General features: G+C 38.4%; 4 protein-coding genes across 7 annotated transcripts; 1 reads left to right on the forward strand and 3 right to left on the reverse strand.

The window, feature by feature from the left end:
* Window positions 1-46,473: 46,473 nt before the first annotated feature.
* On the reverse strand, window positions 46,474-61,305 carry rnf44 (ring finger protein 44). 4 transcript variants are annotated; one of them, XR_006106125.1, is made up of 12 exons: window positions 59,056-59,441; window positions 56,928-57,120; window positions 55,610-55,832; window positions 55,244-55,411; window positions 54,609-54,782; window positions 54,311-54,472; window positions 53,429-53,544; window positions 53,052-53,139; window positions 51,465-51,586; window positions 50,531-50,630; window positions 49,146-50,414; window positions 46,474-46,888 (listed from the first exon to the last, which is right to left on the reverse strand). XR_006106125.1 is itself a non-coding variant. In XM_042493238.1 (11 exons), the coding sequence occupies exons 2-11, from the start codon at window positions 57,032-57,034 to the stop codon at window positions 50,352-50,354; spliced, it is 1,323 nt and encodes a 440-aa protein (XP_042349172.1). In that variant the 5' UTR covers window positions 57,035-57,120; window positions 61,226-61,305; the 3' UTR covers window positions 46,474-50,351. The 4 variants fall into 4 exon arrangements, 3 of the variants coding, with proteins under 3 accessions (XP_042349172.1, XP_042349173.1, XP_042349171.1); XM_042493238.1 differs by lacking the exon at window positions 59,056-59,441 and adding an exon at window positions 61,226-61,305 and having other exon boundaries at window positions 46,474-50,414; XM_042493239.1 differs by having other exon boundaries at window positions 46,474-50,414; window positions 55,292-55,411.
* Window positions 61,306-64,152: 2,847 nt separating this feature from the next.
* On the forward strand, window positions 64,153-83,536 carry cdhr2 (cadherin related family member 2). Its single transcript, XM_042493872.1, has 31 exons — window positions 64,153-64,218; window positions 66,585-66,651; window positions 66,739-66,798; window positions 66,959-67,098; window positions 67,208-67,267; window positions 67,369-67,458; window positions 67,630-67,719; window positions 67,813-67,935; window positions 69,147-69,293; window positions 69,594-69,669; window positions 69,752-69,861; window positions 72,535-72,741; window positions 72,858-73,007; window positions 73,152-73,313; window positions 73,406-73,467; window positions 73,593-73,836; window positions 76,003-76,242; window positions 76,351-76,420; window positions 76,503-77,087; window positions 77,197-77,268; window positions 77,526-77,575; window positions 77,682-77,833; window positions 79,594-79,690; window positions 79,822-79,910; window positions 80,053-80,124; window positions 80,444-80,579; window positions 81,560-81,678; window positions 82,596-82,709; window positions 82,807-82,890; window positions 83,208-83,265; window positions 83,344-83,536. The coding sequence occupies exons 1-31, from the start codon at window positions 64,153-64,155 to the stop codon at window positions 83,497-83,499; spliced, it is 3,948 nt and encodes a 1,315-aa protein (XP_042349806.1). The 3' UTR covers window positions 83,500-83,536.
* Window positions 83,537-85,169: 1,633 nt separating this feature from the next.
* Window positions 85,170-88,563, reverse strand: LOC121947710 (G protein-regulated inducer of neurite outgrowth 1). Its single transcript, XM_042492795.1, has 2 exons — window positions 88,327-88,563; window positions 85,170-87,885 (listed from the first exon to the last, which is right to left on the reverse strand). Exon 2 carries the CDS (start codon window positions 87,853-87,855, stop codon window positions 85,741-85,743), a length of 2,115 nt encoding a protein of 704 aa, XP_042348729.1. The 5' UTR covers window positions 87,856-87,885; window positions 88,327-88,563; the 3' UTR covers window positions 85,170-85,740.
* A 3,098-nt stretch (window positions 88,564-91,661) lies between these two features.
* Window positions 91,662-108,348, reverse strand: sncb (synuclein, beta). Its single transcript, XM_042493679.1, has 6 exons — window positions 108,196-108,348; window positions 107,080-107,213; window positions 99,744-99,773; window positions 99,366-99,451; window positions 93,788-93,874; window positions 91,662-92,182 (listed from the first exon to the last, which is right to left on the reverse strand). The coding sequence occupies exons 2-6, from the start codon at window positions 107,198-107,200 to the stop codon at window positions 92,153-92,155; spliced, it is 354 nt and encodes a 117-aa protein (XP_042349613.1). The 5' UTR covers window positions 107,201-107,213; window positions 108,196-108,348; the 3' UTR covers window positions 91,662-92,152.
* Window positions 108,349-144,179: the final 35,831 nt, after the last annotated feature.

A 144,179-nucleotide genomic window follows, 5' to 3' on the forward strand; every position in this document is an offset into this window, starting at 1 on the left:
TTTGGCCATTTTTTTGACATGCTAAATTATGAGGTTTTTGGCCTTTTTTGGCCATTTTTAGAAGTGGTCAAAATTTGTCCAGCTTTTTCACATGCTATATTATCTTTTTTGGAGTTTATTTCTATTTTGTACACTATCATGCACCTCTACAAGCTATGACACTTTGACTTTTTTCAACAGACTATACTATTGCCTTTTTTGCCATTTTTTTGACATGCTAAATAATGATGTTTTTGACCTGTTTTGGCCTTTCTTCCCACTTTGTACACTATGGTGCATCTCTACAAACTATTATATGTGGTTTTCAGCTGTTTATAAGAGTGGTCAAAATTTGACTTTTTTTTAAAAATGGCAAAAATGCAAAATTTGACATGTCCAATAAACTGTTGAAAACAGCTAGAAAAAGCTGAAAATAGACGGCCAAGACACGCCATAGCATAGAAAGTAGCAAAAAGGGGCAAAAAAAGCATGATTTGGCATGTTGAAAATATGACCAAAAATTTGACGTCCCAAAAATTGTTGAAAACAACTGGAAACAACTTAAAATAGCCTGCCAAGACACCCCATAGAAAAGAAAGTTGAAAAGACAGCCAAAAACAGTATCATTTGGCACGTCGAAAATATGACCACAAATGTCAAAATTTGACATGTGCCAATAACGGCTGAAAACAGCTAGAAACAGCTTAGAATAGCCTGCCAAGATAAGCCATCGCAAAGAAGTTGCAAAAGGAGGCAAAAAGCATAATTTGGCAGGTAAAAATAGGACCAAAAATCCAAAACTGTAGTAAGGCAAAAATGTCAAAATTTGACATGTTCCTGAAACTGTTGAAAACAGCTGGAAACAGCTTAGAATAGCCTGGCAAGAGACACGCCATAGCAAAGAAAGTTGCAAAAAGAGCCAAAACCAGCATAATTTGGCATGTTGAAATATGAACAAAAAATCCAAGACTACAGTAAGGCAAAAATTTCAAAAAATGTCATATCCCAAAAACTGTTGAAAACAGCTGGAAACAGCTTAGAATAGCCTGCAAAACATGCCATAGTAAAGAAAGTTGCAAAAACAGCCAAAAAAAGCATAATTTGACACGTTGAAATATGACCAAAAATCCAAGACTATAGTAAGGCACAAATGTCAAAATATGTCGTGTCCCAAAAACTGTTGAAAAACAGCTGGAAACAGCTTAGAAATAGCCTGGCAAGACACGCCATAGCAAAGAAAGTTGTAAAAAGAGCCAAAAACACCATAATTTGGCACGTCAAAAATATGACCAAAAATCCAAGACTATAGTAAGGCAAAAATTTCAAAAAATGTCGTGTCCCAAAAACTGCTGAAAACAGCTGGAAACAGCTTGTAATAGCCTGCCAATGCACGGCATAGCAAAGAAAGTTGCAAAAAGAACGAAAATCACATTAATTTGGCACGTCGACATATGACCAAAAATCCAAGACTATAGTAAAGCAAAAATTTCAAAAAATGTCATGTCCCAAAAACTGTTGAAAACAGCTGGAAACAGCTTAGAATAGCCTGGCAAAATATGCCATAGTAAAGAAAGTTGCAAAAACAGCCAAAAAAAAAGCATAATTTGGCACGTTGAAATATGACGAAAAATCCAAGACTATAGTAAGGCAAAATTGTCAAAATATGTCGTGTCCCAAAAACTGTTGAAAACAGCTGGAAACAGCTTAGAATAGCCTGGCAAGACACGCCATAGCAAAGAAAGTTTTAAAAAACAGCCAAAATCACCATAATTTGGCACGTCGAAAAAATGTGACCAAAAATCCAAGACTATAGTAAGGCAAAAATTTCAAAAAATGTCATGTCCCAAAAACTGTTGAAAACAGCTGGAAACAGCTTAGAATAGCCTGGCAAAAACGCCATAAAGAAAGTTGCAAAAAACATCCAAAAAAAAAGCATAATTTGGCACGTCGAAATATGACGAAAAATCCAAGACTATAGTAAGGCACAAATGTCAAAATATGTCGTGTCCCAAAAAACTGTGAAAACAGCTGGAAAAAGCTAAAAATAGCCTGGCAAGACACGCCATAGCAAAGAAAGTTGTAAAAAGAGCCAAAAACAGCATAATTTGGCACGTTGAAAAAATGACTAAAAATCCAAGACTATAGTAAGGCAAAAATTTCAAAATATGTCATGTCCCAAAAACTGTTGAAAACAGCTGGAAACAGCTTAGAATAGCCTGGCAAGACACGCCATAGCAAAGAAAGTTGTAAAAAGAGCCAAAAACCATAATTTGGCACGTCAAAAATATGACCAAAAATCCAAGACTATAGTAAGGCAAAAATGTCAAAAAATGTCATGTCCCAAAAACTGTTGAAAACAGCTGGAAACAGCTTAGAATAGCCTGGCAAGACACGCCATAGCAAAGAAAGTTGTAAAAAGAGCCAAAAACAGCAAAAATTTGGCACGTTGAAAATATGAACAAAAATCCAAGACTATAGTAAGGCAAAAATGTCAAAATATGTCATGTCCCAAAAACTGTAGAAAACAGCTGGAAACAGCTTAGAATAGCCTGGCAAGACACGCCATAGCAAAGAAAGTTGTAAAAAGGGCCAAAAACAGCTTAATTTGGCACGTCGAAAAAATTACCAAAAATCCAAGACTATAGTAAGGCAAAAATGTCAAAATATGTCATGTCCCAAAAACTGTTGAAAACAGCTGGAAACAGCTTAGAATAGCCTGGCAAGACACGCCATAGCAAAAGAAAGTTGTAAAAAAGAGCCAAAATCACCATAATTTGGCACGTCAAAAAATGACCAAAAATCCAAGACTATAGTAAGGCAAAAATTTCAAAAAATGTCATGTCCCAAAAACTGTTGAAAACAGCTGGAAACAGCTTAGAATAGCCTGGCAAGACACGCCATAGCAAAGAAAGTTGTAAAAAGAGCCAAAAACAGCAAAATTTGGCACGTCGAAAAAATGACCAAAAATCCAAGACTATAGTAAGGCAAAAATTTCAAAAAATGTATTTTCCCAAAAAAAAACGGCTGAAAACAGCTGGAAACAGCTTAGAATAGCCTGGCAAGACACGCCATAGCAAAGAACAGTTGTAAAAAAAGGGCCAAAAACAGCTTAATTTGGCACGTCGAAAAAATGACCAAAAATCCAAGACTATAGTAAGGCAAAAATTTCAAAATATGTCATGTCCCAAAAACTGTTGAAAACAGCTGGAAACAGCTTAGAATAGCCTGGCAAGACACGCCATAGCAAAGAAAGTTGTAAAAAGAGCCAAAATCACCATAATTTGGCACGTCGAAAAAATGTGACCAAAAATCCAAGACTATAGTAAGGCAAAAATTTCAAAAAATGTCATGTCCCAAAAACTGTTGAAAACAGCTGGAAACAGCTTAGATAGCCTGGCAAAATATGCCATAGCAAAGAAAGTTGCAAAAACAGCCAAAAAAAAGCATAATTTGGCACGTTGAAAATATGACAAAAATCCAAGACTATAGTAAGGCAAAATGTCAAAATATGTCATGTCCCAAAAACTGTTGAAAACAGCTGGAAAAAGCTTAAATAGCCTGGCAAGACACGCCATAGCAAAGAAAGTTGTAAAAAGAGCCAAAAACAGCATAATTTGGCACGTCGAAAAAATGACTAAAAATCCAAGACTATAGTAAGGCAAAAATTTCAAAATATGTCGTGTCCCAAAAACTGTTGAAAACAGCTGGAAACAGCTTAGAATAGCCTGGCAAGACACGCCATAGCAAAGAAAGTTGTAAAAAGAGGCAAAATCACCATAATTTGGCACGTCGAAAAAATACCAAAAATCCAAGACTATAGTAAGGCAAAAATGTCAAAAAATGTCATGTCCCAAAAACTGTTGAAAACAGCTGGAAACAGCTTAGAATAGCCTGGCAAGACACGCCATAGCAAAGAAAGTTGTAAAAAGAGCCAAAAACAGCATAATTTGGCACGTCGAAAATATGAACCAAAAATCCAAGACTATAGTAAGGCAAAAATTCAAAATATGTCATGTCCCAAAAACTGTTGAAAACAGCTGGAAACAGCTTAGAATAGCCTGGCAAGACACGCCATAGCAAAGAAAGTTGTAAAAAGAGCCAAAATCACCATAATTTGGCACGTCGAAAATATGACCAAAAATCCAAGACTATAGTAAGGCAAAAATTTCAAAAAATGTCATGTCCCAAAAACTGTTGAAAACAGCTGGAAACAGCTTAGAATAGCCTGGCAAGACACGCCATAGCAAAGAAAGTTGTAAAAAGAGCCAAAAACAGCATAATTTGGCACGTCGAAAAAATGACAAAAATCCAAGACTATAGTAAGGCAAAAATGTCAAAATATGTCATGTCCCAAAAACTGTTGAAAACAGCTGGAAACAGCTTAGAATAGCCTGGCAAGACACGCCATAGCAAAGAAAGTTGTAAAAAGAGCCAAAAACAGCAAAATTTGGCACGTCGAAAAAATGACCAAAAATCCAAGACTATAGTAAGGCAAAAATTTCAAAATATGTCATGTCCCAAAAACTGTTGAAAACAGCTGGAAACAGCTTAGAATAGCCTGGCAAGACACGCCATAGCAAAGAAAGTTGTAAAAAGAGCCAAAAACACCATAATTTGGCACGTCAAAAATATGACCAAAAATCCAAGACTATAGTAAGGCAAAAATTTCAAAAAATGTCATGTCCCAAAAACTGTTGAAAACAGCTGGAAACAGCTTAGAATAGCCTGGCAAGACACGCCATAGCAAAGAAAGTTGTAAAAAGAGCCAAAAACAGCAAAATTTGGCACGTCAAAAATATGACCAAAAATCCAAGACTATAGTAAGGCAAAAATTTCAAAAAATGTCATTTCCCAAAAACTGCTGAAAACAGCTGGAAACAGCTTAGAATAGCCTGGCAAGACACGCCATAGCAAAGAAAGTTGTAAAAAGAGCCAAAAACAGCTAATTTGGCACGTCGAAAAATGACCAAAAATCCAAGACTATAGTAAGGCAAAAATGTCAAAATATGTCATGTCCCAAAAACTGTTGAAAACAGCTGGAAACAGCTTAGAATAGCCTGGCAAGACACGCCATAGCAAAGAAAGTTGTAAAAAGAGCCAAAAATCAGCATAATTTGGCACGTCAAAAATATGACCAAAAATCCAAGACTATAGTAAGGCAAAAATTTCAAAAATGTCATGTCCCAAAAACTGTTGAAAAACAGCTGGAAACAGCTTAGAATAGCCTGGCAAGACACGCCATAGCAAAGAAAGTTGTAAAAAGAGCCAAAAACAGCAGCATAAATTTGGCACGTCGAAAAAATGACCAAAAAATCCAAGACTATAGTAAGGCAAAAATTTCAAAAAATGTCATTTGTCCGAAAAAAAACGGCTGAAAACAGCTGGAAACAGCTTAGAATAGCCTGGCAAGACACGCCATAGCAAAGAAAGTTGTAAAAAGGGCCAAAAACATAATTTGGCACGTCGAAAAAATGACCAAAAATCCAAGACTATAGTAAGGCAAAAAATTTCAAAATATGTCATGTCCCAAAAACTGTTGAAAACAGCTGGAAACAGCTTAGAATAGCCTGGCAAGACACGCCATAGCAAAGAAAGTTGTAAAAAGAGCCAAAATCACCATAATTTGGCACGTCAAAAATATGACCAAAAATCCAAGACTATAGTAAGGCAAAAATTTCAAAAAATGTCATGTCCCAAAAACTGTTGAAAACAGCTGGAAACAGCTTAGAATAGCCTGGCAAGACACGCCATAGCAAAGAAAGTTGTAAAAAGAGCCAAAAACAGCATAATTTGGCACGTCGAAAATATGAACAAAAATCCAAGACTATAGTAAGGCAAAAATTTCAAAATATGTCATGTCCCAAAAACTGTTGAAAACAGCTGGAAACAGCTTAGAATAGCCTGGCAAGACACGCCATAGCAAAGAAAGTTGTAAAAAGAGCCAAAAACAGCAAAATTTGGCACGTCGAAAAATATGACCAAAAATCCAAGACTATAGTAAGGCAAAAATGTCAAAATATGTCATGTCCCAAAAACTGTTGAAAACAGCTGGAAACAGCTTAGAATAGCCTGGCAAGACACGCCATAGCAAAGAAAGTTGTAAAAAGAGCCAAAATCAGCATAATTTGGCACGTCGAAAATATGACCAAAAATCCAAGAAGACTATAGTAAGGCAAAAATGTCAAAAAATGTCATGTCCCAAAAACTGTTGAAAACAGCTGGAAACAGCTTAGAATAGCCTGGCAAGACACGCCATAGCAAGAAAGTTGTAAAAAAGCCAAAAACACAAAATTTGGCACGTCGAAAATATGAACAAAAATCCAAGACTATAGTAAGGCAAAAATGTCAAAATATGTCATGTCCCAAAAACTGTTGTTGAAAACAGCTGGAAACAGCTTAGAATAGCCTGGCAAGACACGCATATAGCAAAGAAAGTTGTAAAAAGAGCCAAAATCACCATAATTTGGCACGTCAAAAATATGACCAAAAATCCAAGACTATAGTAAGGCAAAAATTTCAAAAATATGTCATGTCCCAAAAACTGTTGAAAACAGCTGGAAACAGCTTAGAATAGCCTGGCAAGACACGCCATAGCAAAGAAAGTTGTAAAAAGAGCCAAAAACAGCAAAATTTGGCACGTCGAAAAATATGACCAAAAATCCAAGACTATAGTAAGGCAAAAATTTCAAAATATGTCATGTCCCAAAAACTGTTGAAAACAGCTGGAAACAGCTTAGAATAGCCTGGCAAGACACGCCATAGCAAAGAAAGTTGTAAAAAGAGCAAAAAACAGCATAATTGGCACGTCGAAAATATGACCAAAAATCCAAGACTATAGTAAGGCAAAAATTTCAAAATATGTCATGTCCCAAAAACTGTTGAAAACAGCTGGAAACAGCTTAGAATAGCCTGGCAAGACACGCCATAGCAAAGAAAGTTGTAAAAAGAGCCAAAATCACCATAATTTGGCACGTCGAAAAATATGACCAAAAATCCAAGACTATAGTAAGGCAAAAATGTCAAAATATGTCATGTCCCAAAAACTGTTGAAAACAGCTGGAAACAGCTTAGAATAGCCTGGCAAGACACGCCATAGCAAAGAAAGTTGTAAAAAGAGCCAAAACACAAGCATAATTTGGCACGTTGAAAAAATGACCAAAAATCCAAGACTATAGTAAGGCAAAAATTTCAAAAATGTCATTTTCCCAAAAACTGTTGAAAACAGCTGGAAACAGCTTAGAATAGCCTGGCAAGACACGCCATAGCAAAGAAAGTTGTAAAAAGAGCCAAAAAACAGCATAATTTGGCACGTCGAAAAATATGAACAAAAATCCAAGACTATAGTAAGGCAAAAATTTCAAAATATGTCATGTCCCAAAAACTGTTGAAAACAGCTGGAAACAGCTTAGAATAGCCTGGCAAGACACGCCATAGCAAAGAAAGTTGTAAAAAGAGCCAAAAACAGCATAATTTGGCACGTCGAAAATATGAACAAAAATCCAAGACTATAGTAAGGCAAAAATGTCAAAATATGTCATGTCCAAAAACTGTTGAAAACAGCTGGAAACAGCTTAGAATAGCCTGGCAAGACACGCCATAGCAAAGAAAGTTGTAAAAAGAGCCAAAATCACATAATTTGGCACGTTGAAAATATGACCAAAAATCCAAGACTATAGTAAGGCAAAAATTTCAAAAAATGTCATGTCCCAAAAACTGTTGAAAACAGCTGGAAACAGCTTAGAATAGCCTGGCAAAACACGCCATAGCAAAGAAAGTTTTAAAAAGAGCCAAAATCAGCATAATTTGGCACGTCAAAAATATGACCAAAAATCCAAGACTATAGTAAGGCAAAAATGTCAAAAAATGTCATGTCCCAAAAACTGTTGAAAACAGCTGGAAACAGCTTAGAATAGCCTGGCAAGACACGCCATAGCAAAGAAAGTTGTAAAAAGAGCCAAAAACAGCAAAATTTGGCACGTGAAAAAAATGACCAAAAATCCAAGACTATAGTAAGGCAAAAAATGTCAAAATATGTCATGTCCCAAAAACTGTTGAAAACAGCTGGAAACAGCTTAGAATAGCCTGGCAAGACACGCCATAGCAAAGAAAGTTGTAAAAAGAGCCAAAAACAGCATAATTTGGCACGTCGAAAATATGACCAAAAATCCAAGACTATAGTAAGGCAAAAATTTCAAAATATGTCATGTCCCAAAAACTGTTGAAAACAGCTGGAAACAGCTTAGAATAGCCTGGCAAGACACGCCATAGCAAAGAAAGTTGTAAAAAGAGCCAAAAACAGCATAATTTGGCACGTTGAAAAAATGACCAAAAATCCAAGACTATAGTAAGGCAAAAATTCAAAAAATGTCATGTCCCAAAAAATGCTGAAAACAGCTGGAAACAGCTTAGAATAGCCTGGCAAGACACGCCATAGCAAAGAGAAAGTTTTGTAAACAGAGCCAAAATCAGCATAATTTGGCACGTCGAAAAAAATGACCAAAAATCCAAGACTATAGTAAGGCAAAAATTTCAAAAAATGTCATGTCCCAAAAACTGTTGAAAACAGCTGGAAACAGCTTAGAATAGCCTGGCAAGACACGCCATAGCAAAGAAAGTTGTAAAAAGAGCCCAAAATCAGCCATAATTTGGCACGTCGAAAAAAATGACCAAAAATCCAAGACTATAGTAAGGCAAAAATTTCAAAAAATGTCATGTCCCAAAAACTGCTGAAAACAGCTGGAAACAGCTTAGAATAGCCTGGCAAGACACGCCATAGCAAAGAAAGTTGTAAAAAGAGCCAAAAACAGCATAATTTGGCACGTCGAAAATATGAACAAAAATCCAAGACTATAGTAAGGCAAAAATTTCAAAAAATGTCATGTCCCAAAAACTGTTGAAAACAGCTGGAAACAGCTTAGAATAGCCTGGCAAGACACGCCATAGCAAAGAAAGTTGTAAAAAAAGAGCCAAAAACAGCAAATTTGGCACGTCGAAAAAAATGACCAAAAATTCAAGACTATAGTAAGGCAAAAATTTCAAAAAATGTCATGTCCAAAAACTGTTGAAAACAGCTGGAAACAGCTTAGAATAGCCTGGCAAGACACGCCATAGCAAAGAAAGTTGTAAAAAGAGCCAAAATCACCATAATTTGGCACGTCGAAAATATGACCAAAAATCCAAGACTATAGTAAGGCAAAAATGTCAAAATAATGTCATGTCCCAAAAACTGTTGAAAACAGCTGGAAACAGCTTAAAATAGCCTGGCAAGACACGCCATAGCAAAGAAAGTTGTAAAAAGAGCCAAAAACAGCATAATTTGGCACGTTCGAAAAATGACCAAAAATCCAAGACTATAGTAAGGCAAAAATTTCAAAAAATGTCATGTCCAAAAACTGCTGAAAACAGCTGGAAACAGCTTAGAATAGCCTGGCAAGACACGCCATAGCAAAGAAAGTTGTAAAAAGAGCCAAAAACATAAAATTTGGCACGTCGAAAAAATATGACCAAAAATCCAAGACTATAGTAAGGCAAAAATTTCAAAATAATGTCATGTCCCAAAAACTGTTGAAAACAGCTGGAAACAGCTTAGAATAGCCTGGCAAGACACGCCATAGCAAAGAAAGTTGTAAAAAGAGCCAAAAACAGCATAATTTGGCACGTCAAAAATATGACCAAAAATCCAAGACTATAGTAAGGCAAAAATGTCAAAATATGTCATGTCCCAAAAACTGTTGAAAACAGCTGGAAACAGCTTAGAATAGCCTGGCAAGACACGCCATAGCAAAGAAAGTTGTAAAAAGAGCCAAAAACAGCATAATTTGGCACGTCGAAAATATGACCAAAAATCCAAGACTATAGTAAGGCAAAAATTTCAAAAAATGTCATGTCCCAAAAACTGTTGAAAACAGCTGGAAACAGCTTAGAATAGCCTGGCAAGACACGCCATAGCAAAGAAAGTTGTAAAAAGAGCCAAAAACAGCATAATTTGGCACGTCGAAAATATGACCAAAAATCCAAGACTATAGTAAGGCAAAAATGTCAAAATATGTCATGTCCCAAAAACTGTTGAAAACAGCTGGAAACAGCTTAGAATAGCCTGGCAAGACACGCCATAGCAAAGAAAGTTGTAAAAAGAGCCAAAAACAGCATAATTTGGCACGTCGAAAAAATATGACCAAAAATCCAAGACTATAGTAAGGCAAAAATGTCAAAATATGTCATGTCCCAAAAACTGTTGAAAACAGCTGGAAACAGCTTAGAATAGCCTGGCAAGACACGCCATAGCAAAGAAAGTTGTAAAAAGAGCCAAAAACAGCATAATTTGGCACGTCGAAAAATATGACCAAAAATCCAAGACTATAGTAGTAAGGCAAAAATTTCAAAAAATGTCATGTCCCAAAAACTGTTGAAAACAGCTGGAAACAGCTTAGAAATAGCCTGGCAAGACACGCCATAGCAAAGAAAGTTGTAAAAAGAGCCAAAAACAGCATAATTTGGCACGTTGAAAAATGACCAAAAATCCAAGACTATAGTAAGGCAAAAATGTCAAAATATGTCATGTCCCAAAAACTGTTGAAAACAGCTGGAAACAGCTTAGAATAGCCTGGCAAGACACGCCATAGCAAAGAAAGTTGTAAAAAAGAGCCAAAAACAGCATAATTTGGCACGTCGAAAAAATGACCAAAAATCCAAGACTATAGTAAGGCAAAAATGTCAAAATATGTCATGTCCCAAAAACTGTTGAAAACAGCTGGAAACAGCTTATAAATAGCCTGGCAAGACACGCCATAGCAAAGAAAGTTGTAAAAAGAGCCAAAATCACCATAATTTGGCACGTCGAAAATATGACCAAAAATCCAAGACTATAGTAAGGCAAAAATGTTCAAAATATGTCATGTCCCAAAAACTGTTGAAAACAGCTGGAAACAGCTTAGAATAGCCTGGCAAGACACGCCATAGCAAAGAAAGTTGTAAAAAGAGCCAAAAACAGCATAATTTGGCACGTCGAAAATATGACCAAAAATCCAAGACTATAGTAAGGCAAAAATTTCAAAATATGTCATGTCCCAAAAACTGTTGAAAACAGCTGGAAACAGCTTAGAATAGCCTGGCAAGACACGCCATAGCAAAGAAAGTTGTAAAAAGAGCAAAAAACAGCATAATTTGGCACGTCGAAAATATGACCAAAAATCCAAGACTATAGTAAGGCAAAAATTTCAAAATATGTCATGTCCCAAAAACTGTTGAAAACAGCTGGAAACAGCTTAGAATAGCCTGGCAAGACACGCCATAGCAAAGAAAGTTGTAAAAAGAGCAAAAATCACCAGCATAATTTGGCACGTCGAAAAATATGACCAAAAAATCCAAGACTATAGTAAGGCAAAAATGTCAAAATATGTCATGTCCCAAAAACTGTTGAAAACAGCTGGAAACAGCTTAGAATAGCCTGGCAAGACACGCCATAGCAAAGAAAGTTGTAAAAAGAGCCAAAAACAGCATAATTTGGCACGTGAAAAAATGACCAAAAATCCAAGACTATAGTAAGGCAAAAATTTCAAAAAATGTCATGTCCCAAAAACTGTTGAAAACAGCTGGAAACAGCTTAGAATAGCCTGGCAAGACACGCCATAGCAAAGAAAGTTGTAAAAAGAGCCAAAAAAGCATAATTTGGCACGTCGAAAAATATGACAAAAATCCAAGACTATAGTAAGGCAAAAATTTCAAAATATGTCATGTCCCAAAAACTGTTGAAAACAGCTGGAAACAGCTTAGAATAGCCTGGCAAGACACGCCATAGCAAAGAAAGTTGTAAAAAGAGCCAAAAACAGCATAATTTGGCACGTCAAAAATATGACAAAAATCCAAGACTATAGTAAGGCAAAAATGTCAAAATATGTCATGTCCCAAAAACTGTTGAAAACAGCTGGAAACAGCTTAGAATAGCCTGGCAAGACACGCCATAGCAAAGCAAAAAGTTGTAAAAAGAGCAAAAACAGCATAAATTTGGCACGTCGAAAAAATATGACCAAAAATCCAAGACTATAGTAAGGCAAAAATTTCAAAAATGTCATGTCCCAAAAACTGTTGAAAACAGCTGGAAACAGCTTAGAATAGCCTGGCAAGACACGCCATAGCAAAGAAAGTTGTAAAAAGAGCCAAAAAACAGCAAAATTTGGCACGTCGAAAATATGACCAAAAATCCAAGACTATAGTAAGGCAAAAATTTCAAAATATGTCATGTCCCAAAAACTGTTGAAAACAGCTGGAAACAGCTTAGAATAGCCTGGCAAGACACGCCATAGCAAAGAAAGTTGTAAAAGAGCCAAAAACAGCATAATTTGGCACGTCGAAAATATGACCAAAAATCCAAGACTATAGTAAGGCAAAAATGTCAAAATATGTCATGTCCCAAAAACTGTTGAAAACAGCTGGAAACAGCTTAGAATAGCCTGGCAAGACACGCCATAGCAAAGAAAGTTGTAAAAAGAGCAAAACAGCATAATTTGGCACGTCGAAAAATGACCAAAAATCCAAGACTATAGTAAGGCAAAAATTTCAAAAAATGTCATGTCCCAAAAACTGTTGAAAACAGCTGGAAACAGCTTAGAATAGCCTGGCAAGACACGCCATAGCAAAGAAAGTTGTAAAAAGAGCCAAAAACAGCATAATTTGGCACGTCGAAAATATGAACAAAAATCCAAGACTATAGTAAGGCAAAAATTTCAAAAAATGTCATGTCCCAAAAACTGTTGAAAACAGCTGGAAACAGCTTAGAATAGCCTGGCAAGACACGCCATAGCAAAGAAAGTTGTAAAAAGAGCAAAAATCAGCATAATTTGGCACGTCGAAAAATATGACCAAAAATCCAAGACTATAGTAAGGCAAAAATTCAAAAAAATGTCATGTCCCAAAAACTGTTGAAAACAGCTGGAAACAGCTTAGAATAGCCTGGCAAGACACGCCATAGCAAAGAAAGTTGTAAAAAGAGCCAAAAATCAGCATAATTTGGCACGTCGAAAATATGACCAAAAATCCAAGACTATAGTAAGGCAAAAATTTCAAAATATGTCATGTCCCAAAAACTGTTGAAAACAGCTGGAAACAGCTTAGAATAGCTGGCAAGACACGCCATAGCAAAGAAAGTTGTAAAAAGAAAGCCAAAAACAGCATAATTTGGCACGTGAAAAAATATGACCAAAAATCCAAGACTATAGTAAGGCAAAAATTTCAAAATGTGTCATGTCCCAAAAACTGTTGAAAACAGCTGGAAACAGCTTAGAATAGCCTGGCAAGACACGCCATAGCAAAGAAAGTTGTAAAAAGAGCCAAAAAACAGCATAATTTGGCACGTCGAAAATATGACCAAAAATCCAAGACTATAGTAAGGCAAAAAATTTCAAAATATGTCATGTCCCAAAAACTGTTGAAAACAGCTGGAAACAGCTTAGAATAGCCTGGCAAGACACGCCATAGCAAAGAAAGTTGTAAAAAGAGCCAAAATCAAGCATAATTTGGCACGTCGAAAATATGACCAAAAATCCAAGACTATAGTAAGGCAAAAATGTCAAAATATGTCATGTCCCAAAAACTGTTGAAAACAGCTGGAAACAGCTTAGAATAGCCTGGCAAGACACGCCATAGCAAAGAAAGTTGTAAAAAGAGCCAAAAAAACAGCATAATTTGGCACGTCGAAAAAATGACCAAAAATCCAAGACTATAGTAAGGCAAAAATTCAAAAAATGTCATGTCCCAAAAACTGTTGAAAACAGCTGGAAACAGCTTAGAATAGCCTGGCAAGACACGCCATAGCAAAGAAAGTTGTAAAAAGAGCCAAAAACAGCATAATTTGGCACGTCGAAAATATGACCAAAAATCCAAGACTATAGTAAGGCAAAAATTTCAAAATATGTCATGTCCCAAAAACTGTTGAAAACAGCTGGAAACAGCTTAGAATAGCCTGGCAAGACACGCCATAGCAAAGAAAGTTTGTAAAAAGAGCCAAAAACAGCATAAATTTGGCACGTCGAAAAAATATGAACAAAAATCCAAGACTATAGTAAGGCAAAAATGTCAAAATATGTCATGTCCCAAAAACTGTTGAAAACAGCTGGAAACAGCTTAGAATAGCCTGGCAAGACACGCCATAGCAAAGAAAGTTGTAAAAAGAAGCCAAAATCAGCATAATTTGGCACGTCGAAAATATGACCAAAAATCCAAGACTATAGTAAGGCAAAAATTTCAAAAAATGTCATGTCCCAAAAACTGTTGAAAACAGCTGGAAACAGCTTAGAATAGCCTGGCAAGACACGCCATAGCAAAGAAAGTTGTAAAAAGAGCCAAAAACAGCATAATTTGGCACGTCGAAAAAATGACCAAAAATCCAAGACTATAGTAAGGCAAAAATTCAAAATATGTCATGTCCCAAAAACTGTTGAAAACAGCTGGAAACAGCTTAGAATAGCCTGGCAAGACACGCCATAGCAAAGAAAGTTGTAAAAAGAGCCAAAAACAGCAAAATTTGGCACGTCGAAAAAATATGACCAAAAATCCAAGACTATAGTAAGGCAAAAATGTCAAAATATGTCATGTCCCAAAAACTGTTGAAAACAGCTGGAAACAGCTTAGAATAGCCTGGCAAGACACGCCATAGCAAAGAAAGTTGTAAAAAGAGCCAAAAACAGCATAAATTTGGCACGTCGAAAATATGACCAAAAATCCAAGACTATAGTAAGGCAAAAATTTCAAAAAATGTCATGTCCCAAAAACTGTTGAAAACAGCTGGAAACAGCTTTAGAATAGCCTGGCAAGACACGCCATAGCAAAGAAAGTTGTAAAAAGAGCCAAAAAACAGCATAATTTGGCACGTCGAAAAATATGACCAAAAATCCAAGACTATAGTAAGGCAAAAATGTCAAAAAATGTCATGTCCCAAAAACTGTTGAAAACAGCTGGAAACAGCTTAGAATAGCCTGGCAAGACACGCCATAGCAAAGAAAGTTGTAAAAAAGAGCCAAAAACAGCATAATTTGGCACGTCGAAAAATATGACCAAAAATCCAAGACTATAGTAAGGCAAAAATGTCAAAATATGTCATGTCCCAAAAACTGTTGAAAACAGCTGGAAACAGCTTAGAATAGCCTGGCAAGACACGCCATAGCAAAGAAAGTTGTAAAAAGAGCAAAAAATCACCATAATTTGGCACGTCGAAAAATATGACCAAAAATCCAAGACTATAGTAAGGCAAAAATTTCAAAATATGTCATGTCCCAAAAACTGTTGAAAACAGCTGGAAACAGCTTAGAATAGCCTGGCAAGACACGCCATAGCAAAGAAAGTTGTAAAAAGAGCCAAAAACAGCATAATTTGGCACGTCGAAAAAATGACCAAAAATCCAAGACTATAGTAAGGCAAAAATTTCAAAATATGTCATGTCCCAAAAAACTGTTGAAAACAGCTGAAAACAGCTTAGAATAGCCTGGCAAGACACGCCATAGCAAAGAAAGTTGTAAAAAGAGCCAAAAACAGCATAATTTGGCACGTCGAAAATATGACCAAAAATCCAAGACTATAGTAAGGCAAAAATTCAAAATATGTCATGTCCCAAAAACTGTTGAAAACAGCTGGAAACAGCTTAGAATAGCCTGGCAAGACACGCCATAGCAAAGAAAGTTGTAAAAAGAGCCAAAATCAGCATAATTTGGCACGTCGAAAATATGACCAAAAATCCAAGACTATAGTAAGGCAAAAATGTCAAAATATGTCATGTCCCAAAAACTGTTGAAAACAGCTGGAAACAGCTTAGAATAGCCTGGCAAGACACGCCATAGCAAAGAAAGTTGTAAAAAGAGCCAAAAACAGCATAATTTGGCACGTCGAAAATATGACCAAAAATCCAAGACTATAGTAAGGCAAAAATTTCAAAATATGTCATGTCCCAAAAACTGTTGAAAACAGCTGGAAACAGCTTAGAATAGCCTGGCAAGACACGCCATAGCAAAGAAAGTTGTAAAAAGAGCCAAAAAACAGCATAATTTGGCACGTCGAAAATATGACAAAAATCCAAGACTATAGTAAGGCAAAAATTTCAAAAATATGTCATGTCCCAAAAACTGTTGAAAACAGCTGGAAACAGCTTAGAATAGCCTGGCAAAGACACGCCATAGCAAAGAAAGTTGTAAAAAGAGCCAAAAACAGCATAATTTGGCACGTCAAAAATGACAAAAAATCCAAGACTATAGTAAGGCAAAAATGTCAAAATATGTCATGTCCCAAAAACTGTTGAAAACAGCTGGAAACAGCTTAGAATAGCCTGGCAAGACACGCCATAGCAAAGAAAGTTGTAAAAAGAGCCAAAATCAGCATAATTTGGCACGTCGAAAATATGACCAAAAATCCAAGACTATAGTAAGGCAAAAATTTCAAAATATGTCATGTCCCAAAAACTGTTGAAAACAGCTGGAAACAGCTTAGAATAGCCTGGCAAGACACGCCATAGCAAAGAAAGTTGTAAAAAGAGCCAAAATCAGCATAATTTGGCACGTCGAAAATATGACCAAAAATCCAAGACTATAGTAGGCAAAAATTTCAAAATATGTCATGTCCCAAAAACTGTTGAAAACAGCTGGAAACAGCTTAGAATAGCCTGGCAAGACACGCCATAGCAAAGAAAGTTGTAAAAAAAGAGCCAAAAAACAGCATAATTTGGCACGTCGAAAATATGACCAAAAATCCAAGACTATAGTAAGGCAAAAATGTCAAAATATGTCATGTCCCAAAAACTGTGAAAACAGCTGGAAACAGCTTAGAATAGCCTGGCAAGACACGCCATAGCAAAGAAAGTTGTAAAAAGAGCCAAAAACAGCATAATTTGGCACGTCGAAAATATGACCAAAAATCCAAGACTATAGTAAGGCAAAAATTTCAAAATATGTCATGTCCCAAAAACTGTTGAAAACAGCTGGAAACAGCTTAGAATAGCCTGGCAAGACACGCCATAGCAAAGAAAGTTGTAAAAAAAAGAGCCAAAATCAGCATAATTTGGCACGTGAAAAAATGACCAAAAATCCAAGACTATAGTAAGGCAAAAATGTCAAAAATATGTCATGTCCCAAAAACTGTTGAAAAACAGCTGGAAACAGCTTAGAATAGCCTGGCAAGACACGCCATAGCAAAGAAAGTTGTAAAAAGAGCCAAAATCAGCATAATTTGGCACGTCGAAAATATGACCAAAAATCCAAGACTATAGTAAGGCAAAAAATTCAAAATATGTCATGTCCCAAAAACTGTTGAAAACAGCTGGAAACAGCTTAGAATAGCCTGGCAAGACACGCCATAGCAAAGAAAGTTGTAAAAAGAGCCAAAAACAGCATAATTTGGCACGTCGAAAAATATGACCAAAAATCCAAGACTATAGTAAGGCAAAAATTTCAAAATATGTCATGTCCAAAAACTGTTGAAAACAGCTGGAAACAGCTTAGAATAGCCTGGCAAGACACGCCATAGCAAAGAAAGTTGTAAAAAGAGCCAAAAACAGCATAATTTGGCACGTCGAAAATATGACCAAAAATCCAAGACTATAGTAAGGCAAAAATGTCAAAATATGTCATGTCCCAAAAACTGTTGAAAACAGCTGAAACAGCTTAGAATAGCCTGGCAAGACACGCCATAGCAAAGAAAGTTGTAAAAAGAGCCAAAAACAGCATAATTTGGCACGTCGAAAAAATGACCAAAATCCAAGACTATAGTAAGGCAAAAATTTCAAAAATGTCATGTCCCAAAAACTGTTGAAAACAGCTGGAAACAGCTTAGAATAGCCTGGCAAGACACGCCATAGCAAAGAAAGTTTAAAAAGAGCCAAAAAAATCAGCATAATTTGGCACGTCGAAAAATATGACCAAAAATCCAAGACTATAGTAAGGCAAAAATGTCAAAATATGTCATGTCCCAAAAACTGTTGAAAACAGCTGGAAACAGCTTAGAATAGCCTGGCAAGACACGCCATAGCAAAGAAAGTTGTAAAAAAAAGAGCCAAAAACAGCATAATTTGGCACGTCGAAAAAATATGACCAAAAATCCAAGACTATAGTAAGGCAAAAATTTCAAAAAATGTCATGTCCCAAAAACTGTTGAAAACAGCTGGAAACAGCTTAGAATAGCCTGGCAAGACACGCCATAGCAAAGAAAGTTGTAAAAAGAGCCAAAAACAGCATAATTTGGCACGTCGAAAATATGACCAAAAATCCAAGACTATAGTAAGGCAAAAATTTCAAAATATGTCATGTCCCAAAAACTGTTGAAAAAACAGCTGGAAAACAGCTTAGAATAGCCTGGCAAGACACGCCATAGCAAAGAAAGTTGTAAAAAGAGCAAAAAACAGCATAATTTGGCACGTCGAAAAATATGAACAAAAATCCAAGACTATAGTAGGCAAAAATTTCAAAATATGTCATGTCCCAAAAAACTGTTGAAAACAGCTGGAAACAGCTTAGAATAGCCTGGCAAGACACGCCATAGCAAAGAAAGTTGTAAAAAGAGCCAAAAACAGCATAATTTGGCACGTCGAAAAATATGACCAAAAATCCAAGACTATAGTAAGGCAAAAATGTCAAAAAATGTCATGTCCCAAAAACTGTTGAAAACAGCTGGAAACAGCTTAGAATAGCCTGGCAAGACACGCCATAGCAAAGAAAGTTGTAAAAAGAGCCAAAAACAGCAAATTTGGCACGTCGAAAATATGACCAAAAATCCAAGACTATAGTAAGGCAAAAATTCAAAATATGTCATGTCCCAAAAACTGTTGAAAACAGCTGGAAACAGCTTAGAATAGCCTGGCAAGACACGCCATAGCAAAGAAAGTTGTAAAAAGAGCCAAAAACAGCATAATTTGGCACGTCGAAAATATATGACCAAAAATCCAAGACTATAGTAAGGCAAAAATGTCAAAAAATATGTCATGTCCCAAAAACTGTTGAAAACAGCTGGAAACAGCTTAGAATAGCCTGGCAAGACACGCCATAGCAAAGAAAGTTGTAAAAAGAGCCAAAAACAGCATAATTTGGCACGTCGAAAATATGACCAAAAATCCAAGACTATAGTAAGGCAAAAATGTCAAAATATGTCATGTCCCAAAAACTGTTGAAAACAGCTGGAAACAGCTTAGAATAGCCTGGCAAGACACGCCATAGCAAAGAAAGTTGTAAAAAGAAGAGCCAAAAACAGCATAATTTGGCACGTCGAAAAAATGACCAAAAATCCAAGACTATAGTAAGGCAAAAATTTCAAAAAATGTCATGTCCCAAAAACTGTTGAAAACAGCTGGAAACAGCTTAGAATAGCCTGGCAAGACACGCCATAGCAAAGAAAGTTGTAAAAAGAGCCAAAAACAGCATAATTTGGCACGTCGAAAATATGACCAAAAATCCAAGACTATAGTAAGGCAAAAATTCAAAATATGTCATGTCCCAAAAACTGTTGAAAACAGCTGGAAACAGCTTAGAATAGCCTGGCAAGACACGCCATAGCAAAGAAAGTTGTAAAAAGAGCCAAAAAACAGCATAATTTGGCACGTCGAAAATATGACAAAAATCCAAGACTATAGTAAGGCAAAAATGTCAAAATATGTCATGTCCCAAAAACTGTTGAAAACAGCTGGAAACAGCTTAGAATAGCCTGGCAAGACACGCCATAGCAAAGAAAGTTGTAAAAAGAGCCAAAAACAGCATAATTTGGCACGTTGAAAAATATGACCAAAAATCCAAGACTATAGTAAGGCAAAAATGTCAAAATATGTCAGTGTCCCAAAAACTGTTGAAAAAGCTGGAAATGCTTAGAATAGCCTGGCAAGACACGTGGCAAAGCCAAAAAAAATTTGGCACGTCGAAAATCCCAAAAATCCAAGACTATGTAAGGCAAAAATTTCAAAAATGTCATGTCCCAAAAACTGTTGAAAACAGCTGAAACAGCTTAGAATAGCCTGGCAAGACACGCCATAGCAAAGAAAGTTGTAAAAAGAGCCAAAAATCAGCATAATTTGGCACGTCGAAAATATGACCAAAAATCCAAGACTATAGTAAGGCAAAAATTTCAAAATATGTCATGTCCCCAAAAACTGTGAAAACAGCTGGAAACAGCTTAGAATAGCCTGGCAAGACACGCCATAGCAAAGAAAGTTGTGTAAAAAGAGCCAAAAACAGCAAAATTTGGCACGTTGAAAAATATGACCAAAAATCCAAGACTATAGTAAGGCAAAAATGTCAAAATATGTCATGTCCCAAAAACTGTTGAAAACAGCTGGAAACAGCTTAGAAATAGCCTGGCAAGACACGCCATAGCAAAGAAAGTTGTAAAAAGAGCAAAAAACAGCATAATTTGGCACGTCGAAAAATATGACCAAAAATCCAAGACTATAGTAAGGCAAAAATTTCAAAATATGTCATGTCCCAAAAACTGTTGAAAACAGCTGGAAACAGCTTAGAATAGCCTGGCAAGACACGCCATAGCAAAGAAAGTTGTAAAAAGAGCCAAAAATCAGCATAATTTGGCACGTCGAAAATATGACCAAAAATCCAAGACTATAGTAAGGCAAAAATGTCAAAATATGTCATGTCCCAAAAACTGTTGAAAACAGCTGAAAAACAGCTTAGAATAGCCTGGCAAGACACGCCATAGCAAAGAAAGTTGTAAAAAGAGCCAAAAACAAGCATAATTTGGCACGTCGAAAATATGACCAAAAATCCAAGACTATAGTAAGGCAAAAATTTCAAAATATGTCATGTCCCAAAAACTGTTGAAAACAGCTGGAAACAGCTTAGAATAGCCTGGCAAGACACGCCATAGCAAAGAAAGTTGTAAAAAGAGCCAAAATCAGCATAATTTGGCACGTCGAAAATATGACCAAAAATCCAAGACTATAGTAAGGCAAAAATTTCAAAATATGTCATGTCCCAAAAACTGTTGAAAACAGCTGGAAACAGCTTAGAATAGCCTGGCAAGACACGCCATAGCAAAGAAAGTTGTAAAAAGAGCCAAAATCAGCATAATTTGGCACGTCGAAAATATGACAAAAATCCAAGACTATAGTAAGGCAAAAATGTCAAAAAAATGTCATGTCCCAAAAACTGTTGAAAACAGCTGGAAAACAGCTTAGAATAGCCTGGCAAGACACGCCATAGCAAAGAAAGTTGTAAAAAGAGCCAAAAACAGCATAATTTGGCACGTCGAAAATATGAACCAAAAATCCAAGACTATAGTAGGCAAAAATGTCAAAATATGTCATGTCCCAAAAACTGTTGAAAACAGCTGGAAACAGCTTAGAATAGCCTGGCAAGACACGCCATAGCAAAGAAAGTTGTAAAAAGAGCCAAAAACAGCATAATTTGGCACGTCGAAAAATGACAAAAATCCAAGACTATAGTAAGGCAAAAATTCAAAATATGTCATGTCCGAAAAAACTGTTGAAAACAGCTGGAAACAGCTTAGAATAGCCTGGCAAGACACGCCATAGCAAAGAAAGTTGTAAAAAGAGCCAAAAACAGCATAATTTGGCACGTCGAAAATATGACCAAAAATCCAAGACTATAGTAAGGCAAAAATGTCAAAAAATGTCATGTCCCAAAAACTGTTGAAAACAGCTGGAAACAGCTTAGAATAGCCTGGCAAGACACGCCATAGCAAAGAAAGTTGTAAAAAGCCAAAAACAGCATAATTTGGCACGTCGAAAATATGACCAAAAATCCAAGACTATAGTAAGGCAAAAAATTCAAAATATGTCATGTCCCAAAAACTGTTGAAAACAGCTGGAAACAGCTTAGAATAGCCTGGCAAGACACGCCATAGCAAAGAAAGTTGTAAAAAGAGCCAAAAAACAGCATAATTTGGCACGTCGAAAATGACCAAAAATCCAAGACTATAGTAAGGCAAAAATTTCAAAATAATGTCATGTCCCAAAAACTGTTGAAAACAGCTGGAAACAGCTTAGAATAGCCTGGCAAGACACGCCATAGCAAAGAAAGTTGTAAAAAGAGCCAAAAACAGCATAATTTGGCACGTCGAAAATATGAACAAAAATCCAAGACTATAGTAAGGCAAAAATGTCAAAAAAAATGTCATGTCCCAAAAACTGTTGAAAACAGCTGGAAACAGCTTAGAATAGCCTGGCAAGACACGCCATAGCAAAGAAAGTTGTAAAAAGAGCCAAAAACAGCATAATTTGGCACGTCGAAAATATGACCAAAAATCCAAGACTATAGTAAGGCAAAAATGTCAAAATATGTCATGTCCCAAAAACTGTTGAAAACAGCTGGAAACAGCTTAGAATAGCCTGGCAAGACACGCCATAGCAAAGAAAGTTGTAAAAAGAGCCAAAAACAGCATAATTTGCACGTCGAAAATATGACCAAAAATCCAAGACTATAGTAAGGCAAAAATGTCAAAATATGTCATGTCCCAAAAAACTGTTGAAAACAGCTGGAAACAGCTTAAATAGCCTGGCAAGACACGCCATAGCAAAGAAAGTTGTAAAAAGAGCCAAAAAACAGCATAATTTGGCACGTCGAAAATATGACCAAAAATCCAAGACTATAGTAAGGCAAAAATTTCAAAATATGTCATGTCCCAAAAACTGTTGAAAACAGCTGGAAACAGCTTAGAATAGCCTGGCAAGACACGCCATAGCAAAGAAAGTTGTAAAAAGAGCCAAAAACAGCATAATTTGGCACGTCGAAAATATGAACAAAAATCCAAGACTATAGTAAGACAAATAGTCAAAAAGCTGGCTTAGAATAGTGGCAAACACGCCATAGCAAAGAAAGTTGTAATAAAGAGCAAAAAACAAATTTGGCACGTCGAAAATATGACCAAAAAAACTGTTGAAAACAGCAAAACAGCTTCCCAAAAATAGCCTGCTTAAAATAGCCTGGCAAGACACGCCATAGCCAAAAAGAAAGTTGTAAAAAGAGCCAAAAACAGCATAATTTGGCACGTCAAAAATATGACCAAAAATCCAAGACTATAGTAAGGCAAAAAATTCAAAAAATGTCATGTCCCAAAAACTGTTGAAAACAGCTGGAAACAGCTTAGAATAGCCTGGCAAGACACGCCATAGCAAAGAAAGTTGTAAAAAGAGCCAAAATCAGCATAATTTGGCACGTCGAAAAAATATGACCAAAAATCCAAGACTATAGTAAGGCAAAAAAAAATTTCAGTAAAAATGTTGCAAAAATTTCAAAAATGTCATGTCCCAAAAAACTGTTGAAAACAGCTGGAAAAAAACTTTACTGAATAGCCTGGCAAAAGACACGCCATAGCAAAGAAAGTTGTAAAAAGAGCCAAAAACAGCATAATTTGGCACGTCGAAAATATGACCAAAAATCCAAGACTATAGTAAGGCAAAAATGTCAAAATATGTCATGTCCCAAAAACTGTTGAAAACAGCTGGAAAACAGCTTAGAATAGCCTGGCAAGACACGCCATAGCAAAGAAAGTTGTAAAAAAGAGCCAAAAAACAGCATAATTTGGCACGTCGAAAATATGACCAAAAATCCAAGACTATAGTAAGGCAAAAATTTCAAAATATGTCATGTCCCCAAAAACTGTTGAAAACAGCTGGAAACAGCTTAGAATAGCCTGGCAAGACACGCCATAGCAAAGAAAGTTGTTAAAAAGAGCCAAAACAGCATAATTTGGCACGTCGAAAATATGACCAAAAATCCAAGACTATAGTAAGGCAAAAATTCAAAAAATATGTCATGTCCCAAAAACTGTTGAAAACAGCTGGAAACAGCTTAGAATAGCCTGGCAAGACACGCCATAGCAAAGAAAGTTGTAAAAAGAGAGCAAAAACAGCATAATTGGCACGTCGAAAATATGACCAAAAATCCAAGACTATAGTAAGGCAAAAATTCAAAATATGTCATGTCCCAAAAACTGTTGAAAACAGCTGGAAACAGCTTAGAATAGCCTGGCAAGACACGCCATAGCAAAGAAAGTTGTAAAAAGAGCCAAAAACAGCATAATTTGGCACGTCGAAAATATGACAAAAATCAAGACTATAGTAAGGCAAAAATGTCAAAATATGTCATGTCCCAAAAACTGTTGAAAACAGCTGGAAAAGCTTAGAATAGCCTGGCAAGACACGCCATAGCAAAGAAAGTTGTAAAAAGAGCCAAAAACAGCATAATTTGGCACGTCGAAAAATATGACCAAAAATCCAAGACTATAGTAAGGCAAAAATGTCAAAATATGTCATGTCCCAAAAACTGTTGAAAACAGCTGGAAACAGCTTAGAATAGCCTGGCAAGACACGCCATAGCAAAGAAAGTTGTAAAAAGAGCCAAAAAAAAATCAGCATAATTTGGCACGTCGAAAAATATGACCAAAAATCCAAGACTATAGTAAGGCAAAAATGTCAAAATATGTCATGTCCCAAAAACTGTTGAAAACAGCTGGAAACAGCTTAGAATAGCCTGGCAAGACACGCCATAGCAAAGAAAGTTGTAAAAAGAGCCAAAAACAGCATAATTTGGCACGTCGAAAAATATGTGACCAAAAATCCAAGACTATAGTAAGGCAAAAATTTCAAAAAATGTCATGTCCCAAAAAACTGTTGAAAACAGCTGGAAACAGCTTAGAATAGCCTGGCAAGACACGCCATAGCAAAGAAAGTTGTAAAAAGAGCCAAAAACAGCATAATTTGGCACGTCGAAAAATATGACCAAAAATCCAAGACTATAGTAAGGCAAAAATGTCAAAATATGTCATGTCCCAAAAACTGTTGAAAACAGCTGGAAACAGCTTAGAATAGCCTGGCAAGACACGCCATAGCAAAGAAAGTTGTAAAAGAGCCAAAAACAGCATAATTTGGCACGTCGAAAATATGACAAAAATCCAAGACTATAGTAAGGCAAAAATGTCAAAATATGTCATGTCCCAAAAACTGTTGAAAACAGCTGGAAACAGCTTAGAATAGCCTGGCAAGACACGCCATAGCAAAGAAAGTTGTAAAAAGAGCCAAAAACAGCATAATTTGGCACGTCGAAAATATGACCAAAAATCCAAGACTATAGTAAGGCAAAAATTTCAAAATATGTCATGTCCCAAAAACTGTTGAAAACAGCTGAAACAGCTTAGAAAGCCTGGCAAGACACGCCATAGCAAAGAAAGTTGTAAAAAGAGCCAAAAACAGCATAATTTGGCACGTCGAAAATATGACCAAAAATCCAAGACTATAGTAAGGCAAAAATGTCAAAATATGTCATGTCCCAAAAACTGTTGAAAACAGCTGGAAAACAGCTTAGAATAGCCTGGCAAGACACGCCATAGCAAAGAAAGTTGTAAAAAGAGCCAAAAAACAGCATAATTTGGCACGTCGAAAATATGACCAAAAATCCAAGACTATAGTAAGGCAAAAATTTCAAAAATATGTCATGTCCCAAAAACTGTTGAAAACAGCTGGAAACAGCTTAGAATAGCCTGGCAAGACACGCCATAGCAAAGAAAGTTGTAAAAAGAGCAAAAAACAGCATAATTTGGCACGTCGAAAATATGACCAAAAATCCAAGACTATAGTAAGGCAAAAATGTCAAAATATGTCATGTCCCAAAAACTGTTGAAAAAACAGCTGGAAACAGCTTAGAATAGCCTGGCAAGACACGCCATAGCAAAGAAAGTTGTAAAAAGAGCCAAAATCAGCATAATTTGGCACGTCGAAAATATGACCAAAAATCCAAGACTATAGTAAGGCAAAAATGTCAAAATATGTCATGTCCCAAAAACTGTTGAAAACAGCTGGAAACAGCTTTAGAATAGCCTGGCAAGACACGCCATAGCAAAGAAAGTTGTAAAAAGAGCCAAAAACAGCATAATTTGGCACGTCGAAAAATGACCAAAAATCCAAGACTATAGTAAGGCAAAAATTTCAAAATATGTCATGTCCCAAAAACTGTTGAAAACAGCTGGAAACAGCTTAGAATAGCCTGGCAAGACACGCCATAGCAAAGAAAGTTGTAAAAAGAGCCAAAAAACAGCATAATTTGGCACGTCGAAAATATGACCAAAAATCCAAGACTATAGTAAGGCAAAAAATGTCAAAATATGTCATGTCCCAAAAACTGTTGAAAACAGCTGGAAACAGCTTAGAATAGCCTGGCAAGACACGCCATAGCAAAGAAAGTTGTAAAAAGAGCCAAAATCAAGCATAATTTGGCACGTCGAAAATATGACCAAAAATCCAAGACTATAGTAAGGCAAAAATGTCAAAAATATGTCATGTCCCAAAAACTGTTGAAAACAGCTGGAAACAGCTTAGAATAGCCTGGCAAGACACGCCATAGCAAAGAAAGTTGTAAAAAGAGCCAAAAACAGCATAATTTGGCACGTCGAAAATATGACCAAAAATCCAAGACTATAGTAAGGCAAAAATTTCAAAATATGTCATGTCCCAAAAACTGTTGAAAACAGCTGGAAACAGCTTAGAATAGCCTGGCAAGACACGCCATAGCAAAGAAAGTTGTAAAAAGAGCCAAAAACAGCATAATTTGGCACGTCGAAAATATGACCAAAAATCCAAGACTATAGTAAGGCAAAAATTTCAAAATATGTCATGTCCCAAAAACTGTTGAAAACAGCTGAAACAGCTTAGAATAGCCTGGCAAGACACGCCATAGCAAAGAAAGTTGTAAAAAGAGCCAAAAACAGCATAATTTGGCACGTCGAAAATATGAACAAAAATCCAAGACTATAGTAAGGCAAAAATGTCAAAATATGTCATGTCCCAAAAACTGTTGAAAACAGCTGAAACAGCTTAGAATAGCCTGGCAAGACACGCCATAGCAAAGAAGTTGTAAAAAGAGCCAAAACAGCATAATTTGGCACGTCGAAAATATGACAAAAATCCAAGACTATAGTAAGGCAAAAATTCAAAATATGTCATGTCCCAAAAACTGTTGAAAACAGCTGGAAACAGCTTAGAATAGCCTGGCAAGACACGCCATAGCAAAGAAAGTTGTAAAAAGAGCCAAAAACAGCATAATTTGGCACGTCGAAAATATGACAAAAATCCAAGACTATAGTAAGGCAAAAATTTCAAAATATGTCATGTCCCAAAAACTGTTGAAAACAGCTGGAAACAGCTTAGAATAGCCTAGCCTGGCAAGACACGCCATAGCAAAGAAAGTTGTAAAAAGAGCCAAAAAAACAGCATAATTTGGCACGTCGAAAATATGACCAAAAATCCAAGACTATAGTAAGGCAAAAATGTCAAAATATGTCATGTCCCAAAAACTGTTGAAAACAGCTGGAAACAGCTTAGAATAGCCTGGCAAGACACGCCATAGCAAAGAAAGTTGTAAAAAGAGCCAAAACAGCCATAATTTGGCACGTCGAAAATATGACCAAAAATCCAAGACTATAGTAAGGCAAAAATTTCAAAATATGTCATGTCCCAAAAACTGTTGAAAACAGCTGGAAACAGCTTAGAATAGCCTGGCAAGACACGCCATAGCAAAGAAAGTTGTAAAAAGAGCCAAAAATCAGCATAATTTGGCACGTCAAAAAATATGACCAAAAATCCAAGACTATAGTAAGGCAAAAATTTCAAAAAATGTCATGTCCCAAAAACTGTTGAAAACAGCTGGAAACACTTAGAATAGCCTGGCAAGACACGCCATAGCAAAGAAAGTTGTAAAAAGAGCCAAAATCAGCATAATTTGGCACGTCGAAAATATGACCAAAAATCCAAGACTATAGTAAGGCAAAAATGTCAAAATATGTCATGTCCCAAAAACTGTTGAAAACAGCTGGAAACAGCTTAGAATAGCCTGGCAAGACACGCCATAGCAAAGAAAGTTGTAAAAAGAGCCAAAAACAGCATAATTTGGCACGTCGAAAATATGAAAAAAATCCAAGACTATAGTAAGGCAAAAATGTCAAAATATGTCATGTCCCAAAAACTGTTGAAAACAGCTGGAAAAGCTTAAAATAGCCTGGCAAGACACGCCATAGCAAAGAAAGTTGTAAAAAGAGCCAAAAACAGCATAATTTGGCACGTCGAAAATATGACAAAAATCCAAGACTATAGTAAGGCAAAAATGTCAAAAATATGTCATGTCCCAAAAACTGTTGAAAACAGCTGGAAACAGCTTAGAATAGCCTGCCAAGAGACACGCCATAGCAAAGAAAGTTGTAAAAAGAGCCAAAAAAACAGCATAATTTGGCATGTCGAAAATATGACCAAAAATCCAAGACTATAGTAAGGCAAAAATTCAAAAAATGTCATGTCCCAAAAACTGTTGAAAACAGCTGGAAACAGCTTAGAATAGCCTGGCAAGACACGCCATAGCAAAGAAAGTTGTAAAAAGAGCCAAAAACAGCATAATTTGGCACGTCGAAAATATGACCAAAAATCCAAGACTATAGTAAGGCAAAAATGTCAAAATATGTCATGTCCCAAAAACTGTTGAAAACAGCTGGAAACAGCTTAGAATAGCCTGGCAAGACACGCCATAGCAAAGAAAGTTGTAAAAAGAGCCAAAAACAGCATAATTTGGCACGTCGAAAATATGACCAAAAATCCAAGACTATAGTAAGGCAAAAATTCAAAATATGTCATGTCCCAAAAACTGTTGAAAACAGCTGGAAACAGCTTAGAATAGCCTGGCAAGACACGCCATAGCAAAGAAAGTTGTAAAAAAGAGCAAAAAACAGCATAATTTGGCACGTCGAAAATATGACCAAAAATCCAAGACTATAGTAAGGCAAAAATTTCAAAATATGTCATGTCCCAAAAACTGTTGAAAACAGCTGGAAACAGCTTAGAATAGCCTGGCAAGACACGCCATAGCAAAGAAAGTTGTAAAAAGAGCCAAAAACAGCATAATTTGGCACGTCGAAAATATGACCAAAAATCCAAGACTATAGTAAGGCAAAAATGTCAAAAATATGTCATGTCCCAAAAACTGTTGAAAACAGCTGGAAACAGCTTAGAATAGCCTGGCAAGACACGCCATAGCAAAGAAAGTTGTAAAAAGAGCCAAAAACAGCATAATTTGGCATGTCGAAAAAATATGACCAAAAATCCAAGACTATAGTAAGGCAAAAATGTCAAAATATGTCATGTCCCAAAAACTGTTGAAAACAGCTGGAAACAGCTTAGAATAGCCTGGCAAGACACGCCATAGCAAAGAAAGTTGTAAAAAGAGCCAAAAACAGCATAATTTGGCACGTCGAAAATATGACAAAAATCCAAGACTATAGTAAGGCAAAAATGTCAAAATATGTCATGTCCCAAAAACTGTTGAAAACAGCTGGAAACAGCTTAGAATAGCCTGGCAAGACACGCCATAGCAAAGAAAGTTGTAAAAAGAGCCAAAAACAGCATAATTTGGCACGTCGAAAAATATGACCAAAAATCCAAGACTATAGTAAGGCAAAAATTTCAAAATATGTCATGTCCCAAAAACTGTTGAAAACAGCTGGAAACAGCTTAGAATAGCCTGGCAAGACACGCCATAGCAAAAGAAAGTTGTAAAAAGAGCCAAAACAGCATAATTTGGCACGTCGAAAAAAATATGACAAAAATCCAAGACTATAGTAAGGCAAAAATGTCAAAATATGTCATGTCCCAAAAACTGTTGAAAACAGCTGGAAACAGCTTAGAATAGCCTGGCAAGACACGCCATAGCAAAGAAAGTTGTAAAAAGAGCCAAAAAACAGCATAATTTGGCACGTCGAAAAAATATGACCAAAAATCCAAGACTATAGTAAGGCAAAAATGTCAAAATATGTCATGTCCCAAAAACTGTTGAAAACAGCTGGAAACAGCTTAGAATAGCCTGGCAAGACACGCCATAGCAAAGAAAGTTGTAAAAAGAGCCAAAAAACAGCATAATTTGGCACGTCGAAAATATGACCAAAAATCCAAGACTATAGTAAGGCAAAAATGTCAAAATATGTCATGTCCCAAAAACTGTTGAAAACAGCTGGAAACAGCTTAGAATAGCCTGGCAAGACACGCCATAGCAAAGAAAGTTGTAAAAAGAGCCAAAAACAGCATAAATTTGGCACGTCGAAAATATGACCAAAAATCCAAGACTATAGTAAGGCAAAAATGTCAAAATATGTCATGTCCCAAAAACTGTTGAAAACAGCTGGAAACAGCTTAGAATAGCCTGGCAAGACACGCCATAGCAAAGAAAGTTGTAAAAAGAGCCAAAAACAGCATAATTTGGCACGTCGAAAATATGACCAAAAATCCAAGACTATAGTAAGGCAAAAATTTCAAAAAATGTCATGTCCCAAAAACTGTTGTGAAAACAGCTGGAAACAGCTTAGAATAGCCTGGCAAGACACGCCATAGCAAAGAAAGTTGTAAAAAAGAGCCAAAAATCAGCATAATTTGGCACGTCGAAAATATGACCAAAAATCCAAGACTATAGTAAGGCAAAAATGTCAAAATATGTCATGTCCCAAAAACTGTTGAAAACAGCTGGAAACAGCTTAGAATAGCCTGGCAAGACACGCCATAGCAAAGAAAGTTGTAAAAAGAGCCAAAAAACAGCATAATTTTGCACGTCGAAAATATGAACAAAAATCCAAGACTATAGTAAGGCAAAAATGTCAAAATATGTCATGTCCCAAAAACTGTTGAAAACAGCTGGAAACAGCTTAGAATAGCCTGGCAAGACACGCCATAGCAAAGAAAGTTGTAAAAAGAGCCAAAAACAGCATAATTTGGCACGTCGAAAATATGACCAAAAATCCAAGACTATAGTAAGGCAAAAATGTCAAAATATGTCATGTCCCAAAAACTGTTGAAAACAGCTGGAAACAGCTTAGAATAGCCTGGCAAGACACGCCATAGCAAAGAAAGTTGTAAAAAGAGCCAAAATCACCATAATTTGGCACGTCGAAAATATGAACAAAAATCCAAGACTATAGTAAGGCAAAAATGTCAAAAATATGTCATGTCCCAAAAACTGTTGAAAACAGCTGGAAACAGCTTAGAATAGCCTGGCAAGACACGCCATAGCAAAGAAAGTTGTAAAAAGAGCCAAAATCACCATAATTTGGCACGTCGAAAAATGACCAAAAATCCAAGACTATAGTAAGGCAAAAATGTCAAAATATGTCATGTCCCAAAAACTGTTGAAAACAGCTGGAAACAGCTTAGAATAGCCTGGCAAGACACGCCATAGCAAAGAAAGTTGTAAAAAGAGCCAAAATCAGCATAATTTGGCACGTCGAAAATATGACAAAAATCCAAGACTATAGTAAGGCAAAAATGTCAAAATATGTCATGTCCCAAAAACTGTTGAAAACAGCTGAAACAGCTTAGAATAGCCTGGCAAGACACGCCATAGCAAAGAAAGTTGTAAAAAAGAGCCAAAAATCAGCATAATTTGGCACGTCGAAAATATGACCAAAAATCCAAGACTATAGTAAGGCAAAAATGTCAAAATATGTCATGTCCCCAAAAACTGTTGAAAACAGCTGGAAACAGCTTATAAATAGCCTGGCAAGACACGCCATAGCAAAGAAAGTTGTAAAAAGAGCCAAAAACAGCATAATTTGGCACGTCGAAAAAATGACCAAAAATCCAAGACTATAGTAAGGCAAAAATGTCAAAATATGTCATGTCCCAAAAACTGTTGAAAACAGCTGGAAACAGCTTAGAATAGCCTGGCAAGACACGCCATAGCAAAGAAAGTTGTAAAAAGAGCCAAAATCACCATAATTTGGCACGTCGAAAATATGAACCAAAAATCCAAGACTATAGTAAGGCAAAAATGTCAAAATATGTCATGTCCCAAAAACTGTTGAAAACAGCTGGAAACAGCTTAGAATAGCCTGGCAAGACACGCCATAGCAAAGAAAGTTGTAAAAAGAGCCAAAAACAGCATAATTTGGCACGTCGAAAATATGACCAAAAATCCAAGACTATAGTAAGGCAAAAATGTCAAAATATGTCATGTCCCAAAAACTGTTGAAAACAGCTGGAAACAGCTTAGAATAGCCTGGCAAGACACGCCATAGCAAAGAAAGTTGTAAAAAGAGCCAAAAACAGCATAATTTGGCACGTCGAAAAATATGACCAAAAATCCAAGACTATAGTAAGGCAAAAATGTCAAAATATGTCATGTCCCAAAAACTGTTAAAACAGCTGGAAACAGCTTAGAATACCTGCAAGACACGCCATAGCAAAGAAAGTTGTAAAAAGAGCCAAAAACACCATAATTTGGCACGTCGAAAAAATATGACCAAAAATCCAAGACTATAGTAAGGCAAAAATGTCAAAATATGTCATGTCCCAAAAACTGTTGAAAACAGCTGGAAACAGCTTAGAATAGCCTGGCAAGACACGCCATAGCAAAGAAAGTTGTAAAAAGAGCCAAAAAACAGCATAATTTGGCACGTCGAAAATATGACCAAAAATCCAAGACTATAGTAAGGCAAAAATGTCAAAAATATGTCATGTCCCAAAAACTGTTGAAAACAGCTGGAAACAGCTTAGAATAGCCTGGCAAGACACGCCATAGCAAAGAAAGTTTATAAAAGAGCCAAAATCACCATAATTTGGCACGTCGAAAATATGAACAAAAATCCAAGACTATAGTAAGGCAAAAAATGTCAAAATATGTCGTGTCCCAAAAACTGTTGAAAACAGCTGGAAACAGCTTAGAATAGCCTGGCAAGACATGCCATAGCAAAGAAAGTTGTAAAAAGAGCCAAAAAAACCATAATTTGGCACGTCGAAAATGTGACAAAAATCCAAGACTATAGTAAGGCAAAAATGTCAAAATATGTCATGTCCCAAAAACTGTTGAAAACAGCTGGAAACAGCTTAGAATAGCCTGGCAAGACACGCCATAGCAAAGAAAGTTGTAAAAAGAGCAAAAATCACCATAATTTGGCACGTCGAAAATGTGACAAAAATCCAAGACTATAGTAAGGCAAAAATGTCAAAATATGTCATGTCCCAAAAACTGTTGAAAACAGCTGGAAACAGCTTAGAATAGCCTGGCAAGACACGCCATAGCAAAGAAAGTTGTAAAAAGAGCCAAAATCACATAATTTGGCACGTCGAAAATGTGACCAAAAATCCAAGACTATAGTAAGGCAAAAATGTCAAAATATGTCATGTCCCAAAAACTGTTGAAAACAGCTGGAAACAGCTTAGAATAGCCTGGCAAGACACGCCATAGCAAAGAAAGTTGTAAAAAGAGCCAAAAACAGCATAATTTGGCACGTCGAAAAAATGAAAAAAATCCAAGACTATAGTAAGGCAAAAATGTCAAAATATGTCATGTCCCAAAAACTGTTGAAAACAGCTGGAAACAGCTTATAATAGCCTGGCAAGACACGCCATAGCAAAGAAAGTTTTAAAAAAGCTAAAATCACCATAATTTGGCACGTCGAAAATGTGACCAAAAATCCAAGACTATAGTAAGGCAAAAATGTTCAAAATATGTCATGTCCCAAAAACTGTTGAAAACAGCTGGAAACCGCTTAGAATAGCCTGGCAAGACACGCCATAGCAAAGAAAGTTGTAAAAAAGAGCCAAAAACAGCATAATTTGGCACGTCGAAAATATGAACAAAAATCCAAGACTATAGTAAGGCAAAAATTTCAAAATATGTCATGTCCCAAAAACTGTTGAAAAACAGCTGGAAACAGCTTAGAATAGCCTGGCAAGACACGCCATAGCAAAGAAAGTTGTAAAAAGAGCCAAAAACAGCATAATTTGGCACGTCGAAAATATGAACAAAAATCCAAGACTATAGTAAGGCAAAAATGTCAAAATATGTCATGTCCCAAAAAACTGTTGAAAACAGCTGGAAACAGCTTAAAGCCTGGCAAGACATGCATAGCAAAGAAAGTTGTAAAAAAGAGCCAAAAACAGCATAATTTGGCACGTCGAAAATATGAACAAAAATCCAAGACTATAGTAAGGCAAAAATTTCAAAATATGTCATGTCCCAAAAACTGTTGAAAACAGCTGGAAACAGCTTAGAATAGCCTGGCAAGACACGCCATAGCAAAGAAAGTTTTTAAAAACAGCCAAAATCACCATAATTTGGCACGTCGAAAATGTGACCAAAAATCCAAGACTATAGTAAGGCAAAAATGTCAAAATATGTCATGTCCCAAAAACTGTTGAAAACAGCTGGAAACAGCTTAGAATAGCCTGGCAAGACACGCCATAGCAAAGAAAGTTGTAAAAAGAGCCAAAATCACATAATTTGGCACGTCGAAAATGTGACGAAAAATCCAAGACTATAGTAAGGCAAAAATGTCAAAATATGTCATGTCCCAAAAACTGTTGAAAACACTGGAAACAGTTAGAATAGCCTGGCAAGACATGCCATAGCAAAGAAAGTTTTATAAAAACAGCTAAAATCACCATAATTTGGCACGTCGAAAATGTAACCAAAAATCCAAGACTATAGTAAGGCAAAAATGTCAAAATATGTCATGTCCCAAAAACTGTTGAAAACAGCTGGAAACCGCTTAGAATAGCCTGGCAAGACACGCCATAGCAAAGAAAGTTGAAAAAAGAGCCAAAAAACAGCATAATTTGGCACGTCAAAAATATGAACAAAAATCCAAGACTATAGTAAGGCAAAAATTTCAAAATATGTCATGTCCCAAAAACTGTTGAAAAAAGCTGGAAACAGCTTAGAATAGCCTGGCAAGACACGCCATAGCAAAGAAAGTTGTAAAAAGAGCCAAAAAACAGCATAATTTGGCACGTCGAAAAAATGAACAAAAATCCAAGACAAAAATGTAAGGCAAAAATGTCAAACTATAGTAAGGCAAAAATCCAAATAACTGTGTCCCAAAAACTGCTGAAAACAGCTGGAAACGCTTAGAATAGCCTGGCAAGACACGCCATAGCAAAGAAAGTTGAAAAAAGAGCCAAAAACAGCATAATTTGGCACGTCAAAAATATGACCAAAAATCCAAGACTATAGTAAGGCAAAAATGTCAAAATATGTCATGTCCCAAAAAACTGTTGAAAACAGCTGGAAACAGCTTAGAATAGCCTGGCAAGACACGCCATAGCAAAGAAAGTTGTAAAAAGAGCCAAAAACAGCATAATTTGGCACGTCAAAAATATGAACAAAAATCCAAGACTATAGTAAGGCAAAAATGTCAAAATATGTCATGTCCCAAAAACTGTTGAAAACAGCTGGAAACAGCTTAGAATAGCCTGGCAAGACACGCCATAGCAAAGAAAGTTGTAAAAAGAGCCAAAAACAGCTTAATTTGGCACGTCAAAAATATGAACAAAAATCCAAGACTATAGTAAGGCAAAAATGTCAAAATATGTCATGTCCCAAAAACTGTTGAAAACAGCTGCAAACAGCTTAGAATAGCCTGGCAAGACACGCCATAGCAAAGAAAGTTGTAAAAAGAGCCAAAAACAGCATAATTTGGCACGTCGAAAATATCACCAAAAATCCAAGACTATAGTAAGGCAAAAATGTCAAAATATGTCATGTCCCAAAAACTGTTGAAAACAGCTGGAAACAGGTTATAATAGCCTGGCAAGACACGCCATAGCAAAGAAAGTTTTATAAACAGCCAAAATCACCATAATTTGGCACGTCGAAAATATGAACAAAAATCCAAGACTATAGTAAGGCAAAAATGTCAAAATATGTCGTGTCCCAAAAACTGTTGAAAACAGCTGGAAACAGCTTAGAATACCTGGCAAGACATGCCATAGCAAAGAAAGTTGTAAAAAGAGCCAAAATCACCATAATTTGGCACGTCGAAAATGTGACGAAAAATCCAAGACTATAGTAAGGCAAAAATATCAAAATAAGTCGTGTCCCAAAAACTGTTGAAAACAGCTGGAAACAGCTCAGAATAGCCTGGCAAGACACGCCATAGCAAAGAAAGTTGTAAAAAGAGCCAAAATCACCATAATTTGGCACGTCGAAAATGTGACGAAAAATCCAAGACTATAGTAAGGCAAAAATGTCAAAATATGTCATGTCCCAAAAACTGTTGAAAACAGCTGGAAACAGCTTAGAATAGCCTGGCAAGACACGCCATAGCAAAGAAAGTTGTAAAAATGAGCCAAAATCACATAATTTTGTACGTCGAAAATGTGCCGAAAAATCCAAGACTATAGTAAGGCAAAAATGTCAAAATATGTCATGTCCCAACAACTGTTGAAAACAGCTGGAAACAGCTTAGAATAGCCTGGCAAGACACGCCATAGCAAAGAAAGTTTTATAAACAGCTAAAATCACCATAATTTGGCACGTCGAAAATGTAACCAAAAATCCAAGACTATAGTAAGGCAAAAAATGTCAAAATATGTCGTGTCCCAAAAACTGCTGAAAACAGCTGGAAACCGCTTAGAATAGCCTGGCAAGACACGCTATAGCAAAGAAAGTTTAAAAAAAGAGCCAAAAACAGCATAATTTGGCACGTCAAAAATATGAACAAAAATCCAAGACTATAGTAAGGCAAAAATTTCAAAATATGTCATGTCCCAAATACTGTTGAAAAAAGCTGGAAACAGCTTAGAATAGCCTGGCAAGACACGCCATAGCAAAGAAAGTTGTAAAAAGAGCCAAAAACAGCATAATTTGGCACATCGAAAAAATGAACAAAAATCCAAGACTATAGTAAGGCAAAAATGTCAAAATATGTCATGTCCCAAAAACTGCTGAAAACAGCTGGAAACCGCTTAGAATAGCCTGGCAAGACACGCCATAGCAAAGAAAAGTTTTATAAACAGCCAAAATCACCATAATTTGGCACGTCGAAAATGTGACCAAAAATCCAAGACTATAGTAAGGCAAAAATGTCAAAATATGTCATGTCCCAAAAACTGTTGAAAACAGCTGGAAACAGCTTAGAATAGCCTGGCAAGACACGCCATAGCAAAGAAAGTTGTAAAAAGAGCCAAAAACAGCATAATTTGGCACGTCAAAAATATGAACAAAAATCCAAGACTATAGTAAGGCAAAAATGTCAAAATATGTCATGTCCCAAAAACTGTTGAAAACAGCTGGAAACAGCTTAGAATAGCCTGGTAAGACACGCATAGCAAAGAAAGTTGTAAAAAGAGCCAAAAACAGCATAATTTGGCACGTCGAAAATATGACCAAAAATCCAAGACTATAGTAAGGCAAAAATGTCAAAATATGTCATGTCCCAAAAACTGTTGAAAACAGCTGGAAACAGTTATAATAGCCTGGCAAGACACGCCATAGCAAAGAAAGTTTTAAAACAGCCAAAATCACCATAATTTGGCACGTCGAAAATGTGACCAAAAATCCAAGACTATAGTAAGGCAAAAATGTCAAAAAATGTCATGTCCCAAAAACTGTTGAAAACAGCTGGAAACAGCTTAGAATAACCTGGCAAGACATGCCATAGCAAAGAAAGTTGTAAAAAGAGCCAAAAACAGCATAATTTGGCACGTCGAAAAATGTGACGAAAAATCCAAGACTATAGTAATGCAAAAATTTCAAAAATGTCATGTCCCAAAAACTGTTGAAAACAGCTGGAAACAGCTTAGAATAGCCTGGTAAGACACGCTGCAGCAAAGAAAGTTTTATAAAAAGAGCCAAAAACAGCATAATTTGGCACGTCGAAAATATGAACAAAAATCCAAGACTATAGTAAGGCAAAAATTTCAAAATATGTCATGTCCCAAAAACTGTTGAAAACAGCTGGAAACAGCTTATAATAGCCTGGCAAGACACGCCATAGCAAAGAAAGTTGTAAAAAGAGCCAAAAACAGCATAATTTGGCACGTCGAAAATATGAACAAAAATCCAAGACTATAGTAAGGCAAAAATGTCAAAATATGTCGTGTCCCAAAAACTGTTGAAAAACAGCTGCAAACAGCTTAGAATAGCCTGGCTAGACACGCCATAGCAAAGAAAGTTGTCAAAAGAGCCAAAATCACATTAATTTGGCACGTCGATATATGACCAAAAATCCAACACTATAGTAAGGCAAAAATGTCAAAATATGTCATGTCCCAAAAACTGTTGAAAACAGCTGGAAACAGCTTAGAATAGCCTGGCAAGACATGCCATAGCAAAGAAAGTTGTAAAAAGAGCCAAAAACAGCATAATTTGGCACGTCGAAAATATGAACAAAAATCCAAGACTATAGTAAGGCAAAAATGTCAAAATATGTCGTGTCCCAAAAACTGTTGAAAACAGCTGGAAACAGCTTAGAATAACCTGGCAAGACATGCCATAGCAAAGAAAGTTGTAAAAAGAGCCAAAATCACCATAATTTGGCACGTCGAAAATGTGACAAAAATCCAAGACGATAGTAAGGCAAAAATATCAAAATAAGTCGTGTCCCAAAAACTGTTGAAAACAGCTGGAAACAGCTCAGAATAGCCTGGCAAGACACGCCATAGCAAAGAAAGTTGTAAAAAGAGCCAAAAAATCACCATAATTGGCACGTCGAAAATGTGACGAAAAATCCAAGACTATAGTAAGGCAAAAATGTCAAAATATGTCATGTCCCAAAAACTGTTGAAAACAGCTGGAAACAGCTTAGAATAGCCTGGCAAGACACGCCATAGCAAAGAAAGTTGTAAAATGAGCCAAAATCACATTAATTTTGTACGTCGAAAAAATGTGCCGAAAAATCCAAGACTATAGTAAGGCAAAACTGTCAAAATATGTCATGTCCCAACAACTGTTGAAAACAGCTGGAAACAGCTTAGAATAGCCTGGCAAGACACGCCATAGCAAAGAAAGTTGTAAAAAGAGCCAAAAACAGCATAATTTGGCACGTCGAAAAAATGAACAAAAATCCAAGACTATAGTAAGGCAAAAATGTCAAATATGTCGTGTCCCAAAAACTGCTGAAAACAGCTGGAAACCGCTTAGAATAGCCTGGCAAGACACGCTATAGCAAAGAAAGTTGTAAAAAGAGCCAAAAACAGCATAATTTGGCACATCGAAAAAATGAACAAAAATCCAAGACTATAGTAAGGCAAAAATGTCAAAATATGTCATGTCCCAAAAACTGCTGAAAACAGCTGGAAACCGCTTAGAATAGCCTGGCAAGACACGGCATGGCAAAGAAAGTTGAAAAAAGAGCCAAAAACAGCATAATTTGGCACGTCGAAAATATGAACAAAAATCCAAGACTATAGTAAGGCAAAAATGTCAAAATATGTCATGTCCCAAAAACTGTTGAAAACAAATGGAAACAGCTTAGAATAGCCTGGCAAGACACGCTATAGCAAAGAAAGTTTTATAAACAGCCAAAATCACCATAATTTGGCACGTCGAAAATATGAACAAAAATCCAAGACTATAGTAAGGCAAAAATTTCAAAAAATGTCATGTCCCAAAAACTGTTGAAAACAGCTGGAAACAGCTTAGAATAGCCTGGTAAGACACGCTGTAGCAAAGAAAGTTGTAAAAAGAGCCAAAAACAGCATAATTTGGCACGTCGAAAATATGAACAAAAATCCAAGACTATAGTAAGGCAAAAATGTCAAAATATGTCATGTCCCAAAAACTGTTGAAAACAGCTGGAAACAGCTTAGAATAGCCTGGCAAGACACGCCATAGCAAAGAAAGTTGTAAAAAGAGCCAAAAACAGCATAATTTGGCACGTCGAAAATATGAACAAAAATCCAAGACTATAGTAAGGCAAAATTGTCAAAACAAGTCGTGTCCCAAAAACTGTTGAAAACAGCTGGAAACCGCTTAGAATAGCTGGCAAGACACGCCATGGCAAAGAAAGTTGAAAAAAGAGCCAAAAACAGCATAATTTGGCACGTCGAAAATATGACAAAAATCCAAGACTATAGTAAGGCAAAAATGTCAAAATATGTCATGTCCCAAAAACTGCTGAAAACAGCTTGAAACCGCTTAGAATAGCCTGGCAAGACACGCCATGGCAAAGAAAGTTGAAAAAAGAGCCAAAAACAGCATAATTTGGCACGTCGAAAATATGAGCAAAAATCCAAGACTATAGTAAGGCAAAAATGTCAAAATATGTCATGTCCCAAAAACTGTTGAAAACAGCTGGAAACCGCTTAGAATAGCCTGGCAAGACACGCCATAGCAAAGAAAGTTGCAAAAGAGCCAAAATTACATTAATTCGGCACGTCGAAAATATGACCAAAATTCCAAGACTATAGTAAGGCAAAAATGTCAAAAAATGTCATGTCCCAAAAACTCCTGAAAACAGCTGGAAAAAAGCCTAGAATAGCCTGCCAATACACGCCATAGCAAAGAAAGTTGTAAAAACAGCCAAAATCACCATAATTTGGCACGTCGAAAAAATGACCAGATCCAAGACTATAGTAAGGCAAAAATGTCAAAATATGTCATGTCCCAAAAACTGTTGAAAACAAATGGAAACAGCTTGGAATAGCCTAACAAGACACGCCATAGCAAAGAAAGTTGGAAAAAGAGCCAAAAACAACATAATTTGGCACGTCGAAAACATGACCAAAAATCCAAGACTATAGTAAGGCAAAAATGTCAAAATATGTCATGTCCCAAAAACTGCTGAAAATAGCTTGAAACCGCTTAGAATAGCCTGGCAAGACACGCCATAGCAAAGAAAGTTGAAAAAAGAGCCAAAAACAGCATAATTTGGCACGTCGAAAATATGAACAAAAATCCAAGACTATAGTAAGGCAAAAATTTAAAAAAAATGTCTTTTCTGAAAAACTGCTGAAAACAGCTGGAAACAGCTTAGAATAGCCTGCCAATACACGCCATAGCAAAGAAAGTTGCAAAAAGAGCCAAAATTATATTAATTTGGTATGTCGAAAATATGACCAAAATTCCAAGACTATAGTAAGGCAAAAATGTCAAAAAATGTCATGTCCCAAAAACTGTTGAAAACAAATGGAAACAGCCTTGAATAGCCTGGCAAGACACGCCATAGCAAAGAAAGTTGAAAAAAGAGCCAAAAACAGCATCATTCAGCACGTCAAAAATATGACCAAAAATCCAAGACTATAGTAAGGCAAAAATGTCAAAATTTGACATGTCCCAAAAACTGAACATACTCATCCTCAGTAGGTAGTTGAAGTTAATGCTTTGTAGCTCGTCATAGCTAGTCCTACTTCACGAAAAAATTTAGTACTAAATTACTTACATTAATTATATTTAGGAAAGCTTCTAAGGAATCTGGAAATTACAGACTTATAAAATTAGTTAGGAAAAGAGTTTGAAAAAGAAAAAAAAAGTGTTTTCCTGTTATTCCAAAATTGACAAATCAAGCGAAAGGGTGTTTTGCTGTAATATTGCCAAGGATTTTCCAGCAGCATTTTTTTACATGCTGATTTATGAGGTTTATGGCCTTTTTTAGCCTCTATTTCAACTTTGTACACTATGACGCATCTCTACAAGCTATTCTATGTGGTTTTTAGCTGTTTTTACGAGCGGTCAAAATTTGACTTTTTTCGGCATACTATACTATTGCCTTTTTCTGCCATTTTTTTGACATGCTAAATTATGAGGTTTCTGGCCTTTTTTGGCTTTTATTATTTGGAACAACAAAACAACATGCTCAAGACTTTTTTTTTGCAACTTTGAACAACATACTATAGTATGACACCTTCCTTCAACATCCTGTCAGCCCACCACCTGCAGGGGAAACAATCGGGGCAGGGTGCATTGTGTGTTGGGAGGGGAAGGAGCTGGAGAGTGACCAGCTAGTTATAGTTAGACTCACCTCCATGCACAGCTCTGGCTCTTGAATCATTCACCTAGGAGAGGGGCCCTGGCTTAGCGCTGTTATGCTGGAGTTCTCCCCGGAGAACAAGAGGGTCGCCTCTATGTAGCTGCGGTCTTTCGCTGCATTCCAAAAGCCCTCGCTCACGTCCCCTCAGCACTGGCCCTCAGGAGAATCCTCCCTGCCATTTTAAGGGCGGCTCCAATAGTCTGAAAAACTGAATTAAACTGGGTTAGATCAGCCCTTGAAGGGCTGAGGGAGCAAAAGAACATAAACATAACATAAACAAAAAATACAATTAAATACAGCCACCATCTGAAGTTTTTCAGTTAAACTACTTCTAACATATCTCATACGTCTGTATAGGCCAGCTTACACATATAAAAATCCACCTGGCTATTAGCAGATAGTTGCTTCCTGAAACGGTCATATAATTAATTGCAGTTAGGCAATACTTATGTGTATTTGTTTTGTTCAGCTAGGAGGGCTGTAGCTGTGGCAGTTGCGAAGCAAAAACTCGGCTGTGAGAGGAGTTCAGGGAGGCTATGGAGGAGGACTTTTGGTTGGCCTCAAGGAAATTCTGGCATACTGTGAGACGTCTCTGGAAGGGATTGTCTCAGGCTGTGCTCAGCAGGAAGGAGAAATGCTGACCTAGACTGGGGATATTGTCGAGCGGTGGAAGGAACACTTTGGGGAACTCCTAAACCCTGCTGTCACGTCCTTTGTGGTGGAGGCAGAGTCTGAAGACTTGGGGGAACCTTCATCCATATCCCTGGCTGAAGTTGCTGAGGTAGTTAAAAAGTTCTTTAGTGGCAAGTCGCCGTGTGTGGATGAAATTCGTCCTGTGATGCTGAAGGCTTGGCTGACATGCCTTTTCAGTGACGCAAGGAGGTCAGGAACAGCTTGTGGAGTGACACACCAGGATGGTGGTTTCCAGTTTTCACAAAAGGGGACCGGAGAGTGTGTGCCAATTATCAGGATATCACACTTCTCAGCCTCACCATGAAAGTTTACCTCAAGGCACTGGAAAGGGGCTTCAACCGATTGTCAAACATACCTTGAATTCAGGAGGAAAAATGTGGGTTCCGTCCTGGTTGTGGAACAGTGGACCAACTTTTCACCCTTGCGGGGGTTGCTGGAGCGGCCGTGGGAGTTTGCTCATCCAGGCTATACGTGTTTTGTCAACTTGAAGAAGGCTTACAACCGTACGTAACATGTCTTTGCAGATTTCTTGGCCACATCTTGTAAAGTTTTCCCCATAATTTTGCACGAAATCAAACCAATTTTGCTCAGTTTCAAAAGGTTAAGCCATTTTTTGGACATTAACCTCAGTGACTTCTTTCGACATGATTCACTTTTTTTTAAATAGTATATTATGACATTTTTATGGTACACTTTATAATTATTTTTGACATTCAACAGAGGGGTTAACCAATTAGTTTTCCCTGAGGACCAAATAAGAAAGTAAGCCAAGGGCTAGGGGTCCAATTTTTTCTCATCAATCGTGCCAGTTAAATTGGTTGTATGTGCAGATATTGTTTCTTGACTAATAACAAGTGTATAATTACTGGTGTTTGGTGACACACCAGACAAAATGCACTCTTACACAATATTAGTCCACAATACGGCAATTTAATGTAAACTTTGAGCATGTGGAGTTTACATTTGCAGTTTGCAGATGAACTTTCAAGTATATTCACAGCCGCCTACAGTACCAACAAACTGAAACAACTTCATTTAAACAGTTGATTTGCTAAACATGGTGGTATATTTTTTAAACATAATAGTTTATACAAAATTAAAAGTTAAGAACTCATTGCCTCCTCCTACTTTCCTTCATTCCATCTCCTTTTTAGTGTTAATGTATTACACAGACACAAACCTTGCTGCCTCTAATAGATACTGACACATGTATAGACACACCAGCTGGTTCATAAAAACTGAAAGCGCACTCATTTTCCTCCTCCTGAAGCACTTTTTCTTATTTCTGTCTTCCTTTTTGTGCTCATCTAAAATACAGACACTCTAATAAACACTGACACATGAATACACATCAGCTGAGTGTAAAAGGGAAAGACAGACATAGGAATTTCTCTCTGACATAAAAAAAATGAGTTCCCATGCCACGATAACACAAGAAAGCTTTATCTTTTGATAGTTACTTTGATAAAGTAATGTACATGTATTTAACTCACCCATCAGTGAGAAAAGTGACAGTGGCGGGATGTAACAATATTTCTAATGTTTGGCCTGTACTCTGTTGTGGCAACTCTGAAGCACTGGTCCAGATGTGCACTGGACAGTCTGTTTCTGGTCTGATTCTCGATGCAGTTCATTGAAGAAAATGATGACTCACGGACGTAGGTAGAGGGGAACATTGTTAGCAGGATCATTGCAATTGTTGTCATGTATCTCTGTCGGGCTTCAGGGACCACATTAATCTAAAAGTCACACACCCCACTGTCCTTGTGTTGTGCTTTTAGCACATCAGATGTTCCCAACCCCACAATCTCCAACTGAAGATTTGCCTCATCTATGGAAGCCACCAGTCTCTTAGCCTCTTCAGTCCACTGGCTGTCAGCTGAAACAGAGAAAGGGTGCCTGAGGAAGAGGATGTCAGCTAAGAGTTTAGGGCAGCTTTCAAATCTTACCCTGAAGTTTTTTGCCAGACTGGTCATGAAGCCTTTCTTGGCTGGAGTCTCCGTCATACTGTGCTTCTCACAATGCCTCTGTAGACATGGAAAGTGCAGCTTTCTCCCTTAAATGTCGCGCTCCAAAAGGCTGAGCTTCAACTTGAACACTTCAACTGCCTCGTACATGTCTGCAACAGTGTGGTTCTTTCCTTGCAGTTGCAGGTTTAGGTGATTTAGATGGGGCATAATGTCACGCAAAAAGAGCTCATCAGCCATAGCCTTGTTGCTGCGTAAAAACTGCTGAAATTCTTGGCCTTTTTGGCTCTGCAGGTTGAATAAAAATACATGCAGCTCATTGCGCAGGTCGCACATCCTCTCAAATGCAAGGCCCTTGCCTTGCCAGCAAACATCGTTTTTAAGCAAAAGATCTGTGTATTCAGCTGACATTTCCTCCAGCAAAGCTTTAAATAGGCGATGTTGCAGACTAGAACTCTCGCGCACAAAGTTTACCAGTCTCATAACAGTATCCATCTTTTTTTTTTTTCATTTCTTCACACAAAACCAACTTGCGAATAATGCAGTGAAATGCAATGAGTCCTGGTCTAACAGCAGCAAGCCTGCTTACCAAGCCCCTGTGCTGTCCCGGTGACCCGTCAGTGACCACAGATACGATTTTGTTCATATCCAGGCCATTCTTCTCAAAGAACTGTGTGGGTTCGTTGAAGATAATTTCACCCGTTGTGGGCCTGGGCAGAGGGAGCAAACACAGCACCTGCCCGTCAAAAAATCTTGTAAACACAGACAACTGCTCCACAAGAGGAGTCTATGACTAGGATACGGCTACTGTTTCCTTCAAATCGGCAAGTAGAGTGGAAAAACACTCCTCCTCTAAAATCTCCACTCTTCTGGTTGCCGTGTTGTCCAACAAGGGCACCTGCTTTAATTGATCCATCACCGTCCTCTTGTTTTTCTCATCATGGCTCAAAATTTCACTACCCATATCAACAGCACAGCTCGGCATCAACGAAAGCCAGCCTTGCTCTGGCTATGTTCCAAGAAACACTATGGATGCAGCCTTTACGCTCTCTTGAGCTGATGATGTTTTGCACAAAGTTAAGATGGAGTGCTTGAATAAAGTTATGTTGGCAATTTTTTGTTTGCGATGATCGATTTTCGGGGTAGCTGGCATTAAAACTGGAAGCATGTAGGGTGCTAAAATTCCTCTTCAGGTTCTCCGTCTTGCAGACAGCCACGGTCTGATTGCATATCCGGCACATCGGTTTAGCATTGGCATGGTCCAGTAAAATAAAACAAAACTGCTCAGTCCAGCTTGACTTACATTATTAGCAAGCCAGTCAATTAGTAGAGCTGGCTGGTCAGAGATCAGCGAATAGCAGAGAGCGCGTAAACACCAAACGGGTCAAGTAAGTGTCAAGAGGGAGAATCAAGTCTTTGGTGCGGCATGAGGTCAACATAGGAACGCGTAAGCGCACTTCATAGTGTAGCATTTATTTCACGATTTTTTCCTCTAAATTTAAGTTTTGATATGACTCAGTGCGGGCCAGATAATTTGGTCTGGCGGGCTGAATCTGGCCCGCAGGCCATCATATGGGGATGGCTGTTCTACAATGTACTGTACTTCGATTTTTGTAAAAATTATTCAATTTTTCAGTGAAATTTTAACTACAACATTTTTTTAGCATAGTAGAAATATTTCATAGCATTTAATAGCTTTTGTGACATACTTTTCTGACTTTGTTTAATTACATTTTTTTCATGGCAAACTACTCGACAGTATTTTTTTTTTTTTAAATGTATTTATCATTTTCTTGACACAGGCTGCTTTTTTATATTCATATGGTATAACAGTACCACGTTTTTCATGACGGACTATGACATTTAAAATGGCCTTTTTGTTGAGGTCAAACAGCCAAAGTATGAACCTCTGTAAATTTCTTGCGTGCGTTTAAGAGACAGCTGGAATTTCAGCAATCTCTTGCCAGCTATTTACCAATACCATGTTGACCCTTCTCACACAAGCATTACTTTGCTACTACTTGCATCCAAAGTTTAAAGTTATTATGTCCCAGCACCCAGGGATTAGAATCTTAATTATTTTAAGAATTAATTTTCATTTTTAAACCGGTTAATTAAGATAATGCAAGTGTGATATTGGTATACATCATACATTTATTAGTGAACAACCCTTTCAAATCAGCCACAACAATTAAAAAAAAAATGATTGCACTACTTGGTAAAGCATAACTAGCAACTTTCATTTAAAAAAAGTACAAATCTTAAAAATTTCAAACAGTATACAGATGTATATATAATACACTAACTAGTTATGTTAAATGCTACAAACAATATGATTCCAATGGAATGAAAAATTATAACATTAATAAGAACCATTTCCTATATATAATATATATTAGTTGTTTTCTCCCCCCACCCCCCAATACAAACATGGAAAAAATGAGGTAACTGTAAATGTGCAAGTACCAAAGCAAAATATCTGCCTAACACAGAACACATGCCCCTGGCTCTGTTGGCGGGTGGGTAGTCTGGTGTTCAGGCAAGGACCCCTAGAGGCCAGGGAGAGTAAGAACAGTAAACCACTATCCCACCACAGCAAAAGTCATTGGTAAACAATAAATGGCATCTACTGAGCAATCAATCACAAATCCTAAATAAATTTTAGCTGCTTATTGGAACACATTTTTGCACCACACAAGCTGTGAGATTATTCAATAAATCTTAACAGAAAGACTACAAGACTCTATTCTCAGTTGTCATTAAAAGTTACCTCATTACCTAGGACTTAATGGGAGGTTCTCTTTTTATTTAGAAGGGAAGCTGGATATTGTCAATTAAATATTTACTCCAAAAATAAAAGTGCTAACATTAACATGACTTAAGGTATCTATATGTGAACAATACATTTTAAGATATTGATACACTGAGAGCAAGAGCCTGATAGGCAGGTACAGTACTACACTGAAATAAGTATGACAACACTTTATTCTTTTTTTAATCCCTTAAACTATATTGATTTTCACTGACATTGTTTAGGGGTATTAGTATAACATGCTTTAAGAATACATGGGATCCATGACAAACTATTGCATTCACGCAAGTGAGTTTTCATACCTACAAAGCAGAACATCTAGCACCTTTTCACTATGGCTTTTGATAAACTACAGTAGTTTCAGAGCATGTCATTTTCAGTCGTTAGGGCAATAACAGTAACACAATGTATGTAAGAATTTCTGGATTCAAGACCAGTTTTTTTTTTCTATAAAATGAAGTTAGCGCAATAAAATCTTGTAGTCATTCAGTTCTATTACAAATGTGTGCAGTACAATGCATGGCAGTTATCAGCTGAGCGTTAAGATCCAAACCCCCAGAACCCTAAGCCAACTAGAGCTAAAAATCAGTTGGGATCTGGTTGACAAGCATGCATATTGTGCACCATTAAATAGGTCCCCACCAGATTTTGAGATATCCTCCACTATAACACACTTGTTTTACTTTTTTTTTTTAAGTCATGCAAAACACCTCTTAAGTAGATTTGGGAGTGAATTAGGTAGGATAGTGTGCACGGCGGCACATTTAGAAATGGGATCACAACCGCTATGTTTAACATATGGTTTGAGTAAAAGAACAAAAGTCAAACAGGTTTGAATAATACACTTGTAATGAGTTGCAGTGTACATTGCCTCTTTTCAGTGAATATTATTAACATATTTACTGATCTTTTTTTCTTGCATGCCTGTCTTTAAATGATGTAATATCTACTATTTCTGACAAAACAGAATATTATAATTGATTACATTAAATTATTTGTGGTCTGAAGAAAACAACCACACTAAATTCAGATATACCCTTTTCATGGCATCCTTTCCATTTGAAATGGACTGTTCTCCTTTATTTTTATATACTGAGAGGCCCTGAGTGATTTTTTTTACTTACAATATATGCCAGCGAATAGATATGTACACATAGGTTAATTCTCAAAGCTGTGGGTGTAACTCATTAAATGGCTTTTTTTTTCTCTTGAAGGTGGCACACACATCAAAGACTCACATTCACTTAAGAAAAAAAGTAAAGAAAAAGGCAAGATCCCTTTACACATCAAAGCAAAGGTTACAACTGCCTGTTAGTGCTTACTGGGGCAGTTAAGAAACAAGAGTGAATCCAAAGCAAAAGTCCATTTGTTGCTCTTTTCCCTCCCACCCCAAATGTATCCTGTTTTTTTAAGTGTGAACACGAGCAGGGAACTAGAAGTCTAACAGTGTTTCTACACTACTGAACACTCCAGCTCTGTGTCATTTGAACCCCGTGCTGCTCACTGTGGGATACACAGTTGGCGTTAACGTGGAGTGTCACCAGTGACTTTTACAAGGGGTTTTCAACATTCTTCTGTCTTCAAACGTTTATCTAAAAGCATTCACACAGAAGCTATACATAAAGTTGCTCTTTTACAACACCATTACCATAGCCTAAGACAATGACCTGACCAAGTAACCAGATTATAACACATACGTTACACAAACATGTTAGTGCTCCAACTGTTTCCTTCAATGTATTTTCTCTAGAAGATAAAACCAATAAATAAACCTTTTTTTTTTTAAAAACGGCATACTTTTAAAACAAGTGGAAAATGACAAAGTATTTTCAGGATTAGTAATAGGTTTGTGCTTGTCAAGGTCATAAGAAGGCAGATCTGAAATCTTGAACAGTAGGCTATATCTGTATATTGGATTTGGCTCACAAACAAAGAAATAAAAAGCCCAGTCTTCCAAAAAGGGGAAGAAAGTTCATTTAAAACTCGCCACTTACTGCACATATTGCTTTCTGCACAGGCCCCCAGAGCTCTATGGCATCATCAGCATAGCATTCAGACGAGGACTCCCATCCTTAAAACACAGTCAGGGTGGAACCACATGCTAGTCTTCCCTCATGGCGCTTTCTGAATAAGCAAGCAGTTCTATTAGTATGCTTCTTTGTCTCTTCTTTTTCTTTAAATTCAATAATTTTGGTGGCAATGCTTGATTTAAATATTGCTAGTCTGAATCAACAGTTCATGCAAATCCTAGCATGCTGCCCTGTATCCAGTGGTTACACAATGCATTGGCTGTGTGAACAGGACAAACATACACACACAAAGTGCACACACGCATACACACTTGCCAGAGGAACAATGCTGACGTGGAGGATGGATGTAGCACTTGTGCAGTTATGCCAGATGACCTCAAAAAGGCGCAGTCCATTAATCCATGACTGCTTTTGTACAGATCAGTGTTCCAGAGTGGATAATCTGGGGCAGAAGAAACCCCACAGTTGCATGTCCCAAAACTTGCAGTCCATAACCTCAGGCTCAACAGAATCTGCATTTAACCACAGCAAGTCACACTGTCACAATAGAATTGGCAAATCTAAAAACAGGGGTAAAACTGTTGAAATGATCAATACATTATTGCAGAACATACATTATTAACAAGTCACTTTGCCCAACACCTACACAAACATGCATCTATGATGGTCAGGCATTGCCTCCAAACACAGATACCCATGTTGAAGTATTCCTATTATTTCTCTGCTAATTGCACAAGGTGTCCAGCCTATCACTCTCCAGGCTACAGACTCACCTCTTCCAATGCAGAACTCCCACTATTCATGAACACCACAACCAAATCCACTAAATAAAAACGAAACCCTGTAAACAAAAGCAGCAAATAATGCATTGTAGGGGAAATCTTTGGAATCTGCAACGAGTGGGCAGAGAAAGAACTGGCTGGCGATCCCAGAACTCTGGCTATAGGCTGCGATAGGCAGTGGGTTTCATGAGACTTGGACAATGAAGCACAGCAGAGGTACAACAGGCTCCAGAAACAATCCTGGATTGCTTATTATTTAAGAAGGGGCAGGAGTGGTGGGTTGGTAAGCTATATTAACTGGAGGACGCAGGTTAGGTGGCAGGTGTCCCCAGTTTTGGGACAGACTCTGGTGTGTGCAGCTTTCCAGTTCAGCACTCAGAGACAGTTCTCACTCCACCTCCCGGTGTACGTCCGAGGCATCGGCTCGGCAGATAGGACAAGTGCGATTGGTCTGAAAGTCAGGCGGAAAATTAAGAATAAAGATGATAACCACTGCATATGAAAATAATTTTACTGAACTATGAGAACACTGTGAGATGGTTCAAGTGTTGAACTGCATCAACTTACCTTTAACCATTTATCCACACACTTCGCATGGAATTCATGGTTACAAGGTAATACCCGAAGTAGCTGCCTACACTCAAAGTCACTAAAGCACACAACACACCTGAGGAGAGGAAAGAAAGGTAGATGATTATAGATACATCTATATCTGGGGTGGGGAACCTCCGGCCTCCGGGCCGTGTACGACCCACAAGACCATTTGATCCGTCCTGCCTTGCAATTCTTAAAATAAATATAAACTCAAGAAAAATGTTGACAGCAATTGCTTTTCTGAGAAAACACTGACGGCTAAGTATGTCTGAGTCGGGTTCAGGGTCAGTGAATACAACACATGAGGTTACGTGGCGTTGCGTGATAACATTGGGGTTTGATTGACAAGTGATATGCGTCATGGCGAGTGCCAAGAAAAAAGGAGGATGCAGAATGCCGCATTTTCCAGGAGAAACGTACAAATGATTATTTCTTTGTTGAAGTAAAAGGCAAACTTTGCCTAGTTTGTGGCGCTGGCAGTGATGATAAAGGCCAATCTTGAGCGTCATTACAACTCAAAACATGCTAAAGTACAAATGCGTAGAAAATGAACGCTCTTCGACGGAGTTAGGGTGCCCAACAATCAGCTTTCACAAGACTGACAGAAAGAATTGTTTGGTGGTTAGTGAATTAATAGCTAAGAAGCTGAAACATGCTGAAGGAGTTTGTGAAGGAGTGCCTTCAGAGTTTGTGAAGGAGTGTAATTTACTTGTAATAATCAAGAAACCGTGATAATTGTGGTTTTTCATACAATCAAAATCTATAATCATTGCATCATATGTGTTCATAAATTTAGTATGGCCCTCGGAGGATTTCATAAAAATGAAAATGGCCCTTGATAGGAAAAAGGTTCCCCACCCTGCTCTATGTAGTTTGTTTTATAGAAAAAGGTGAGGGAAAGACTTACAGCGTTTGTTCAGATAAATGATTCTCTGAGTTGAATCTGTAGGACGGAAGTTGCTCTATATCTGCTTTAGTGAGTCCACGTGGTTTCGCTTCACCCAACCTTTCCGCCAGATTCAGTAGTGCCTACACAAATAGACAGAGATAGGCATAGAGAGAAGGAGATAGAGAGAAAGACAAGAGACAATACTGATGATGTTTTAGGTTTGTCAGGACTAATATTGCCCCCTGAGAGTGGGAGATTTGAATCATCAGTTGGACACCCCTCAGTTGACTAAGATTGAGCAGTCGTTTTTTGCTTGTTTGTTTTTTCTTGTCAGTGTACCCCTGGGGACGTTTTGGTCCCCAGACAATGCTGCGTAGTGAGTACTCCTGAATGTTATGCTACTCTTTGGTAGAGGCTGAAGCGGTACGATGCAGTGGTAAAAAAGAGGGAGAGACTTTGCACTGTAATGCTCTGAGATAAAATAATCTTCTCTCTTTTGGATAAAAGAGGGGAATTTTCAGCTCACTGCAACTTAATGCAATACAGCCTCTGATATTTGTTTGATATCTAGTGTTGACAAAAAAGGTTGTTGCACTTTGACAGTCTGTCATTGGCATTGGTAGAATGTCTACTATATTACATGAATGTTGCTGTCACACTTTAAGTCCTGGTGAACCCTGTTCAAACTGTAAAACTTAATAAGGACAAAAACCCTGAAACGACGAATATTCGTATTTGTATGGCTGAATCTGATTTGACTGACATAATTCTGAGTCGGGTACAGCCCTAACTGGGATGTAAAATGATATACATCCAGCAAAAAAACATTGTCACATTTATAACCCATGAGATGTTATGATAATGTAGTACTTATTGTACTGCTCTGAATCCTTTATTTATTTGAAATGAAAATAAACCAGCACCTTTATATTAGGCTCTGTCAATATCACAGCATATTGGTATAACAGGGCATTTGGAAATCCTGACAGTGTGATTTTCAACACTGTGAAAAATATAGACTGTTTCTGACTGTCATGAGTTTTTATACCGTACATAACTTGCCACTGGAGGTCAGTGTGGTGCAACAGGCAGCTGAGCTGACCGTAACAGAAGAGTGAGAGCAGAGGGACCACAGGGAAAACAGTTAATTTTTACATCTAACCCAGTGAATTAAGGGATTATTTTCGACCAAACCAGAGTTGCTGACTGTTACGACAGCAGAATAATTAATTAAATTACTAACAAGACTGACTAAGGCAGTTTTGGTTTGTTTTAATTTGTTTCTGTCAAGTTTGAATGAAGTGTGTAAGAATAATATCATTTGTTGGCATCTTGTGTGTATTGTGTATTAAGTGGACTGAAAATGGCAAGACAGCCTGCAGAATGTAGCAAACTTGCTGGCTGGCTGGGTGGAAGTGTTAGCACCGCGCACTTATATACACATACTGTATACCCCAGTGAAATTCCAGGAAGGTATGAAGGTATGAAAAAATAGCCTTGTTGGCTTGGTATCTGTACTCAATCACATTGGCATATACTGTCTATTAAATGTGAAAACAGACTGCATGTGGCTCAACTTGTTCTTCCACAAACCATCACACTGACCTCATAGTTCTCCATCTCCACATCATCCACATCCAGGTCTAGGCTGATGGCTGGGCCCACTGCTGTTGGAGGCACAGGAAGCATTGACCTGAGCAGAGAGAGAGAGAGATGTAACTTGTTGAGCAAACATTAACAATCTCTGCAACTTAACTTCAATTGGGGGCAGCACCTGCTCTACAAACATCAGCACTGAGTGGTAATTACAGTCAATTTCATATCATTCTTGCATCTTCACGCTTTTTGAAAAGCATTTCTTTTTCTTTAAAAAAGCTACAGCGCAGCATATTGTTTACCCAAAAGTGTTGACTTCAAATAATTACTACATGATTAAGACTGCCATACTTCATAAACAGGGTGATTTTAGAGCAGGTACTCACAGGAAGTAAGGGAGGAAGCCTGGGTAGTAAGAAGGAGGAGGAGGAGGAGGGGGGAGAGGTTGCTGCAACCGGTACCTCTGTCCACTCACTCGCCGGGGCAACATGTGGGGGTATGGCTGAGAAGAAACACACACACATTTATGAAATTATGTAAACTAGACGTTTGTGATTAAAGTGAACATAACATAAACCTTTATAATGACAGTAAGTTTCAGGAAAGGCTGATTGTATCAGAAGGACATTTTTTAGGAAATAGGCACAAGCTGAAAATTCTTGGTGAGCAAAGTGAGTAAAAAAAAATTAGGAACAGCACATACAAATACAGTTTAACAGTAATGTGATAATTCTTTTGGAAGCTCTTTGCTCGGGGTTACATTACAGTTATTTCTACTATTTCTAAGATGCAATATGTTGCGGCTTTGGAGCTGTAGTCAACTCTAATAAAGCTACACCACGAGTAACAAAATTACTAACACTGTTCAGCAAATAATGTTATCACTTTTTCAATGAGGAATAAATAAAGCCTTTTAGTTTCTAAATGTCTCCTAACTGCCCATGATCACACACAAAAAACCTTTAAAACACAAAACACAGTAATGTAATATCTTACATTACTGCCTAAGACAGACAAGAAAGAATATTTGAGCCATTAAATCAAATTTCAAATGTTTAAATACCCTCTAATGCGTTTTTAGCGAAAAAAATTTAATGCTATTGAAGACTTTTCAAGACCTGCAGATGACCTGTGTGCTGGACAGCCTCCAGCTGTGAATGTATCGATCTGAATGGGTGAAAGGCAGGTCATGCTAAAAATAAGTCATGAGCTTTGTCAATTTTCCCTGGAAAATAAAAGGTCTGAAAGTGTCTCTAAGGCTGTCTTACCACTCCAAAGGGAAGCTCCTGATGCAGAGGCTCTTGAGGAAGATACTGTAGGGGCAGAGAAGGAGGCAGCGCTGGTGGGTGATGAGACGGAGGGTAGGAGAAGGTCCCAATTGGGTGCTGGTCCCCTCTTAGGTCAACTTCATTGTCTACCCTCTGTAGAGGCTGAGAGGAGAGATAGATGTACAAAGAAGGGATGCAGTTAGACCTGACATTTTTATTCAGATCAACAAACTAGTGATTACGTTCTCCTTCCACTGTGTTTTTATTGATGAATATGTGTATGCTGTGGACTACTCACCATGCGCGGGTGCTGAGGCTGTAAAGGGACAAACTGGCTCAAAGGAGTAAGGTGCGGCGGCTGGTGGGGGGGTACAGATGGGGTTGGGTGCAATACAAAATGTTCGCTGGAGATCAGCGGTGGAAAGGCTTGATAAGACACTGGCATATGCTGCATGGTACATGCCTGTATGAGCTAAGGAGAGAAAAAAACACACAAGAGTGGACATAAATTCATGTGAATCACTTTTCTTTTCAATTTTATTTACGTCAACAATCAAACTCAGCACTGTGAAGCAGCCTCCGCCTGACCAAAGCAAGTTTGCTCCTTATAATGGCAGATATAATGAAAGCATGTTGTAAGCGTGTAGTGAACAGAAGCGATGCAATAGAAAAAAAAAAACAACACTGACTGCATTGGCACCACACTTATCATTCTCAAGTCTTTGTTTCACACAAACTAAATCTACAACAGAATCATATTTTATGTTGCTTAACTGTTGCTAATACTTGTGCTAACATTAAGACCAATCCACAAATTCTGCACAGTAACAGCAGCAGTTTATTTGTAAGTCATGAACAGTGACAGATTGCATGGCTGGTATGGTGTGCTACATGGAAGCCACTGACATTTGGGCTCTTCCTTTTCAAACTCACAGGAGGAGGAAGGCAGCAGAGCAGAGAGAGCTGTCCGCTGAACATTACCGAGCATGCTGGGAGCTGCTGAGTGTTGCACCCTGGAAGGGGCTGCCCGGTGTGGATGGGAAATCCATGGGTCGTCACCGTCGTAACAGTGTATGATATTGGAACGGATCCCTGGTGCATCTTTTAAGAAAAGAGACATGTGGTGACTCCACAATCTTTCTAAAACTGATCTCATTTTATACCGCTACACAAAAACCCTGCGTGTGTCATATTATATCTGCACTTTCCTGAGGAATACATTTGGTCAGATATGACAGCAAATCATGTTTAACAAATGTTGCAACTTCTTTACCCATCAGGCCGTTCTCTGTTGGTTACCTGGTCATGTAGATCCACCATGATGGGGCTCTGCTGGGGCAGGTGAGCAGCAGGGTGAAGCATGCGTGGTGGTGTGCTGGTGTGGCTGTATTGTCTGGACTCATCTAAAGGAACAGGTTGGTGATGTTGCGAGAAAAGCAGATGATGGAAGTTCTCATCCTGAACCAGAGAAGTGTGCAGTACAGGTCTGTCTCGTCTCCCCCACTGGCGTCTCACTGGTGGGCTATAATGTCACACAGAAACATTATTGCCACAAATAAATACAAATACACTATCCTAATAAGCTTACGACTGTCAGGTATATAGATCACATGCTATTTCCTTAAAATTAACTCTCAGTTGCATTAGTCTATGTGCATAACTTCTTTTCCACAGACAAATAATATAAACAGCTAGATCAGTCTGGTAAGTTCAGGAAATCACATCATTTTACACGAATGCAGCTTTTCATTCCAGGAAAAAACAACATTCTTAGATGGTATCTACTGTCACTTAACAACATATACATATACATATATATATATATACGAGCCCTAACAGAAATCTCTGAAGATACTTATATTATTGGGACGTATATCCAAATAAAAGAAGTTACATATTTCCCATCAATTTGACATAAACATGCACAAATGTCAGATAGTTTTGTGTTTTTATTGGTATTCATGACATATTTAACATTTTAATTTAGCACTGGGGCACTTTAATTGGTTTGTCTTTTTATGTTTTGTCTTGTATCTTTTTGTCATGTTTTTCTTCTGTATGTTGTCTGAAAACTGTGTCGAATGGATGCCTTTCACCTTATACTGCAAACTAAATCTACCTATGGGTACAAATAAAGGAACATGAACCTAAAAGTTGGTGCATATGTCACTAAATACTTTTTTTCACACAATTTAGAAATATTGAAATACTTAAGTCTTCTCTGGAAACAAACAAATAATTTTTTGAAGCTTTTGTGTGTTGTTAAGTATGTGCTGACATATGGTCTTCTGGTGCTTGAAAAAAAACCCCAAAAACCTAATTTTGATGAGTCAGTGTGTGGTTTTCCTCTATAAAGGCTGCAAAACATGTTGTATGTAACATGTTAATTTACATTCAGGAAAAAGAATGGCACATTTGAGGGTCTTCATTTGTTTATTTGGTTTTTTTTTGCCTAAAGGTAAGGCACCATGAGTCACACACAACACTGACATTTGGTTGATGTTGAAAGCATTCCCATGTTATTTTCAATATTTTGACATCACATAGAACAAATTAAACAAAATGTAGCCTGTATTTATAAGAAAAATGTCTTAAGGAAAGACAAGACAGTTTTTACCTTCTCCTGAGATGCACTGGGGCGTTGCAGGGTTCTCCAAGGAACCTCCTCGGGTTTAAGGGGGCTGTTGGTGGCAGCCTATTTACTGCTATTTCCCATGGTCGCATTGGTGACGTCGTGCAGACGAGTCACGCTCCGGGAAAGGAAACTGTACAGTGGAGGCACTTGTATGTTGCCTCTGATTGTCTTAACCCTGCAAAAACACAGAAACTGACAAAATCAAAATTCTGCTTCATTTAGAGTTTTAAGAGTTTATCTATATCCTTCATCTATCAACTGATCACACAGTCAGGTCATTACGGAAAGCCTAGACGTAAAAAAAAATTAATAGATTTTTAAAAAATAATGATCAGTAATCTCTTTAATCTTTCCAACGGGAATATACTAGCATTGAAGTGAAATATTTGCTGTGCTGGTCACATTTTAACACCCTATAACAAAAAATCAGAATTTCAGATCTGTTATACGATACACCCCAGTGAAATTAGATACAATTAAAACTGAATTATAAGCTAGTAAAATAGGGATTCAAAAAAACAGTACATTTAAATTTCTTATTTCTCTGAGCACCACTCAATGTGTCTGGACCAGATGTTGGCAATAACTCAGCTACTTAGCAGTTTAGGTTTAAACTCAAACTTCAAATTTCATGTTAACTTTGCTGTATATCCCCACAAATTAAGGATGCAACAAATGAGTATACATATTAAAAACACTATGGTTAGGCATAAAAAGTCTTCTAGTTATGAATCTGCATAGTATTTAATTCCACACTGCCTTTTCTCTCTAAAAATGACTGACCTCTGAGTGTTTTCAAAGACTTTATTTATATTTAATAATGGAAAATATTTACAGGACTGTGCAAAGGCCTTAGACCACCATAGATTTGTTGTTTTGGCAAAGATTTCTATACAAGCAAAGAATACATGCATGCAAAACACAAAAAAGGTCAGAACAAAATGGCTTCTTCAAACTGAAGTCAATATCTAGTGTGAGATATGGAATCGTACACCCATGACAACCAATTAATATTGAGCTTTGGACATGTCTTGAATGCAACCTGGTGTAAATACACCAGAAGATTAGTATTGTCTGCCCAAGAGAGTTCAAGACATGCTAAGTGGACACACTTGGTCACACTTAATATGCTCTTTTCAACTTTAAACTGTTGAGGTTATCTTGTTCTGAAATATGTGTTTTCAATACTGCATACATATTTCCTGTATGTTCTGATTGTACCACAGTAAAGAGACTACTGAGAGATAAATGTGTATGATCATTACAACCTTGCTAAAATAACAAAGTTAAAGGTGGCTGAAGACTTTTCCGTAGTACTGTTCATGCTTAAAACAAAAATTATCCAGAATTATATGACAAACAGTATAACGTCCTCTACAAGGGCCTAGTTAGATTGATCTAGATTTTGCCATTTGTAACCAAATTCATGTCATTTTTGACAAAGAAAGAAAGTCACAAATGTATGTCAGCTCAGTTACAGACATATCATGGTTACATTTTTAATTTTAGGGTATTACAATGACATTACGTGAGTTGGGTATAAACAGAATGCTAAAATATAGTGAATACATTAGTGTTAAAGTGGCAGTGTAATTAATGCGGTATATTAGGAGGCATAATAAATAGGGGTCGCTGTAGCCTGCCTGAACAAAAACATGGAAAGCCATGTGCTCAAAAGACAAAGCAACAACAAAAGATGTGGAAGGCAAGCGGGACCGCTCTCTGCCGTACAATTTAGGAGGCCATTATACCGTTACACCTTATTTTCACGACTATTATGCAAAGTCCCGAACACATAACAGCGACAATGACCAACATTATCGCTATGGCAACCGTTAGTTCCTGATTTTCAGGGCAAAATCGCCGTCCCCTGTTGAAGGAGAGCAGCTAACTTTAGCCAAGCTAGGCTAATGCTTTGTCCCAACCTAACAGGACTCACAAGCTGCACATAACTGCCGTTGGCAAGCTAGTTAGCCAGCATGCTAATACATGTTCAGCACACCCGTTCACTGCATATTCTACCCATGTAACATGTCACACCACAGAGACCAGCATTGTGTGAACAGGTTTCAGCTATGCGAGTTGTCCAACAACACAGAGCACATCTTACTTTCTTAGCTAGTTTGCTTGCTCGGTGAGAAGGGGAGATGGCAGGTGTTTCAGCCTCCGAAATGTGTCCCATCAAGTTATCCTTGCGCGTAACCGCCTCTAACCGACTAACAGCAGTCGGTAGAAACTAACATCACCCGACTATCAATCAACTGTTGTTTCCTCCGAAAGATTTCTGACAATGTCGGACGGGGCTGCTGTTAGCTTGCTAACGCTTGTCAGCTAACACACGCTTCCAACTGCTGCATACGGAATCCGTTTTCGCCAGAAACCGTGAAATGGCCTGTCCGTTAACGGCAACGTTTACCGAAGCAGGAGATACCGTTAAACGTCTGAGAAGATAACGTTAGCTACCCAACGACAGGAAACATTCCTTGGCGCGTGTATGTTCCTTGAAATGCATTGTTATGACGAAACCACGCCTCCTTTAGTGAGTGGCCAATCAGCGCGCAGCAAATACAGACAGCAGACATCCAGACAGTCTTTGCTACAATGTATCAAAACAAGCAGTTCCTGTTGTTACTTGTAGCAAACAAACAAAACAAAAAGAAAGCTCCCTGAGAGGTTGCAGGGTCACCAAACACTAGTGAAAACATTTTTTAACCAAACATCCCAGAGCATAACAGTAAGCACTATGACAGACAGAATAAATACTCTGACCTTTTCTTATTCTACTTGACTGTATCTCACCATCAACAGCACAATTAGCTGTATAATGCTTTTAAAAACTGAGGTCCCCAGTGGTGAAAAACAAATGGCTAAACATTGTACTTATGCATAATTTTATGTCCTTTTTACTTTATTTCTATAGATACACTGATGGTATTTATAGTTGTTATGTGTTCTACACTGATGATTTGAAATACGTATTTGCCATTTCACTTTTTGATCGTTTTCACTGTTTTTATTGCTATTTTTAACTTTTGACAGACATTTCTGCTAGTTACTTGTTTTTATGGAATTAAACATTTTATTACAATTAATATCTCATTCATCCTTTTAGCTTGCTAATGTGAATTCAGGGCATTGCTGTAAAAGACGTTGATGCTCAGTCAATCTTCCCTGAATAAACAATGGTTTGATGATGGTGATGATGATGCATTGTTACAGACCAAACTTCCCTGCAGTTCCATGTATTAGTAATAATGTTTCAGAAATATTCAGGAACACTGACAGTGGCATTCATTCTGCACTGTGAGTGTTTTTAGGCTACTTAAAACACTTTATGTGCATTTTGTTGCTAATGTAAATATGGCCAGGTTACTATTCAAAGGCAAGATATTGACTTGTGTATTATGTAGTATTTTTTCTACTTACTTATCTAATATTCTACCACTTACAGAAACTATAATGTGCAAAATAATCAGAAAAGGTTTCCATAGGTCAAACTCTTTACATATATCTTCATATTTAATCATTTGAGCATCATTGACATGTAAATTTTCCAACTTAACATCTGTCTTGACTCCACATCATTTCACTTCAAATATAAAAACATAAGTGATCACTGTGTCACTTAAGACCCAAAGTGAAATTGCATTTGATTGACTTTAGCCCACTTAAAATATACTCCATGGTTTCTTACGTAGAAGACATTAAAACTCTACTGTGGTCCACAGTGTGTTTTGACTCACTGGAGGCCACAGTGTCCTACTGTACACTACCCAGGCGGTTATGTAATATTGCACTTGCATGATCAAGTGAGAAACACCCTTCATCAGCTATTGTACGAAATTTCTCAGCTATGTTTTTGCAGGCCTGCAAATGGAGATGCAAAAGACTTAATGTGAAGCTGCTTGGGGATTATCAAGCTTTATTAGGCCATTTAAGCTACCTATCAGGCCCACTTAGTCCAGGAAGAGTTAATAAATAATGTCTTCGTCTGTTTTGAATGCTGCACTGCAAAGCATTGGAGCGTATCTGGTCTTTTGAATGAATTCAAAAGTATGCACCCAATAAAGAGCTGACTAAGGACAGCAGCATTGGTATGCAACATAGACTAAATGTAAACATTACAACATCGCACTCGGTAGCAGCAAAACAAGGAGGGGCTGGAGGTTGAGCAGGATGACAGCCCTAATAACCCGTCTAACCATCTCACGTAAACACGCACCACAAATCTTCAAATTTCAACCGAGACAAAGCGAGAAAAAGAGGAGCAGTGTTGTTACCTGATTGTTAATATGCAAACATCTGATCACTGATATTTTCCTTGTAATGTTCACATCTCGTTAGGCTAAGTGCGGCATCCTACGGTCAGCTGTTCCCGTGTGGAACATTCCGTGGATTTCACCACTGCTGTAAAAAAGGTGCTTAACATTTGACTCTCGTATTATGGTCGCATTCTCGCTGTGTGTATCGCGGGTTTATGGTTTTGCAACCCTCGAAATTATTTCCGTAATCGCCAGTGTTTGGTTTTGAAAATGGTAATCCAGCCCCACGGTTGCTTTGAGTTTCTGCAGTTCCCCGTTACACCCCCATTTCTGCGTATTTCCAGAGCAGAGAGCACACGCCATGCTGCCATTTTTACCGTAATGGACAGAAAAAAGTGTGTCAGTCTGACTCGAAAGTTCAGGGTCGCCCTGTGAAAAGCATAATTTGTATTCTGTGAGTGAAAAGAGAGGGTGGGAATGTGCATGTAGTAAAAATAACAGTGTAAAATACTGTTACAAATAAAGGTTACGCATTACAAATTTTACTTACGGTAGAGCACAAAACCTGTTACCTGCAAGCAGTGGTGGAATACAAAAACGTGCATTTACTAAAGTACTGTCAAATAAAATCTGAGCTATTTGTACTTTACTTCAATGTTTTCTTTTCTTGTCACTTTATACGTTTAGTATACTACATTTCGAAGGGAAATACTTCACTACATTTACCTGAACCTTTTTGTTATTTTACAGATTAAGATTTTTGCATATGAGCTTATAAAATATGATGGTCTGTGATAAATTAAATTACCTGTTTGTACAAGTACAGCTGCATTGATTGGTTAATAAATTAATCAGTCGAGTGGCAGAAAGTAAATTGCCAACTACTTTGAAAAACATTCAAGTCTTCTATTATTTAATTGAGTTATTTTTTCTTTTAAAAATAAGTTAACATTTTTTTTCTATTTTATTATTTTGAGGGTTTTTTTGTATTGTGTTTGATTGTTTGTTTGCTTTATATTTTTCAACATTTGGTACTTTTACTTTTAATACCTTAAGTGCTTTTTCCTGAATATACTCACTTATTTGAATTTTCAGTGCAGGTCTTTAACTTACAACGTTGTGTTTTTACAGTGTGGTATTGGTACTTTTACTAAGGTAAAAGATCTGAATACTTCTTCCACCACTGCCTGCAATATTTGTTTCAAATGTAAAAAGTTCTCTTTATGTAAAATGGTCCCTTCCTGAGTGTAACATCATTAAAAAGGCTTTACTATATCATTGGCTTATTACATATTATTAAATATATAAACAGCACTGTGGAGTTTTACTTTTTGAGAGGATTAACTCATAATGCATCATATTTTGTTTACAATATGTTGTGTGCTGTGTAATATGTGAAATGTGTGTACAGTGGAAAGACAAAAGAAATAATCAGAAATAAAATTATACAGACAAATAAGTGTTTAAAAAAAGGAACTCCAACCTACTAACCCTGAAAAAGCAAGGAAATAAAAAAGAGAAAGGGGAAGAGAATAGCTACTGACAAAATGACTACAATTTGTGTGAGACTCCCCAACATGCCTACGTTATAGCACAAGTTAAGTATTATCATTCACTGCATGTTAATTACAGTATTCTGTCATTCTCATCACAAACTTGTGTTCCTTAATGTATGAGCCAGTGTGCGTCATTTCTTATCAGGACTTATTTTATCATCTTGTTGACGTGGAAAGACAACTCCCTGACTGAACTTCATCAAGTGAGATTTTTTTTACTTGTGTTTCTGTTTACTGGAGTTTGGTTATGAACCCACCTATTAATAAATCTTTATTGCAAGGTCAGGAGTGGCATTACTGTCTTCAGTACCATAAATCATAAACCAAAGTCTAATTGGATGACAGTGGGTCATATTTTGGGATGTCTGGCAACAGTATTCTGACTGATATTCATTATGAGTGTGAGGATGGCAACATTCACATGGTTTATTGAGACATACCTTTGGTTGTTTTCCTCTTTATAAAAAGTCACATATTCCATTCAACTAAGTAAATGATTTTCACCATGCATGTTGGGCTTTATCTCCTGACTAACTAAAGAAAACACCTACTATTCACCACTGGGACCTACTCTGACAGTTTTTCTGACATTTTTACACATTATAAATCAACATTACAAATAAGCAACATAATCATTTTTTCCTGTCCTATAGTCTTAGACCACAGGAATAACATGTATGAATTTTGAAAATGGGTGTAGATCCCCTTTAAAGTACTAATGCTGCTGCCCCCAAAAACTCTAAGTTATGCTTTTTTCAGCTGTTGTATTACCACTTATACAAGGAGTTCCAACCAAGTAATCTGATTATTCGACAAGACTTTTAGAATGTGCTCAAACCAGCATGACGGCCTTAATACATCCATGGTGAGAGCACACCTTCCTCATCAATGAAAAGATCACTCTGACATTTCTTAATCACAGATCTAATACTAATTCTATGATCATGGTAACGGTCATCAAGCGGGAGACAGAGAGCATGTCAGAGTAATACTGAAGGAGAGGACTTTCACAATGTTGAAGAACTTGGAGTCTAATCAGCGAGGTTGTACACAACGTGTTTGGATTTCTAAGTGTGTTTTTGTGCACCTTCATTATTAAAGACCCTATTTCAAATATCAGAAAACTATACGCTGTTAAATGTTTTCTGCCAGAGTAAAAAGGTATGGGTCTGTGCTTTTGTTTTGAGGCAAATGTCTGATTATGAATGAGCCCAGCGGGTAGAAGAGAAGACAATCCTTTGTGTGATGGCCTTTAATTAGGAGGGCAGGCTGAAAGGGAGGGCTCATTAGGGAGGCACATGAATCTGTGGTCCACTGATTGGTTCTGATGGGACATGTTTTAGAAAATCAGGTTTTCTCAGTGGTAGTCAAGAGACTGCTGTTGTTGCCATGACGACAGAAGCACCCATTCAAACAAAAGAGCCCCTTGGTTCTGGTATGGACACTGGTGTCCCAGTATTGCACAGTGCCATGTACTGGTGAAAGGGCCATCCAGCCAATGACGGGCTGAGGAGTTTTCCTGGTCTCCTGTCTCTCATTGCTACCCAGCCATAATTAAACAGCCATAATGTTGCCATGTTGGAGCACAAATAACTGGCTGATATTTTCATCTATTTCTCTTCAGTGGAATGCTTTTGGATTATTTTTTTTTAACACACTCAAAGAGGAGGTTTAGTGCTGTGTTATTGGCTGTATGTTCCTTGTTCCTGTTAATCATTTATGTTTACAACTACAAGACAATAATCACTTGGAGGAACAAGAGCCAAAGGTCTCATTCAGACATCAGTATAGAAGAAGCTACTTTGTGATCGTCGTCTGGTAAGTCTTACTGCTACATTTCATATCAAAGTATGTTTTTGAAGAGTTAGGGTGATGTTTTAGTTTCCACATGAAAGGATGAACAGTGGTCAAATATATGTGTATTTAAATGTGTGTATTTAACCTTTTGAAACCTGGATCAGTATCATTTTTTTCTCGCGCTGTTCTCAGGTGCCTTTTAAGTACTTGAACCTTTGAAACCTGAGCAAAATGTTTTGTTTTTTTTTTTTTCAAAAACATGGGAAATGCAATAAGCAATTCGTCATCAAATGGCCTGCAAATTGCAAGAAATTGGTAGATTTATAAAATGATTAAAAATAAACAAGGAGAAGGGGGTATGTCCATAAAATTACATTCATAATTAATCATCATTATATATTGAAAATGATGTCATGTTATTATGTTATTATAATGAATAGATGGAAAATCTGTGCTGCTCTCTTCTGCCCGACATAGTAAAATATCTTGTACAGTAGCATATAACCGTAGGGTATTATACATGTTGTGATAGATACAATTAAAATTAAAACATTCAAAGAAGCATGGAGATCAAAGCAAACCATTTTCTAAAGTTTCAGCATTAAAATTAGTTTATTTTCACATTAACTATAGAGCAATTTTTGCTCCTTACATCCAAAACCTACTTAAAATGCAGATTCACATATTCTTCTGTCTTCACATGAAGTAAAAAATATGGAACTAGTGGAAAAAATGCAAAAAAATGTTTGGGAAAAAGTGTAAGGGAGCCATAATTATTTATACAGAGCCTCATTAACATAAATTTTGGCTTCCTTAAATGCTGAATGGTGAACTCAAAATTTACAAACTGAATAACTTATTTAAAATCAAAGCGAAGGGGATATTGTAAATTGTCCTACTTGATGTCAGTCTCCTCATGATTAACTTTAACTAGATGAAATTAAGGGGTTCTGTTCCCTCATGTTGGTCGTGTTTTATTCAGATGTTTCAGATTTTACTGTTAAGTTCTTGCTTACATTGGAAAACAGGATGTTGCCCTTATATTTTTTTAATTTAATATAATTTCACATAACGCGGGTCTAATTACCTCTAACTTCATCAAGTTAGAGGTAATTAGAGCTAATTAACTTCCTCATCAAGAGAAAATCACACTGGGCAAAAAGCTGACACTGCTCCTCTTTCTCAGAAATGATACTTTCCAACCTGTTATGACACTCCCCTCAGTGATGTCACAGCAGGTGATAAAAACTAATGCTATGATATTGCTTATTTGGGTGTGGCCATGTGCAATATGCTGTTAAATTTTAAACCACAGAAATCAGGGCAAGAGCTGTTTTCCTCCATTTTGTCTGCATCTGGTTACATTATACTTATTTAACTAAATTAAAATATGTTGGAATTTTACCACGAGGGATGAAATGTTTTGCTATTAAACTATTATACATTTAAAAAAAAAAAAGAATAAATAAAAAATCATTAAAATAGCACACATATTATGTATTTCTATTTGTAGTTGGTAGTCCGAGTATTGACCAGTCATGTTTAAAAAAGGTGGATCATACTGACTGAAATGCAATCTCTGAGCCCACTGGCTGTCTGGTGACAATTTAGCTAATTACCAGCTTTTCCAAAAAAAAAAAAAAAAAAAAAAGATCTGAATTCTTATACAGATATTTGAGACTCTACTTTCAGAAATTTGTTGTGCGTTCCAGGACGTCAATAGTTACATATAAATAAATACGCAGTTAAATAAATACAAAAAACCCTATACAAAACACAGATTAACCAAACAACAAAATTGTACATAAAATGCTTCAAATCACAACAAGCATTACAAAAAGTGGATTCTCGGCAATTGATCACTCATTGCCTATTACATTTGCTGTTTGAAGCAGGCTACTTATTTAGTAGACTCCTATTACTCCTATTATATTGTAGTTACCAGACTAGTTGACAATTAATTTGATGTCTAACAAATGAATTGACAACTTTTATCAGCTCTACTTATTAGATTGCTCTTTCAGTTATTTGCAGACATGGGGGGGATCACAGGAAACATGTTACTGCTCTGCCTTATCGGCTTAACTAATGGTGAGTTTTCAGTTAATTTTCATGTATTTTTGTTATTATGTCTTTACATAAGCACTTAACATTCTCCTTATACTCTGTTTTCTACAGCAAATACCAGTCCTTCATTTAACAAGGTGGTTTACAATGTGTGTGAAGACACACCCAAAGGTATCTACACTCTATGCCTGTGTGTGTGTGTGTGTGTGTGTGTGTGTGTGTGTGTGTGTGTGTGTGTGTAAAATGTTAAAAACTGTTTTTACTTCAAAGTCACATTATATTTAAACAAATACTGGCATTTATATATGTTCCTCTCATGCTGTTTTCACAGGTTCCTATGCATTTACTATAAATGCAACAGACGCAGAAGGGGACACATTGACATTTTCACTCACTGAGCCCAATGCCGCATTTTTCAAAGTAGACAGTGCCACTGGGAGAGTATCAGTCGAAAGAGAACTAGACAGAGAAGTAAGGGGTGGTGGAAGTAGAGACCCTTTCGCATTTAACAGTTTCATTTTAATTCTGTATGTGTTTTTTTTTTCAGTTAATCAATTTGTTTTCAATTATTTTATTCTAGGCTACTTCTTCTTCTAATGTAATGCCGCTTGGAGTTTCTGTCTTTGATGGTGCCAATCGTGTAAGTTCCATTTTAGTCAGTGTCATGTAATCCAAATGTAACCTATTTGATATCAGTTTGTTCATCATATTCACGGAGCACACCATGCAATGTTTTTTTAGAGATCAGGAAATTTAACTATAATATTAGATGATGCCAACGACAACCCACCCATATTTGTGAAGTCTTCATATGATGCTACCGTCCTAGAAGTAAGTCCAACATAAATATGTAAACTTTAATTTGTTTATAAATTTCTCCCTACCATCAATTTGCCAGTCCATCATGATGTTAACCCTTTTTACACTGTTGTTAATGCTGAGAGTAGTTTGTGAGTTTAATTTTTTGTGTGTGTGTGTTTTTATCCTCATCGAATTCATCAGAATACCCCTGTAGGTACGAGTCTTTTTAGGGTGCAGGCAACGGATAAAGATATTTCAAGTGCTGGTGTTGTTCAATACAACATTGATTCAGTAAGCTTCCTTTTTAAAATATGGAGATGCTTAAAATCATAATGTGAGGTTCCATAGACTTCATTCAAGCATCATTTACACTGTATTTTCCAGGTTATTCCAGAAGATGGAACCAGTCTTTTTAGCATCATAGCCACGACTGGTGAAGTCAGATTAAGTGGACGTCTGAATTTTACCGAATTAAGCACTTTCTATCGCCTGACAATTAACGCAACTGTAAGTATTATGCAACAACAAAGCAATAGCAGGACATTTTGGGGGGAAAAGTGCTTATTTGCTTGCTTGCTTGCTGAGAGTTAAATGACAATATTGACATTTAACTCTCATGTGCCTTTCCAAAAAATCAAATGGCACTGAGAAAACACTGCATCTTTTATTTTTGAAACTGAAAAAAGGACGACCAAAAAAATATATATATTAATTTTAGAGTGCCCTATATTTAGATTATTTTCCCTGCTTTATCTTGCTGTTAGGCAGCGCTTTTTGATGGGGGATTGCAAGGCTACCACAGCAATTATTGCTTAGTATGTAAGGTGAAACGGAGCAAATATTCGAATATAGTGTAGAAAATACATTTTGCTTCTGCCCCTGTCCATACCTGTAAATTGCTTTGCTTCCATGTGGGCAGATTTGATAGCAAAGTAAAAACTTTAGATAGATCCAGCCACTGTGTCAAAGTAGATACTCTTAAACATTACATTTTACATAGGCTATGTCTGGAATTAAAATCAAATACAATCGTCTTTTTTGTTGTTACTGCACATAAACACTAAACTAAGCAAATGTCTCCTGACCCCTAACTTCATACTAAATAGACAATGAGACTGGTGTCAATAGGCCTATTCTCTTGCATATTTCCTAAAGTTTACTTAAAGTTCCCCTCCAGGCATGTTTTAGAGTATGTCAAAATGATGTAACGTGTGTTCCTTGTATGAGATAGTGACTGACTTTCAGATTTATGACCCAGGTAAAGTTAAATCTCGGAGTGTACAGATATCACCCCCTTCAGTAAAGGAATGTAAAAACATCTCTCTAGTGAAAAACCTTGCATAGATACAAGTCAACATAGTAAAAATCAGAAATTTTAGGGAACATAAACATAACAAAAACACATTTTTGAGTGGAGGGGGACTTTACATAAACTTACATGTGTGTAATAAAATAGGATTTTATATTTATTATGTTATTAATATAAAAGCCCAAAAATGTTCTCATGTCATAATTCATTCTGTCTTAAGCTCAGTGGTTATACCACTAGATGTGTAGATGCATAGATTTTCATGATCACTTTTAAATGTTGTTCAGTTTGAAAATGCCACTTCACTAGTCTATGATTATTATGTAAAAAAAAAACCAAAAACATAATCACTTAGGGGTTATAACTATGACTTCTTTGAATTTCAATGTCCCTGTGTGTCCCATAACAGGATGGTGGAGGCTCGTGTTTTTATACAACGCCTGTTTACCTGCATAGCCTTACGTTTTCCATCATTACGGTTGTGGATGTCCCAGACCTCGACCCACTTTTCATTCATACTCCCTATGTAGAGAAAGTTAAAGAGAATTCTCCTCCGGTGAGTGCTGATACACCTTATTGAAAGTGCTGCTTTGCAAAAATGTGCTTTACTGGATTGATGATAATTTTTAAAGAGTGACTAAAAAGGAAATGAAGGTTTTACTATCAATAAGTCAGCAAGTGCAGCACTCACTCATTGCAGATGTAGCTACATGTCCTTTAGTGGACTTTCATGTATAATATTAGTCATTTCATGTGACAAAGCTGCCACTAATCATCATGTGTTAAACAAATCGACAGGCCATAATTGTGCTTTTGAGTTGTGAGTAAATGAGGAGACTTTTTTTTATTTTGCCAGGGCACGTCTGTGTTAAAAGTTTCTGCCATAGACCAGGACTTCGGAATCAATGATGATATCATCTATAGCATTGAAGGTGAGCCTCATCAGCTTAGTGAGAACAATTTGTTGTTTGCACTGAGAGTGACACGTTTTTGTTTTCCTACATTGTTTGACAGATTCAACAGCAGAGGGCTTGTTTACAATCTCACCAACTGACGGCGTCATATCTGTATTTTCAAACATTGACAGAGAAGCTATTGGTGACAGAGTTACCCTGACTGTAAAGGTACAGGTTTTTTTGAGTATTACATCAATATTCTATCCCTTTCATCTTAGCTTTTACAATAATTACCTGGCTGATTTTGTCATCTAACTGTGGGCAAGAAAGCTACAAATCATATCTCCCAAAATGTTGAGCTATTCCTGTTAGATGTAAAAGAAAAAAAAGGGGTTTGTAAATCTTCGTATTACTCCTTGAACCCTTTTTAGTTCCAAACAGCACAGAGAGTGGGGTGGAAGGTGGATTATTGCACACATTGTTTCTACAAGTTATTAAGAACTCGAATGCCACAGCTCTGGCCACATCACTGGATGCAAAGCAGGCACCTTACTACAGTCACCAGCCACAGATAACCATCCACAATATGTCTCTCTTGGTCCTTTTCTTTGTTGGACAGTGATTCTTTCTTGAAGCAATGGCTAATGACTGAGCTGTGGACACTGGCCTCATTTGTGTCTTTTGACACTGGCTACCTCCTTTTAATGTCTTCCAAGAAAAAATTCAAAGCATCAAAATACTGATTCAGACACAGTTAGCTATCTCTGGGGCTGAAAATTGAAGCCAACACATAAGTGTCAAAAACTGCAGTTCCTTGAATGACCACTTGAGGCTGACTCCAAAGCAGAGTCAATCCCCATAGACTCCCATGTATAAATGTCCAACTTTACAACATAAATAAACATTTTAACAGACTGGTACATTTTCTCTCTGTAGCTAATTTCCACAGTTATGACATGTATGTATTCACCCTCGCTCCTCCACAGCTCCAGCTTCTTGCACAAATATGATCACCTCTGGTTTCAAAAAAACAAGATGGTATAGCTGAAATGGGGAACTCGGGGCTTCAAAACAGGGGTCCACAAACCAGTGGATGACGTAATGGTAGCTACGTCCATTATTTTTACATTCTATGTTTAGATGTCAATGACTGTGGCAACAACTGAAGCTTCAAAACATTAGGGTCAACCAAAGTAGAAATGTTCATGAAATGAGAGATTACCGTCACCTTGAAAAACACTTTCAAGAGACAGGTAGGACAAAGGTCTGCTGTCTGCTTCCCTGATGAAAAAGGAATTTGAGGATTTGAGGACAAGGTCAAATGAAGGTGTGAGGGAGGGTTGTGAAACCAAGGTTAGATAAACCTGTAGAGGAACAACTAGGCTTAGTCTTTAATCCTGAATATAACATAAAATAACTGAATTTATGTTTGAAACACCAAACTAGATGCAATAAGCCAGGAGAAGCAGTGGTTTACTATGATTATAGAGAGGGGTTTTGTCAGGTGTGACACAAATAACCACATATGTATCTTACATTGGCACCAAGGTCAGAGCCATGGAGTCATCTCTGGGGGGGACCAAATCTGCCATGAGGTTTGAAAAAAAAAGAGAAAAAATATTGAAAAAGTTTCCATTGTATTGGATTATTTGTCATTAGCAAGTACAGCTATACAGAACACCCAATGAATATGCATTAAATGAAAGATACTACTGTATCATAAATGACATACATAAATAAATACTGACACTTTACTCAGACTTCACGTGGGCTATCTGACAAATATAACGTAATAAAAAAATTTGTTAGTTGGATACGTCCCTGAGCTCTATTGTTGGTCACTGGGTTAATGTGCAGCATATTAACTGCTAGCTACAATAGCTGACATTAGTAATGGTTGATTAATTAGCACTCGCAAATTGTTCCATTTTCACCAAAAACTCTAGGCAATGCAATTTATTTCACAATACCAGTTCAAGCGCAAAATGACTTATTAACATTACCTTTCCATGCATGACTTAATTGAAGTGCAATTATTAGTATGGTGTTACAAAAACAAGTTTCCCACCAATAACTGGTGGGAATACTTACCCATCCTATCTTTACGCAAAGCTAGTGAGTAGAATATGCTTAGAATGTATCCAGTAGGGGGCATTTAAGCACATTTGTGTATTGACATATAATTATTGCCTTGTAGGCAACTATTATGCTCACTATTCCCTGGCTGTTGTCTCTTGCCAGTGATATCATTTTTGTAACAGTGTAGCATGGTTAGCTATTAACAACATAGTTAACAACATAGAGCATAATAGTCTACAGATGAAAACATGCAAACCAGCTAATGTGGCATTGTTAACTTACAATAGATCATTGGTGTAGTTTGTCCACTTTTTGGCCTTTATTAGATCGGACAAAGAGTAAGTGTGAAAGGGGGAGAGAGAGAGGAGATGACATGCAGCAAAGGACCGAGGCTGGAGTAGAACCTGCAACTGCTGCAATGAGGACTCAGCCTCTGTACATGGGGCACCTGGTCTATCCACTGAGCTACCAACGCCCCAACATTATGTACTTCTGACTGTTCTCATACTGGCGGATATGAGAACAGTCAGATAAATGGTTCAAGTATCAATTGCCAGTTGCCTTCTTTAGCTTTGCATCCCATATGACAATAGGTTACCTATTGGTGCAGAAAAACTAAAACTGAAATGTGGTCACATCTGTGCGGTTCTAGAGTATTTTTCAATGGCTTCGAAACGCTGCTCAGCCAATCATAATCAAGCCTAGAGCGCTCCGTTTAATGACGGAAAATGAATGTTTTGAGTCCTGAGATCTCATCTAATTGACAATATATATTTTGTAGAGGTTGAGACAGTAAAGTTGTTACACGTTGTTGTATTTCAGGCTACTGAGTCTAATGAAAACATCCACGGGATCCGTGCCAGCACCACAGCAGATGCACAGATCGACATCACTGACGTCAATGACAACAAGCCAGAGTTTTACAAGTGTGGACATTCCTGTGTGAAAGAGAGTCACTTTACAGAAGAGGTCAAAGAGCACTCGTTGGGCTCCATTTCCTTCAATATGACGGTCAGAGATCTGGATAGGGTAAGAATAAAATCACCAAAACAAGATGACATCTTTCAGCTAAAAGATGACATTTTCCTGGATAATAGGTGAATTACTGATAAACCATGAATCTTCTTTTTTTTACTTTGTCATAGTTTTCTACAACTAAACTAACCTTGGAGGGAGTTGACAAGGATGTGTTTTCCGTGGAACCTCAATCTACCACGTCAGACAGCATTGTTCAGTTTATGGTCAAGGAGCCCCAGGAGCTGGATTTTGAAAAGAAACAGCAAATGGTTCTACAAGTAAGAAAAGTTCAAAACAGTTAATGAAAAACTGTGAATATTATTAGTGACATCTTTGTGACATCTTTCATATTTTGGTTATGACATTTGTGAATCTCTACTTTAGCAATCTGTGGTGTTTCCTGTGGTTGTGTTATGATGCAGGTCATTGCCATAGATGAAGAGGAACCCACCTTCCAATCCACTGCTACAGTTACTATTATAATCAAGGACGACAATGACAACAGCCCAGTGTTCCCACAAGACACATATAAATTGAAGGTGGCTGAGCACTCTCCTGTTGGGACAATATTGGCTCACGTTACTGTAAGTCCTTTACTATCTTGATTCTTACCCAGACATGAGCTTGGAGGTAAAAAATATTTGACTCAGAGAAGCAAACATTGTTTTTTTTTCAGGCAGATGATCCTGATACGATGGATCAAGGCAACATCACCTACAGACTTCTTCCAGACAGCATGTACGCCAAAACCGTTGCCAGTCCATCACGATGTTAACTCTCAAGTTATTCTGCTTATTTGAACTGTGTACCTTTTCCTGTCATGCTGAGAAAACACCACTGAACAATCTGTTATTGTTTTTCAGACTACCGTATTTTGACGTGGATCCGCATACGGGCGCAGTTTATGTGAAGAACGAAAGTCTGGTGGATCGTGAGCTCAGATCTCTGTATTCCGCCACTCTGCAGGCCAGAGACACAGAGGGCAATCCTGGCACCACAGTACTGGAGATCACTTTGACTGACATCAACGACCAACACCCAGTCATCAACAGAGACTACTACAAGGAGTTTGTGAAAGAGGGTCAAGACATTGAAGTTTCAATAGAGGTAACAGTGGGAGAACAATAGGAGAACAGTAAATATTTCCATCTCAGAGGTGTTGATGCTATATTCAACATGATTTCTCATTTATTCAAAAGGTACTGTATACGACATTCAAAGCCTTAATAAAGCAATCCATCCAGGATTTTGTGATGTCACACAAATTCAGGCAATCCCTGTAAATTCTGCACTACCTTGCAACTTTGTCCAATCATCAAAACTTTACCACAACTTTGACTCATTACAGTGTACAGCTGCAGACAGCGTATTGATCCACTCAGCCCCTCTTTCTCTCTGTTTATCATGAAACTACTGCTGTGCCTGTGACAGAGTCACACACGGTGACAGGGATAACTGTTAGCCAACAGTTAATAACAGGTTTATTGACTGAGTCAAACCATATTGGTGTCAGTGTGAACATCACCAGAATGAAAGCAAGTGAGACCACCTGCAGGTCACCCTTAGTGGAGCCCTTTCCCGCAGCAAAGAGCAGGCAAATTTTAATATCTTCCATAGTTAAGACACTTATTACTTCAGATGCACAACAGAATATAACAGACTAATTTCAAACACTGGACACAAATTATTGTACTGAGCAACGGTTGGAGCTTTTTAACTTGACAAACCAGAAAGACTCGCAACTGCTGTCAAGCTGTCAGAGGCCCACCGGGCTCTCCCTAATGTGACGGTGCAGCTGTGGGGCGCACAGTGTCTCTCGCTTACCCAACACAATGTTATGTACTTTACACTATATATTCTTTTGTCCAACTCATGATGTTAACATGGCAGTTATGACCATTTACAAAAAAAGGGATGAAAAATCTAAAGTGATGCAGAAGAAAAAGAGACAGTCTATTTAATCTAATTCCCTCTGTATTGTCAAAACATGGGGCATACCCACAATGTAACTTTTCTGCGAACCCTTTGGTTGAAAATTTGGCTGTGAGTCGTGTTGGTAGCAGCTAATGTAGTTTTGAGCCTCCATCCTGCAGCAGAAATGAGCAGTGGGTTACAGAGGTCTGGTAACCTCACTTTTTGCTAACTCCACATTCCAGTTTTTTGTTTTGTTTTTTTCATTTTCAAACTTGTAGTCTTCAGCACCAACTGACACTGAAAAAGGTGACATCACAAGATGTATTTTACCAGATTTCACGCAGCTCACTCTGAAGCCCTAAAAGCATCATATAACTTTTTTTTTTTTTTTTTTTAAGAAATGTTACTCCCCAACATCTGTAAACAAACTTACTGTAGATGTGTAGAATTGGTGGACTTACCCTTTAAAGCTACTGCCTTAAGTGGTATTTATTAGAGTGAGCTTCCAACATAGTAGAAACAGTTTGAGAAGGGTCCTCTTTTGCTTCGACATGACAACGCACAAAGCCAAAGTGTGACAGAACTTGATTGGCCTGCAGAGAGCTTCAACTTCATCCTCTGTGGCTGAATTGGAACAAATTTCTGCAGCCAGGCTCCAAAATCTTATCAAAGCTTTCCTAGAAGAGATGAAGCTGTTATAGCAGCGTAGTAATTACCATAGTTTTGAACTGAGATGTTCAACTGTCACATATAGGTGTCCACACCTTTTTCAGATGTTCACAATTTCTTTTGGCAATGTAGTGTACTTGCAATATGAAAGGAATACTTCATCCCCAAAATAATCATTTGTATTTTATTTCCTCACACTTTACCTTAAATTCATGAAGAAAATTTTGTGATCGAAGAATCCAAAAGAGAGAGAAAAGTCCTGATCAGTTGAAATAAAAAGGGTGAATGTTTAACAACAGTAAAAATGTATCAAAACGTCAGTGACCCGAAGACATGCATTTGGCTAAAAATCGTATGATTTAAAACATGTCCCCCTAAATAGTCTCAAGCATGGATGAGTAGCACCCTGGGCAAGCACATGCATTTGAATCTTGCTCAAACCATTGAAATCCCACCTCGCAGCTTGATCATTGGTCAGGAAGCAACAGGCGTGCTTAAGTCACAACAGACTTGTCCTAGTTGTTTAATGTGGCCCCCATTTACTTCAGTTCATCAAGTATTTTCTCTGTTTTCTTCATTAATTCAAAAGTATTTCATATACTGTATAATTGATTATTTTTGGGCTGAGTACACCTTTAAGTAAGAAATGTGATTTCTTAATAATTTCTCTGATGTTTCTCATTTGGACAGGCTACTGATGCAGATGACCCTGATACAGTAAATGCCCAAATTGTATATGGAATTTTACCGAGCAGATACAGTGATAACTTCACCATCGACCCTAACACCAATGTGTTAAGAAACATCGGTGAGCTTGATCGTGAGGCTGTAGATCGAAAGCTGAATGGGACTATCGAGCTCGTTGTGACTGCTACTGACAAGGGTATTCCCCCACTGAGTGACACAGTCACAGTTATCATCAATGTAGAGGTATGTCTTCAGTAGCTCGTAGCAAAATATTGGTGCTGTTTTGCTACTGATGCTGCTCACTCCTGGTGAGGATGACAATTATAAATGTTTTCTTTTGATGATTTCCAGGATATCAATGACAACTCACCACAATTTCAAGCCTCCTATTACAAATTTTCTGTCAAAGAAGGACAAAAAGGTTGGTATACAGCTTTGCAAAGCACTCTCAAGGGTTCATAACTGTGTGGCTGGATTTTAATCGTATTTTTCCATCCAATCAGGTGCCTTTGTGGGTTGTGTTCATGCTGAGGATTTGGATCAAACGAATGAATTTAACCGCATATCTTTCAACATCATTGAAGGAAGCATTGGCAGCTTCATGATTCGCACCTCTGCAGAAGAGCGGGGTTACAGGGGAAACATCACAGTGGACCCTGACGTTGAGCTGGACTACGAGAGCGCTCGCAAGTTTTACAAACTGCAGGTGGAGGCGGCAGATATGGATCAGAAGAAAGCTGTAGTGACAGTGGATGTGTATGTGGTAGACGTGAATGATGAGAGGCCAGAGTTCCTGCCAGCAGACCTTGTGAGAGTGAAGGAGAACTCCACCATTAGCAGGGTTGTTGGAAGCTTTACAGCGGTGGACAAAGATGGAAACCACTCACTGGTCTACGAGCTGGAGTCCGTCAAATGCAGATGTAATGGCTCTTGGACGCCCTGTAGCTGGTTTATCCTGGATCCTACAGGGGATGTCAGAGTCAACCCTGAGCACACGTTGGATTATGAACAGTGTGACCAGGCTCAGGTGGAAGCTCAGGTGGTGGACGAGTACACAGAGAAAGGAAAGAACAACAGTGTCACAAACGGTCAGCACTGTGTTTTTGGTGTTGCACAGACAACAAAAACATAAGAGCATCAAGTTAAAGCATGAAATTGTAGGTCAAATAAAACAAACATCTCACATTTCCTTTTTAGGAAAAATGGAGATCCTCATTGAAGACATTAACGACAACGCTCCAGAATTCATTTTGTCAGATTCTGTGTATGGTGAGTGAATATCAGAGATTGTTTGACTGTAAGTGAAATTTATCTAAAGCAGCATTTTTGGCTCTTGACCTCTTATACTAAAATCTAGGCTGTCCTTCTAAAAAAAATACACATTGGAACAAGTCTTTTAAATCAATAAAGCCTTCTTTCCCTTTTAAATTAATGTAGCAAACAGTGCAGATATACAACATTTGGTTTACTGATAATTTTTACCCTATTGTTTTTTTCTTGACTGATTTTCTTGCTTTGGATTGTAGTTGTGGTGTCAGAAAGTGCCAGCAAGGGGACATCAGTTGCAAGAGTCACTGTAAGTAGGAATAAACATACTAAAAACTTACCATGATTTCAGCTTGTTGATAAGACACAGTACATGATGTTCAGACATTCTTGCTTGTATCTTTTGCTGCTCTCAGGCTACAGACCGTGACTCTGGAGATTATGGGAAGATTGATTTTGCAGTAACAGCTGTCCAGTTTCGAGACACCCAAAATGTTGTAACTGAAAAGAAGCTGCTGTTCAAGGCTGAAGCCACACAGCAACAGGACATGTATGAAGCACTTATTCAGTGAGTACATCCTTGTTCATCAGCATCATACTGCCATACCTCATTCTACAATGAATATGCATTTCTCACAAGCACTGGTATTTAGTGCTACACTCTATTTTAATTTCTGAACTGGACTAGAGCTTCTCCTTTGTAGTGACTGTTAGTCTTTCTTGTTTGAAAGTCAAACAAACAACTATGAAGACAACTACTACAACTAAAACTAAAACTACAAGGCGATGTAAAGTTGAAAAAAAGAAACACAAAACAACAACAGAGAAATAAAACAACCAAAAAGAGGAAACAGTGACAACGGAGAAAAGCGAAACAACTACAAAAAGACACAAAAATTACTACAAAAAAATTACAAAGAGTCAAATGATAATTTCACCATTGCAAAGACTCAAAACAACTACAAAGATATGCAAAATAACCACAAAGAGATGTTAACTACAGAGACAAAACGACAGCAGAGAGCAAAACAACTAAAAAGAGAAACTGATAACAGAGACGCACATTGACAAAAAACACAACACAAAAACTACGACAAAGAGGCATATAACAACTGCAAGGAGAATCAAAATGACTACAAAGAGGTACAATAATAAATGGACAGATGCAGAACAATTACAAAGATGCACACAATGACCTCAAGGAGAAATAACTACAAAGAGATGTGAAGTTAAAGAGACACAAAATGAAAACAAATGAAACAGCGAAAAAAAGAAATAGTGATAACAGAGATGCAAAACGACTACAAAAAGATTTATAGAAAGAGACTACTACTACTGACTGCTAATGTGTGCAAAACAACCACAGAGGCAAAATGATGAGAAAGATGCAGAATGACTGCAAAGAAAGAAAAAAAACTACCTATAAGAGACAAAGATTTGCAAAGTTGAAAAAAGAGAGACACAAAACAACAGAGAAGCAAATAAATAAAAAGGAAAACAGTGAAATCAAAGTGCAAAATGACCATGAAGACACTCAAAAGAACTATAAAGAGGATCAGAACAACCAAAAATAGACATAAAATGACCACAAAGATGTACAAAATGACCTAGAACAGACACAAAACCAGATGCAAGGTTAACTAAAGAGATAAAACATGACAAAGAAACAAATCATCCCAAAAGAGAAACAGCGATAACATGACACAAAAAAACTGAAAAAAGACAAAATGACTACAAAAGAACGTAATAGCTACACAGAGACATCTAAAAACTACAGAGTCAAACTACATAGTGAGTGAAAAGCAACCAAAAAGAGAAGCAAAATAATCACAAAGAGATGAACAAAAAATTAATAAAGACATGCAAAGTTGGGATGCTCACCTGGTGGAGTGGTTGCTACTATGTACTATGTACAAAAGGCTGTGTCCTTGCCGCAGCAGCCATAGGTTTGACTCCAAGATGCAGCCCTTTGCTTGCAGGTCATGCCCTCTCTCCTCCTTTCACTCTTAAAAAGCTGTCTTATCCTTTAAAGTATAAAGTTAACAAAGAAACACAAAATGAAAACAGAAACAAAACAACTTAACAGACAAATGCAAAGTAACTACAAAAAGACACTAGACTTCAGAGGCATCTATAAAGAGATGAAAAATAACGCGTCTACAAAGAGATGGAAAATAATCAAAAAGAGATTAAATTATCACTAATTTTAGCTGAACCCTATGTAGGAGTGGTTGGGATTCAGGTGCGCTCATACATGTCTGTGCAAAGGCGCCCAATCTCTTGTAATTTGTTAATGACTGCACTCCTGATTTTTCCCACTTTCCACAGAACTTCTGAGGCGCTTGATACGTCACTGAAAGGGAAGTATTTGGTAACAGTGAACGCAACTGACCACGGTGGCCTCTCCACCAGTACCATACTGGAGGTGAGTGACTGTGATCATGCAGCTTGAATTTCATTCATGACCCGCAGTGAAGAATTATCCTGTCTGTGTAAACAATGGACAGACAGCAAGACCTCAGGCTGTGTTAATACTTGTTGTTTTTTATTTTGCAGATTATCACAGTTGACGTATCATATAAAGTGGAGCTTGAATTTAGACCTCCCCTGGCTGAAGTTGAAAAAAACATTGAGGAAATCAAAGGGTATGTTTCTCCATCCAATACTTTTTCTTTGCAAAATTTGAATTCGATGACAGTGAATTGAAGATTGTTGTTATTTTTCACATAGCTAACACATACGTATGATGTTTCTCATTGGTGTTTTCTCTGATCTCTACATTTCCAGTGCTCTTAAATATGCCACTAAGGCTGAAGTGGAGATAGCTACAATCAGGGCTAACAATGCCGAAACAGTCAGGCAAGTTATTTTATTGCTTCCATATATATAAATGGCCATACATCAAATTAAAGTGTCTTGTCTGTGAGTACAGGTTAGGATAATTAAGTATTGGCTGGTGTAGACAGGATCTCTCAAAACATTTTTCCCTCCATGCAATGTTAACCACTAGGTGGTGCCAGTCTTTCTGTAAACATTCATGTGTTTGAGGATTAGTGGTTTACTGTTAAATGTGGATGATAATTGCAGCAGCACAAGAGGATATCAGATGAAAACAACTGTAAAAGTTAATTAAAGTTCATTATTTTAAGTGTGTAATTAAGTTGCATTCTTCTATCAGGGCTGCAGGTCAGACTATTGTTGATGCATATTTTGTCTACAAAAATGGGACTGCTCTCACCTCTTCTCAAGTGGAAAAGGTCATCTCTGATCCTGAACACTCTGGTGTACTCATAGGACTTGGCCTCTCAGACATTGTGAGTATGAGCAATTTTAGATTTGGAGTTTTATTTTCTGCAAATGTCTCTTTTCTGTGATGCTATTCTTTTTCTACTGAATTAAAACAGCATTACTAGCACCTTGTGAATTTTTCAAGCAGATATCCATAATTTCTTCTCCTACTGCTGTTGTTGCACAATTTTCTTTGTGCAGGACAATGAGTCCTTGAGAAAGAAACTGCAGCAGTTTGTTTCCTTTGTTGTGTCTAAATTTACAAAACAATGGAGACGGACTTGAGTCTGTCAACATCATGGATCCAAGTACACTGAAAAAAGTATTTGCTGGAGGACACTGATGAGGAAATCTGTTTTGTTTCACAGACTGTGGCAAATGTCTAAAAACTAAAAATAAAACTACAAGATATTGAGCCTCATTGGAAGCCAGAATTAATTTCTTTATATTTTGCTGTATAGTCTTACATTAATTATTTCTGAGAAAACTAAAATGAAGATGACTTTTATTATCGCATAAAGTATCATCATTTTAATTAATTTTTTGCTGCTGAGATTTGTTTTTCGAACGAATGTTAATCTGAAGCTACAATGCAGCCAGGGTGATGGATATCGGGTTTGAACCCAAAAATAAATGCTACAATCAAATTATTCGTTACTATAATTTAGTGTATTTTACTGTCATTTTAAGAAAAAAAATCCGAAAGAACAGCAAGATGTCACTGATCTGTTATTTGACATATAATCAAATTGCTCATGCACCAATAAAGATAACACTAGTTATTTATATTATTATTATTATTAGTAGTAGTAGTAGTAGCAATAGTAGTAGCAGTATTATTATATATTTAAGTTTTTATTTCACTTAAATTTTAGGCAAAGCAAATGTATGAATATACACATTTCAGAAAAATATTGTTGGATCTGACAATTTCAAGTGTAACTGAATCTCATTGGTGCACAGACACAAAAATATACTAAAGACAGATTTCTTACTTGTGTTTCAGGGGAACATTCCGGAGGAAGAAGAGACAGACCCTGTGCAGTACATCCTGCTGGGGATAGTGGCAGGTCTTGTCATTGTGCTGGCCGTCCTCACTACTTCACTCATGTGCACTCGAAGAAAGTAAGTAAAGGGATTTGGAATAAAGTTCAGGACAAGACTGGACAGGGTAACGAAAAGTGAAATGATGTTTTTTCCCCTTAGACTTCATTGTCCAATGTTTAAGTGTCTAAGTTATTAATAGAGACAACAATTTTTGAAACTGGTTCAGCATTGAGAGAGACCGGTGCAGCTGCAGTGGTGAAACAGGCTGCAAAGTAACACAATGGACATTTGTGCACCGTCAGTTTATATCCACTAAAAGTGCTTGTTTTTGCCACTGACTGACTTATATTGTTGTTGAAAGTGTCTGACAATATTATGAAAAAAACACTACAGAGAAATTAAAAGTTGTTTTTTTTAGCTTCACCGATCAGTTATTTTTGTTATTATGTGTAACCAAGTCTTGAAATTTTGTTTTGAAATTGTTAAAATCAATTGAATACTAAGCCATAATGCTGAAAATCTTCTAGATAACCTTAAGCTACGCTTTCTATTCTCCTCTCTCCAACTCTACTAACATTTCCACTGTTGTTTGTTGTCATGTTGTTTCATGGTACAAGTCACCTCTGGTGAGATTTTAGAGAGATAACCCTATTATAACAATCTGAGCCCGCAAGCACCAAAAACAAACACTGTTTATGTATGTACACTGACAGTGCACAGTCGCCTGTAAGGGATTACATTGCAGCCTGTTTTGTCAGCAGTCTCTCTCAGTACTGGACAGATTTCAAAAACTGTCGTCTCCATTAGTCACTAAGACACAAAAACATGGGAAAACAAGGCCCAGACTAAAATACACAGAAGTTTCCCTCCAAATATTAACCAAAATTAATCCAAGTAAAGCCACACTTCCCAGTTTCTTAATAAATGCAACTGATCTAAACACATCCATTAGAAGTACTGTGCCTGTGTTTTGATTGACTCACCTCACATTGCAGCTACAGGAGGAAGCTGAGGGCAGCTAAAGCTATGAACTCTGCAGCCATGATGACTTCTGACAACCAGAAAAGTGGTCCTGTGGTGCCTGGAACCAACAAGTACACCATGGAGGGGTGAGGAGACAACAGTGTTAACAAGATAAATGAATGAATAATTGGCATGAACTATAACACGTATTGTATTCCTGTTTATGTCATTATTCTCTAACAGGGCTAATCCTGTTCTGAACCTCAACATTGACACTGCCATGGTCCTGGATATGGATGAGGAGAGCTCAGACGTGGACAAAGTCAGGTAAAGAAGACCTCTCTGTGACTTCTGTCCCCACCATCTGTTGATAACAGTCATTTGCTCGGTCACAAGGTGGCTGCTCGCAGTGACACACGACCTCTCTCTCCACTCTGTAGCAGCGCTCGTTAATAAACTGGGATTGTTTCCAGGTGGACATTTTGACACGCTGTGTGTTCAAGACAGCATGTTGTGATGGAGAGCTGGCTTTCTGCTATTAATGTCGGCGTGTGACCTTTTTTTAAATCAAAAACAAGCTCTTTCTAAAATGATGAATTGTGCATACCGAGATTACTTTGATCCCTTTTCTTTCTTCACTTCAGCCTCAACTCCCTGGACTGTAGCGATGATATGATTAACCCTGAAAAAGAAAAACCTATGGTGAGTTTTTTAAAGTCCATATTCATTTGTGCTTGTTAGAATATGGTCTAATTTCAAAACTCTCCTGCTCCTCAATAGCAGATGATCAAGGAGGAGGAGGAGGAGGATGACAGCGGGCCACCAGAGTACATCGAGCCCCTGGGTGAAGCGCTGGCACAGCGGGGCAAGAAGAGAACCTCCAACAATCCTCTCATGGGTTTCAATAACCCTGCATTCAGCACTACAGACCTGTGATGGAAACAATAAAAGGAGAGATGCTGACAGAGGCCAATCACACTGACCAAATTATGCTTCGATCATGTTTGATGAAGTCCCCCAGACTTCAAGTAGCCTTCTACTGTGACCAGTAGTAATGTATTCCTAATACTATGTACAAGGATCATAGCACCTAAAGTACTGCATTTTCTTTGTCTAAGGAAAAAACAAAAGAAAAACCAAACTGAGAGATGTTATCCTGTGAAAACAGTGTAAGCATAACACATAGTGTATCAGTCTCATTGAGGTTTTTTTTTCCAGTCCAACAGTTAAAGGAATAGTTTGACATTTTGGCAAATCTACTGGAGTCAGATGAGAAGAATGGCGCCACTGTCATATAAAACTACAGGCAGGAGATGGTGAGATTATCTTAGCATTACGACTGGAAACAAGTAAAACAGCTAGACTGACTCTGAATGTATATCGATTACTCACCCTGTGTTACCTTGAATTTGTGAAGGACACATGCTTTTACTCGTGTGCCTCCATGGTCAACAAAAAGTCATGCTGACTAAGAGTAAAATGAGTGCACAAGGTTTGTGAGAGTTTGTAAACAGTTTAATATAGTTTTGCGGATATTAAACACACTTGCCGAATTCAATTCATGAAGAGTTTTCTCAGTTTTTGGATTCTTTTTCATATTTTCGTAACAAATTTAATGTAACACAGTGAGTAATTGATAGATGAATGAATTGTCATTTTTGGGGTGAAGTTTCCCTTTAAAAACAGCCTACCGGCATTTCAAAAGCTCAGCGAACTGTTTCCACTTGTGTCCAGTCGTTATGCTGATGTAAGCTCATTGTGTCCTGGCTGTGGCTCCACAAATATATAAAAGTAATATAAACCTTCTCTCGCAAATTGGCATATTTGCCAAAAATGTGGTACTGTCCCTTTAAACCTGTCTTTACAGAAATCGTATCTAGACAGTAGAACAATTGGACAAAAGCAAAAAAACAAGTGTTTGCTGCACAAGAGAATCACTTTATTTTTTGTTAATATATTAAGCGACGGTTTAAAAACGGTTTGGTTTGCTCTGAAAACTGTATTATACGTTATGCAAACACACAATGTTAATTTTTCTTGCAGCCGATGCTACTAGAAAGAAAATCCAAAAAATGGAAAATATTGCATAATGTTTGTGTATGAATGAATTGCTTATTTATGACTGCAAGTCAGCCAAAAGGTTTAATTACCCTTCTGTGCTTAATTTGTCAGTGTTTGCTTTGGGTTTGAGACAAAAACCCCATGCAGTGTGACTTCCCACAAGCAACGGAACGAAAAGATTATTTCACTCTTACTGATATCTAAATGAATGTATCACGAGTGCAATCTGTGAATAAAATCAGTTTCTCTAAATGTTGATGATTTGTTGCACTTTCGTGAAGTTAACGCATGAACACCAACATCACTGGCACTGTAACATTCTCTGAATTAAAACACATTTAAAGTAAGTTTCATCACATAATTTAAAACTGAATCACTAATCATGGCATTAAAATACAGTAAGTAGTAATGACTAAAAATAGCCTTGTATCAGGCGTTGATTGTGCTTGTCATCTGTACATTTTTATACTTTTCACAATACAAACAAGTCAAAACGTTGCAAATCTAAAAGCAGAATATAAGACATAGGCACAAAAGCCTGCACTAATGGTAGGGCGTCCTCTCTCACACAGATCAATTCAACATAGATCAATTTTAACCTCCATACTTTGGAAACAAATTTAAATCCAGGTTGTGACCACTAGGTCGTAAATCATGACCAAAAACTGTCACTGTCTATTATCACTTCTCTCAGCTGAAGCTTCTAAGCGACCAGGAGATTCATGGCTTCATATTGTCCGAGGTGCATTAAAAAAGCATCAACAGCGAACATGGTTCGGCGGACAGATGAATGGTCTGGGTGAAAAACATTAAAGCAGAAGCACTAACGATGGCACTGATATATCACCCTCATTTTTCCAAACATAGAAACATGGAAGTCCAAGAAAAAAAGTAAAACTCCATCTAGTATGGCTGATTCTCAAAGCTCCATGACGCAAGTTGAATGCTTTTGTGCTTTTTGTCTCGTGTGAGGAGCTGATTTTTCTTCTCACACTTTCGAGACAATGTCACGTCGAAGTAAATCGGTGTATCACAGACACATAAATCCTGTGATTTTTTACACCACGCGTTTTTCTTCCTCCAACCAGCTGTTGTTGTCTCGACAGGATTCTCGTGTCACTCGGCAGTGTGAGCTTTGGAGCAACAATGTGGCTGCTGCATGTTCTCCATCAGCTGACGGAAGGGGTTTCTTCTGCGTCGGCTCACTTCCCCGTCTCCCCTCTTCCCTGTCCGGCTCTTACCCGAACCTGACCCCGAACCCCCCTGGATGGTGTCTGAGGAGAGGGGCATAGCTGAGGGGTTAAGTGGAGGTGGGGGAGGCATGGATGGCTTCTGCTTCTTCACCTGTTTCTCCAGGTGTTTTTGGATAGCTGAGCCCAACACAGCCACCTCCACCACTGCCCCGTACACCTCCCACGTCATCCCCTTTTCATCCCAGCTCACCTCCTGCACCGGCTCCTCGCACTTCTCCTTACAATTCATTGCCTCCTTTGTGTCCTCTTCAGCTGCTTCCTCCTTTTTCTCTTTGGTTGCTTTCTCCTCTTCTTTGTCCTCCACCACCTGCTCCTTTTTATCCTCCTCCTCCTCTTCCTCCTCCTCCACTATCTTTTCCTCTATGCTCGCATCCTTCTTGATGTCAGGAAAAGTCGTGACAGTGGGCGTTCTCGGGGTCATAGGTGCTGTAGCGACAGAGCGAAACTCCACCTGTTGCCCCACCTGCAGCTCAGCGTCTTTAGTCTCCGTGCCCACACCTTCACACCTCCCTAAAGAGCTGGGGAAGTAGAAAGCCTGGTCCCCCTCAGGAGGAGTCATGGGGCTGGTGGCCGCAGACTGGCACTGCACCACCTCCAGGCTCACCTGCGTGCGAATGTTGTGGCAGCCAAAAGGAGCTGGAGATTCAGGGACGGGAGGCTTTGTCACGTCTCTCAACTCTGCACTTTCATCTTCTTTCTTTGAATTGTCAGATATCACATCTGTTTTTGGTTCATCATAAGCAGATACAGAGGATTCTTCGGTTTTGTTTGAGGTGTCCTGTACATCAGGGATTTCTGTGGAGATGTTCTCCTCTCCATCCTCACTCTTTACATCACCAAGCTCCTCATATTCATCTATTTTGACCATCTCGGGCTCAATGGTAAAAGATGACTCAGCCCTCTGTTCCTCTTCCTCCTCAGTGTTGGCATAGTGGGTCACAAGAATTGTAATGTCTTGATCCATACTCCCCATCCTCTGCTGCTTACATTGCTGATTACTGTCCTCCTGAGTTACTTGTGAAACTATTAACCCGACGGCGGGGCAGCTGATGGAGCTCTCATGAGATGCATTTGAACCAAAGTCCTCACTCGGCTCCTTTGTTGCGGCACATTTCAAAGCTCCACTGATCTCTGTCTTTTCCAGACTTTTTGTTGCGGAGAGACTCTCCTGCTGCTGGCCACTCTCCCTCTGCACCTCACTCTGTTTCACTTTCTCCACCTTCTGCACCGTCTCCCTGCCGATGAGCTCTGGGAAAGCCGTGGTTGAGGGTGTCTTTGGGGTCATGGGGGATGTGGCAACAGAGCAGAATTCCACCTGCTGACCCACCTGTAGCTCAGCATCTTTGGTGCCACCACCCACAAGTCCGATCTTCCCAAAAGAGCTTGGAAAGAAGAAGGACTGGCCCTCAGGAGGCGTCATGGGGCTGGTGGCTGCAGAGTGACACTGGACCACCTCCAGGCTGACCTGTGTGTGCATGTGTTGCTGGCCGGCAGGAGCTGGGGTTCGTGGGTCTGATGGGTTTGGAGTTGCTGGCACTGGCACAGATATACTTTCAATGTCTGTGTCTTTGTCTTTGTTATAACCTGTGGTTTTATCCTGAGATGTCTCCCCCTGAATTTTACCATCTCCATCACTCGGCAGCTCGTTAGAAACTGTCGTGTTATGTTTTTCATCATCTTCGGGCTGTTTTGTCAGAGAAATGGCATCAGTCTGCGTAGAGTCTTTAACACAAGCGCCTCCTGAAAGTGCTTGATCTTTGGATCTTGCAGTCTCGTCTCTCTCCTCGGCATGGCTGGTATTCGTGTGGTGTTTTGGCTGATCGTCCTCTTGAGTTGTTGACTCTTGACTCTTGTTTATCTGAGGTCCCTCGGATTCAGCGGTGCCACCTGAGCTACCTGGACGCTCTCCATCGTCTGTCTCCTCACAAGGCTCGTGGTCCCCTTTGAGTCCTCTCATCTCGTCTTTCAGACTTCCCATTTTGTCTTTGCATTAAAGTGGTGGAAGTACCTGCGGGGGCACGACACAGCACTGACACAATGTTTGTGCAAATTGTAATCAATGACTATAACAAGCTCTAGCATGAATGGAAGATAAAACAAAGGGTTGTTTTTGTTATAAAAATATTCACACGATATCGATGTCAAGTATCCAAGTTACATCATGCATATAATGTAATATTCACATGCTTACTTTGTATTATAGGACTCTTTAATCTGGGATTAAGCTGCATTTAAATGTTAAGGTTCTGTTTTAACATTTAACTGTTGGATTACATATCATATTGCACCTTTCTACCTTTACAATGTGCCCACATACCTCACAATCAAGTTCTGCTTTAATCTATAATCACATAAAAACAAAATCACGCAGAGGAATCTAGAGAATTTATCATTTTTCTAACTATGAAAACAAACAGAATGAAACAAATAGCAGGAAACCACGACATACCTCAGCAGTCCAAGTCAGACTGAAGTCTCTCCATAAGTGTCTCTCACATTTGGGTCAAACATCGCCAAAAAATCTTCCTGTCGAGCGAGCCCTACATCTGTCCGTATGTTTCCCCTGTTGATTGATAGTGATTGCAGCGGCTACAGGTTTGTCTCTAGAAGAATCTATCTTAGGCAATCCTCGCTCTTTAAAGCTGTGGCTGTGTCTATTGAAAAGCTTCACATTTTCCAGTTTCCCTGGAAACCACGGTCGGGTTCTGGCAGTGAGTGGTAATGTAATGACAAAATCTCTGTTCAGCTCTCTAATCATCTGTAAATCATAGTAATTAACTCCAGGTTCTCATAGCAACACAATGGCAAAGTGTGTGCAGAGAGATAAACCTGTGAGTTAATGACGTGGCTTTAGGGGAGATTTTCTTTTTATTTAGAGGAGGCAAAGCTTTTCATGTTACCACAGATGACCAGCATGGGGGCTTCTGGAGGGAGGTTGAAGTATGCAGAAGAGGGATTTCTCTTCTTAACAACAGATCACTGCTTTTAGATAAGACGGCAATCTGTGAGTGTGTGAAGTGCACATTTGTTTGACCACTTTCAGAGTTAAGTAATCAATCGTAGTAAGAAGAAGGCAAAAAAGGCACTTCCTCTAAATCAAATTTTGTGGAGGCAGATAATCACAGGCTTATTAGAGGACCAGAAAAGCAACGCAAAGTCTTGTGCGGGGAATTTGTGAAATATCAGTAAATGTGAGTGTTCTGCTGCAAAGAACATGAAAGACAGCGGGGGCTATCAGCTGAAGGAGCCTGGAGGAAGAGGAGCTGCACCTCCCACACAAACACACACACTTGTAAACCACTATGTCTTTCATTCTCCCTCCAACCTCAACGCTCTGCGACACATATTTCTCGAGAGCCTCTGTAATTCTGCTTGCCTCGAGTAATCGTGTGGGACTGTTTACATTTCTCTCATTTATAAGAATCTCCCCTTCCTTGGTTTTTACTGTAACGGTGGGCTGAAGCTTGCCCAGAACACTCTGTACTGACAGAAGTAGTCTCACCATTAATTCAAAGGCCTCCACCAATCCCTGGCCGCCGCAGAGTGCTGTTGCCTAGCAACCACGTAGAGTGATGCAAGGGAGGTGTGCTGCCGAGGGGCCAAGGTAGACAGCCTCTATCGTATTCTCGTCAGGAGCCATCAGCCTGCCAAAGGCCGTCTCCTCGGCAATGTGTTGGTATTAATGACTGTGGTGATCGTTAGTGAGCCAAAACCGGATGCAGCACAGGCAGAGAGACTAACAGTGTTATCTCCACTGTGTGTGGCAGGATATCACTTTTTAAAAAAAAAACAACAACTGACAAACAAGTTGGTATCTGTTTTTATTTCCCAAAATAGTCACATGTAATGAAATCTATAATAAAGCAAGGAACGCAAAAAAAGGAGAAAAGAGAATAAGAAATAAAAAGACAATTTATAAAGATTTCCTTTGGAATGTTAGCTGTGTGGAGATACTGGAGATATAATGTAGATATGTCTTTTTTTCTGATGCCAACACACTTCCACCCCAACATTGTCACTGAAGTAAAATGGATGATAAGACAGGTTGGCTCCAGTGTTTCAGCTAGAATTGTTCATTTTTCAAGGATCATTTGGTCTCCACTTTCTGTCCAAATTCCTTGATGGTGTCCGTGGCCTTGTCCGCAGCTTTTCCTATGGCTGCCTGAGTCTGTCTGCTGGCCTCTTGAGCAGCTTCAAAGAGTCAGAGAGGAGCAGAGAAAAAACATGCTAAATAACAAATCAAACTTTTGTCATCAGTATGCAAATGTAGGATCATATATTTGTGTGTATTTAAAAAGCTTATATAAAAAATAGGTCATCATTCTATTCCTGTGACATTTTGTCTAAAACCACCTTCATCCAAGTTAAATTTGAGTGAATTGTATTACAGCCCTGTGTCACACCAAGTATTAAACGTTACACCATATAATATTTCCAGGTATCACTTAAACGTGTTTTTCTTTCCAACTCTAAGAGATTAATTCATTTTTTAAATAGTAAAAATGTTCACTTAATTTTAGGAGCTCATCTCTCAGTGACCGTTAAACATCTCATCTGGTAGCAAAGTTTTTTCATTCTCAGGCCTCTTTTAAATCCTATCTTCTCCGAGTAATATATCCATTGTCACATCATGAAGCCTCAAAGACGTAGGAGTGTGCACGTTACCTATGTTGGCTGTTTCTTTGGAGGAGTCTGCCACCTGCTGCACAGCTTCTTGAGCTGCCTGCACTGAAAAACACATGACAGAGACTTACCTTAGTGACTGACCTTAGGAGGGAAAACTGTTACATTTTGTTTTTAAAGACTTCAACTCATTGTAAAGTCCTTAATTTAGAGATCTCAAAGTCATTTACATGTGAAAAATACTTCAAAACAGCTGTGAAAGACGAAATTAAAATGATTTACTGTAATGTGAATATAATTTAAAGCCAAGAAAGATACTGAAAAAAAAAGTCTTTCAACCAAACTTTGCATTTGCCCTGGAATCCTACAGCTGTCATTTTACCTGCAGTGTCTGTGACTCCCTTCGCGGCCGAGTGGCTCGTGCCTTTCAGGCTCTCAAAGGACTTCTTGAACGAGGCCATGGCTCCTGTCTTTGCCCCTGCAGTGTCCACACATCCATCTGAGCCGACAGCGGCGGGGGAGGCTGTTTAATACCCTCTGTTTGGGCCCGACACCACCGAGCCTGCACGTTCCAGACGGATTAACCCAAACAAAACCCACCCAAACAAGCGCGATCAGACTGGCATCCCAACTATGGCTGCACCATGCCAGTGGCCAGAGCCCGCTCAGCAGATTTTACACATCCTGTAGTCAAACCCCAGACGAGAGTGAGCGAAAAAGGGGAACATGTGAGGACAATGCATAATAGATTCTCATTTAGAGCAACAGGCAGGAAAAAAAAACAAATAACAGAACTGGTTACAAGAGATTTAAAATATAATGAAAGATCAATGCCAAAAACCAAACATTGCTAACAAATGTTTTCTTTTTTTAATTTTTATTTACAGAGGAATGTATGTCTGGCTTAACACATAAACCTTTATATTGACAAGTCCTGCAATTTAAAGCACATACTGATTTGACAACCATTATGATTTCAAGACATAATATATTGACTTTAACTTGATAAAATCTTCAGTACACACAAACACACGCACACACAAACATGTATACTCTGTCAATTTCTAACAGATTTACTGGAATGATTTCACAAGCAACTATAAAGATACAATGTAAAAAACTCTTACTTCAAAAAAGTCCAAAGAAATTTCCAAAGAAATGCATAAAAAAAAAAGAAAAAAAGAAAAAAAAGAACCCACAAATAGGCATTGTCGACACTTAGGAGGATATTATTGTTTTCATATCTGCTTGCAACCGGACATATTTATTTTTTCCACTCCCAATGTCTCATTGGAAGATGATGAACATCTATTGCACGTTTCTAAATACAGATACACACGAGTACAAAGTCACGAGCCCTGGCTCTGGTCTCATTTCATTGGGAGGGAGTCAAGGAAATGAGACAGAGAGGACAAATCCTACATCTCAATAAATACCTACACCCAACACATTACATTAAGAACATGACATTTACAATATATAATAATAAAAGATTTGTCTTGAAGGAAGAACATTTTTCAGTGGGAATGCTTGTCTTTTTTTGTTGGGTTTTTTGCAACGGGGGTATAATCGTAATAGTTTCAGCATTTGTCCTTTTTATTATTAGAAATATTATTGTGCTGCTGGTTGGATGGTGGCTTGGACTGGTGCTTTTATGCCTCTGGCTCGTAGTCCTGGCTCTCCTGGGGAGAAAGAAGAACAGATGTTAAGAGACAGGCGGGTCAAATCTGCAGCACAAAGAAGCTCCAGGTGAAATTCTATTAATATTTAAGCGCATGAAATTCCACTTAAATCGGTTTAAGAAGAATACATATGACAGAGGGCTTATGCTAACACATGATCACACTCTGCTGAAGGCAATGATGTCACTCCATCACAGTGAGCGCCTCTGCTGCTTCAGTGCCTCTCTCCAGCCTGCAGAGGGCACCACAAGCCTACACCAGTTTCAAGGACGTGTCGTGAGCACATTCCCAGCATCCTTGTAACCCTGCACACGCCTCCTCCACGCACATTATCATAAAAAAATAAAAAAGAGCACAGCCTCCAGGAATGTGCAATAGTCTTAGGTCATCTAATGTGTTCACAAAACCAAGAGTAACACTGGATGAGATGGATTTTTATCTCCAAATCCTCCCTAAGAGGGCCCGATTCACTCTGCAGCACTCCACATTCACAGCAATGCAGGGAGACCCTGACATTACCCACAATGCATGGAGGCAGACAGCGTCATCACCACACCCATTCAGACTAGAGCTCACAGATTGCTGGTGTAGCAAAGGGTGGGGGAGGGGAAAGTGATGCGGAGGAGAGGAGTAGGAGAGAGAGAGATGGAGGAGGACATGGATGACACAAGCTGCTGCCTCTGAGAAATTCACTTTAAATTTGCATCTAAGGGAATATCTCAGTTTTATTTCTTTAGCTGATTAATGCAATAATCCACTGATGGGAGACTGTAAGTGGGCATGAAAAGAAAATCCTGACTAAAAGCACAGAATAAATCAAACATTTTTAGAGACTGCGCAAAATCTCACTTTAAATCTTCCTCCAACTGAAGCTGATTCTGATTATTTTAATGTTCTCTCAGAATATCATAATTTTCTGGCTTAAAACATAATCCATGCAGTACTGTAAATGATCATATGTACTGGTAAAATGATCTTTTCAACATTATGTGCATTGTGTGGTATTTTTATTTACTCTTTGCTATTTAAAATCCGGTCTCAAAGCAATAGGTTTTGCACAGTTTGTCTCGCCCCTGACAGCCAAATTCCAAAAATAACCATCTGTGTCAGACTCCCATCCTTCTTACACACATGCGCGTGCGCACACACACACACACACACACACACACACACACACACACACACACACACACACACACACACACACACACCGCTCTGTGTAGGTAGGCGGTGCTATATTCACTGTACTCACTGTACAGTGTGGCAACTGGCTTGTTAAGCCCTCTGTTTTCATTTCCAGAGAAAATGAGAATTACCTCAGAGTGAGCTGTAGTGTTTGTGTGGGACAGAAGTGGAGGGCAAGTGTGGAGTGCTATTGAAATGCAATACAGCTAAAATGTGTAACCATGCAGAGCTGCTGAATACTGATGAACCTCCATCTACTGTAAGTGAATAGACTCAACTGCAGTCCGGCTTCATAGGGTTTTTTTTTACAGGCTTTTCACAAAACACACAAAAAGCTTTTTACAGTATAATCGTATGGTTTAATTTGAACACACGGACATGAGATACTTTATTGCACTTTGTGTCGTGTAGGCTGATTACCTGCTGGGTCTCGTCATATGTCTCCCCTTCTGGCTCCAGCATCGCCTCTCCCTGGCCCTCCATGGCCTCCTGCCCGTACTCCTCAGGCTGCAGAGACACAGACAGGAAGACGGAGACGATGAAGAAACAAAAATGACATTAACAGCAGTAGTATATGTATTACATCATCTTTACATTTGAGTCACGGAGCTCAGCATCCGATTCTTTGAAAAATGATACCCGACGATCTTTGAAAAGCTCAGAAGGCGGTTTCACAAACGCTTACCGATTTTCTGAATCCCAGAATCCCCAAAGACTCTCACAGACATGTGCATGAACAAATATTCTGTCTGTTGCAAAATCAAACATATATACTAAATCTGTCTCTTTAGTTGCTAATCCAGGCAGACTGATATGGATGCTTTATTTTGTATGAAAATATGACTTAATTGCAAGTGACATGATAGAAATCTTTAAGTTTGGTTCACATACTATAAATAGAGTGACGACGTCTGTCATTTCTAGCTACCATCGTCTTTTGATCAGGAAACAGTCACGACTTGTGAAACAGATTAAAAATCTTTTCTGTTGTGCAGGTGACTGAATAATCTTTCATCCAGGTGTTTAGAAGAGATACTAAGTGTGATAAGTGTTGTTAGATAACTTGTGAATCTTCAGTTATGTTAACATGTCAGGGATGGCAATGTCGGTCCGTCAGTCCGTCCACCACTTTGGTCCAGACTGAAGTATGTTAACAACTGTTGGATGGATGAGATTTGATATTCATGATTCCGTCTGGATTAGTTGCAATAACTTTGAATATTCCCTTAACCCGAGAAAATAATTTGGTTAATGTGTAAATTTTAGCATGCTAATGAGTTTCACAGCCAGTAACAATTAGTCATGCCGTGTTACTTTGAATTTGTGAAGGAAAATTTGTTTTTCCTCTCATGCCTTCACAGACAATGGCAAATTTATTGATTTATGGACTGATTGGGGACAACTTTTAACAAAAACAAAACTATATCAAAACATTCTTTTAACAATCCTCACACAACTATACATATTGTTTTAAAAATCGTTCTTACTCAAGGGGATTGCAAAGTGCCAGAAATACAAAAACAACGACAGTGGCAAATGATATCTGAGGGATCACTTTCAGAGTGATTTGTTGAACACTAGAAGCACTGACAGCCAAAATCAAATCCACCAAAATCCATACAAATTTCCAGGGTGTCACAGTCAACATGGCAAGATGACATTGCGGAGAGATCATTGAGGTTACACAAAATTCACTCCTGTTTGATAAAACAAATCCAGCTACACCTGCATCTACTCATGAACGAGAGACTTGTGCTCACGACAGCACAAAATGTGAATATTTATGATGTCTTTCTAGTCTTAAAGCTTAAATGTTGGCTAGCTCAGTGGTGCTAGGTGAGCTAGCAGTAGATGCACTTCCTTCTGTGATGTGATATGGTTGGCAGGTGTAGTTCTGTTGAAAGAAAATAGTTACCACATAAAACTGCTCACAACAAGGTCTGTGGATTATCTTAAGTAACTGGGTGAGGATTTCTGGTAAGTCACATTGGATTGAATTTTCACATGTATTTTTTTTTGCGCTCCGAGCACCACAAGACGAGTGCCATCTAGTTCCATTATATTTGAAAGAGAGGAGACGTCTCTACGGCCGATATCGCAGACATTCTGCAGCTCACACCACAGCAACCTATATTGATAAATAGCACTACAAGAAAAGGGAAAAATATATACTTTTGTTTTGTGGAGAACTGTCCCTTTAATCACAGCAGGTGTAAACATGATTTTCCTTTTGAAGCAGACAGCGCTCCATCATTGCTGCACCTGCTACTATGAGCCCTTTCAACAAAGCTAGTGGGTCAGCACACATTTATTTTTAAACCCAGCACTAATCAAGTCAATTAGGTCAGTGAAGAACAGACTGTAATCCTATGTACTGTATCAAGCTGGTGTTATTGCTGTAAGCCCACCAACACGATTAGCAAAGCCTTAAGCGCTGCACAATGAGAAACCACCATAAAGACACACCTAATCAGACGGATCATTGCCTGAAAACAAAATGAACATGACAAAAGGCTATTTGTGTGATTATAACAGATTGCGTCTGATTGGTCACATCTGAATTCAGACGAGACTCCAGTAAAAAACGAGAAGCCTGATGCTCAGACTTTTTATTTATCTATAAACTATTATTTTATTTATATCTTAAAAAAAATTTCAGTAAAACATTTTATTGTATGAATTGTATGAGAGAGAATCATTAGAAAATGATCAAATGAAAACATAGAATATAAAAAAATATATATTTAAACAATTCCAAAGGAAAACTATATAACTATTACAATTATATATTTGAGATTAAGTTATAGGAAATAAATAAAAATGCATTATTAATATTGTTAATAACATTAATAATGATCATAGTTCTTTTTTTTTCCAGGTAATTTTTGTTTGTTTGTTCTTTACCTTTTTTTCCTACATTTTCTTGTAACTTTCTTTTTTCATTTTTGAGTTATTTCTTGTTAAGTTTTGAAAGGAATCAAGCCAATCTGCTTAGGTTTCAAAGGGTTAAGCAGATTCAGCCCAGCACACACTAGAATGAATAAAGGAAAGTGCTGCACATGTGATAATAATGTCAACAGTTCATCAATATGTTGTCAGGGTGTTGAAATGTGTAGCTTTATCACTTAGATATGGCCCTCAAGAAGCCTATTAGAGCGGGCTGTCAGATTTACTAGATTAGTGAGTCAGTGGAGAGGGTCCAACTCTGAGGGATGAAGGCTTTGGACAGCACAAGGAACTCCCTGTTTAACTGACAGTCTGACAGCGAAAGATGAAATGTCAACATGCTGACAGCACACGACCAAGTCATTTAACATGCCAAACACAAGCAGTGTGTAAGTAAAAATGTGAGCTTGGCTATATGTTGAATTTTCCATGTTTGTGGAAAGACAAATCGAATCCACTTCTCTTCTCAGATCAAGGTGTGTATAAACTGATCTGAGAGGAGACAGAGAGCGGTGACATTAGCAAAGGTCTTCAGCAGGTCAGGGTACAATAATGGAAAGGCTGCGTTAAAGAAAGCTGATAGTCCCACAGAGAGATTGTTTAGCTCTTTCAGAGCACCTGAACAGTGAAACAGGCTCTGAGCTGAAGCTATTTTATAGACTGAAGGCAGCTCTGTGTGCGGAGCGGACTCTGTGGAACGATAATTCATCCTCAGGAACTCTCAAGCTTCCTTAAATAAAACAAGTGTAAAACAAAGCCTTAGGACAATTTCAGTTATTCCTATTTATCTGTGTAAAGGCTGCCAATCAGCAGTTCACCCATGTACATTCTGTGATGTACATTTTGCAGTGTAAATGTTGAGGAAATCATGCTATGCCGCATCCTGTTTTATTCTTCCAAGCATTGAGAAACATATTTTTAACTCAAATACACAACTTTTTATATGGTTAGAGAAGTTCAAGCACAGCAAATGTCTGTGCTAACAGATGTGGACCAGTAACTCTATATTAAAGTGACACGCAAATTAATCAGCCCGTGTTTATCCTTGCTGTCTAAATCTGGCTCTGCTACAACCAAAATCCTGTCCAGACTAGTGAACACAACTTGCAGCAAGTTGCCAACTGTAAGTGAGGCTCCGATCTGGATCTGAGGTTGTTTTTTTTTCTCTGTCACTTGTCCTCAGGCACGTGTGCACAAACGTAAGTAAGCTGAATCAAGAATAACAGTGAGCTCTTGAATTGTTGCCATGCTTATATACAAAGCGGAGTCTTTTCAAAATATGCATGCTATTAAAAGGGCACTCCACTGAATTCATACATAAAGCTTAATGTAGTTGTCCACATGAGTACTACTCTGCCTCCAAAAACAGTTGTCTAATATCTTGAGGAAGGATGTGGAGGAAGTTTTGCAAAATCTGAGAAAATAACCCTGATGATGACGTCAAAGATGCTATTGGGCTGCATTATGGGAAATAGGATCCAATGCTTTGGGGTTTAAAAGTCAGTATATTTAAAATTTTAAAATATGTGTCCTGCTGCGAGTCCCAAAACTTTGTGGACACAAAATATTACATTTCTGGGTGCTCCTTTGTAAAATCATTTTTCGATTTCACACATAAAAAAATTTGTCTGAGTGTATTTTAAAGTTGTATTAAGTAGGGCTGTACTGAATAGTTGGAAGCTTCATTCATATATGATATTCAGAATCTAAATCAGCATATGAACCTGCACAGCTTTATTTTTCTGCATGTCTATTTGTTCTATTTAAACACAGTATTTCTGCACAGTTGCAGATGAAGATAGGCTACACTGATATCAGGATTATTCTACCATTTGTAAAGTCAGATTCCAGTGGGGACTGCTTACGATTGCTTGACTGGTGTGATCCAAACATTTCCAATAATTCCAGGGCATTGTAAAGTCCAAAAGTCAAAAAATTGTAAAACAAAACAAAACAAAACAAAACAAAACAAAACAAAACAAAACAAAACAAAACAAAACAAAACAAAACAAAACAAAACAAAACAAAACAAAACAAACTCCCCAAGCATAGATGTTATCATTTCCAAAATCACATGTTGTTATTTAAAGAAAAAGTATGATTCTAACCCAAATTGTTGGCATTAAATCTTTAAAAAAACCCAAACAAACCCTGTTTGTTCTTTTGCCTGCCGCACACAGATGAAGGCACGTACCCGTGTTACTGAAGTGGTCTTACAGCAATCTAACAGCACCCTAAATTTCATTTATTCATTAAAGAATAATCATTTTTTTAAAAGAACAACTAATTTAATCCAATGAATAACTTATTCAAATTGAGGATTTTGTTCAAGTATTTTTTAAGGTGACATAAAGTCATACAGTCACATAAAGTCATAAAATATGACTACAGACATTTGAAGCTTCATTCAAAAAAAACCCAACAACAACAAATAACTAAGAAGAAGCTTAAATGTAAAAATTAATTCGGTACAGCCCTAGTATTAAGTATAGCACTGCTGCGTCTTTACATTGTATAAGAAGAGCCAGGGGGTCTTTATGTACTGCCTTACCCAATCTTTTGAGAAGATTTAAAATATTAAAACTGTAATTAAACAGCTAGGTATTTTTTAGGTTTTGGACTATCCAAAGAAAGCAATTTGATGACGGCCCTTTGGGTTGTTCAAACTCATAGCATATATACTTATAAAATGAACAACTTTCAAATAATGATTAATGGACCAAACAAAAAATAAAAAATATATTTATAGATTAATTGATAAAGAAATATAGGTGGTTGCAATCATGTTTGTAAAAAAAAAAAACAACCCAAATTACATCTAACAAATGCCATACTAACCACAGATATGTATTATTCAAAGCTTTTAAACATGCACGTTTTCCCCAGTCATCTCTGATGTGATTTCACAGAACCCACTGATATCCTGCAGGTGTGCGTGAACACACTGCAATACTTTATCTGATAAGAGGGACTCACTGAAACTAGAACGGTGTGTTACTCTTGACAGTTTGCGCTCGCGGGGAGCTGATGGAGTATAAAATGGCATACATACATTCATGTCAGCAGGGAACTCGTCCTTTTTCACCAGGCCGGTCGCAGCAACGATGTTCCCGACGGCTCCAGTGGTCTTCTCAGCCACTGCAGAGAGAAACAAACATAACACACACACATACACATGTAACATGATCTGCACAGATTCAGCAGACAGATTAAAACCATGCACATCATTACTGCCCTCTCTTGTTTCCCAATTGATTATTGTGCAAAATGACCACTTAGACATGCCCCCTACAACACAAACTCTCCCCTGTCACCATAATGAATTTGCCATTTTCCTGTTAGGAGTAAGTGTCAGTAAACTGGCATGAATCTGAGCTTGTTACTGGTACAGTAATGATGGTTACATTTGACTAACAGAGTGAAAACTTACCTGTGCCCACGCTGTCTTTGGCCTTGCTACCTGAATAAAGAATAAAAAGAAATTTGTTAGAAAATGTGTGAAGTACCATTTGACATTTTGCATTTCAAGACTTTTCTGTTTGTTTGTGTATGAACAAAAACATTTTAATTAAAGTAACCACTGAAGCACTGCTAACACTCATTTCAGAGTTTTTTCCCACCTTGTACTTTCATAAAATGCACCATTACTGACCTTATATTGTGTAACATATGTATATATGTACACTTATTCTGCTATTCTGCAGATACTACAGACATACTTTTATTATGTATGTAATAGTTTGTTTGTTTTATTGCAGAGATGACACTTAAAGTTTCATTGTACTTTGTATATTGACAATAAATTTTATTCTATTCTATTTCTATTCAAACTGATCTTTTACCACTTGAATAGATCAAAGTAGGGCTGTAAACTTCTGGCTGTTTGGGTGGTCAATATGCTCTTGTGCGATCGAATTCTCTTTGGCTGTGCGTCCTCTAAAGCGTTTCTTTTCCCAGCTGGAAACAGCAATTGTTGTTATTCAGTACTTGTTATTTGTCCCCTGTGACAGTTGGTCTTTACGGTATTTGTTCCCGCCCCTCTCCACTGTGATGGCTGGTCAAATTGACAAGTGCAGCGTTTTACCCAAATTTAAATATTTTTCCACTCAGGAAAAGGAAACAGGACAGGAAAAAAATGCTTTGGTGGACACACAACAATAACAGATAGAGTGCACATATTATGGTGCTCGGGTCATTATTGGGTGTTTACCCCCACAGCACTCAGGTGAGATCGGCCTTTAAAAAAAGATGTCAGACCATGAGCAACAGGCATCCAAAGCCCCTTTAGTCTGCCTGTTCAAGGACGGGAATATTGCACTGTTATGCCACCTCGCTGTTCTGTGGGCTGCGGAAGATTGCAGAATGGACAACAGAGTTGTCTCGCCTTTGAGTCGCCAGTGGAGAAAGTAACATTGCTGGATCGAGGTCTGTGTAAAAGGGACAGCCAGCAGGATGTAACCATGGGCCGCATGGATGTGACATTTAGACGCCGTGTTTATGTGTGCGGCCCACTGTGGGAGAAAAAAGCAGCTGGTAGCAGTTAGCGGCTAAGTCACAGAAGAGGAACAGCGGCCATAAATATCCAAAAATTGGGAAAACAAAGAGATTCGGGGCTCCTAACCCTCCCAGCAGAGGATGACATCAGCCACCATATGATGGTACATTTTTGTTATTGCCATGTTAAAGCCATTGTTACTGTTTAGAAAGAGCTGCCGACGCATGTGTTATATGTCGCACTAGAGGCAGACACTGTTGTGTTAAACGTCAGGCTTGTCACGCCTCTATTGCTTCTGTGATGCCGGCATGCTATCTAAATGAAGCAGAATGACGCATAGAAGGCATAAAGAAGGGATTTAGTAGCGCAATCTCTGTGTAAAAAGGTCTAGTAACCACCAATTCTGCATTTTTTAAAGATACAGCACCGCAGCATGCTGTTTATCACTGCTCATTTAAAACTGTGAAATGTCGCTTTGAATTTGTCATATAAGTAATGCATTACCAGCTTTATTATTTATTCACAGTTTGCCACTACTCCAGAGGTACTAGAGAACAATCCTGGCTGCAGCACTCGGGTTGCTCGGTACTTTTATTGTGAGTTATTAAACTTTGTGGCTGACTCAAACCAAAACCACCAATCAATGCTTTGACCTTTGGCAGATCTCATCCATCTTAACTTCACTCCATCAAGCTATTTGGGCAATCAACTGTGTGCCCACTGCTCCTGATCACTCGAGCCTTGTCATCCTCTCTACTGTGCAGCAGTGTATGTGGCTTATTGGTCCCTGGGGGCCTTTAAAAGCCAACTGAGGAGAGACCGGATGATGATGAAGTACAGAAGCCTCACTACAAAAGGGGAGCCTCAAAGCAAAAGGTACTTCTAAAATCTGCATCCATTTAAGCATCTGCTGTGGTGAAGTGCAGTTATAGTAACACAAACGGATAATGGCCATGGGTAAAAATTTAGATATATTAACAAATGAGGTGTGCCATTTTAAGGCTTATTATTCTCCAGACAATAAAACAATGGCACAGAATTACAAAATGCTGTAAGTTGTCTTAAACCCTTTGAAAACTGAGCCAATTGATTTTATTTCTTTCAAAAACATGGGGAAAAAGGCAATGACAAACATGGCAAGAATTGTCCAACAAATTACAATAAATTATTAAAATGTGACAAAGAAAATAACATGAAAATTAGTTTTTAAAAAGGGTGAGAATTGTTTGAAAATAACCAAAAACTAGGGAAGAATACTCAGGAAATAATATTTATAATTATTATAATTATATATTCAAAATGATGTTAAACAGAAAAAAAAATCGGGTAATTTTATTGTGTATTTTTGATCTTTGCTTTCTTTTTGGCTTATTATGACTTTGTATTAACTCCTGGCTATTTTTTGGGCTATGTGTTGTTAGGCTGCTCATTGTCTCCACCCTGTCTTCTCTGAAAATGATCAGATTAAGTCTTGTTCTTTGGAGTGACTTCTAAATGTGACTTGATGCTCTAACACACAAAACCAATTTCACATACAAATTTAACCTTAAATATAGCAAAATATTATCACTCAATATTAATAATAAAAATTAGCGTTCCAATAATTATTTTTTTGAAACTAAGAGTATTTTTTTTTTGTATTACAATTTCAGGTTGTAGCTGTGGTTTAGCAAATGCTAGTAACAGGGATTATAGCTTGAATGAAACTGTAGAAAGGAGCTGACGTATACCGAGGCTGTCGCTCTGGGTACAAAGATGCTCTGTGAATGATGCTGTTGGTTGTGACATTAAATGGCATCTAGTACAGCAGGGTTTTCTCATTTCCGCCTCTCCTTGTTGCCTTACTCAGGCTGACTGCTCAGCTCAGCTGGGTGGGCGGTCTGCAGCAGCTGTCAAAAGGTGGGCCACAGGCCTATCAGATCACTCTTACCCCTCCTCCAAGAGGGGCCTTCAAGCAAATCAAACGCAGCTTTCTAGGGCATGCTCAACAAGCAGCACGCAGAAGCACAGGGATGCCACAGAAATGCTCATTTCCCTTCCTGAGCACCACAGGCTAAAAGGCGTTATGAGACACGACACGGAGAAGACGAAAAGGAGCCGGCACGTGTTTTGACTGCAGATTGACATGTTTGGTCACGGTGCTAAATATGTAGGGTAATTGGATTCCATCTAAATGCAGACACGTCTGACAACTTCTCCTGGAATACCCAACGTCTCTTGAAAAACATGCTGTCACTGGATCAATGGCACGAGCTGAAGACTGTGGAACTACCAGCAGGGGTGTCACTGGAAGTTCGGGCTCTCTGACATGAGCTCAAAAACTGACAAAATAAATATCTGTAAACGGCTTGCAGGTCCCAGGGACCGAGTCCAGCTCCGAGTGCCTTGAGTCATCTGGCCCTCCCCCCATTCACCCCTCACAGACCAACTGTACGCTACAAGCAGAGCTGGCCCATATGGAGGAAATTATTTATTATTCACAACATTATGTTTGTCAGTATAGATATATTGCTGGGTAAACACATGAAATCACATTAAATGTAATAAAACAAGTAATGCTCCTTCAATGTGTGGTACATGAGAGTCATGTTTCAAGCAAAAATGCCAAACATGATCTGCTCCCAGCCTCTGAATCACGATAATTTTCATCTTTTCTTTATCTTATGTAACTGTAAACACTAAATATTTGGCTTCTGGACTGCTGCTTGGACAGAATAAGCTGTCTGAAGATGTCACCGTGAACTCTCAGGGAACTGTGATTTTTTTTCCCTATAATTTTCTGACTTTTAAAAAATGTATTTAACCTTTATTTAACCAGGTTTGTGCCATTGAGATCAAAGATCTGTTTTACAAGGGAGACCTGGACAGCAGCAAACCAGCGTTGACAAATCTTAATGGCCTCTCAATGGCCTTTGTTTTCTCTTAGTGGTTTTAATATTCTAGTATTTTATAATCTATCATGCTTGTAAATGAAATTCACAGTTTTATTCTGTTTTACATTTATGTACATATAATATTGCTTTGTAATTCCTACTGCCATTTATTGTTGTTATTGCTATTTAAATGTGGACTACTATTTGTGTGCCATTTCCTTAAACATTGTTTTTTAAATAAAATTGATTTGATTCAACATAAAATTAACATAAAAGCAAATCAATTTGATGATATTTAAAATGATGAGATAAAAGGTTTGCACACAGACAGCCTGGACTCGATAGATTTCACCTTGGTTTTAAACTCACTGAAGGTCACCGTGTCTTGAAACTTAAGATCACTCTGCAGATGTTTCCATGCAGAAGCTACAGAGAACCCAAAAGTGTTCTCCTAGTTCAGATTTAACAATGGGCACAACAAAATGAAAAAGTACTGCGACTAGAGATTGTCACTTTTATAGCTCATGTCTAAAAGAGAAGATAAATTACCAACAACAGTCTTGTAAATAAAAACACGGCACTGACTGGGGGTGGGGCTCACCAGAGGGCCCATGATGCAATATCAATGTGACACTTAAATCACAATACAATATTATTGTAATTTTAAATGTGTTGCGAATATGTTGAGTATTGTGATATATATATAGTGGTATATTGCATTTTTTAACCTCTTTTCGACTGCAAATTATGTGAACAAAGTAGAACTTTGTCAACATCTATATTATTTAATAGGATATAAAGTTTTAAGTCTGTTCACCTCACTTCAATAATTCTTATTGCAGCAAATTGTATCTATTGTACTTAATAGTACAATTGTTTATTTCATTATACTAGTAGGCTACCAAAAGTTCAGTGAACCTGTAATATTAATAATTTACATAAAAAGAAAATCGATACTTGGCGTCTGTGTATCAGTAGGATATTGCCAAACAAAAATATCACAAAACTATTGTACTGTATTGATTTTTCCATCACCCCTTCTGGTGACTGAGGCAGCGTGTACATAAAGCAGGCCTATTCACTTTCATACATAAAAAACAATGGTGAGCAAGAGATCCACCGTTTACAATGACTCTTAGAGCCCAATAATACACGTTATCCAGCATGTGAAGACAGTGAGCAAAGGCAGTGATGTACATTACTGTAATCAATGCCTTGCAAAAAGGCAGACTGCCGCAATTTCCAACAGACCAAAACATTTATGCAATGAAAATAATATTTAGTAGAGTGAATGAAAACCAAACTATGCAACTCTGATTAGGTTCTCTAAAATGTGGCTGATATCTCTTTGTTCAGCATTTGAATTTATCAAGCTTGCTATTAATTATTTAGACAACAGAACTGGTAAGCAATGGCTATCTTGACATCAAAATTTAATTATTTTATAATGATTTCACACCATTAATGAATAACGCTAAATTATTGCCCAGCAACACAGACAATTCAATAATGCATAGCACTGCTTTAACAAGTGAGAGGTAAAGCTGGAATATGACGACTATGAGAGTTGGGGGTTTTTTTATGTTCTGCACAGGATGATCAAAGGGGTTAGACAATGTGTGTGTCCGTTTCTATTGCACCATGTCTCGTGTGCTTATCTGAATGATGATCAAAAACAAGTTGGGCCAGAAATCTAAGGCACATATTTGGCAATTGCACTTTAAAATCATGCAACAGAGGCACTAATCTGTACAGATATCTGTAATGATGTTCATTACAAATAAGGCTGCACTGTAAACAACAAACACAGAGGCCTTTGGTCTGCTTGTCTCCAGGAGGAGACCGCAGGCTGAGACTGTTTTACAATCTGCTGCCGTCCGATGTCCTGACATGTGGCAAGAGCTGCTCCCACCATCCTGCTGCCCCACCCCCACCCCTGTTCCCATCTCCAGCCTGTAGCCCAGGCAAGTCAGGCGAGAGGGCACGAGGACATTCAGAGCCTCGTATCAAATCATGTTTGTCAAAAATAACTTTTTATCCCTGCGCATCTTTTTGAAAAAGTACTAGTAAATACTTGCGTCTTTATCTGGGTCCTTGCTCTTTCAATGTCTCTTACTTTTGTGCTCCTTATTTGTTTGCCTGATCGCCTCTGCTTTTTGATTTGTTGCCTTTTAGTTTAAAATAATATTTTTTCTCTCTTGATTTTCTATATAACGGTACCTCTGTTGGGCTTTTATTTTTGTATTTGATTGTGTTGTAGCATCATTTCCACCACTGTTTCCAAAATGTATCCTTTATACATCTATTCCCTGACTTGCTCTGTATATTTTCCTTGTGCTTAAAAAAAAGTTAGAAAAAAACCCTCCAAATACTAGCTATATACTTAATACAAAAGGAAAATTGCTGAATATTTAAGCCTTTGAAACCTAGATCATCACCCCTTTTCTCATGCTGCTTTTGGGCACCTTTAACAAATAATTAAACCTTTGAAACCTGAGCCAAATGGTGCAATTTCTTAAAAAAAAAATATGGAGGAAAAAAGGCAATGAGCAACTTGATAAGAAATGTTTCACAAATTCCAAGAAAATTAGTTTGAAATTTATTTTTAAAAAGTTGGGGGAAGATGTTGAAGGGGAAAAAAAGAAAAAAAAACTAGGGGGAAATTGTATTTATAGCCAATTATCATATTTACATATTAAAATTACGCTCCACAATTTTTAGAATTTTCAATTCCTTTTCCAAGTGATTTTCTTTCTTTATTTCTTTTTTATTTTTAAATTTGTATTTTTTTCTAATTTTCAGATAATTTTCATGTATTTTTTTTCATTGATTTCTTGCTAATTTCTTCTGCTGTTGGTCATTTCCTTCTTTACAAATTTTTGAAAGATATCAAACCCGTTTGCTCAGGTTTCAAACACTGCGTCACCCTACATAAGTAAAACAAAGCTATTAATCAACTTTCAGGCTGGTTTATTCATTAAATTACTGCAGCTATAATAAACCACTCTGAATTTTAAGGAGTGCATTCATCTTTGCACTGTCACATAACAGTTACTTTAACTTACAGCACATATTGAGCGCAATAAAACAGCTGCAGCTACACAGAGGAAACCATGAAGGTGTCACCCAACTGTGTTATGATGGTGCACAAAGATAAAGAATAAGCAGTACACCCAGCCTGGTTCCTCTCACGAATGGGGGGAAACAGGCTATTTATTTCAAGTTATTGTATAATTTAACCATTTGTTTCAGGACATTTGTGCATGCTGCAAGAGCTGATTTATAAAACATTCTCTCTTGCTGCTCATGCATAGAGGAGGAGCATTAGCAGTCTCAAAGGGCCTGTGTATGAGTTGCATGTAAAATAACTTGCAATAACAGATTCGTGATCATCTTACCTACAAACATGACTCCTTCTTTAGTCTTTTCAGCCGCCACTGCAACTCCTTCCTTGGTTTTCTCTGCGGCCACAGCCATCCCCTCTTTCGCTTTAGACAAACCCTTCATAAACACATCCATCTTGGCCGAGTTACTGTGGAGAGAGATGTTGTCAGTCACCATCACTGTTTATGTACACATGTCAATTTCAACTTATTTATATGCATCTGTGGCATTAAATACTTCAAATTAATAACCAAATGTATTATTTCTATCTATTTCTACAACCCTCTCTGGATATCAGTCTATTATAAGAGCATAGTAAAAGAGGGCAGCACTGCCTCCTGTGGTAGATCGTGACAGCTGCAGCCCAGCCATCAGGCTGTAGTAACCCCCCCAGTTCACTCATGCGTTCAACCCTCTTTTTTTTCACATCCTCGTCAAACCATTAAATATTCAAAAGCGAAAGATTTCAATGAAATGGTTAATTGTGGAGGAGCTCATTAATTATTGCTCGCCTGTAATGCTACTCTCAGTGGCAGCGAGATGGCAGGGCTGCGCCTGGGAAAAAAGAGAGCAGGCCCTTTTTTTAAGGGACTGTACATCACATTATACTAGAAGGTGGCATGTATCGCAAGAATGTAGCTGGGGGAAGGGAGGCACGATCTGTCATATCTGCATGCATCACGGTTTTAATGTAGAGTTATGTGGATGTAATGTGAGCTCGTCCGATCACATGCAGGGAAACATTTAAATAAATCAGACAAGGCTGCAGCTCGAATTATATTATGCACTACACACCAGTCCTCCCAGTGCCATCCTGGGGGTTGCAGGTTTATGACCACATGCATATAATTCCACGATATCATTTCTCACATTTGCATCCGTACCTGACTGGATTTCTTTGCATAATTTTGCAGACAGAAATTGATAATAAACTGACACGGAGGGCATGGTAATTAATACATATATACAGTATACACATAGGAATGTTGGTTACAAGAGTTGTTTTAGACACGGTGCAAACCAGTGCCTTCCAATGACGACGTTCACATGCACGCTCCCTAAATGGTGGTGACCTCTATATGCTTAAAAATAACACAAAAAATTAATGCCAGGCAAAAATGAGTACTTACCTATGTACAAATAGCCGTCGACTTGTCCCCTTATGATTCAGTCGCAGAGTCGAGTCACACTATCGTCCAAATGGGAGATATTTTTCAGATGATCACTAGGTGGGCCTTCCTCGGGCTGATCTCCACACACAGGGACGGCCCCCTTCACAGTGCGGCTGAGACTATCACGTCCCCCCCCTCCTGCTGGGCTGATCTCCTCCTTCACAGTGCGGCTGAGACTATCACGCCCCCCCCCTGCTGCTCCTCCTCCTCCTCCCTCCCCCCGCCCCCTCTCTCTCCACCATCCTCTCCACTATTGATCAGCCCCAGATGTCAACTGGTACAGCACGGAAAATGAGTGTAACAGAGACACAACGTCATCTTGTCCCTTTACTGTTGCATCAGCTCAAAACCGTGGAAAAAACACGTATTATGGCTGTAAAGTGATAATGGGAATATCATATTATAGTGACACTATAAAAATATAATTGAGCACAATAATATGGGTGCGATTACTATCTCCCATTTGTCAACATTTAATAAATGAAATAATGTTAGAATAAAATTATATTGAGACTACTTGACCTACTTGGTTATTCGTGGACTCCATTTTGGATTTAACTTTATCACCCCATACTGCACTTTAAACTGATACCATTTTAATTGCCTTTCATTAACAAATGTAACCATCATCCCATTTTAAGTATAATTGCAAACAATTTAATACATCTCCACTGCCCCAATTAGCCAATTAACATTTGTCTCATATACTATCATGAGGTGGAAGACGTTTAAAACCAATCATGCCACTCCTGTGTAGTGTTCATAGTGACATGCGTAGAACAGGAGTGTGATCTGAGGGTAATACCATTATGCCTAAGAGATGGGGGTGGATCGACCCAGCAATACGCCCGTGCTGCATATTGATTTTTTTTTTTTTTTTTTTTGACCATCCAGTAAAGTTAATCGATGCCTTGAAAAGAAAAACACGTATGAAGTCAGTCGATATAAGAATTTTACCATTAAATAATTTTAAAAAAAATACCACACGGCTTATTTAATGTTAGTATATACGCCGAGTATTAGTCACGAGGTAATTTCTGCTTTGCATGTTTAATGGAAATTCAAGCTAAGTGTCCACGAGCTCACGAGTTTATCGTGTATTAATTTACGACCGCAGCGAAATCAGCCAGTCAGAGCCCTGGCAAAATATCGAACGTTCTGTTCCGGGTCACGAGGCGTTCTTACGAAACAAACTGGACCCAGAGAGTAAACACTAAATTGCTTTAATACCGCTGTCGCTGGATACTAAACGTTCCCCTCGTGTCATTGAGATGATGTAAAGCCTCAGTGAAGGGTTAAGTTCCACCCCCTCCTTTTTATCCCCCCGTCTGACGTATATGCGGTGACGCCATCCTCTTGTAGTGGGCGAGCGATTGCGAAATCCTCATCCCCCCCCCCCGCCCCCCCACGCCCCTCCAGTTTGAGGAAATCCCAGATAACTACCTCTCCTTGAAATTGCCCTGTCTCATCTTGCTCGGCGAGCATGAAGAGGCAGACTGTGGCTTAAGCCTGGCACGGATCTGTGTCAGTATGCGCTTTTCCATGCAAGGAGGTAAATTAGTAAATTGCGTCAGCCATAGTGCTGAAGCAGCCCAAACTATAATATTCACCACCCATGACTCTATTTTGATTTTCAATGCACTTCCTAGTGCAACAGTCACTATGACCTCATGACGTCACTATCATCCTCCTTTCAATCACATACTACTTAATGTGAGTCATACAAATTCAGTTTATCTCAGCTTTGGTTAGCTGAGGGAGTAAAAAGCTTCATCCTTATCTGAGACCAAGTCGGGCGCTGTCCCGGGTCCTGAACTAATGTGTCTCTGTCCATGGTGCTGAACTGCTTCAGCCAACATCACACAGTCCTGCAAGCCAGAGTGCAAGATGTTAGGGGTTACTAATGACTGACATTGACACACTACAAGAAAACTTTACACACAGTTAACCCAGCTGTCTTTTAAAGCTACTTTCAGCCCAAAGGCGCAGTGGATAAAGTCTTGTTTCCTCACTGGCTGTTTGTACTTGTAAGCCACATCTGCCCTCTTGTGGTGTAATGTGATAACAGCATATTAGCCATTTTCCATTTACAGCAGCCTTTACTGAAATTGTAAATGACTGTGTATAAAGAATATTATAAATCATCATATTATAAAAACAGGGGGGCGCTTCAATTGATTGCTAACAAATATAGGACTAGTACTTTCATCTTAGTATACTTTGTTAAAAATGAGTAATATCCAAAGCAAACCAAACTCGTCTCATTAATTAGGGCAGCAACAGCAACATTAATTTCAATTAAACCCAATTCAGGTAGAGTTCCTGGACAAAATGAGTGTGTGGATGTTTGCACTTTTTGCATTTTAATGCTAAGCAAATTGAGTATACTTTTAATGAATTGTGCTTAATGCACTTTATTTTCACCCTTCTATTTAAATTCCAATTTCACTGAGGGACTTAAATACTGTGATAATAACATGAAAGCCAAAGTACACTGACAATTGTGAGAACATGCTGAGTATGGCTGGGCATCAGTATTTGATAAGTTATTGACTGAAATAACTCAGTGCCAAGTAGTACTGAAACTTCTTCAGTCAAATGACTCCTGTATTTGATCTTTTGTCATACTCAGACTTACTATTTGTATCGATTTGCTCACAACCAATCACCACAAGCGCTCTCCGATATAATGCGAGATTTGATTGGCTCAATACTACAGCAGCTACAAACCATACAGTCTGTGGCGTGGTGAAGTCGAGCGTAGTGTATTTGACATGGTTGGCAGTTCAGCATATCAAGATGCCGCCAAATGAGCTGTGGTGGCATTTTACAGAACTGACTGTTTCCGTTCACATGATGAGTATCGAATGAAGTAGAATCTGGAATCAATTCATGCTTGAGTCCAAACTGGATGTTGGTGCCAAATTTGAGAAAATTCCTTTGAGGCCTTCTTGCAATATTGCATTCACAGGAATGAGAAGGATGCAAGGTCACAGTGACCTTGATCTTTGACCACCAAACCTTGAAGAAATTCCCTCAAGGCACTCCTAAGATATTGTGTTCCCAAGAATAGTACAGACAGATGGATGGACAACATGAAAACATAATGCCTCTAGCAATGGCTATCAACGTATGAAGAACTATATTGGTTTTGGAATCATTTTAAAGGTACTGGTAATGGTGCTGGTATCATCATTTTTTAAACCTTGCCCAGCCCTTGTACTGGGAAAGAACATATTCACTATAGAAAGAGAGAAGAGAGAAAAACACTGTCTTTCAGCTAAAAAGAAAACTAGGCAAGACCACTTTCTGTAGTGCTCTTTCACTATCACAGGAGGCAGCTGAGCCTCAGCCACAGCAAGCAGGAGGTCTGCAGATTCATCGAGCAGGAGGCGACTCTCCTCAAGAGGAGAGTACTTCGAATGTATGGAACGTTTCTAGAGCTGTTGCCAGGCTCCTTTTCTGAATTCTCCAAAGTGGTCTGAGAAGTTCTTAAATCTGGTGTCACAGTTGCTACAATGTAAGCAGCATTTTAAATATGCTTCATTAGGTTGCGCATGCTCATTTTAACAATGTGTGTCAATCTGCCAGTTAGTGAAAAAATACATTCTCCTACACTTTAAAAATGACTCACCCACTCAATTTACCAGGTTCAATACTCATAATAGGTATTTGCTTCAGCCAATAGCTGTTATGTCATACCGACTTGTCAGAGTGGTTTTCAGTTACAATAATTCTCTCAAGAATGATTTTGAGGTTTAGTTTATCATGTCAGAACAGCTCCTGCTGTAATATGAACAACCACATTCAGACCAGTGTTAGTGAGACCAATGACTCAACTAAGATAGAAACATGTAAGACACACAACATGTCTACATCACATAACTGAAGTTAGATGTACGGCAGTGTTAACCCATATACAAGGCATGCTGGGAATATTTTACAAAAGGATTTGCCAAATTAAAGTGGTCATTTAAAGTGTGCTGTTAAGCTAACCGCTTCTGATGTAGTTATGAATTTCAGGCTTTTTATGTAAATAAATTATTATTTGCACAACGATTCATCCCTCAATAAATCACCTAATCATTTTAGCTAAGTCAACAGATCTGATACGACCCCATTTTCCAGTATTATCCTTACACTATTATTTTTTTCCTAAACACAAGTAAATCTCTTCCCTCTAACTTAACAACCCTTTTATTCTAAATATTAGGACTAAAAATGCTTTAAAAACTATATATACTTGTGTGTATGTGTGTACATATGAATGCATGTTTTGGTGTTGTATATTATTGAGTGGTACCAACTGTAACAAAACCAAGTGCCTTTAATTTCACACATTGAATGAACAAATAAATGCAACTAGATATGATGATGATGGTGATGATTATTGTTGTATTGTTGTTATAATTTTGTACATGTGTTTAATTATTCATTATTTATTCATATATGAAGTTATTTTTCTCTCTAATTCATGGGCATCCAGGGTGGGTGGATGTAGTAAAGTAAAGATAAATAAATACAAACAAACATATGTATATACATAAAATAACAAATAGACAGATTTTCTAACATTAACCTGAGGTATCTCAGTAAGTTTGTTGTTTTCAAGTTAAAGTTCAATTTTGTGATTATCACACTCTCAACTGTTCCTCAACTTGTGATCACCGGTTCAGTTCTCGCAAATTAGTTAATGAGTTGAATGAATTCTTGGCTGATTTTTCCTGAAAAAGTTTCTTGAAGTTAGTGTGGTCAAAAATATTGATTTATTAATACATATATATTGTTAATATTTGAAGCAGTTCAAATACAGCTGCACTGTCTCACTCTCTCTCTGTTTACTACAGTCATTATGATGTTCTCTGCTACTCAACACACACAAAAAAGAAGCTGTGATTGTCATGTTATATTTATATTTTCATCAAAATGTCATTTACATGCCCTCAATGTCAATATTTCCCTATGGCATCAAAAACTGTACCAAATATCCATATTTTGTATGGATTTGTGTTGAAGTTAGAAATCCCAGTATTGTGACAACACTGCAAGGATCAAAATCGATTTCTATAAACTACTAATGTGAATTTAGAGTGTTCTTTCACTATCTGCTGGGACCTTCTTAAAGAGACTGTTTAATTCACAACACATAATCATAAGCAAATAAGCAAGCAAACTCCTCCTTAGTTTTAATGGTTAAAGTTTCTTCAGCCTTAAATAAGTTTAGATTTATGGGACTCCGACTAATTCCAGCAAACACATCACAGTGTGACTTGGTTGTGATTGGCTCCCCTCAGTGAAAAATCCCCCCAGTTAACAACATTTTAATGAACAGCACCTTGTAAAGGCTCCTCTCAGCAGGTTTACTTGATGTGAATTAAAAGGAGTTGCTGTTTCTTATAGGAGTACGGTGTAAAGCCTTATGAGGACTTGGTTTTCCAATCCATTTAACAAATGCCCTTTTATTACACTACATTAACTTGCACAACACTTTAAAGACAACAAATTGTCCTGAGCTGTAGCACATCTGAAATCAAAATCATGAAAATTGAATAATATCTGCCCCGTAACCTTCAATTTCTTACAGGAGACATGCTCAGTGCTCCACAGCACAAAAACTGTGGGTGCACGGGGTTGGTGTTTCAGTGTGAATGAGGGCATTTCTAAAGCAGACTATGCAGTCTCCACAGACTCAGCAGCAGGCCAAAAATAAAGGTGATTCACCATGCGTTATATTCTGGGAAATAAATTGTGAAATAAAATGTTCCCTGTGTGCAGTCTGAAAATCGCTAGCACAGTCAGATTTCCCAGCCTCAGTCGCCAGTGGTCCTTTCAGCCCCCAGTGAACCCGCCTTTATCTATCATGGCGTCTTTACGACCCTGAGCTCCTGGGCGATGCTTTCCCTTTTACAGATCCATTGAGTGGAGTCAGTCAGTCACAGCAAGCATTATATAATTCCAATCAATCTGAGTTATAAACTCTTGACATAGGTCAGCCCGCGCTACAGCTGAAATTTACAGCTGTTTAGATTGCAAGTCATTTCCCCGTGGCGTGTGCATACACACTGCATCTGCCTCCTGGAGATGAGTGAAAATAAAACCCTGCCTGTGAGGAACCTCAAATCTGAGTTTTACTCCCTCTTTGAAGCAATCATGAGTGATTGGGTACATTTACTGTATTAGGATGCATTAATATTCTTTAGTCTGCCATAAACTGCAAGAAAAATAAACAGGGGGAGTGCTTGCTGCAGGTCTTGAAAATAGTCTTGATGTTTTACAGAATGATGAATTAAGCAGCAAAATAAAGCAACACCTCTAGGTGGCAGCAGAGACTGATCATCTTCTCAAGGGGTGTGATTACTATTCACAGCACTAACCAGGGTACATATCAACCTTAGACATACATGAATCTATTCAGTTTAATGTATACCAATGGTTGCACAGAATGAAATATTTACTCGTATATGACACTCCACCGTAGCTTGAATGAAGCTGTTATTGGATGTAGCAGGACGCTGCCGTCATCACCTTGAGAAGTCCGAGCTCTCTGTGTCTCTGTGCATGTGTGTAAACAGCAATTTTAGCATCCAAAATGGCTCAAGATGAACATCTCACGTTTAAGACGCTGATGGAAAAAGCAAAATGTGTTTTGATTGCACAGTCTGTCGCCTCATCTCACTGTGGACGCCATAATGTGCCCTGTTTACAGCTGCGGAGGATTTGTGCTCTATTTGTTTATGGCACATGTCTGTATTTGTCATAAAGAATGCAACCTCTCCATATCTCTGTATAAGAATACACCCACGTTTTTTCGTAATGTGTGTTAATTTATGTAACACTTGTTGTTAACATATTTGTTTAAGTGTTCCTTTATCCACTGTATACATTACACACAGTGTGGGCACGTCTATAGTCTGCTGATCGAACTATCCTTTGGGTATAATAACGGATGCACTAAAATTAAAGGCATTATGCAAATTGTACATACAAAGTGCTCATAGCTATTCTCCATCTTCTTTATGCATGCAGGCTTAATTCAATGAATCTGTGTGAGAGCACTTTCACCAACGCGTGAACTCCACATACAGCACCTGAACGTATGCCAAGCTATACAGATTAACAATGTGACATACTGGAAGCAATATTACAATTATGTCATAGCAATTTGTTAAACTGTCTCAAGGCTGAGCGTAGGAACAGAAGGATATAACTTATGGGTTTTGTGAGCCTGCATGTGTCTGTCCGTAAATTTGCTCCTTACAGGAAAAGGTTGCCCATTTTTCTTTTATTTGTCAATTTTTGGCAGTTATATAAACCCCATCCCAGCTGGCTGGTTGCCTGCACAATTGCCTGCTATTAATGTTGATGCATAATTGCATTACATAATGTGTTGTGCTGTCTTTTAGAGGAGTCAAACAGCTGTGGCTATTGGCTGTCTCTGCTGTGCACAGAGTCAAGCACTCTCCTCCAGTACATTGCCAGACAACTGCCTAATCATAAATGGGAGCTGTCACAGGTCACTGTCAATTTTAAGCCATATCAATGGGGCTTTTGTAACTGCTACTGCACTTCAATGCATTTTGTCAATGAATTGTAAGATTTTAAGTCCAGGGAGATTTGATTCATTTATATTCTTTTATCAGACTGCCGCTAATTCAAACACAGCAGTCGTACAATGTCATCAGTGACAGACAGAGAAATCAATCTCTGTTATAGAGATAGAGAGAGAGGACGAAGGAGAGCTGAGTATTTTGCTGCACCCAGCTCTGCCCCGGTGGTTCCCCAGCAGATGGTAGTGCAGCATCGCAGAGGAGCATCCCTCAGAGCAGGATGAAAATGGTGCAGGAGACGAGCTGTCGGAAAATGAACGCTGCAGATTCTGAGGTACGAACCTTAATGGGATAATAGGGTAATATCTTACCTACACCATCATTGTGCAAGGCAGCACATTTAAAAAAAAAAATGACAGAATCACGAATGACAGCAGTATATCTTTCAACATCTCCCATATGGTGTACCCAGGGGGACGATTAAAAGTGGAGCACATTGATAGCCGGGGTGCAATGAATGTATGTGCGTATGGCTGCAGTTTTGAATCCAGTCACTTACGTAAATGAATCCAGGATTGAGTGCAATCATAATATTCAAACTGCAGATTAAATAGTTGATACGGCAGGAGCAAGACAACCAGCTGGGCTAACTGAATGCAAACAAGGAGTAGAGCAAATATCAAAGACATGTGATATGTCGAAAGTGTTTACAAGGGGCTTCATTTGCATCACAAATAGCATACTTAACAGGAGGATTTTGTGATTTTGGTCTCATCAAACGTCGCTTTATTGTGTGATATCATAGGTATTTTTCATGTCAGATACAAAGCACTCTCTACCTGTTACAAAGCTGAAACACTTTGCTATTTCAGATTTGGCCTTTTCAAATTTTGCCACGCACTAAGTGCATGTCGGAGCGAGATCAAACTGGCTGATTCATCTGAGCTTCCAATTGCCTCTGCCCCTAAACACAAAGTCAAGTATTGTTTCTGTGCCGTATTGCATGCCATTTGGGAAATATCTTGGCTATTTTTTAGCTCTATATTGGACGGGCGCGGATAGATTCACACTCTTAAAAGTGCTGTGAAGGAAGTTTGTCACACTGTAGCAAAAGCAGCAAACAGGTGCAGAACAGCAAGTGGCAATATATACATAACAATGCAGCATTTTTTGTTGCTCACCCACATGGAAGGCAGGATGTCATGCTCTGCTGATGCACGTTCTGAGCCAAATCTACTGACAAGAACAGACGAGTTTTTAAAGGTGAAACATACCTCACCATGTATGTTCTGACAAAATATATCAGCGCTGGAAACATGAGGCACGAGTTCTAAGGCAGAGCTGTATCCTTTGAAGTCGTGCAAAATGGCTCTCATCAGATGAAGAGCTCTGCAGACTGAGACATCCAGCATATAAAAAAAATGCTGTGATTGGAAACCTGGTAAGCTAATGAGTTTGCACTTCTATCTTCTCAATTTGTACAGGCTTTTGTGCCAAGGCCTTTGAGGCTTTTCTGTGCCAAGTCTTGTAATAGTGTTCTCATTGTTCGCCTGAGAATCTGACACTTTTTCATGAAACTTAGGGAGGGGGAATCCGGCTCCAAACTTTTTCACATGGGAAAGACAAGGAGCCCAGGAAAAAAATCACTGTGAATTATGGATATTGCTGCAGTGAAATTAAGATGACAAAGAAATGGCATAAAGAAAGGAATCCTGTCTTAAATGGCTCCAAAGGGTGGATATTTCACAACTGCATCTGAGCTGCAATGCGGCGTAACAAGTCATAAGTAGTTCTTGTTAAAGACTTATGAAACCATATTGCTCATTTCTCCTTCCCCCACTCCTTGTGTCAGCCTGAGAGACTCAACTCCTGCATTCTTATAGGCAATAACCATCTGTAACTATTAACTATTGGCCCCTCAAATAATGTGTATATTAGAATCTCATTTCCCCTGTCAGAGTTGTTGCTGTAGAAGTGAAATAATTTAAGGCTGCCTGTGTGTGCTCTCTCTCTGCCTCCCTCCTTCTCTTCTGGTTTGTCTAAGCAGACCGCATAACTATCTGATAAATGAGCTACAAATGAGAGAGGGGTTTTTACACTTGGGAGTTGTTCAAATTATTGGGAGGGCAGTGACCACAGTGCTTATTTGAGCTTAAGATGCAGGCTGTTGAGATTTGCTGGGAGCAAATCTAGAGGCTGGTTGAGTCTTCAGGCATGTCCAATCCTATCCATTCAACCATTAATGCCTGAGAGTAGACCAGAGGAAACATTACAGCCCTCAGATCAACTCTGAAGCAGAGAAACCAGGGTCCCCTTTCTCCTCCTACTCAACTGCTTCCTTTTGCCCGTGCAGCCTCGGTGAAAATTCAATAATTCTTACACATGACAAGACAGCACAGAACACTCTCCATATCCTCCTCCTCACTATTTTTAAACTACTGTACACTCAGCAGTTTCTTTTTTTAAAATAATAGTGACTTTCCATGTGATAATCAGCTGTCTGGGGATTTTGGGATAAAGCGATGAACAGACATATCATCACGTTGTGCACTTTCTCATGTAAACAGCTGTTTAGGTCAAGAGAGGTAGGTAGGAGAAGAATTTGATATACTGAAGAGAAAATCTAAACAAATGCCCCTTTGTTCCTGTGCAACGAAGTATTTCACTGCTGGAAAGATAATTTTTTTTGGTAAATCGGAGCCATTTATGCAGCAGAAAGACTCAAATACCTATGAAAATGGTGCTATATAATCAGAGAAAACAAAAAAAATGGCTGTGGCTTTTTGCTTTTGCTTAACCTACAGCTACCAGAATGCACTGCGCTGCACCAGACGAATAAATGCTCCTGCTGGTAGCTGATGTTTTGCAAACTCCATTTGACACAAAAACAGATAGCTGGTATCAAACTTCCTATCACTGTCTAACAGTACACTGTAACAGCTTTATCTGCTTCTGTACTCTTTGTGTTCGCGGTGGCAGCATAAACACAGAGCAAATTAAAGTCCTGCCCCATCCGGGGAGGAAAACAATCCATCCATCTCCAAAAAATGTCAAAAAGCTGCTATGTGATGGGATGCACTACCAACAGTGTAAAAAACAAACAAACAAAAAAAAATGGAACAAGGTTTAACATAAGCTGTTAAACCGCAAAACTACAGAGGTGAAGGATCAGCAGAGTGAATGGGGGGAAACTGTGGGATCTGACACTAAGTATACCGCGAGCAGCAAGTATTTTGCTAATTTGACCAGACAAACTGTAAAGGTTGAAACTAACTTTTAATTTTCTTCTCTGAGAGACATAAGGTGCAAAAATAATCCTTTGCCATGCTGATTTCTAATGTTTCTAGCTAGCTACAGGCATTTTGTAAGCCTTTCAGCCCATGTTTGCATATTGTGGCACTGATAGTCAGTGGTGGGTGTGGCTTTGGGGTATGACGCATTGCTCTCTGTCTCTGTTTTTGGCAGGCAACAAGAAAATGCTTAAATATAGCCTGTTGTTTGATCAACACCCGATGAGAGCCAGGAAAACTCCGCCAGATGACACACATTGTGCATAGACTGTATAAATAATGGACGTAGCTACAACAAATTGTGTACCATCGGTTTGTGGACTCCTGTTTTGAAGCCTTGAGTTTGGCATTTGGACAGTTACCATCTTGTTTTTTGGAGCTAGAAGTGACCATATTTGGATAAGAGGTTGGAGCTGTGGAGGAGTGAGTGGTGGATCTGACTCACAGACTGTAGCGACAGGTAGCAATGACTTGCAGACACCCTGTCACTTAAAAACGTGTAACTTTGGGCCTTAATAAAATCTAAACAGCTGAGTTATAAACAAAATTCATGCCCCGTACAAAAAAAAATGAATAAACTCCTCATTACATAACATCTTGACCAGGCTGAAAAGTCCCTTTAGCCACAGACACGTGTGTTCAAGGGAGATTATTTCAGCCTTGTGCTATTAGACTTTTTAAGTCCTCTGCCACTGCCAGATCCATTGGCACTGAGCTGCTTATGGACTGATATAATTTTATCCCTATTTATTCACTGTTTTTAATCTGTGTGCATTGTGTTTTAATGTGTGTTGTCGTATTTTAATCGTTGTTGTTGTATTTTGATGTATCGGGCTGCTATGACGACATAATTTGCCTTTGGGGGAATGAGTAAACTATCTATCTATCTATCTATCTATCTATACATTACCTACAGAGGAAAAAAAACATTTTTGGCTGTTAACATGTTCATTTCTGCTGTAAGGTTGGGCATTTTAGCCTTGGGGTCTAAGGGGAATTCACTCTGTTTTGGAACCAGCCTCAAGTGGTCATTCACTGAACTGCAGTTTTAACCCACTTCAGCACTGGCTTTATTTTTCTGTCTTGGAGGTTGCTGCTTGGTTTCGTGTAACCTGACAGAGTTCTACTGGGGGGAGATGTCTAGACAGTAGTTAGATGGAGGGAAGTTTACCACGGTTCGTTTACACACACTATCCACACTGTTTTGATACTAAGCTGGTTGAAAATGGTCAAAGTATCCCTTTAAAGGAAGAATTCCTTTGTACAGTTCAGGAGTACAGTACCAACACACACAAACAAACACACACACACACCTCTCTCTAATACACACAGACAAATACACACACATAAACGCACACAGTAATTCTATGAGGCTCAAGGTTGTCGTGCTTATTGAATATATCAACTTAACCACTGATGTCATTGATCAAAAAGCCAATTCCAGTTCTATTATTGTGTTAGAGGGTAAAACAATTGCCAAATGACTTTGTACGGTGCACTCACTTGGTAAACAGATCTGAGATCCATTAAAGCCTTGGAGATTATCAAGCCTCAGTTCAACAATTTGTGGAGATTGCTCTAAACACCTTGCTGGTGACCTTCCTCGTCCAGTTGAAAGTCAATGGGAAACGTGGCAAGGAGCCCGCCAGCACCACAAGCGCCCCCTGCACTTTAATTACACCACACCTCAACGACTGGCTATTTACTTGTCCGCTTGCATCCGTTATGTAACCAGGTGTCCCTATCAATACCTCAGATGCACCTTTATAGTCAAGATGCGCCATAGGCTTTACTGCCGAACACACGTAATCAGGCTATCTTTGCTCCATGATGGATATGGTATAGGATGAACTCCATCTCATCAATATTAACGTCAGGACTTTACTCCATGCTGTGCCTTGTGGTTTACTGTAGCTGCCTCTCTCTGACCTCTGAGTGAGGAAGGTGGGTGTTTTCCATGTGCTTAATCATAATGCACAGTGCCTGCTGCATTGATAGGTTAATGTACCCGAGAGGATCAATGCAGTCTTGAGGACGTCTAGTACAACAGACATTTAAAGGTTCGGGAAAGGCTTTAACAATGAGTGCAGTCTGTCTATGTTAAGATCTCGATCCAGCCTAATTAAATGGGGTTGTGTAAGGTCTGGTGACTGGTTTGATGACTTACTGTAGATAATTGGCGAAAGCAGCGGTTCTAAAGAATGCAAATTCAACCAAGAGCTCATTAAGAGCACATAAACAATATTTTTCTAGAGAAATTTTGAAAACTTATTCCTAAAGATCAGCATCAGTTCAATACTTTCTGCAAAACATGCACAGTAATGAATGTTTGCAACCTATGGGGTGGCAAATCAGATTAAACTCAAAGCTGTCTTGATGTGTTTTCCATCATAGTTATATAATGTTGTACTGATATTCAGGATATTTGAAGATATCTGAGCGCGATCCCTGAATAACACTGACTGGCAAGGGATCAACAGTTGAAGCATTTTTGTACTGGTAATCTCCATAAAACTTTATGCAAATCTGCCCCCCAAAAAAGGGGGATAGGCTTTTTGCCTCACATGGAAAAACTCAGCAATAATTGAAAAACAAGTCAGAAACTATTTTTATCCCTCTGTGCCAAGATAATGTTTTCAATCTGGTATTTTATTTGCAGGGAGGGAATGTGGTGTGCAAACATGAAAAAGTGTTTCTTAAGGTCTTTTTTTTATTTTTTAAAATAACACCTGAGTTACTGTATCTTTCTCCTCTGAAGGGGAAAAAGCCACTGCATGGATACAGAGAAAAACATTTGCTCCCAATGAATAAATAATGAAAGGAAACTAGGTGCTTGCATTAATTTGCAAAGCATAAAATGCAGAAATTTTCAGTCAGAGTTTTAAGAAAAGGTTTGGGGAGGATCATTTACCTCACGGCAGGATGTTACAATATGCAGCCAAATATAGCAACACTTTGGTGGAGAAACTTTAAAAATGCAGCGTACTTGACGGTAAATGAAACGGAAAACACTGAACAACCTTTTTATTTCATAAGGGCCGCTGCAGAATAAAAATGCAAACTAAGAGGAATAGCTGAGTGTGCTTTAAGCTGAAAGATATAGGATACACTTCATTTATATATATTGAAGAAATATGAGCCTTTCATTCTCCATCTGTGCATAGCTACTATGATGTCACCCAATGGTTTGTGGACTGCTGTTTTAAAGCCTCAAATTCAGCATTTGGGCCGAGGGACAATATCTAGATTGTAACAATGCCTCACAGACAGTCTGTCACTCAAGCGGTCCTGCCCTCTGCCCTTTGCGCCCCAAAAAAATGTAAACAGGTGTGTTATACAAAAATTCACCCCTGCCACAGTTATCATGAAAGTTAAAAGTAGCTATAGAGACCAAAAAGTTGTAAACATGTTTATGTCTGTTGTAAAGTTGGGTTATTTTAACATGGGAGTCTATAGGGTTTCACTCTGTTTTGGAGCCAGCCTCAAGTGGTCATTTGAGGAACTGCAGTGTTTGGCACTTGGCTTAATTTTTCAGGTTGGAGGTTGCTACTTGGTTCAGGCACAACACCATTTCATAATTGTTAGGAAAAGAGTATGTTTTGGCATAAAATACCAGTTTTGTGGGGCACAATCCCAATGTCTCTGTAAAAAAAAACAAAAAAACACTTTTGTGCCACAAACTAGAAAAACAGTGATATGCTGCTAAAAAACACCCAGGTTATGGGGTTAAACACTTGCTTACCCCCCCAAAAAAAACACATTTGGTGCCTAAAAAGCTGCTGGAACAGTGCAATGGCTCCCTAAATCACAAACTGTTTTATTTTTTGTTGGTCTGGAATAGTGGTCTGCAGCTTGGCAGGCTTCCTTTCTAGGTGTCACACCATCCACCATCCCCGCCACCTCCCAATGACAAATTCAGCTCATATAATACGTCACTTTTGATGTGTGTGAAACGTGCAAATGTAATGTATTTGTGGTTTGCAGAAATAAACAATGCCAACGTTTTCTTCTGGAGACTGAACTGATTCACCGATTTTGTGACACTATAGCTCCTCCACTGCTGCAGAGCTGATGAAGACAGTACTCACTCAATTTACGGACGACCACTGAGCATCTGCAGGACAATTGTCTCTTTTATTTCCCAGTGTCTGGCAAGCCATAGCTGAGCTTTACGGTCCAAGAACCGGAAAGCTGCTGCTTTTTCTTGGTGGGGACCTGAAAGCAAACACAGCCGTGTGCCAGTGGCTGGTCGGTCATTTATCTTTAGAGGACAAGCCATATTGTAAATCCGACTATAAAGTTGTTGAATTAGATCTCTCGCTAAACAGCTCTGCAGAATATTAATTAATATGCAGCCTTGAGCTTGTGTCTTAGAAGGGGTCCCCTCCTATGGTGTCTGTGCAGAAATGCCCCTGAGCGGACCTGAGTTCATTTACCTCCAATATCGCATTATTTCACTCTGAACAAGCAGCTTTGTTCCAGTACTTCAGTCTCTGAGGAATATCTTTCTTTGCACTATCTGAGGAAGAAATCCTGATAATGTAGGTAAACATTTCAACATCCTTTTCTTGGCGAGGATTTGAGCGAGTAGAATAAATAATAAGAGCAATGATCTGTCCCACATGGAAAATTATTTGTGACTATGAAGTATTACATCACTTAACGGTAAGACTTAGGGGAGAAAAAAAAACTTAATTAGCACCTCCAGAGAGCAGAAACAGATCCAAGATTTCAAGGGTAACACTCAGCCAAAATCTCCGCCAATATATTATCTCTCACATTAGTTGGTACTCTGCAGCAAGAGAGTAGTCTTTCCATTTAGAGATATATAATATGGCAGACGCTGATGAATAAATGTAAGTCCTGGTCGCAAGCCCAAATATTCTCGCCACGTTTAATAAACCAAGCTGCCATCGAGCTACTCATACTCTACTTTTACCTGAGTAAGGCTTGTATCGAACCACCATTATGAGTGTACAGCTGCATTTCATATCAGAAACTAGAGGAAGGAAGCACATTCCTATTTCTTATAAGTACAAGGGGATGAAACACTGTGGTGACCTTTTTAAAGGGGAGACTTCTGTGGCTTCAACATGTTTCGAACTTGTGAAATATGACGGAACTATACTGGTCCTGGTCAGAGCTGAAGGTCTTAATTGGCATGTGATTGCCTGTCATGAGTCATCACAGGAATGCTGGATGTTTTTTCAATGTCAGTCGCTGTGTGCAAACACATGGATCCAACAGATGGCAACATTGTTCCTCCATCACCAGAACAGGTTACTTGGCGATCTGCCAGTGAGGTATGGGTGCATCGACAAACCCTCCAAAATAAAAACAGCCATCAAAGACAAGTGTGGGCGATGACGATGTGACTAATTGTTGCCATGGTGATCTGGTCTTTGAGATAACGTCTGACGGTGAGGGAAAAAGGAGTCAGCCGTACAGAGAGCGGAGGAGAAAATGAAAGAGGGAAGGGGAGGTGAGGAAGACGGCAAGAGAAAAGGAGCACTAATGTTCCACGTGGGAGAGGAGAAAAGGAGAGACGTGACCCTATAATGTAAGGTCAATGCAATGTCCCCCCAGTCAATTCAGCGATGTAAATACCTTTGGACTCATTTATTCGAGAACTGGCCTTCCTCCTCTGAGAGCATCGCTTCTCATTCTACAATTACTAGTGTTCAAAATGGATTTTGCCCGAACTGCGGTCACCAGGTTATTGCTAGTCAGGGTTTGTGTCTCTTTTTCACTTGGGAGCATGTGTCACAGAGATGAAAGAGGTTCTTTTACCCGAGTTTAATTATGTTACGATCCTTTTAAAAAAAAGGCAAAAATTATATGCTCATGTATTCTGGAGAGAAAAAAGGAGTTTGCAGGATGTACTCGTGCCTTCAATCACCTGCAGGATCCTTTCATCATCAAGCTTTTGTCTAAGACCGAGGTGGCGCGTGCAGTGTTGTTTGCTCAAGCAGTGTTACCCCACAGCAAGTGCCGAGTCAGTGTCTGCTGTGTTAATGTTGTGCCAGGGAGAGACGCCTGGCCGCAGACTGTTGCATCAGCCCTTCCTTTTGTTTAACAGAACAATGAAGACTGGATGCTAGTAAACGCAAGAATGGGGAAAAACTAGAGAGCATGAAAAGGAAGAGGCTCTTCATTTCAACAGCATAACATCATCCAGACTCTTTGTCAAAAAATCTGGCTAATCCAGTTTTCCCCGTGGTCAAGGTCAGCTCTTTAATAAGGCAGATATAAATCACCTCTGGCTTCATATTTCCCCTCAGCGCTATCTGAGACCCTGCAGTACTGTTGTGTTATGTATTATCACATGGGAGCTGCCAGTGGTGTGGCAAACTATGCTGAGCTGTGGCTTGTCACAGCGCTGTGTGTCATATGACAACCTGCTACCTGGCAATAGTTTCCACTGGGGCTGAGCGATAAGAGGGGCGCTGCAGATAAGATGTCTCCTATTCTGGATGTGCCAGGAGCCCCATGCCATTTACAAGGGACAAACTGATCATTTTTAAAGAAGTGTAAGGACTGCCAGGAGTCTGTTTCACCAAGTCCCACAGCACAAGCTGGGTTTGTTTTTTTTCACAGCATGAAAACCGCCTTTGTAGTGTGTTTGATGCCCCTCACCAAAAATGTCATTAACGGCAGAATTTGTTTTAGCGATGACTGGTGAATAGCAGCCACCACTGTACGTGACTAATCATTACTCACTCCTCCGACTGCAGTGTGCCTGATAACGACACAGGAATGTGGACTTGTCTTCACTCCCACACAGGCTGTTGCTAAATGACAGTGAAGTGACGAGTCCTGACGATTCTGACATGATACATGTCGTCTTTCGCTGAGCAAAATTCGTCAGTAACACCCGTCACAGTGCCACTTGTCACGGCGCTCCTGCTACTCCTCGCCGTGCCTGTCACTGTGATGCTACAACAAAAAAAGACGGCCTTGTTCCCTTTTTTCCCTACATTTTTTCTAACCGGATCACCTTATGTCCTGTATAATATAAAAAGCCTCTATTTTGTACATTTTCTAATGCAGGAAAATTGTTGCAAATGTTTTTCTCCAGCCACATCATGCTGGGAGAGAATGTGTTTTTTTTTCATGTAATGCACCCCTGGGTGTCCTCTCTGCTCTCTCCCTATGTTTACAGGACAATTTGTTTCAGCAACAACCTCTCAGCAGGAGTGTGTTAAATTAGTGGGGCCTGTGTGGGCATCAAGCTGTATTCAGTGCATGTGTGCTTTCTTCTGTGCTCCATGTAAGCTTAAACTAGGCAGTTGTGAGGAACTCCACGTAATAGCAATCAGCTAAGGCTTCATTAAAATGTAAATTCTACCCGCGCCTCTTGTGAGTCTTTACAGTGCTTCCAAAATAACCGAGCGAAGGCCTTCTGGGGACTTAACGTATGATCTAATCTGAGTGTCTTATTTGAAACCTCCCTCTCTCTCTATGTGAGCAGAATTGCAGCGCCCCGTCTGATTTGGGGGGAACAGAACACTTAGAACCGATGCCTGGCCGGCTTTCAGACCGTCCCGCTTTCCCTGTTTGTTTGCTTTTCAAGAGCAGCACAAAGCTAATTAGACAGCTGGTGTTGAGCCAATTTGTGTCCCTCAGTCTGTTGTTTACCCACTTTTTGCATAATGCAGACGTGATTGTTGACATTGTATGATGCTGCTACATGGTCACAAGTGGCCATTTGGTTTATTTTCTTGGTGTAGCCTGAATGGCAGGAAGCAGGCCTTTCTTGGTTTGGAGAGGCACATGTGTGTCAATTGTGTGTCTTTCTGTCTTGAGCACTCATTCATTTGCAATTCCGACTGATACACAAAGAGATTACACTGCCGCTCCAGCTCGAGTAGCCACAGGAAACCCACTGACCGCACTATGGTAGCACACTAGTCTCATTCAAATGAGCCAGTTTACTGCACTCAAACTAGAGCTCACTCAAAATCTTGGAAACTATCTTCAGTATTATTTAGTGATGATCATCATTATTTTGATCATTTTCCTGAATAATGTTTACTCCAAATTACTCTGACACTAGAAGATTAGACTGGTTGATATAGAGAAAATCAAATACCACAATATTTTTGACCATATACCTAGATACTGATATCACGATGATATTGAATTGTTGACTATTAGTACTTTGACTGCTTACACAATGAGATTCTTGATAAATCATGATCAGTAACCAAGTGTGTAAAGGAAAATAATAAGTTCAGTAATTTCTGAAAAACTACGTCATTCTACTGTAATGCAGCCTACATAACATACAATATTACAATATCCAAAATCTAAGGCAATATCGAGTCTCAAATGAGGAGACTCAGACTATCTATATAATATCAATATATTGCCCAGCCCTACAAGAAGAGCACTCTGAGCACAGACCTGCATCAAGACCAAAAGTCCAGTCTTCAGTGATGTGAAAATCTATAAGCAAAACCATTTGTCTGAATATTTTTTTAAAAACTACTAGAATTATGCCAAAATGTGGCTGTGCCAAGCTGAAGCCTCATCATCTCAGCTTTGCATTTATTATGTCTTATAAATTGAAAATATTTAATTTTCCATAATATCTCTAATAAAGTGTTGGAGACACTTCACATTAGAATGTGATTATAATTAATTGCATGATTTGTGTGGATTCATGTTTCCACTGCCACACTTGCGTCTGAGGAAAAGTGTTATAATTGTTCTGGTTCTCCCATGAAGCACTGTGTTGCAGGTGAATTTGCATTTTCTCTGAAAGCAAAGAAATGACCTGCCCCACTCTGCCTCTGATTGGCTTACCCTGACATTGGTCTCATACCCCTTGCCTAAACCTAACCAATTCAACCAATGGAGGCAATGAGAACTAGCCAAGAAAAGTAGGTCAAGTTGTGCCATCGCCATCGTAGGAAATGAAATTTTGTGTTCTTAGTGCTCTAGAATGACCACTTTCTATATTAAGTTTGAGCAACTAAATGTAGATAACTTAGAGGACTACTGGTACCCATTAATTTGGATTGTGATAAGGACTCATGGTATTTCTACAATTGGCTGTTTTGGATTTTAAGATGTATGGCATTTATTTCTCCAAGGCCAAATGCTATATCTTGCAATGCTGACAAAAGTGAAAAATTATTTGTGTATCTGCTCCATGATACAGATATACTCCAAAATTAGATACTGACCAGCTTTCATAAAAATTGGGTGACTATTTTCTCCGTAATCATGCTGACAAACTGGACTAAAAACACAACCTCTTTGGTGGAGGTAACTGAGATTTCCACCCACCCCAAATTAAATAAAAAAATATGTTACACAAAGCCCTGTTTTGCAAACAAAAAATAACATGGTGAGCAAGAAAAATATTAAAGAAGTGGAGGCTAATTATATAATTAAGCAAGTACAAATTTACACTTTACACCTCCGCCTAACTGGAGGCGATTTAAACAAGCAAACATCAGATTGTTTCAGTTTTTCCCAAAGAAGAACCTGCTCATATATATCACAGCAATTTTATACACGTCATCTGCCAGAGTTCGCTCTCTTGCTGGGTGTTAGGAAGAGAGTTGTTAGACAGTTGGAAATGTAATTTTGTTCCTCTCTACAATTATATAATGGTTGTAAGTTACTTCAAAGAGTAACTTTAAAGAAAAACTCAAAAAATACAATAAGACCAAAATGCCTGATATACTTTACAGTAATCAATTGAAAATAGCAATAATTAAATCATAAAAGTGCTGCTTACAGCTCAGTCCCTCAAATCTGCCAAATAAGTATTTTAATTTTGATACTTATTTAAGCTGATATTTCTATTATTTTGTTAGGTAATATTTTTAATGCACAACATGCCCTTTTAATAGTTGTTTGTTTGGGTTTTTTTCCACTCCATGGTGATATTGCAACTTTTACTTGAGTAAGCGTCTGAAAACATCACTTTACTGTAAACTGTGTGACTCTCTGTGCCAAAGCCTCTGGATTAAATATTATAAACTTTGCTAAAGGGCAGTCAATAAGTGTGGGAAGGAAGGATGATTTGCTTGACTTTTTAGGTCTTTCAAATTAAACCCTAAAAAGTTTTGTGGGCTGGTTGTTATAACCGAAGAGGAGAATATGTTTAATGCACCGTGTGCTTGTTTTGTGTTGTAGATTTTCACAAGGCTAAAACGTTAAATTGCTCAGCCTTTCAGTCTCAACTTTAACTGCCAAAGTTGTCTGTTTCTCTCCCAAACCACACAATGCTTTTGTTTGACATGTTTGAGTGATGTGACCCTTAAGCTCCCACGTCTCCAGCCTCTCATTAATACGAATCCGATCAATGCAGATTGACACGCAACATCCATCAATCCATCTTGTATATCCACTTATCCTGTTCAGAGTCCCTGCATGGGAGCTGCAGCCTACACTGTAGGGGTTACAGGCTCAGCACAGGTCACCAGTCTATCAGAGGGCTAACGCATACAGACAAACACAGTCATACTGGCGTTCACACCCACAACAGGAAATTAAGAATCTCCACTTCACAAGATCTGCATGTTGTTGCACTGTAAGAGGAAAAAGGAGCAACAGGAGGAAACCCACGCAGATACATGCAAACCGCACACAGAAAGGCCCCAGCTGGTCAGTTTGGGTTCTTGCTGTGAGGCAACAGTAAACTGCTGAGCCATCCTCACGCAACAAAATAAATTGTTCACTACATTTCTGCTTCATGCAAAGTTGCAGACGGTTCAATGTTCTTTAATAAGTTAGAAATGGGCAAAATGATATGGTACAAAATGCTAAATGTATCAAAACGAACAACAAAATGCTGCAGTCCCATCCATTAAATAGCATTATTGTCCTTGTTTGTCTTTTCCCAGGTGACTCTTGTATCATGAATTATAACTCGAACTGGAACAGCACAGTGTGTCGCTGTTTATGACAAAAGAGTCATAAGGGAATATACCAATCATGTCATATCATTTAAACTGTTTGCAATATGTAGTAATATTTCATCTTAAAATGGGTAAACCATCACATTTCTACTATCCCCATCGCCTCAGTGACAAACTGGGCAGCAGCCTGAGTGTGTTCGATTAGAGGAGGACACCACTTGGGAGTGATTAAAGTTTGATGAAGCATGCGTCTGCCCACAGACAGAAATGCTGTTTTGGGGTTGTTGCAATGGTTACTCTGCCAAAGTGACACAAAAAGTATTTTTAGTGGTTTGAAAATGAAAGAAATATATATAGAGAACAATTATTTGGTACAAATTACACTGAGAATATTTCAAACATTCACTGTGATGCAAATGATAACATGTTGTATCCCAAATGAATACATGGAGCATACGTTCAGTTAATCTCTGCATTTATTTTCAAGTGATTTAATGCTGCAAAAGTGACCCTGAGGGAAAAGAAGCAGAAGGTATCTGAATAAGAAACAGGTTTATTTCTATAAATGTGGGAACTAGCTTAACTGCTTTCAATCATGTTGTTCTGCAGGTGAAGATCTCTGAAGAATACTTCAGAAGGCAGGGGTATGACAAAGAGGAAACGAATGACAAATGAGAGGAGTTAATAAGCTGAATTACATTACTATGATAATCTAAGTTTCCCTCTATTTATCATTATTAAGAGTGTACATCTGTCCTTGCGGTGTATATGACTGCTTTGTGAAGTTAAGTGAATTTGCCTCCAATTTCACTAAAAATAAAGCAACTAGCATCATTTGTGAGTGGAATATGCTATTATTCTATCTCGTATTTCAGGCTAAGGCTGGACAATGAGATAAAATATAGCATCAGATTAGATATATTTGTTGACTGTCAGAGATTTCGCCATACTGTTTATAATGCTATCCCTTTAAAATCTCTGGGTGTCTCTATTAAGCCACAGTTAATCTCTTAAGCACGTATCTGCATATGAATGCGAAATTTATGGGAAATGGTTCAAGATGGTGGTATGGGAAACTTTCTGGTTTCCATTTGTAGTAAAAGTAGTGTTGACTAATTACATTTTAGCAGCAGGTGAACAGTTTATTTGCAGATGTGTAACACACTGGCTGAAATGCAATGTTTGAGCCAATCAGCTATCGTCTAATGATGATTTAGCTTTATATCAGCTTTTTTAGATCAATCTCCATCAAGGCTGCTCTCATGCACTGTTCGTATGTATAAAAACAAAAGTAATGTACTAGAATTAATTTATAACCCATGTAATCATGGGCCAGTAATTTGTGTGTAACTCACAACAGTGGGAAGACTGTCACCATGTGACCAATGTAATGATGGCAGTAAATAAGTATAAAGAGTGAAAGTTGACATAAGGAAGGAAACTCGTGATGACATATGGGTCAAAAAACACAGAACTTTCCATCATGAGAGTGGTGTTTGTGTCCCTGTGAAACCAGGAGAACATTTAAGATAAATTGTCACCAGGTGTCTTTTCTTAAACTCAATGTACATAACTCTACATAACCTATGTTTCTTTTCCTAAACCTCAACTACATAACTTTACTTCCCCATACCAAAGCTATGTAACTTCACAAAAACACCAGCGCACAGAAGGGGAACTCTTGGCCAGAAAATCTGCTGGCTACAATGGCATCCCCGACATATCGGCCACTGACCCCATAAGCTTATCATTAAGCTTATGGGGTCAGTGGGGTAAGGTCATAATGGGCACTGTTTAGCTGGTTCATAGCAGCATTAGATTTTAATATGGGTATTGAATCAATGTGATGACGAACATTTTTTTCAATTGATTTTCAAGAAAATGTATTACATCACAGTCTATAACCATATCATGTCATTAAATTATATACAGTGATGATGGATTTCATTCCATTTGTTTTTCTGTCAAAGATTTAATCATTGTCTTGAATAAATGTAATCCTGATGAGCTGTCTTCAAAAGGGCCACAACAACATCTATTAAGACTCTCCCAAATACTGGTTTGGAAAAATACAAATATTTAAGCTATACAGATAGAGTATTACTGAGTGTCATAATGATCTGCACACCCACTGAGACTGTCCTGTCAGACACCACACTGCTAGCTGGTTCAAAATTGTGAAATTTGTGACAACCAAAGCTAACTATGCGTTCAGTTTTCCCCCAGTGAAAAGCTCGGTTGCGTCAAGGCAGAACAAGAAGGCTCTTTCTCTCAAAGGGATTCATGCTGCAGACCACAAGAAACTTTTGAAGGCAACAAAAGTTTGTGTGTGTGTGTGTGTGTGTGTGTGTGTGTGTGAGTGCTATTCTTTTTGTGATATGCAGCCCTTTATTTGGTGAAGAATAACACCACCATTATTGTATTTTCCATTCCCACCTACGGAACAAACTCCTTTTCTTTGAATCGAGACTGAATTTGGTTTAAGCGTGATTAATGAAGCGTGGTGGCATAACATTATATAACATGCTGCATGAGTACACATAGCGTGAGAATGCATAATGTATTTACTGTATTCAGGATGATATTGTAGGTACTCTCCTGCCTGTGGTGCATGATGGCCGTACTGCTGGACCAAGTGAACCAGTTATTTTACTATGTTAGTTGTTTGTTTTTGCTTCACTGCCCCAAACACAAATTCATATTAAGTCCACGTTGCTGCACTCGACAAACCTTCTCAGTGTTTTCTAATTGCCTATTATTTCCATAAATTCAATTGTGCCTGAAAGGACATTATATTTGTCAGCACAAAAGTCTACAACAAAACTTGTTTTGGGGTTTTGTATGAGATTTAAGATTAAAGAACTCCCCTCCTCCAGAAATAAATAGTTAAAGAGGGAATAACTACTGATCTGGACCAAAGCGTGCTTGGATAAAAGTTGGCATATCGAGCTGCGGAAAAGCATCAGACAAGGGAGTAATTGGTTTCTTAGGGACACGTGGCAGGGTGTCAACTGAAAGGTTACAAGAGGCCATCAGACGTGCCGCTCTCCACACCAATGACCATTTTAAAGAAGCCCTCATCATCTCTAATTCACCTCACGTTTATAATGATGTCAATACATTTTTATAAACTAATTCTTGTAAATACTTTTGCACGTGGAAAATTCAGAGTCCTTTTAGCTTTTGAATTTGATCTAATTGCATGTAGCATAAAAGAAAGATCAAAAGAAAAGAAAATAAAAGTTCACTACCAAGGGGGGTCAGGGGGACGGCTAAGAAAAGAGAAAGCAATAACCCAAAAGTAATAAAGGATGCACTGCTCTGAAAGTGTTTGCTGATTTGTTTGCCCGTGCTTTCAGTGCCTATGTGCATATTTCCCTTTCATGCATCTCATCGTTGGACTGAATGAGATGAAGGCTATGTTTGGGACGGCGAGCTCTTTGTTTAAATGTGACTCTTTATTTCCTTTGTCAGGGGGAAGTCAGATCGCGACCCTTTGCTTCTGTCAGTCATCCCTTCAGCCCCGAGGGAAGCAGTCTGTCTTTATCACGCAGGCCTTCCATCCACGGCTGTCCTTTTGTTTCAGACTCTATTCATAGATCATAAAAAAGAGAAATGTCTTTTTCTCTCTGTCTCTCTCTCTTTAATCCTATTTTCGTCCTTGCGCGGCTTGATTAAGTTGTCATGTGCGAGGCTGTATCCTCTCGCAGCCTATTCATCCTTGCAGTGTAATAATTATCAGAATGGATGCATCTCATAGACACACACACACACACACACACGCAGACACACAAACAAACACACCCATGCACCACCCTGGGGGAGGCTACAGGTGGGGAGCTCACGTCTCCTATCATCAACAAACCAAATCAATCAGTAATGACATTCCCAGGTAACATCCTCTTTTCAAAGTTGGGAACAGCTGGGCATTGTGTGATGCAGGTAAAGCATGCTAAAAATGTCCTTGTGTGTCTATATTTGAACACATGTATCTGTGTGTATGTGTGTGTGTGTGTGTGTGTGTGTGTGTGTGTGTGTGTGTGTCTGTGTGTGTGTGTGTGTGCCTGGTTGCACTATATGCTTGTGTGAGCCATGTACAGTATCTGCTCCCAGAGTACTTAGCCAGAGGAGCTGTCTGCTGTTTGAATAAGGGCAGTCAGTCACCGGCACTAAAGAGAACATTCATCAAGCACTTTCACAGCTTACACCTGTTTCTGCTGGCTAAGACAGACAAGCTGGGACGGCTGCGGTGCCACATCACTCTCCGTGCTCCCTCAAGTGTTCCTGAGGGGGCTACACACACATATTGTTCTTGATGCTTTTCACATTAGATCCCCGCAATGACCATCACCATTAATAGGTAATAAAGCTAAGCCAACAAGGAGCGTGCAAATGAGGACACGGTTGTTATTAAAATTGAATTCAGAGTTTTTAAGATTAAAAAACGGTGTGCCACAAGGTTCAGTTTGAGGCCCATTGTTGTTCACTCTGTATATAAATGATATGTGTGACTCAGGAGAAAAATGCAAAGCACATTTTTATGAAGATGATACAGTTGTTTATGCTTGTTCACTATCTATGAAAGAAGCTGTTTCAAAACTTCAATGTGCATTCGACTGTGTGTAGAAATCCTTAAAAAAAAACATAAACTCATTTTAGATGAGTCTAAAACTGAAGTCATATTTACAAGGTCGAGGAAATGTGATCAAGATGCCTTCTCCATTTGTTCCCTTAATGGAACAGATATCTTGGTATCTGGCTAGATGTGAGAATTAAACTGGGTACACTGTACAAAATTCATTCATGCCTCTTTTTAGAAAAAAGAAAAACAATTGTTCAATCAACTATAAAGTCACTTTTGGATTTTGTATACATATGCAACCCATTCCGCGCTGAAGTCACTTGATACAGTTTACCACAGTTCTCTATGTTATATAACTGGCGATGGACACCTCCTTTTTGTTTATAAGGCATTACTCTACCCCTCCCTCCCTCTACCTAACTTCTCCAAAAATATCCATTTCTCATTACACACGCTTAAAGACATTTTCATCCCTTAAAACCCCTCAAATTAGCTTTATATTGCACAAAATAAATGGAACAAGTTACAAGAGGTATTGAAATTAGGCAGGCATGTGTAGGTAGATCATTTCAAGTGTATGCTGCCAGTTATTTGTTTTTATTGAACTTATGAATAGATGTTGTATATCCTTTTAGTCCAGTAATATGAATTTAGGGCATGGCTGTAAAAGATCTTAATGCTCAGTCAATTTTCCCTAAATAAACAATGGTTTGATGATGATGATGATGATGATGATGATGATGATGATGATGATGATGAAGATGAAAATGCAATTTCACCTGAATCTCTGTGGTAATGGTGCATTTCAAGCAACATCACAGTGTCATCATCTCTTATGGTTGACTTATGCTTGACTTCACAGAGGGGGATCTGACCTCACACACTGCTAGTGGTTTGATACAGTTGTTGCCAGTAACAGCAGGCATGGATGCCCGCTGCTCAGCCTTGTTAAACTGTAGGACTGTAGCGCTGCATAATTTCCTACTAATATGACAGCTGTGTTCTAATCATGATAAAGGGCTGACTGCGATGCATGAGGACCCAGTGGCCTCACCTTAGAGCTCAAAGCGTTGCTCCCTTTCAGTACTCTGCTGCATCACACATAATTGCCTAACTCCATTCTGACATGGCCACTCAGTGGAATTGGGCCTTTCTAGCTCCACATATCTCACTCCTCTCTGTGTTGAGGTGTGTGTGCGTCTGTCACGATTTTTTGGTGCTCACTCCAGCGTGCATTTCCTTATATGGACAGGATATGGGCATTATTAGTGTGATCCATCCGAGGATATGCGTCACTCCTTTATATTTTCTTTCCTCCCGCCTCAGGTTTTGATATTACCCTCTTATCTTCTTCGCGTTCCTGTTGTCTGCCGTAGTGCAGGAGAGGGAAAAAAAAAGGCTCCTCCACCCCTCTCGCATGCAGTACACATTCACGGCTTTATCGATTTCCTTTAAAATTGTATTTGCAGAAAACAGGAAGAATGTGGGCTTTAATATTTCCTACTCTCTGCAACACCTGGTCTGGGGTTGCTAGGTAACACGTTGCACGGCAGTGTTTGATGTGTGTATGCTCTTTGCAAATGGCTTTGATCCTTAGCACACTGACAGACTCTCCACAGAGTTGCCTTCCCCTGGTAGTTTTGGCACCTCATCACACTGTGGAGACTAAAACGTAACTGAAAGCTCCCAAGTGAAATGGAATATCTACCTTGTTAGGCAAAGTAGAAAAGGGAAGCTGTCCAGAAAAGTTTAAGCTTTAAACTCTTTTCATTAAGAACGCTACAGAATAAGGTAGGCAGTGATGCTAATTTACAAAGTCATGTGACAAAGGAGACTGTGGTTCTCTAAAAGCAACAGACTGCATTATGTTATGCACTCATCAAGGATGAAAAAGATACTGTTTAATATAATAAGCATGTTAAGGAATACCGCTGTCACTTTAATGCTCCTGCAGTCAGCTGCATTAAAGTGATGCAAAGGTCAGGTACAATAATGGCGGTATTCTTTTAAGGTATACAGCATTGTTGGTTCATGTTTGTAAACACACTCCCCTGTAAAACTAAAAGTAAAAGCAAACCCCATATTTACCTTCATCTGGCACTTCGCCTCGCTCTATTTGTGGTTTTTTTTTGTGTGTTTTTTTTGGCATTATGTCTCTTGGATGCCTGCTGCTTACGGCAGCTGGTCTCTACCTTTTTATAAAGCCCACTCCTCACTTGAGCACTGTCGAGGTACACAGATAAATGTCCCCAAAACAGAAAATAGAGACAACAACAGGTTCTTGCAGCTGCATGCCTCTGACAACCAGTCAACATGCGATTATAATTTTACATCAATGGTTCAAACACATTTTCCTGACAGCAGCAAATCAGCACAGTTTCAAGCTGGACACTCAAGAGTTCTGTCTCCAATTCAGTATTGGACAAAATGTCTCCCCTTCTGTTCCTGTGATATGACGTTGAGTAATGGCCAGGAAAGTGTTTTGTAGAACATTATAATGTCAAAGTGAAGTTGTACGAAATTTTGTCATAATTAGCATATGAATTATTGAGTTATGGCCAAAAACATGTTTTGTGAGAACCACCAAATTTTAATCAATTCATTTTTGAGTCCAAGTGGACATTTGTGCCATATTAGAGTAAACTCCTCCAAGGCCTTCTTAAGACACTGTGCTTGGAGAGTAAGACAGATGAGGGCACAGTGACTTCAGCCAGTAACCTGTGACCACCAAATTGTAATCAATTCATTCTTGAGTCTAAGTGACATTTGTGCCAAACTTAAAAAAATTCCCCAGATGCATTCTCGAGATATCAGGTTAACAAGAATAGGACAGACCTTGACCTTTGACTATCAAAAAGTCAGTTCATTACTGAGTCCAAGTGGATATTTGTGCCTAATTTTTAAGTAATTCCCATTTGGTCTTCTTGATATATCACGATCACGGGAATTAAATCTAATGCAAAGTGAGATCTTCAAAGTAAGACTTCCCTGTGTTACACAAAATTAAATCATTCTCCAAAACACTCCCTGTGTGACATTTTACTTCTAACAGTGACATTTTATCTTCTCAATGTAGTAAACTCTTTTATCTAGGCGCACGAAAATGCATATAAAAACTCTATCTTTTTATGACTTACTTCTCTGATGGTGGAGCCAGTCAAATTTACCGCTTGAAAAAACATATGTTATAGCATCTGTTTTTAAGTTTATGGGTAAAAACCATTTTGAAGATAATCAAATGTTTTTAATGCATGATTTACAAACATTATTTTCAGTACAGGCATAAAAATCAGCATATAAAAGAGTTCCTACCTCTCACTGCTGTTGTAAATAATGGCTCCAAGTTAATTTTGCATCTTATGCAAAATAATTTATTTATTGTCCACCAAAGCAAGCTAGCTAAAGGGTAACTTTTGGCCTGTGACGAAACAAAAATTCAAGATGTAGAAAGCATTGAATTAATATAAAGCCATTTAATCACTAAAGTCTCCCTGGAAAGACACACTTTATCACAAAGTCATGTGAGCTATCTAGAAAAATGCAAACCTGAAACTATATTTTTCAAAAGTAAAATAGTCTGAAAGTAATCACACATGGTTTGCTATTTGCACCTGCACAGCACTTTGGGCCAAGGGACGAGACAGAGCGAGAGAGAGAGAAATGGGGTGTGCAGCGGCTAGCTCTGCACGCTGGTGCATTTGAGGTTGTGTGAGGTTATTACAGGTTTGATTATTGAGTTCCACAGGGCAATTGGCTCAAATGAGGGCTGACAGCTTTGGAGGGCAGCAAACAGCTGGAGAGCTCATCTCTGCCAGCAGCCATATTAAGACCATTTCACTCCCAGGTGCATCAGCTGCTATGATCTGTGATTAAGGCATAACTAATGAAGAGTTGATGAAAGTAATCAGGTGCCACTGCATCTGCAGACACTTTCAAGATGCTGGCACTGTGTCTTCATGGCTTTACGGAGAAATAGACAGCATGTTAATAATGACTTTAGGGTGGGACTCCAGAAATAAATAGAATTTTTACAAGCTGCTGCCATCGTCCCTTAGAAGATACAATGAGCTCATATGTCACAGCCATTTGAGTAAGTGCCAATATGCGTCAATACAGTGTCACTTATTTACAGCTTAACATCCGTAACCCAGCAACCAATCAGCAGCTGGCAGCTAGGCAACAAACTAACCAGCTTCATTTCTTCGTACTTGTGTGTGAAAAACATTAAGTATGAAACTTCCTCTCATGTAATACTGCTTAATTGTTAACTCAAATCCTAAACTGCAGATCCATAATGAAACTATCTTTTGAATTCGTCTTCCGGGCGGGGTTGGGTTTGGCTGAAATCCATGTGCATCAATTTTTGAGTGTTACACTTACTGCGAAACGATGTCAAAGCCTGGCGGAAATGAATTGACATAATCTCTCCTTAGTGCAATATGTATGAGCAACCACTCACTGTGGCAAAAGAAAATTTCGCCCAATGTAATGCACAACGTGGGTGTTCGGACCCCTGAGCAACTTGTAATTGCATTTCATAATGGTTATTTCTTCCTCCTTACCCTTTTCTCTTGCAATATGGGAGATAATGGAGCGCTGCGCAGAAAGGGAATGATAAGGTGTTTACCAGGTTCAAAAGATTTGTGTGATTTTGCCTGGAACTAGCATTTTGACTTTGATGTAACCGAACACACAGACAACCTGTCATTTGGTCGGTGGGGAGCCCACGACGCTCGCTGATAGTAGCAGTAGGTTTCATTCATCATTTAATTCTTCGGAGATGTCTCATCAGCCTGTCACCTGTTGTGCTGGCGGTAAACAAGAATGAATGATGAATTACTGAATTCAATTAGGTGACAGCAGCTGTCACAGAGGCTAGTTAAACTATTTGCGGTACTAATCCTGTGAACGTCTGCGGAGAATTTTTTTTTTTCACCCACAGTCCTGCTTGTGGTCTAGCCTCCTGTTGACAAACGCTACATCATTGTAGAGGACAGGAAGCCGAATTGCATCTCAAGGCTGTTTCCATGTAATATTCATTGTCATCTGAGAACACAGCGGCCTCAAGTTTTAGATCAAAAGCATTTCTATTCAGCAACAAGGGAAAGCACTTGAGCATGGAGGAGGAATTCACAAAACGCCTTGGTCTGTCTTTGATATTTTTGTTTTCTATCAGACCTTTGGCAGTGAAAGAGTTCAGTCCACGGACGGTCATGTTTGTAACAAAGAGCTGCATCTTTGGGGAGTTACATCATCCAGTGGCATGAAGTTGTGTGAATCATCAATCAAGCTTAGTGTTACTTAAAGCAGGAATATTTTTGTTCATGTTGTGCGCTGAGTGAAATGTACATTACACGAGGCAGAGGCATTAATCTTCTTTCTTGGCATCGTGTTTGATGTCATTCCTTAACATAGACTTGCTTTCAACATTCCTCATGCTGCCATCCATTCAGCTACAGTAATGCAGCTCCACATGTAGCCATGCTGAGGCGAAAAATGTGTTACAACTGTAATCTTAGACAAGTAATCAATGTTTACGAACATGACGCAAAACCCTCGATGCGCTAATCTGCCACACAACAGAGATAAAAGTGGAGCAAGTGAAATAGAGATTCGATGCAATGAATCATATTTTTCATTTCAAATCATCACAATATGTGATTTGTGCACAATGTCAGCCACCCATTCACTGTCAGCTGTCACTGTACCAGTTCTCAGAGTTGTCTCGCTGACATTTTCAACAGAGTCTCGACTATTTTGCCTCAGGACAAGAGATATCTAAATTTAGGGTACAGTATGTGAAAATCATGTGAATTGTGGGTTTGAATCGTCTGTTTCTTTCATACTTTCAGATTTATTCCATTTAAGGCATTTGCATGACTCCCTCGACTAATCTTATCTTTGTATCACTGCATACATACACATTAATTTCACCCTCCCTCTGTAATGCTTGATAAAATGTGAGATGTAAAGCGGTTTGCTTTTGCATAAAATTCCTTCGTAGGAGTTGACATTATATTCCTGATGGTCTAATTTAAGACTGATGGGGAGATAAAGCACATTTATTTCTTGACCAACAGGATTCTTCCTCCCACATATGTGCACATGTTGAAGTGATATATTGAAGTCCAACAAGTTCATTAAATATCCATTTGTAATTTCCTGAGCTTTACAGATAGCCGGCCTATTACATATTTAGTTGACTCTGCTGCTGCACAGCACAGAAATCAATCTGCAGAGAGATACAAAGTGCAGTAGCCAATGTGAGGACTCCCCTCCCTATGCCACATTTATACATGTTTTATTACATTCCTCCCATAATTGATCAGCTGCTCTTCTGATTAGAATTCTCGGGACATCTTTGACAATACTCAAAAAGGCATCAGAAACTGCCGGCACAGAAGATGAATAGTTTCTCAAGTGTCACTGTACAAAGAGATGCCAGCTCAAAGCCGGAAGATCAAAAGTCTCAATAATCTGATGAATCTATGCAGAGATGGACAGTGGACCCACTTGATTCAACTACAAACATACTTTTGCATTTGTTTACTGTACCACCAAGAATGATTTATTCATCATTCACACTTGCAACAATGATGCAAATGCTGGTTTGTTTTTTTGTGGTCAGAAAAATGCCAGAATAAAAGATCAGGAGCAACTCTTTCAGATAGCATTTCCTAGGAGCAAACAGCCTCACATCATATATGATCTTCACAAAACCATATTTAAGCTGATGATACAGACTATATGCTCCTCAGCAAGCGGACACGAGCAGGAAAACTATAAACGCTTGTTTATCTTTTGAGCATGCCGCAATTTGCATTTCAAAGGACGTATTTATTTCAAGATGCAACAGTAAACCGATTCTACAGCAGTAAAGGCCAGTGGTTAGCGTCTCTGAACAGCGGTATAGAAATCACATATCGTTAATTAAGACATTAAGCAATGCATGGCATTAGTGTGTAGATACATGAGCGGTACAACAATGGTTATACTGGGGTTGGAAAACATGTGACAGAGCAGGAGATTACATGTTCAGAATTATAATAAACTGATGGCGAATAAAAACACAAGATTTGCAATTATTATGATTTAGCTCACGGAAAAGACAGTCCATTCTTCTGAGCTGCAGAGCACACCAAGGTCTGAAGTACTGATGATACTCTAAAGTGTTAGATTGATAGGATACTTGGTCCCTGAGTGAAACAGGCCATTTATAACAGCCTGAGTACAGCACGTCCCTGACAGCAAAAACTCACCTAATAATCCTTGAAACCCGGGACAACCTGACTACTGCGCTTCAATGCCAAATAAATGCTTTGGAATGGGCCAGAAACTACTTTATGGTTTTATCTTTTTTTGTTTTACAAGGTTACTTTAACACACTGCATTCATCTTTTTATATTATTGCTTGTACAAGATATTTTTCTTTTATTGTATATACATAAATACTATAGGATTATTTCACATTATGAGGTAGTGAGATACCAGCTCTCTAAAAGACACGTCCCATATTATAAAAATTCAGATTTCCATGTCTTTTTTATTATAAAGTAGATACAGGTGCTACATCAACAAGTTCTCATACCAAGTCATCAAATATTGCTGCTATGCATTGGACTTCCATGTCTACATATTAAACTCTAGGTTTCCCTCTGTGCCTGCTGTTTACATTCCCAGATGATGCTAATGTGATGTCAACAAAAGCACATGGTATACTACATAAAAGTAGTAGAGAGTGCTCTAACAGTCGTTTCCCAGCTGCAATAACGGTGCAGAGAGTGCACTTATGGAAGACCCGCAGACCATTCACCAATCAGAGCAAACTGGGCTTTATCAGGAGGTGGGGCTTAAAGAGACGTGCCAAAACATAGCGTTTCAGAGGTTGAATACAGGTATACTCAGGCAGACGGTATAAAAAAATTAATGTGTGTGTTTTATTTTTTTAATAAATCATGCAAAATGTTCTGTTGGAAACCCAGAATATAAGTATGAACTTAATAATAAGCATAATATGAGACTTTTAAATCAGCAAAGATCTTTGTGTCACACATGATTTAAGTTTAGGGTGAGCAAAGGCACATCCTCCAGACTGCACAGAAGTACGTGTGTGTCAGGGGAAGGTCCCATCTTTTTGTGGTGCATAATTATTTCATGTGACATGCTTACTCCCAGAGTTAGTTCTGCACTTCATCAAGTCCTGAGGGATGTTGGAAGGCCAACTGTTGTTGCATCTCACTTCTCCCTCTCTGGAAAGTGGGGCTATGTAGATAAGCTTGCGTTCCACTTTGGTCGGTTCATCCGCTGTATTGCCGACTGTGTGGAGCATATAAAGTAATACCCTGAAAAACCCTGGCAGAGCAGCTAAGAGTAGGAGAGAGGTTAATGGGAGCCCATCCCATTCACATGCTAGTGTCTAATGACTGTGTTAGGGTGAAATGCAGTTATCATCAATGGCATCTCTCAATGAAAGTCATTTAAATAATTCTGAGATGCAGTTAAACTGTGAGAGCGAATGTGAGTGTTGCCAGGCAATCAGCCCCCCCTGGCAAAGAAGGCTGTGGTAATAGTCTGCACGATCCAAAGGGACAAAGGCTGTTTCGACTGTGCTTGCCCTGAGCTGGATTTACAACACAAACAGCTGATTGCATGACAAGAGTCGTCAAGGTATGTGCCTTAAATATGTCAGCCTCCTTTGCTTAAAAAAAAACACAAGGGGGAAAAAAGACAGCTATGTCAAAAGCAACAGCTTTAAAAGACAGGTTAAGAGTCTTATGAGTGCACACAATTTTAGGATATAACATTTAGCTCGGCTGGGAACTGGTGCAGAAGGTATGAGCCGACAGTGCATGACAGTCAAATATTATCTTGGCAAAGCAGAGAGCCAAGAACAGGGCAGTTGAAGATACCACAAGCAGACCTGCTGAATCCAGTAGTTCAAAAGGGGGCTCATATTGTGCATCGACCAATAAGGACAGATCCCAAGAGGGTACAATAACACTGAACTGGTGTCAGCCAATGTGTGCCTTTCATCTGGGGTGTGCCCTGGGTGGCAATCCATCAATACCAGTGAAGTTAGCACAGAAAGCTGCAGAAAATACAGTGATGGTGGATAGGAGAATAATTTTAGATTAATTATTTCCTAATATGGAGTTGCTAATAGTATGTAAATATGTGGGCAAATTATAGCCCTGCTATTTGGAATTTATTAGGCAAAAGGTTAGCATTAGTAGTCAAGCATAGCCTCATGGGGAAATGTAATTAAAAAGTATAGATAAGCTGAAGAAAATGAAAGATTGCAATAATGGATCATAACAAATGAGATCTATTCTAACTTATCAGGGATTTAACATTCCTATAAATGGCTACGACTCAATTCCTTTCCCAGTTTTGAAATTATTACTTCATAATGTGAAATCTGCAGATAATGTGCTTCTTTCCCATGGTGCACAGGCAGAAATCTTCACCATGAATGTTTGTATGTAAGAGGAGTACAGTTTTGGAAGCTTGGATGGCCTAAATCAAGGGTAGGCACGGTACATTCTCTAAATGTAAAAATGCGTAGCTTAAACATAGCCTATATTGTCTATAGCCTAGCAACTGTTCCTCTAAATATTACTGACCCTACATTGCAGCAAATAGTCTT

The sequence above is a fragment of the Plectropomus leopardus genome, chromosome 9, assembly GCF_008729295.1.
Source record: "Plectropomus leopardus isolate mb chromosome 9, YSFRI_Pleo_2.0, whole genome shotgun sequence".
Lineage (NCBI taxonomy): Eukaryota > Metazoa > Chordata > Actinopteri > Perciformes > Serranidae > Plectropomus > Plectropomus leopardus.

Coding starts and splice junctions, on each gene's coding strand:
- rnf44 (XM_042493238.1), bottom strand. CDS start 57,034: ATGCGACCATGGGAAATAGCAGTAAATAGGCTGCCACCAACAGCCCCC. Junction 54,473..54,608: donor AGCCTCAGCACCCGCGCATG/GTGAGTAGTCCA, acceptor CTCTCCTCTCAG/CCTCTACAGAGGGTAGACAA. Junction 51,587..53,051: donor TGGAGATGGAGAACTATGAG/GTCAGTGTGATG, acceptor CTATTTGTGTAG/GCACTACTGAATCTGGCGGA.
- cdhr2 (XM_042493872.1), top strand. CDS start 64,153: ATGACGACAGAAGCACCCATTCAAACAAAAGAGCCCCTTGGTTCTGGT. Junction 76,421..76,502: donor TGTCAAAGAAGGACAAAAAG/GTTGGTATACAG, acceptor CCATCCAATCAG/GTGCCTTTGTGGGTTGTGTT. Junction 79,911..80,052: donor AACATTGAGGAAATCAAAGG/GTATGTTTCTCC, acceptor CTACATTTCCAG/TGCTCTTAAATATGCCACTA.
- LOC121947710 (XM_042492795.1), bottom strand. CDS start 87,855: ATGGGAAGTCTGAAAGACGAGATGAGAGGACTCAAAGGGGACCACGAG.
- sncb (XM_042493679.1), bottom strand. CDS start 107,200: ATGGATGTGTTTATGAAGGGTTTGTCTAAAGCGAAAGAGGGGATGGCT. Junction 93,875..99,365: donor AGTTCCCTGCTGACATGAAT/GTATGTATGCCA, acceptor GTGTCTCTGCAG/CCTGAGGAGTACGGGCAGGA. Junction 92,183..93,787: donor CATATGACGAGACCCAGCAG/GTAATCAGCCTA, acceptor CTTTCTCCCCAG/GAGAGCCAGGACTACGAGCC.